Source organism: Chanos chanos, chromosome 5 (genome assembly GCF_902362185.1).
Source record: "Chanos chanos chromosome 5, fChaCha1.1, whole genome shotgun sequence".
Lineage (NCBI taxonomy): Eukaryota > Metazoa > Chordata > Actinopteri > Gonorynchiformes > Chanidae > Chanos > Chanos chanos.
In genome coordinates this window covers 44,479,719-44,593,053 of record NC_044499.1, presented here as the reverse complement: position 1 = coordinate 44,593,053, position 113,335 = coordinate 44,479,719, and the positions used below count along the sequence as shown (strand labels likewise).

At 39.2% G+C, this 113,335-nt stretch overlaps 7 protein-coding genes across 7 annotated transcripts; 4 read left to right on the top strand and 3 right to left on the bottom strand.

The window, feature by feature from the left end:
* The first annotated feature begins 10,288 nt into the window (after positions 1-10,288).
* Positions 10,289-16,640, top strand: fam13c (family with sequence similarity 13 member C). Its single transcript, XM_030775858.1, has 10 exons — positions 10,289-10,457; positions 11,827-12,037; positions 12,561-12,702; positions 13,898-13,979; positions 14,641-14,861; positions 14,999-15,082; positions 15,179-15,274; positions 15,513-15,697; positions 16,012-16,113; positions 16,517-16,640. The coding sequence occupies exons 1-10, from the start codon at positions 10,289-10,291 to the stop codon at positions 16,638-16,640; spliced, it is 1,416 nt and encodes a 471-aa protein (XP_030631718.1).
* Positions 16,641-18,662: 2,022 nt separating this feature from the next.
* phyhiplb (phytanoyl-CoA 2-hydroxylase interacting protein-like b) lies at positions 18,663-31,748 on the bottom strand. Its single transcript, XM_030775763.1, has 5 exons — positions 31,646-31,748; positions 21,321-21,517; positions 20,647-20,821; positions 20,299-20,416; positions 18,663-19,200 (listed from the first exon to the last, which is right to left on the bottom strand). Exons 1-5 carry the CDS (start codon positions 31,746-31,748, stop codon positions 18,663-18,665), a joined length of 1,131 nt encoding a protein of 376 aa, XP_030631623.1.
* A 9,077-nt stretch (positions 31,749-40,825) lies between these two features.
* bicc1 (BicC family RNA binding protein 1) lies at positions 40,826-77,917 on the bottom strand. The gene is made up of 21 exons (XM_030775444.1): positions 77,725-77,917; positions 70,402-70,448; positions 62,813-62,882; positions 56,421-56,500; positions 55,306-55,464; positions 54,432-54,485; positions 51,962-52,150; positions 50,030-50,281; positions 48,989-49,120; positions 47,660-47,864; positions 47,326-47,487; positions 46,944-47,125; positions 46,650-46,791; positions 45,761-45,917; positions 44,625-44,781; positions 44,068-44,107; positions 43,151-43,305; positions 42,629-42,782; positions 42,310-42,470; positions 41,745-41,844; positions 40,826-40,956 (listed from the first exon to the last, which is right to left on the bottom strand). The coding sequence occupies exons 1-21, from the start codon at positions 77,915-77,917 to the stop codon at positions 40,826-40,828; spliced, it is 2,922 nt and encodes a 973-aa protein (XP_030631304.1).
* A 1,000-nt stretch (positions 77,918-78,917) lies between these two features.
* Positions 78,918-82,096, top strand: LOC115811232 (DNA-directed RNA polymerase III subunit RPC4). Its single transcript, XM_030773349.1, has 9 exons — positions 78,918-78,962; positions 79,264-79,438; positions 79,550-79,596; positions 79,702-79,856; positions 79,981-80,105; positions 80,198-80,300; positions 80,458-80,726; positions 80,858-81,010; positions 81,947-82,096. The coding sequence occupies exons 2-9, from the start codon at positions 79,265-79,267 to the stop codon at positions 82,094-82,096; spliced, it is 1,176 nt and encodes a 391-aa protein (XP_030629209.1). The 5' UTR covers positions 78,918-78,962; position 79,264.
* A 207-nt stretch (positions 82,097-82,303) lies between these two features.
* Positions 82,304-84,853, bottom strand: tfam (transcription factor A, mitochondrial). Its single transcript, XM_030773350.1, has 7 exons — positions 84,675-84,853; positions 84,265-84,392; positions 84,029-84,099; positions 83,616-83,765; positions 83,282-83,377; positions 83,070-83,126; positions 82,304-82,967 (listed from the first exon to the last, which is right to left on the bottom strand). The coding sequence occupies exons 1-7, from the start codon at positions 84,755-84,757 to the stop codon at positions 82,704-82,706; spliced, it is 849 nt and encodes a 282-aa protein (XP_030629210.1). The 5' UTR covers positions 84,758-84,853; the 3' UTR covers positions 82,304-82,703.
* Positions 84,854-85,374: 521 nt separating this feature from the next.
* On the top strand, positions 85,375-88,207 carry ube2d1b (ubiquitin-conjugating enzyme E2D 1b). Its single transcript, XM_030773351.1, has 7 exons — positions 85,375-85,504; positions 86,591-86,654; positions 86,763-86,794; positions 87,189-87,266; positions 87,378-87,483; positions 87,614-87,707; positions 87,812-88,207. Exons 1-7 carry the CDS (start codon positions 85,481-85,483, stop codon positions 87,855-87,857), a joined length of 444 nt encoding a protein of 147 aa, XP_030629211.1. The 5' UTR covers positions 85,375-85,480; the 3' UTR covers positions 87,858-88,207.
* A 3,169-nt stretch (positions 88,208-91,376) lies between these two features.
* On the top strand, positions 91,377-98,346 carry ipmkb (inositol polyphosphate multikinase b). The gene is made up of 6 exons (XM_030775456.1): positions 91,377-91,856; positions 92,865-92,950; positions 94,269-94,365; positions 94,713-94,885; positions 97,307-97,388; positions 97,584-98,346. The coding sequence occupies exons 1-6, from the start codon at positions 91,673-91,675 to the stop codon at positions 98,153-98,155; spliced, it is 1,194 nt and encodes a 397-aa protein (XP_030631316.1). The 5' UTR covers positions 91,377-91,672; the 3' UTR covers positions 98,156-98,346.
* Positions 98,347-113,335: the final 14,989 nt, after the last annotated feature.

Sequence of the window (113,335 nt, the reverse complement as noted above, 5' to 3'; positions counted from 1 at the left end):
TCTTTGTTGGGTCATGTATTCCAGTAAGTTTCACTAAATCTAAATAAATCAAAGACGTCCACAGGACATCATAGACTGTATTCTACGTAATGGAATTATGTACTGGGATTGTTTCATTAGTCTTGGTCTGTGATGCATTCAATTTTTTTCTTCTTTCATTTCAGTTTAAATTATAAACTGTACAGCGAAAGAATGAATTTTGAGATTGAAATATGTTTTCCCGGTGTCTCTGCAATATCTTGGTAAAGCTCCACAGAGGAAGTGGGAGGTGTAGGAGACAGTTATTAAAAACTGACCTCATACTTGGTTTGAATTATGAATGATGCAGAGTCCTAACTGGTCCTCAAAGTAAAAGGAACAACTTGTTTGTCATGTATGTATGTATGTATGTATGTATGTATATATATACAATACATGTCACAGTCAAGCAGCCTCTTTTTTTTTACAGCAGGGGGCGCCATTTGGCTTTCTTTTTAAGCTGTTTTCTATTTCCTGTAACTGGTCACTTGTCTCTGCGTCGAGTATTTTACACAGAATAATCCTATCAATAACAATCCTGATGTTTGTGTGTTTGTTGGATCTGTGATTTGTGTTCTGCTCTGAGGGCTACAGGGCATTTTTTCATTTTTATCTAATGTATATATATGTATACACACACACACACACACACACATACACACACACACACACACACACATATACATACATACAGACATATCTGAACATCAAAACATTATTTTTTAGAATTTTTTTTTTCCCCTGATGTTTGGGCTCGAAAAAAGCAATCAGCGTTAACAGAGGACTCAAATGTCAAGAAACCTGGGGAGAAAGAGTTATTTAATTCACAAGTCTCATATATGATGCAAACATAATATCTTATTCACTTGCGTATATACAGTACAGATGTGTCTTATTTTCCATGTGTTTTTTATTTTCCAGTCTCGACCCGTTAGAAACACCTCTGACTCCAAGAAACCCACTGCTTACATTATGACAGATATGAAAGTGATCAGAATGTTCTTTCTTGTGCTTGAGGAACTGCTGTGATGCCCACTGTACAGAAATCAATGGCCACCTTGGTGACCATGGAAACAAAGATGAGGCAGGTGCTGGTCTACTTCTCTTGGTGGGCTGTGTTTAGATTGCTATGTTTGATCAACTTATAAATAGCCCAGAAATTCAGGCTCTTCTGTGTTACAGATCAGATTATCCGTGTCTCTGCACTCACACAGTCTGTACATGTGTTACTTTGCTGAACAGTGAGTTTAACTGTTCAACTGATAATGGCTCGCAAATGTCATGTATTACCTTTAGAACTAATTTTAGAACTGTTTTGTATTTTAAATTGTTCCATTCTGAACTATTCATAATGTCACACTGACAGAAATCTGTGTTTATCTTGTCTGGACAGAAAATAAGCTAAAAGTAAAAACTGATACCTGTTGTAGCGTATGCCTTGCACCATACTGGTCCGTATACACTGGTTCAGCATCCTTTTCAAACAATAAAGTGATCGTTCATATCTCTGCTGGATTCTTCTAAAGGGTTTGTTTCTCAAAACAGGAAGACTTTTCTGGTCCCTGTGGCTTTAGGCCAAACATTTCTGTTATCTCAATCTGTGTTTGATCAGTATTGAACTGTATTGAACTGGGAGGTCAACTAAAAAACCACATCAATACAGTACAAAATTACAAAAGAGTACAAAAAGTTTTCTGTCCTTTCTGTCCAACCAGTATGGAACGCAATGTAACATTCCCACTAAAATTAGACAATTGGATCAATTATATCTGTCCTTTGACCACTGTAAATGGTGTTTGACCAATTACGCCTGTCCTTTGACCAATGCAACTGGTGCTTAATCAGTTCTGCAGTCGCAAGACATGGCACATTTTGCACCAAACTGAGCAGCAACAACCCTGGTAAGAAATTATTTTTTATTTTTCATTTAGCAAGTATGTTAGAGGTAGTTTTCATGCATTTCTTCTGTACAACAATTATTCAGTATCGAGTAACATGTAATATGTTTTTATGCATGTGTTAAAGAGCTTATGGCTCAGTGTATGAGACAGATGAGCTGTTTGTAAAATTAATGAGGCCTGAGGGGCATTATTGCTCAAAGAATCATATGTACTATAAATTCTACACAAGTACTATATATGTACTTTTTACACCAAATGTTCTGGGACATATTTCATCCTTTTGTGCATCACCGTTCCTGAAATAAAAATTAACTCAATATTTTCTTCAGATTCCGCAAATTATATGTCAGAGAGCAGTGTGAAATAATTTGTAATTGTGCTTTCACGGGACTGTGATATTTCATAGATAAGAATTACAGTGATTTATTGTTTTTTTATATTGCAGTATGTGCTGATGGTATGTTCAGAGTCACAGTCATACTAGGTCAAGTGCAATAAAGAATCAGACACATTGCCAGCAGTAATATGCTGACTGATTGTCCCCACATGGGAAATGACATGGAATTTCAGAGGTCAATCAGTACACATATAAAAGAATGGAGTCTGTGGTTAAGATCTATGTAATACGATCAGGTAGATTCTGGTAAAACTGGTAGATTTATCAACGCCATACAAACTGTAAATATGTCTTTGCAAACATAGTATTCAGTCTATTTGCACATAGATATAATAAAATAAAGCAAGCCAGTGTCATGAAACTAAATATATTTCAGTCATTACCATAGCTCCCACAGCTGAATATGAAATTCACTGTAGTTTTGCAGCAAATTAATTTCATGGTCAGTGACAACAAATTAAGTTAGTCGTAGACAACCGCTGGATGTTTTGTGTGTTTGTGTGTCTGAGTGAGAGAGAGAGGCTCTATTTGGAGGTGTTCTGATACCTTTGCTGTTTTTGAATATGCTATTGTTGGGTGTCTGTGGGACGCTCTCAGGTGTCAGCAGCTAAGAACATTTAATTAAAACCAGTCATTGTAATTCATCTCTGGGCATTAAAACATTGTTGTTATAGTATGACCTGTTTGTTCGAGCCTCACAGACAATTCCACATATCAAGGCATTGCACAGTAATAAAAAGTAATTCAGTATGGTAAATGGATCAATTGTTTCTGTAGATCCGTTGACTAACAGCATTACCAGTGCACCCAACACTGAACAGTCTGACGGCATATTGCTGGAATGGTTTTATTGAGGACAAACACGGTGTTCTGAAAAGACTGTGGAAAATCATTGATTATTTTTCTGGCAGCTTGTGCCTCCCAATCTGAGGAACACTTTGTTGGGTTTTTTTTTTTAAAACTGGGACTTTTGCCACTAATTTCCTCTCTGTGTGCAGATTTTTCATTCTCCACCAAACTTCATGCAATTTCCCAGAGCCCAAATTCAGCCCAAGGTCAGGAGTCTCCTCTGTCTGTCCAGCATTTTAAACACTCAGATGAAACTGAATCATTTTTATGGCACTGACTGCATATTTTCCACCCAAACAGATTGTTTCAACTTGTCAAATAGACTTTGAGTCATTTAGAAATAACATAATAGGGAGATGATGGGAACAATAGATCTAAACAAGTTCAAGTTTCCATCGAACTGAACTTCTGACATTTCAGAAGGGTTTAAACTTCACTGAATGCTATTTGCTACGATAGGAATGAAGACTCAAACTACAGGTCTCTGAATCCTCTTGTCTGAAGGGTAAGACTTCACAGTAAAACTGGGGCACTACTTGATAGTCTCTTGGGAGCAGTGTGCAAGCAAATGACTCAGCAACATCAATGCACAGACATCCTAGCTGCTAGAGCTATTCAGGTTCCCCCCCCCTCTTTTGGAGACTCAGCAGCAAGATAGAAAAAAGAAAAAGACTCATTCACAATCTTTTTTTCAGTTTATATATCACGATCAGTCATAATGCTGGAATGCTAACAGGCAGCCGATCAGGCTGTTACAATTGTCTTTCATGAAACTGAACTGGTTTAATTCAGTGGAATGGAGATTAAGACCTCTGAGGGCAACTGTAATGAAAAGCCTTCTTATGAGCTCTCTTAGGCAGAAGAAAAGACCTTTAACATCGCAAGTAATATACACCTTACGTTACTGTGCTTCAGAATAATCACACATATGAGTGAGTTGAAGGTTACTCAGGGCATCCAGATGGATTTTGTCAGCATGTAACGCTTCAGTCCTGTCTTCTCCAGAGATGTCCGCCGTTACGTGCACTGAGATGCTTTAAAATCAATATGTGTTTGTTGAAATTACAAAATAAGTGTTTCCAAAACAAGAGCATGAAATATGGACATTGTTGACCCGCATATTTCTCTCTGAAAATCGTGAGAGTGTGGGTATTGATCTTTGCATTGTGTTGAGTGGTAAACACTGTGAGCCACACATGAGTAGTAGCATAAATCAGTATGAGTCAGTCAGCTGAATTTTGTTTTGCTGTGTTATGAATTTCTTTTCTTTTTTTTTAATTTTTTTAAATGGCCTGGCATAATTATATACTTATGGATACTGTACGCATATTTACATATGGTTCACTCCAACAAATCTTCACAAATTATCTCTCACATTTCGGGTCTTTTGTTGTTGTTGTTGTTGTTGTTGCCAAAAGGTTGAGTATGTGTGAACAACAAGCTTGCTGAAAATTCATCATACAAGGGCACTGGTCTCTGGGGTGTTCTTAATTGAGATGTGCTACTTTGTTATGTTTGCTACTTTGTTGCATGTCATGCATTTTGAAATTTTTACAGATGTATAACTCATAACAAAAACATTTCCCTCACCTCTTTCACAAGAGAAACTTTTGAACAACTTCTCATGGGGTTTGCTTCTGAGGGAGGTTTCTCACCAATAATCAATTGTTCTGATCATCTTGCTGTCTCTGCTTAGTCTATATGTAATAATTCTGATTTTAAAACCAATGTCTTGATCTTGACATTTACTTTGGCTTTGATATAGTCTAGCACAAATGTCCAGCTAGCACCATCACAAAAACTCATCAGTATTTTACAATAATACCCTTAGTTTCTGTATGCTGCCTGCTCTTTATGTATTCCAGTCATTGAGCAGTTTAATCTGTAAAGAAAGAAAGAAAGAAAAGTATAGCAGTAAAATTCATTTTCAGTTGAAATACTGAGATTATTGTATGTGGTTTGTTGACTGTGTTTAAAATTGTGAAAAGACATTCATAGCATAGAAAGAAACTTTGCAAATTGTGAATGTTATTTTAGAAAGCTTATAAGGTACTGTTTTTGTTTCATTTACAGACTCCTGCTGAAAAACTGATACTATAAGTTTACACTACATGTAGTGTGAGGACTTGCGACTGGTGTGATCTAATTTGACATTTTGCATTACCCTGAGGGAGTCCCAGTGAGAGTTGTCTCTGAATGGAGTGGGTCTCGGTGCCATGGTGTGAGAGTTAGCTTGACTTAGTTTGGTTTGAACTCTGCTCCCAGCCAACAGACATGGGTCATTTCCAGAGAATGTGAGTCCCAGTGGACCAGATCTGTCAAAATCCATCTCCATACTCTCTCTCTCTCTCTCTCTCTCTCTCTCTCCCTCTCTTTCTCTTTCTCTTTCTCTTCCTCTTTCTCTTTCTCTTTCTCTTTCTCCTTCTCTTCTTCCTCTTATCAGTCTCTGTCTATGTCTCTGTCTCTCTCTTCAAGTCTCTCTGTCTCTGTCTCTCTCTCTCTCTTTCTCTCTCTCTCACTCACTCTGTTTCTCTGTGAGTGAGTGTGTGTGTGTGTGTGTGTGTGTCTGTGGTCTGATAAAGGCGTCCTATTATTTCTTTGGGTTTCTCAGAGTGCCCTAAGCAGCGGGCTGGAGAAAAGGATTTCTTAGGTCAGAATAAACCGTCTGAATGTTCTGGAGTAACCAGGGGGTCAGAGGATCACCTACTGGCAGGACCAGTCCTTAAACGACTACAAATAACATCTTCTTAAGGTAAGATAAGAACATACTGAAAACACATACACACACACACACACGCACACTTACACACACACACACGCACGCACACGCACGCACGCACACGCAACCGCCCCCCCCCCCCCCCCACACATACACAAGTGCACACATCCACGCACACCAGGTGTACGTAGTCAGAGCATTTCTCAACATAGATATAGAGTGTATGTGTGATTGAGTTACTTTGTTAATTTTTGATTTTGACTTTGGACTATCTGACTCAAATTAAGCTTCTGTTTATCTGCCTTTTTGAAAACTGTGTAAGTCATTTCCTCTAGAATGTTGAAACGCCTAGGTGGCGATTTGTATCTGCATTCAGACGCAGGGCGTGTTGAAGTTGGAAATGGCCATGGCAGAACAGTCAGGGTTCCACAGCTGCGGGAAGGCTTTGGATACAGAGTGGATATACCATAATTCTACTCCCCAAAATACCAGAAGGTAAGATCACAAACACTGTACACAAAGACAGGTCATCAGCCTCAGTATAAGTAATAGACAAACAAGAGCTTCATGAAATCTCACTTGCTTATTTTGTGGAAGGCCTGAACCAGTAATGCTCGAACGAAAAGAGTGGTATTTGGTATTTAAAAAAAAAGTACCAGCACACTGCTGTAGAGCTGTTCTCTATTTTGGCTGAGGGAGGTTTTTTTTTTTTTTTTTTTTTAAATCTGTGCATTGACCGAACAACTCCAGAAAGTAGGTTACCACCAGTGCAGCATGGGAAGAACCGTAGCCAGCAGCAAGGCTTGTGATTTTAAGCACAAAAGCATCTCATTATGCTATATCTCTGAAACCAAAAATAAGGGTTTGCCATCCACAATGTTCTAGCTTTATCCACTTTGACGATTAATGAACAATATTTATTTGTATATTATTTTAATTTCATCACTAATCAGTTGACCAGTTCTTGATACTATTGTGCTGTAAAGGTTCGCAACTAATATTTAGTATTATTGATTTTTTTTTTAAATCGTATTTTTTAAAAGAAAAAAAAAACGGCAGTATAAATCCGGATAATCTTGATGTTTCTCTTGTTTCACAGGTTGAGCTTTTTACAGACAGAAAGGGACGACAACCTTCAGATATCCTCCAAGGTAACCTTGGAATCCATGGAGTTCTCTATTGTTTTTTATAAATGCACTCATGAGTATAGATTCAGAAATATGTAATCATAAAAAGGATGATGCAGAAGTGGGTCACATTAATGTCTGTCTTTCTATTACTCCGATTTGTTCTCTGTACATACCCACTCCTTACATTTTATATAGCGTATATTCTAGTACTCCATTCTAACTTATTCATTACTTCACTACAGATACATATGGAGGCCATAACTGCAAAGCCATGCTTTCTTATTATCACAACATAGCATCCAGTCGTTTTCTTGTGATCTAAGCTTAATTATCTCGTCACCACAATGCGTAAATAAACTGTTGTCTCGAGATCTCAAATGAATTATCTCGTTATGACAACACAATGATTATTTTTTTGACAAGGGATCACAATGGTTTCCCAGGACTTTCATGATCTGACTCAGTGTAGCCAGTCTGAAGTTGAACAAACTACAGAAGTTGAACAAACTACAGAATGGAAGATGTGGGATAATTAGTGCATACAGTGTGTATGCGACGTAAGAAAGAAAAGGGTGTCGGATATTTTTATGTCAGAGGACACACGGGCGGTGTCTTGCGGATGCTGTGAGTGTCAAACTCACTCATTAACTACTGAACACAAGAGACGACATGACTAACGCATAATACCAACTTTGATCAGGGCTTGACACAGGCAGAAATTGCATTGTGTCTACAGATAGATAACATTAAAATTTCTGTGTGTCATTTTAAAAGATGATTGGCCCATCTGGGACTTTTTGGGGCAAGTAGATCTTAGGGACGCTGGGGATGTTGTTAAACTGATTGTTTGGCAGCGATAGAACTGTCTGCACTGGATCAGACAACTACGACTCTGAGAAATAATTGTTGTCTCGTGAAAACGATCAATTGTTATCTTGCTATAATGAGAAAGTTAGGCTGACATCAGGAGGAAACAGTTGGCAGTCATGTTGTGAAAACAAGAAAGAAATAGTTTGCAGTCACATATTCTCTCAGTTTCCATACATATATTATACATACGTTATCAGATTGTGTGTGTTATATCGTCATATTAAAAAAAAACAAAAAAAAAACAATGTTAAGGAACGCTTGTATTATCAGAGAAGAAAGATTTTGATGAGATCTTACATAGAGCAGTATGGATGGGTTACCCATCACAAACCTAAGAATATCTCTGCCTCTCAGTCCATAGCACAGAGCTGAAATATTTGAAAGCCTTTTCCCCCAACAGCACAAATGAATGGCTTTTTTTTTCGACTGTAGCAAATATAGTCAGTAATTTCGGCACGATAGTTGGTATGCACTATGACTCGTCTAAAGAGAATGAGGAGAGGAACACAAAGGGGTTGATCATAATCGATTTTCCTATGAGTTCCAAAGTCGTGACCGGCACAGGAAAGCATTGCTCAAATAAAACCTCTCCCTCTACTGTTCCCTGGACCTTCAGAAAGGAACTTTTGGATCTCATAGTCAACCTTAATGTCACTCTCTGTTTATGTGACAAATGGCAAACCACCGCAGCAGAGCACTAATGACGCCAGAAACCTGGACCAAAAATAGACCTTCATTTAGTAAATGAAAAAAGGGGTGGACACGTCAATGAGAAAAACCATGTAATGTTTATCTGCAGAGAAATATGTTTTTTTTCCCCACAGTCAACAGGATTAGGATAAGATTTTATCTTAAAATTACGCATGTGGTTTTTTTTTTGTTTTTTTTTTTACTATTGTTGCAATATAAGAATAGCATTGCCTATACGCATCTCTTATTGTTTTTTTGGGTAACTGGGTTAGTTTAGCTCAGCGCGGCAAGCGAGGTTAATGATGAGAATGTTTTGCCTTTTGTTGCTGGAGCATGTCCTCCCTCTCCATGTTTTAATGACACACATGCTGACTGAATGACGAACATAGGCTTTCCTCTGTGTCAGTGGTGCAGGGGAGGCGGAGGGGGTGGGGGGGGGTGTTGGGGGGGGCGTTGTCCTTGCACACAACCACGCAGTCCATCTACCCCATTAGTCAGGAATGAGGAGAGGAGAGCAGGAGAGAGGGGAGGAGAGGAGAGGAGAGAGGAGGTGGGGGAAGGGGAAGGGGAAGGAGAAGAATTGGGGTATGACTCACCATCGGAGAGGAGGAGAGCTAAGAGCCTCCTGTCCCTCTGGCTAGCTGCTGCATTGAATTTAGGCAGCTAGATTAAGGATTGAAAGCACAGAGGGGAAAAAAAAGAGAGAATAGGAGAAGGAAGGAGATAGAAGAGAGAACAGCAGCATCACACGGGGGGGGGGGGGGGGGGGGGGGGGGGGGGGGGGGGACAAAAGAGAAAGGAAAACACTGAGGCGTGTTCTATTTAAGGTGCACTTTGTGGATGTCTCCGCATGTGCACGTGAATGTTTGTGTGTTCAGAGATGGAGGACACATATAAGGGGGGGGGGGGGGCAGCGCTTCTCTCTCTCTGCCCGTTAGCCGCTGCTTTTGTTTGTCGTGATTTCTTTTTTTATGAATGGAGTAGCAGAACTGGGAGGGGCTGAGTCTTAGCCATTTCATGATGTCAGTATCCTGAATGAAACCCTAACCACACCCCCCCCCCACCCCCAACGTCCAGATGCGGGAAAAACCTCAAGAACAGCAGCAGACCCCCCCCCCCCCCCCCCCCCCCCCCCCCCCCCCCCCTCCTCGTTTCTTTGCGTGTCTTCTACACGCTTCAGCCCTCCCCCTGTTCCACCTGTCCCCCTATCAGATGATGAAGTCTCACAGAAAACCAGCAAAAAGCCTGCTGACGCCACACGGACCCCCCCCCCCCCCCCCCGCCCCCCGCAACCCCAACCGCCCCCACCCTTGATTTCCGCCACTACAAGAGTGGCATGAATAATCCATACGAGGGAAGGGGGCTGCTGCAGCAGAAAAGACGTGCTGAAACGAGCACACACATAGACTCACGCGCGCTCCCAAACACACACCCTTACGCTGAACGAATGGAGAGAGAGAACTGAGCAGCGTGTGAGAAGATTACAACGGATCCATCCCTCCATCCATCAGCGTAACAGGGCAGCGGACGACTGTCCCTCATCCTCTACGATTCCCCCTCTCCCTCTGTCTTTCTCTCTCTCTCTCTCTCTCTCTCGCTCTCGCTCTCTCTCTCTCTGCCTCTCTCCCGCTCCCTCTCTCTCTCTTTCTCTCTCTCTCTCTCTCTCTCTCTCTCTCTCGCACTCTTTCTCCGCTTGTGCGACACTGAAAGCAGCATGTTCTGCTTCTGTCTGCAGAGCTCTCTGCTCAAACTGCAGGCTCTGGAAGAGGACTCCAGCCCCTCACAGGGGCCTTCCCCTGAAGACACTGCACCCAGCCTGGGATCCAAGGAAGACAGCCCGCCTCTCTCATGCAACAGCCAGGATGAGCAGAACATACTCCCAGGTGAGAGAGCTTGCTCTAGCGTGTGCCTTGACAACCATCTTCACTGTAGCATCTCTGTCTGCTGCCGCTGCTCAGTTCAAGCTTTCATAATGATGCAGGTTTCTTACGTGACATGTTCAGTGTGACTCAAAGCATGCTGAAGAGTAGGATGGTGAATTACAGAGTGGTTGAATACATATTTCTTGGCAGTGGATTTTAAAGGTCCAGGTTATTTGTTATGTTTTGATATTTGTTCATTGGTGAATGCATTAAGTGCTGTGAATGGAGGGTTTGATGTGGGGTTTTTTTTTTTGGCTCGTTCTTTCTGAAATATGTTTGAGATCAGACTGCATAGAATGGCGTTGTCATCTGTTTTTGTTTTTCTCATTTCTTTGGCACATATTGAGCCATTACTGGTGCCACTTCACACTGGCAGCTATTAATAACACAGTGTTGGAGTGGAATTCAGACTGCCTGCTCTTCCTCACAGCACGACTCTCTCTCTCTCTCTCTCTCTCTCTCACACACACACACACACACACATATATACAAACACATTCTTTTTTCAGTTTTAACACACTCTCTCTCTCTCTCTCTCTCTCTCTCTCTCTCTCCCTCTCTCTCTTCTTTCCTCTTTAAACCTTATAAATACAAACCCTACGTTGACAACTTGTTGAGCTCAGACACTCCTGGGAATTGTTCCCCTCTGTGGTGTTTGCACAACTTGTTTTGTACTGTCCTCCACCCCCCTCTCTTGCAGTAGGCTAAGGGTGAATCAGCACCTGACTTTACTCAATGTCTCTGGAGTTTTCTTTTTGTTTTGGCTGCCACTAGAGAGGTCAGGTCAGTGAGTATGCTGGTTGCTACAGGTGCATCACAGATTAATGTCGACCCGTGACTTCCACAGGGTGTGATTTTCAATGCTGATTTGAATAAATAATCAAATTTCATTTGGTTGTGTTCAGGACATATCTCTCTCCTCTTTTTGGAATTACTGCAGTCTCATTCTTAGGTTTTTACGTGTTTACACTGTCCTCTGAATCGAAACCGAATAACTAACCTGTTTTCAACAGACAGACGAGCCTTCAGATTGTGAAGGTTTACCAAACTCTCAAAGACAAAAAGCTTTGAAACTCGCTCTGTGATGTCGTGGAGTTTGAAAAGGAGGAACAAAACAAATTCCAAAAGAACACACTGAAATTGTTATAAACTCTCTCCATTGCTTGCAAATATATATTGTTCATGTAGTAACAGAAACAGACAGACCAATATTCTGTGGATGTTGCAGTCTTGTACAAGTCTGTGCAAAGCTTACGTTTGAGTTTGTGTGTGTGTGTGTGTGTGTGTGTGTGTGTGTGTGTGTGTGTGTGTGTGTGTGTGTGTTGAACAGACTGCAAGCCAGTTCTTAAGACACCTCAGGCAGAGGGAGAGAGTAACAGTGAGCCTCAGCAGAGCCCTGGACCCAGTCGTCTCATTCACTACATCACTGATGACAACAGTCCCCTCCCATCACCACGGTGCCCCAGCCTTAGTCAGAGTCAACGCTTTAACATGGACCCAGAGGCAGCTCCATCACCACCCTGCTCTCAGCATCTCATCATGTGAGCACAGACTTACCCACATTCTCACCCAGAACCGCATGTGTAGAAAACTGATTTGACAGTTAACCCGGAGGACATATCCAGCAAAAAACAGTAACAAAGTCTCTTTGACTTTGATAAAGTTTCCTTTCATTGAATTTTAACAGTTAGTGATATTATCATAAAAATGTCTGTTGCTTATACTATAAACACCATCTATGCATGTACAGACAGTGCATTCATTACATGTAACCACACATTCATGGAATTGTTTCCCAGCAAAGATTAAAATCGATCTTGGACTTAACTTCAAATGAAGATTCTCTATTCAGAAAAAAATATCCTTAAATCTTCCTTGGACAGGTCTAATGCTTCTGCAAGAAACAAGCTATATATGCATCTGAGATTTGTGTGTATGTGTGTGTGTGTGATGGGTGTGTGTGAGCATTCGTGTGTGCGCGCACGCGCGTGTGTGTGCGTGTGTGCGTGCTTTTTAATCCGTGTCTGTGAGTAGTTCTGTTGTAACTGGTTTGATCTCTCTCAGGGCTCGTGGTACTGCCAGGACCGCTGATCTTGAAGATGTTAAAGATCCTCCCACCATCCCACTGCTCACTAAACACATTCAGACCCTCAAAAGGAAGATCCGCAAGTTTGAAGAACGCTTTGAACAGGAAATGAACTACAAGGTATCAGAATGACAAGATGAAACAGGATCAGAGCTGACAGCAGCAACTTTCAAAGAAATGTTGCAAGGTTTATACTTTTTTCAAGTCATGCTTTGAAGTTCAGAGTTCAAGTTTTAAAGTTCAGCACAAAATCGAGGATGTATTGGGGAAAACAGAGGCATGAGGAAATGTTCATTTCCTTTTGTTTGACAGTTATCACTGTTATGCTCATTTTTCCCACACTAAGTGCTTTGAGAACAGGTTCGGACTGGCTCTGTCCTGTTATCAGGAAACCTAATTAAACTTTCCTGAACTGCGGAGAGAGCCCAGGCATAACTACAACCAGCCAGACAGGCATTCAGCCAGTCAGCACTCCAGTTCCATTGCCCCCTCTGCTGGTCCACTCAATCTCCACAACTGTTTATCAGACTGATGTCTGTGTCGAACGAGATGGAAGTTGTTCTCTATGTAGATCAGCCCTAAACGCAGATACAATTTGTGTATGAAATGAAGAATAACATTTGAGAGCAATATTTAAGTTTTGTCCAAATCAGCTGTTATTTCATCAGCTAATCTTCTGTGAATGTGAGACTAACCATGGGATATGACAAATGAAAAGCTAGCAAAGAAACAAAACAAAAACAAAAAAAACAGAAATGTGAAACAAAAAAGACTGAATTTGTCACAAACATAAGCCAAGCAAAAATTAAAGCATAAGTAACAAACACTGAGCAACACCAGGCTGTAAACTGAGACCAAAAAACAAAACAAAACAGAAAAAACAGTGAAAATGAAATGAAAAACAAACGAACAAACACTAAAATGGAGAGAAACAAAAACAGAACCACAAAAAAGTCGGGTCTAAAGCCTCCCCAATCAGCCATAAACTAAAACAGCAATTTACTCTCCTTTGTTGAGATGTCCCTTCTTATCTGGACTCACCCAGGAGAAGCCACTCATCCACTGACTACAGGTGAAAACACTTCAAGCCAGCAAGCAGTACGTTAGCAACAGTCACCTAGCAACAAAATATAAAAAACAAGCGCAGAAATGACCAGCAGAGTGATTCATAAATGCACACTTTAAATGCAGGTCTCTCATCATTTTGTCCAGCTGCTCATTTAAACTCAGTCACAATAACCAAAAGTGGCAATGGAAATAAGAGGTGAACAGTGAGGGGTATAATGTACTTATTGTTGTCTCTTGTCTCCCTAAGCCCTCACACAACGACAAGTCAGCTAACCCAGAGATGTTCAGACTGATGAGTGAGCTGGCCAAGTCCCGTAAGCAGCTCAAAGGTAAGAGAATTTGGAAAGTCTCTTAATCTCATACATAGTATATCAACAACAGATAAACACACACACACACACGCACACACGGACACACGCACACACACACACACGCACTCTCAGTGCAACATAGTGCTTACATAGACTTAACACAGTGAAGTGTTTGCTGACAAAACCACAATGAGGCATTCACAGACTCAACAGAGAGAAACAGACTATAGAGTGATGTACTCAGAGGCTTTCATGGATGCTTGACACAGTGCGGCGTGAGTTCTACGTGTTGTAGTACTGAATTACGCATTCACAAACAATGAGTTACAATCGACAAATATAAACAAGACATTCCGCCCAGGCATTGTGTCATCTACTCTGGTATGTAAATCCGTAACAAACAAATCTGTAGCAAAACTCTAACAAAATGTTGAAATAGTAAAATTAATTGGTTTTGGGCCTGTCTTCTGCTATTCCTAGTAATAAGGCTAAGTGTATCATAGGAAAGTAAATGTCGTAAACCCATCACTGACAGCTAGTACATGTTTAGCCATTTATACAGAAATGTTCTTTTTTTTTTTTTTTCTTTTTACACAAATCACAAGTAAGTGTTGTTGGTGAGTACATCCCTGTAATTTCTGTCTATTAATGGTCTGTTCTGTTGTTCTGTTGCCACCAGATCTGAAACTGAGACAGTCAGTAGAGGAACTGAGAAGCCAGGAGAGCAGTGAGCATACAGAGATCTGCAGGTACACAAACGGCCTGCAGGAGGCGACAGAGCAGCAGCAACAGCAGCAGCAGCAGCAGCAGCACAAGCCTTCTCTGGAGGAGACAGTAGAAACGCTCTTGAGGAGACTTAGAGAAAAACGTCAAGCGCTCGGCCTCCCAGACAACATGAAGGTAAAGCCATCTGTGCTCACATTCTGTTCCTGTCAGTGGTATCAGCGTCCCCCTACTGTGTGTGTGTACTGGTGGACCATGGTTTGCTTTGCATGAGGTGATTAACACTCACACAAACTGTGCTCTGTGGCCCACAGGAGATGACCCAAAGACAGATGGCCTTGGAGAAGATAACGCTACAGAAATGTCTTCTGTATTTCGAGAGCTTGCATGGACGTCCAGTAAGATCTTTACCTGGTGCATTGTTCTTAAAGAAGGTCATGGCTGATTTGATGTAGTTTTGATTCTTTCATGTGCTGACCTCACGTCTCTCACAGGGCACAAAGCAGGAGAGGAACCTGGTAAAACCTCTTTATGACAGATACCAAATGGTCAAGCACCTACTGTGTACCACTCCCACCATAACGACCATAGTAAGCTTTCCTTTGACAGTATCACTGTTACACACTAAGTTCAAGACAATCTAAGCTTTCCTTTCGTGAATGATCCCCTGAAACTGCATATTTGACTGTCATGTAACATAAAGTTACACATTTCCCTCTATTTTACTCTATTTTATAGCTCTATTGTACAGTTTTTTTTTAACTCAGAGATTGGGTAATGACAAAAGGGACTTTTGTATGGTAAGCTTGTCCTCTCTGTGCATTGCAGGAGGAAGAGGAAGGGTCGGATGAAGATGGCGTGCAGCACAGACCCCTGCCACCTTGCCGAGCAGTGAGACCTGCGTCCGCTGATGAGGAGGGTGACAGTGACCCAGCATTTGTCTCACCGCTGGATGAGGTCAAAGCAGTGAGACAGCCAGTTGTCAACATGTCGAACCTCCACGAGGCCTCCAGGTACCACGGTCTAACTTTTTATCTAGTTAATCCGACTATAAAGTGTCACCCAACTAGACTACTGAAGAAAGAAACTGAAGAAACTAACATAAGTTAGCGACCCATTTCTTGTGTATGTATGTCTCAAGTCAAAAGTCAATAAAAGGAACCAAAGATTTAGTTAGTGGCAATATCTGTAACGATTAAAAAAAAAAAAATGCTAACTGCTATTTAACACGGTTCAGTCCATAAGGAAATGTAAAGTTTTTGAGAGATGTGCTTTGGGTTGGAAAAAAAACCAAAGTTTTTATTTAGTCATGTAATACCTGTGGCAGGTCTGAGCTGCTGGAGTGTCTTCGGGAAGCACGGGCAGAGAAGAAGAGAAGGAGAAAGGCCATCAGAGAATTTGAAGAGCAGTTCTTCAAACAAATGGGAAGGTAAGATTCAACGGAGACTGTTCTGTGACATCATATTTTAATATATATTTTTGTTATGTTTGGCTTTTAAACAGGAATAGGAGGAAAGAAAAGACAAAACATTCACAAAGTATTTTAGCATGGGCTTAATGCACATCTACTTAGCAATGCACACAAAATAATGGAATGGGATAGAGAGAACAGCAAAAATACAATGATTCTGTACACATTTTTTTTTTTTTTTACCTCATGTATAATTGAAAATAAAATACATTATTTTCCATTATTCACTGATGTACAAAACTAGTTCTGTAAGGCAACACAAGGGTTAAATGCATGTCTCAACGGCTAATGTCAGTGCTTAATTAGTGTCACATGTGTCACAAACCAACATTCTTCTTCTTTATTCCTTAAATCACACAAGGGCCCCACAAAAGGATGACCGCATTCCCATGGCAGAGGAGTACCAAGAGTATAAAAGCCTCAAAGCTAAACTTCGCTTACTTGAGGTCTTGCTCACCAAACAGGAAACCACACAGACAATCTGAGAGAGAGATGCTCCATGCCTGCCTTTGGACCAAAAGATGATTTTATATCTGACATATATGTTTGTACCATAATGACACTGCAAATGCACTTTATTATTGATTATTTGAGTTGACCATACTATAAATTCCACAAAGTGGGTTGGACTGATGCTAAGCAAAGGCCTTTTGCTGGCAATGATAAAAACACAGTTTTCCATATTGTGTTAGTATGGTGTCTATGGACACGTCATTTAGAATGAAACGGAGGTTGTTTCTGAAATGATTGGTGTTTCACAAAAAAAAAAAAAGATATTACCTCCATAAATGTAATACGGCACTTTATCTTAAAAAGATTTTTTTTTTTTTTCACCAAAGCTTAAACCATATGCAATTTTTCTCAGTTGTTTTCAGAACTGGTTAAGCCAGTTAGAAACAATTAGAAACACGATGGCCTGATGCATGCTAATGCCAAATGTTAATTTTGATAGAGAGGGGTCAGCAACATTATGAAGCACCAAATCTTATGCAAATTCTGCAGAAATGAAATCAGTAGTACCAGAAATTAAACATGAAAGTTTATGCAAACATTACAGGTGGAGTTTACACTGAATTAAAGGGCCATGGCAATTGTAATTGGACATATATGTTAATGGTATTAATAAAACCATTTTTTTTTCCTGTATTCATTTTTCATATCTATAGTTTTTATCATGACAAGTAAAGTCATAATATTGTCAGATGGTATAGTGGAAACACAGAGCAATGTTCAGCTGTAAAATAAATGAACGTAGCCAAATCAAGAGTGACAAATGCAAAATGGTGCATTTTCAGGAATCTCGCCCAACTCAACCAATCCTTGTTGTCTAGCTTACACAGGTTGTTATTGGTCCCTTTCACAGGAGACAAAACTACAGGAATTTTATGCACAGGTGTGACAAAATGTCACATAAAGTACTGTCCAACATTAGATGCTATGAGTTATGAAACAATACTGTAGTCTAAAACAGGAGATATGCTTGGGACACCAGAAATAGCGCTCTCTGTTAAGTGCAATTCTGCTCAAGTACCTTCACCTAAGATTTGAACAGTCAATATTTCTCTCTTTCTCCCTGACAGCTACGATGAACTTGTACCATTTTATTTAGTGTCTCTGCATGCAAAACCAGCGTGAACTGTTGATCTGTGCTACTATCAAATGTGTATTATGTGTCATGTATGCCACAACCCGAGTCGGACTTGATGTTTACATCCACAATGACAAGCTAAGCTTTTAACACTAGCATTAGAGCATGTTAGTTCTGCAAGTGTTTGTACAGAATGTATGATTTTTTTTTTTGTTGACTTTTTGCTACACTGTGAATCTGTTCTTTGCATTGATCGAAGTCCTTGGTATTGTGCCCTTCTGGTTCAGTCCATTTTCTATACATTGGTAAAAAATAAATATTTTTCTATATCTTTTCTTGTTACCTTTATTACGTCTCAAACACAATATGTTGTGCGATGTCTGTTAGAATAAATAAAAGGGAACAGTGTAGAACATCAGTAAGGAAGTGCTAATGTCAAATATTTCCGGATTATAATCATGCTGCAGGTGTAAGCTTCTTTGTTGATTGAGTTATCCAGTAACTACATTAATCACCAGATATCACCAATGCACATCTATAATACCTCTTTGAAGTTGCATTTCTGTAGCAGCGAAATCTGAATGTTTTTTTCTGTTGTTGTTACCTTTGGCAAAGTGTTATATTACAGTTATACTGTAGGAGGAACGTCCACTGGGGGTTCCCAGTCAGTACTGCTTAAACATGAGCTGTCATTGTTTGGATATTTCCCTTACATAGAAGATATAGAAATAGAAGAATAGGAGCGTGATTGGTCAAAGGAGAAAAAAAAAAAAGCAGTGTTTGGTAAAAAGCTGTGAACGCATGCTTGTGGAAGAGTCTTTCAGACCCCTAAGGAAATGTTGAAGATGTTAGAATGAAGAGTTGTGTGGTCTAGTTCTCCAGACAGAAGAGCTGGAGAAAGGATGGTGCACATGTCAGGTTAGCGTCCCACGCTGATATTGCAGGTCTTGCAGCTGGGGTCTTTCTTGGCGTTGACTGTCGACAGGCTCATGAGCTGGTGGCCGCTGATCTCGGCCACCGTGCCCAGGTTGAGGTCCACAGGGTCAGTGTAGATGACCTCCAGAATGAGGTCCTGTGCATGGTGGAAAACCAGCTGGCCGTCCTCATCCTCCACGCAGGTCAGAAATCGGTTATTGGAGATGTCCAATGCTGGCAGTCGCTGCTTGCAGAACTCATCTCCTTTTGAGCCCTCTAGAGCCAGGACCAGGATGACGTAATGGTACGCAGTGTACATGCAGTAAAAGTCCCCAAAGTACAGGTTTGTCTTTTTGTTGAACAGTGCCTCCGCAGGGATTGTGAAGCGGTAGCGGCCATATGGGGAGTCTTGTGGGGGTTTGCCAGTGTTAAATTCGGTGTTGCAGCTGAAGAATATGCCCTCCAGTTTGCCACTGATGGGCGAGCCATGACTCCCACTGTTGTCCTTAACAGATGGTAGCATCATGTTGCCTTGATTCTCCCTGAAAAGAGGAGTACATAATAGAGCACTGTTTTAATACTGCATAACTGAAAAGCATCTTTTAAACCTGATATTTGCCTTCCAAAAAGAAATTAGATGAGTGTTTAATTAAAGTAAATGTGTTTGGATGCACCATTTGTCTCTCTCCCCCTCTCTTTGGTAAGAGATAATTATTGAGTTACTCAGACAAAAAAAAGAAATAACAGCATTTATATTTTTAGCAATGAGTTGAGAAAAAGCATCTAACATAAAAATAGTCAGTCTATAAATAGTGCTTGTTTAGACAGAGAAGCTGTGAAGCTGTGGTGATAACATGCTTGAAAGAAAGAAAGAAAGAAAGAAAAAAAGAAAGAGAAAAGCAACAGGCTCTTTCATATCTACCTGTCACTCATCTACAAGTTTGCACTATCGCAATCTCTCAGAGAGGACCTTTAATGGACAACAAATGAATTTAATATAATTCCATTATGATTTTGCACATTTCACATCATATCCAAATTTATCTTGCAGCAGCCTGCAGCAGCTTGCAAATATATAGCCTGTCCGCTGAGTGTTCATTAACTCCAGCTCAGCAATGCTTTAAAAGTATTTCTGACAATAAATTTCTGTCAAAAGCTGAACAGATGTGTCTGTGGGAATAAATACCCATCTAAAACTCAAAACAAACCAGAGAAATCTGCTTTTGTTTAAACCTTGTTTGCTTACCCTTCTCTGACTCAAGAATTATTCAGACTTTCCCATTCAATAAATGTCAAAGTCCTTATATTAGCCCAAGGGGAACTGTGGCTTTTCAGTAGGGGCTTGAACACCCACTCAGACAACACTATGAGAGCTGCCTTTATGTTTTACTAATAAGGTACTCTGATGGATATGTGCTGCTGGATAAAAAAACGAAAAGAGAAAAGGAAAAAAAAACAGTGAAAGCCTTAGAAGATAAATGAATAACGAAACAAAAGAGTAAAGCTGTGTTTCTTTCTTTATTTACTATACTCAGAGTTGGGTGCCCTAAATAAAGCAATGACATCATTCGTGTAATATCAACGACGGGTCATTTGTTAAGCCAATAATCACTCTTCGTCTGTTAATTGGAGTCACATACCGGGCATGATCAAAGTATTCTTTGTGTTGGTTGCGATAGAACACTGAGAACCTCAGCATTCTGCCAGCAATCACTTCAGCTTTCTCCAGTAACTGTGTAAGATGGACAGCAGAGTAATCTGGAAAACAGGAGAAGTGGGTTACTATATAATCACACAACCTACAGATGCTCTTTTTAAACTGGACCTTGTTCCTTACAATATTACAGCATACAGCACGTTTACACTATGCACATCTCTGTGAGTGTATGAGTCAGAGCTTATGTCTGTGTGTGTGTGTGTGTGTGTGTGTGTGTGTGTGTGTGTGTGTGTGTGTGTGTGTGTGTGAATGTGCCAAGACTCAGTCATACCTGCTGTGCAGAACTCGATGATCTCACTCCATTCAGACACTGCATAGTCTCCATCGCCCTGTTTGGATGCTGTCTGCACAGCTACAGTATACTCAGTGCGTGGACTCAGGAACCAGTGGCCTCGGACCGTCATTGGCAAGGGCACCGCTTTGGCCACCAGTTTTGTCGGAACATCCTGGGGAAGACAGAAGGGATGGTTGAAAAACTATTGCACATTCCCTAGACTGCTGAGTATGTGAGACTATGTGTATGAAAAAGACTGGTCAGGAGGGAAAATAATTGTCCGCACATCCCGTAATCCTACCGGACTGCTGGTCACATTGTTGAATTTGCGTTTATACATGTGCTAACAGGGCCAAAAATACAGAGCGCAACGCCTCATGTAATTTTATCTGTGCATGAATCTTTCTAACCATTTGTAGTGAGAAGACCGCAACAACGGTAACAAAACTGACTCACTTTATTACTGTGAGCTGTCCTACAATATATGACCAATTACTCAGTTTATGACGTCGCGCAGTTCTTGGCAAGAGCAATGTATAAAAAGCGACACAAGGAAATGTCAAAGAACATTAAATTATCCGTGTTCCCTTCCATTAATGAAGACGCCGAGACGCTGACTGCAAAAAGCACCTTCCACTGTCATCTATGTCCTCTTAACAAGCGATGCGTACCTTGTGTTTGAATTTGTTAGAGTTCTTGTTCTCTTTCTTGTTGAGGTCAATGAAATAGTGTGTGATGCGCTCCTTGGCTCTGGAGTCCATTTCCCAGCAGATTTTAAAGGAGTCGCAGGTGATGTTGCTGATTTGAATGTGCCGAGGAACAGGAAGTTCCTCCATTTCGGCAATCCCGCTGTCCTGGGATTTATTTCCTATTGGAAAGAGGGAGAGAGGGGTCTGTGAGTCTCTGAAAGAAACAACCAAGAGTGGTTAGCATTGGGCCAACAATCTTTTTTTTAAAAAAAAATACCAACATTATCCTCGAATACACTAATGATCAATATGGGATATTACTTGCATTGGCATACTGTATTTTAGGGTCCATTCATAACTTTTTCATGTTTTTCATGTTTCATTTATATTTCATTATTTTTGATTAATCATTCAGCCTCATACTCTTATTCCAAATGTACAGGATGAAAACATGGAAAAACTTGTTTTCAGCCAGAAGTAATTCAGTTACTGCTTCATAGCAAATGCATATTATATGGCAATGCGCACAGAAAAATTTGTAGTTCAAATCAACGAAGCTGCCAATATAATCAATCTGAGTTAGGGGAGCTCCATGTTATTCAGGTCATCACGCCCCATTAACGCAGACCCTGCATGATTTCACAGGAAATAGGCAGTGCTGTTTGTAGATACATAGTGTTACCATAGCTAGTGACCTCAGCCTTTAGGGTTGATTGAGTGCAAAAGCCTGTAAACACTGGCTGAACCTATGAATGGGAATGCAAATCTTGAAAAATAGTTGGCCATTCAATTTTGTTATGCCAAACCAGTCTTAAACTAGACTTGCCCAAATCTTACGTGATGTTGACACAACATAAAACAAAAAAATTCTGATTGCAATCACCAGCTTTTCATGTCAGTGTACGACCATAGGCAAGCTATTAGGTATAAACCGAGCGCTTAAGAGAAAAAAAAAATCAATGCACAAGAAAAGGATTCATTGCGCAAAAAAGATTCTGTGTCTAAGGGGCATAGTCAAGGTTAAATAAACCAAAGGTACCGACAAGCTGCCTCCATACATAGCCCTTCTCCCCATTCTTCGGTACTTGGCCTCTGAGGTGGCCCTGTCTATTCAGCATGGTGCCTGGAGGAGGTTGTAAATGGAGGGAGGTGAAAGGGAGAGCCTGAGGGAACCATGGGGAATGCTCTGGAAGTACTTGCGTAGTCAGCAAAAGCACCAGGCGAAAGCACAGAGTAGGAAGGAATGGAGATGAAATGAATTCATTCATCGCTTGGAGGAGATCCAAGAGTGAGGCATCGTTGGGAGTTTCTCTTCCTGAAATGCAAACTTAAAGACAGGTATTGTAGAGAAACAGATGAATGTTTCATGCCTGGGTTGCTTTTGCTCTCCTACTCCTGCGATGTGTCTCTCTCTGTTTCAGGCTGAAAGGTTTTCTTTGTGTGTACTTTCAGAACAAAGACAGGAGATAACAAGTCTATGTCTATGTTTTAGAGGGAGAGCTTGAGGTGTTAAGATATAAAGAATTCCACAGACTGAGCAAGGGCACTGAGAAATACTGAGAAAAGAAAATGATTGCTCAATTGTGAAAGGTGTTGAAGACATCCATTGTTCTTGGAATTGTATTTTCTAATAGATGCCCCCCCACCCCCCCCACCCCCACCCCCGCGGGGGGCGCAAGCACCTGTCAAGGTGGGCACAAGATTAGAAGATTTTTAGGAGCAAACCGGCAAGTACAGTGAAAAGGGGAGGGGGGGTACAGGTTGAAAACCCCTGATCTAGGGGGGCAAGTTCAAATGTACACAAAAGGGGGGGTCGGGGGCATGTCGAAAAAGGTTGAGAACCCCTGTTCTGGAACATAACAAAGTGCGTTACAGAGTAAGATCTGCAAAAACTCTATTTACTTATTATGTTGTTCTAGCACCTGGAGCTGTTTCCTCACATAGCAGCTGTATTACCTGTTCAGCTAACAACATTTCGTGTTTCCAGGCCAGTTTAAAAGTGTACATCTACTTTAGTACCAAGCATATAATTTTTCCTAAAGCAGATGCTCCCTCTCCAAATGAATTGTAGATAAGAACTTACTATAACAATCTTCTCCTGATTTTCTCAGCTCAGAGAAAAGAGAGGTCACATATAGAAGTTAGAAAGTATGAAATGTTCCTTCACAACTATTACTTTCTAATTGCAGACCAGTGACTTCTGTGCTGTGGGTCACAGAGATCATGCTATCACAAGAAATAAAGAGCAGAGCAGTGAGAATTAATAGTTGAGCTATTTTCTTACTGTACAAACACAATACCATTACAATGCAGCACTCACACATGGTGTGCTGACAAGACCGCACTAACAATGAGGAAAGATGAAGGAACATGGTTTCCATAGCTGTATGAAGTGCATCAGTCTCAAAAATGCTGTCACAAGGCAAAATGCTACAAAGGACACGTCAGGCTAGATGTGAGTCAAGTGCAACTCTGAATAAAATCTCTCCAAATGAAAATCCAATGAATAGAAGCCAAATTTAAAACAGACTCCAAAGAGGATCATAAAAGCAAATGTGCACATTTTAAATTCACTGAAAAAAAAACATATAATCTCAAAGTTAATACACAAATGGCTGTGATTACTGCAATCCTTTGATCTTAATAAAACTCCATTAGTGATGGTGGACAACAGAGGTAACAATCTGTCTTGGACATGTAACATGTTATCTGGTTTTGACAGCTTCTTAAAAAGAAAAGGTCAATTAAATTCACTAGGATAAATGGTGTTGAATGTGTGGCATAAGTCATGGATGAACATTAGATATGTAATATTATTTGGATGACATAAGGCATAATCCTGTACCACATAGCAATCAGGTCATCGTGCATTCTGACTGTTTACTTTGGACGATATTCTTTACAGATTCACTCACAACCACATGCAAAGTTGCATTATTGTGGGCACAAGCACTAAAACTACTTTGGACTTTTCTCCTTGTAAGGGCATTTGTTAGAGACACAGCAAAAAAAGAAAGAGAACAAGGGTGGGGGTCTTAAAATTATTACATTTATTTTGCTCAAAGCTACTGGTTCAAAACACAAAAACTAATTACAGATACCACCTGAGCCCATGTTTTATACCTTCATCTGACTGCAGAATTGCTCAATAAACCCCCAGTTCTCCTTTCTTCTCTTATTCCTCCTGAACTACAACTGACAAGTCTCTGATGAGATGATGGTGCCATACATGTAATCTTTATGTTTAAATCATTTACAGAAACATAATATGCCACTGAGTTTTTCTATTGCAACAGTTTCAAAATAAAGCATAAATCTCTGAAATTAGAAGCTAAAATTCTAATTTCATTTGTGCCACACTGTTCAGTTGTTAAAATGCATTTGATCTGGTAATTTATCTTTAAGTCTTTATATATGAATAATCTCTGTATCTTTCCCCCCTTACTCTGTGTTGGTATCTTATAGTCAATCTTTCTCTCTCTCAGTAATCATTGCCTCAAGGCACAGCACACGAAACAACTGACAGTGAAAGAGATTGATCTCGCAGGAGATTACAATGAAAGAGAAAGTCTTTTAACTTAACACATACCAGCTCAAAGAATGCCGCTCTATCATGAACCTCTCAGGCAATCTTCTCTCAGACAACAGACACAGGATCCAGCCCAGTGTGATAGCACAGAGTGGACATAGTTCTGCCCTGCCTAGCAGCACTGACGCTACGTTCTAACAGCCTCCTGTAGAGCTTGGTGGGATTGAACACAGGCTGCAGGCGATTGGCTTACGGGGATTTAGAGTTTGTTTTACATGCTTGTTGGCACAGTCACACAGGAAGAGCTCAGATTATGTCATCGGCCAGGACTGGACTCAGTCACACTGGGTCACGCCCGCATAGAAATTGCAAAGCAGGAAGAGAGACAGAGTGACAGAGAGAGAGACAGAGTGACAGAGAGAGAGAGAGAGAGAGAGAGAGAGAGAGAGAAGGCTGGGGGAAGGGGGAAGAGAATGGCATGCTTTTCACTAAGATAATCTCCTGGTCTGCAAATCCTAAAACAACTCACATTAGCAAGAGGAGAAAAATCCTGTCACATCACAATGCCTCGTCCTCTATCACATTTCCAAAAAAAATGACATCATTGGAGAGAGCACGACAATCAGATAAGAGGAATTTTCCAGAGGTTTCTAGCTGACGTGTTGGTAATCTTTTTAGCTAGCAGTTATTTTAATCTGATGGGCCCTGCTTTTACCATGAAATCTAGTATTATATTATCAAAGGATGAACTTGATACAACATAATTAGCACTACTCTATCAGATAACAAATGTAACAAAGGTACAACTTTCCTCTGAAAGGAATCTTGACAAATCCTACTTCATGGTTACAATTTCTGCAACCTATGTTAATCAGCATCATTAGTTAAGAGAGCTGCCTCAAAGATATTATAGCACAACCAACCAAATCTAATTCAAGCATATCAAAGAATAATACTAATAATTAAAAAAAACCCTTTTCCTTTCAAACAATCCTCTGTATTTGAAACAAACTTGCTTCACTACATGCAAGACCACACAACAGAGAACAGACAGAGCATATAAGGGCATCAACAAAGCCTATCTTCATTCACAGCACTTCTCAGTGAGCCACTCCTCATGTCCTCACAAGGATCCTATTCACAACGGACCCACGTGTGAACTATAAGACACACTGACCAACTTTCCAACGGCATGAAGCGCAGAACAAGAGGATGTGCTTTGTTCTATTCATCTGAGAAAAATAATTCATACAAAACATGATCCCAATAGACAAAATGGGGATCCTTATCTCACCCCCTCTGAAGGGTACTTTGGGAACATCACAGCGCACAAAACAATTCTCGTGCGCATAATTTTTTTTTTTTTTGGTACTAAACAGGAAGCACATTCCATTTAAGGAGAAAATAAATCTTTCAACATTATTATTGTTCAACGGGCGTCATATTGTCAGCAACAGAACAGACACGGAGCATTAATATCATATTTATTCATAAAGTATTAAAAAAACAAGTAAACGGCCCGTCAAAGATTCAGTGTCATCTCAGAACACAGATGACATATTCTTATTCTGTGTACACTGCACACTTGTCCTCCCCTTCGTAAAATTTATGACCCTTTGATGACCCTGTTTTTTTTGTTTGACATCATAGGATTTTATGTTTATATAACATTTCTTCCCTCACTCTCCTAGTGCAGATGTTGGAATGGCAGCAGCTAATATCTCTGGGGTACAGATATTAATGTACCACTCTGCTGCCAGAGGCAACACATTAAAATTTCATAACTCTCAAGTCCCAGGCCTAAAAATAGAATCACATTTCATTCTTGACTGTGATGATTCAGGAAAGAACAAAGTTGGATAGAATGTCATCCTTAAAGCCACTCTATTGTAGTGATTCAAGAGAAAATCTATTTCTATTCAACTGCTAATAACTGCACAGGAGTTAGATCATACCAGATCATGGTATCAAAATCCACACAATGAAACCTAAGTTTTGAAATCAAATGGATCTTTGAACACACAAGACCCGAGTATCAGAGGTAAGGTATCGTTCTGCATTGCTTTTCTAAAATGTCTTCTCAGACATCCTTGGTTAGTATTATCTCTTTATTTATTTCTCTGACTGTCATAGAAGGCACCAGAATGTCATACATTCCTTGCAGGACAGCAGCTTTGATCTTGGATAAGGACATTGTGACACTGGAGAGGCTGAGGTTATAATTACAGTGGAAAAAAAAAATCATTCTGCCTTGAATCTGATGAGCAAAGTCATTTTCACTCAACACAGTCGAGAATCAAGTGATCTGAAGCCGCTGTAATTAACCAAAAAACTCTCTTAATGAATGCTTCAGACGTCCTTGAATATCATTACATCTTCAAATACTGCATTACCATTCCCACAAGAGACTGATTGTCTCCGAGTGCTGACACATGCTTTATTTTTCATCATTTTAAGGAAAGTTTTCATGAATGTTTATAACAACTTTGCAACTTTAGGAAAGAAAAAAGACAGTTTTTGAAGATTTTCGACGAAAAAAATGTCAGAAATAGAAGAGTTATATTATGAGATCACAGACATTGTCCCTTAGTTTGTATGTTTCTAACATGGTAGCTGCTGATAATACCAGAGTTGATAATGTAAAGTATTCCACCAACTGGGTTTAATAGCTAAATGTGCTAATTTCGTTGGGTACCTGAATCACATAAGGTGAGAATAATGGTTTTATTCTTCTTTTTGATGGATTCATTTTACCTCAGCACACTGTTCATCTTATGTCTGCAGTCAGCATTCCATGACATGCTTGTGTAGGAACCAGGGGTCACAAAGAACTAGCACTGCAGGTGCATATGGCTACACAGCAGGGCAGTCTCATTATTCTGACACATCTACTCAACTGCCTGAACTACCTGTCAAAGCTAACCTGTCCTAAATGCTCAAAAGATATGGCTGCCTTTTATGTTAACTGCTTTTTATGGTAATTTAATGCTGTTAGAACAGATTCGTTTTATTTATGAAAGACAAAAATTAATAGATTCATAAATGACAAAAAGATGATCTTACTTTTTGCAATTTCCTGTGCCAGTTTCTGCCGTGGCATGACTCCTGTGTTAATCCAGGAAGGTGTGGACTAACACATGTCCTGTGAAACATGTAATAAGCTGCTTCTATGTTCCACCTGCCCAGTTTGTACACATATCTCCATAACAGTGTAATGTGTGTGAAGGCCCATGCTATGAGGATTTGAACTAAAGATCCCTGGGCAGTGTGATTTACCATTTTACCATCATTACAGTCCTCTCATGCCTACTCTAGGCACTAACACAGGAACCTGTGCTATCACTCTCAACATATATTACTGAGCAGCTTTAAGGAACCAAATCCTAAGTCCCCAGCATTATACAAAGTTTTTCCCAAAGGCGCATTAAGTCTAAAACTCCTGAGACTGAATGTACATGGTTCAGACATCTTCTTGAAAGCCATAAGGTTGTATTTAATCCAGTTTCCCAAGGTCCACTATTTCCAGCTCTTACATTTTGAAAGGCATGTTCATTCAATATGCACCCCATGTCTCAGGGACACAAAGGTCTCCATCTGAATTATAAAGGAATACAAATTTATATAAACATCCATTAAAAAATTACTCATAAAAAAAAAAGCGTTCTATGACGTAAATGTTCTGTGATGATTCATATCACGTTATTTTAACAGTTCCCTCTTACTTTCCTCTTGTTAGTGGTGTGTTATTTTAGTACATACATTTTGTTGACAATTTGGACGCAATTTAACATTCCAAATTATACGAACGCATGTTTACTACTTAACTGTTTAGAACTGCAGCATACAAACTCTTATCAGAGGAACGATGGTAAATATATACATTCTGCTCTTGAACCAAAACACTTTTCACAGTGCTTATCAAAGAGAATGTAAAAACATGTTTTCTGGCTTTAATCAATCTGTTGTGCTAACAGTTAGTAATGAAAAGAAAGCTGACGAAAGGCAAAAGACGCAGCGTCTCTCTCTCTCTCTCAGACACCGTGCTGAACCTCACATAAAGTAACGGGAGCAGGAGTGGTGTCGATGAAACAGCCTGCTTTTTTGGCACAGAGAAAACAACATGAGCTGCATGTGAAATGACGCTGCCAATTTCTGACATGGCACATAACACGACGATCAGGAAGATGAATTCTGGTATCATATTTATCCCTTCAAACAGTTTCTCTATTTTTTTGTGCTTCTGATAGAACATTCCTGCTTAGCACGAGAAAGCCAGGTCCTTATGTAACCACTTGTTATATCTCAGATTAGGTAAACAAAATTGTTGTGTCCAGATTTGCTTTGTTTATGAGTTTGGCTCCTTACCTTACCGTCATTATGCCTTTATTTTATGTTTCCTCTTACTTCAAAGTGTTTCAGTGTAACACAAACATTTTCAAACTATTACATCATGTCTTTGAAAAGACTTTGATCTGAGACTTTGTTCAGTACTTCAATCGCGGTAACATTTTATCTTGTGTCATGACCGAAACTTAACCTGTAGGTCCTCTTTGTCTGAAGTCTAGTCAGTTCAAATGGCTAAACTATCACATTTTTAACTTATGCCTGGACTAAGAAAGCAAAGAGAAGAACAAAAGAACCCAGGAAAATCAGCAAATACTCTTCCAACCACTATATCTCCTCACACAAAACATGCTTGGTGGTGAATGGACTAACGATGATGAACCAAGCCTTTTTGTTCTTATAGATTGCATTTGTTTGGTTGTGTTTATTTCTCATAGTGCTGTGAGCTCCATGAGCACAATTAGTAAATTGATGGCTTGTGCTAAATCGTTCTTTTCATATTGCTGTGATGGAGGCTTGGCAGATGGCAAGCCCTGTCTTGGACCCAGTCCCCACACAGCTGGGCCCATCACTCTGAGCTTCGCATTCAGAGCAGTAGTAGTAGCAGTAGCACTAGTGGTACTGTCACTCTTCCAAAAGCACACACACACAATAGGTTGCCCATTCATAGCCGTTCCCAAGGGTTAACTCCCTCTCTATAACATGCTCATCTAAATATGCAAACACAATGGGTTAGGAACACGTGCCGTCCTCCCAACTTACACATACATTACTGTGTGGGGTAATAAATGTCAGATCAAGTGACTGACTTTGAAAAGAGGAGCTAATCGGTGTGGTGTGTCGTGCTGAGAGACGTTCCGCACAGGGAACAGTTGGGACTGAACAGAATGTACCCTTCTGACTCATTTTTATTTTTCATATCCAAATGATGTCAGTTTTCTTTCAGCGTGGATCTGAGATAAGCACCATGAGCAAATGACAGAGAAATGCAGAGAAAAGCACTGAACAATAGACTGTATAAAACAGTAAATGTATATGTTTCTAAAGGCATTCCCTGCATAGAGCAGTATAGGAACATCTCCCTTTTGAAGAGTAGCAAAACCATTTAGACACACTCTCCTTGTCTCAGTATTCTCTCTCTCTCTCTCTCTCTCTCTCTCTTTCTCCCTCTCTCTATCCTGTCACCACATAGCTGAATGAACTCCAGGTTCTTCTACAGGGTTCTGGTGTGGAATATAAAGCAGGCCTTTTGAGAAATGCAGCTTCAAGATAGAACATGCCCTTCTTAACTTCAGTTACAGGAGCAAGCGAATCCATATCTCAAAAAAAAAAAAAAAAAAATGCAGAATGCGATCACAGCATGTTGCGTATGGTGGATCATTCAACAACAACAAAAAACAAAACAAAAAAAGATACCGTGCTGTTTGTTCAGATTTAAGTTGTGCTGGTTTTGAGCCACTCAAAACGTAAGGCATGGATCTTAATATCTTCTTTTATTCTGGGTACGAGCACCAACAGCCTTCCCGAGAGTTTGCCGGTTGTTCATGGTAAAATATATCAAGGGGACATGCCAAGGCAACATCAAGCAGATTGTTTCACTAAAAACCAAAGAAAGAAAGAAAGAAAGAAAGAAAGAAAGAAAGAAAGAAAGAAAGAAAGAAAGAAAAAGATCACAGCTCCCTGCTATATTCTGCAAAGTCATACCGTTCCTGGAAGAAATCGCCAAGGAAAAGGGAATAAATGGCCGCATGGGGAAAGCCAAAGCACGGCATAGACTCATGTGCAAGATGATCAGTTTGGTAATGATGGTCTAAACATAATACATTACAGTATATTTTTTAGATTACAGAAATCCGCAAATTCCAAATGTTTAGAAATATTTGTACCGGCAAACTGTAAAATTGTGTTAAGAACCAATTTATATCTACTAAAATTATTAAGATATATTAAGATTTAAGACGTGCCCGCATGAATTATTATTATTATTTTATCACAGTCACCACGGAAAACGGTAGGGTTTAATAGTAGAAGCCGGGTGGTGTGCGCTTACATCGCGGCTGCAGTCTATGTCCATGGTGCTGAATACAGCGCAGGATGGAAAGCGAAACAATGAAATCATTTTCTGATGCAAACGAAGAGAAACCCTTTTTCCTTAATGTGATCTGCAACAGTGCATTTAAATGAGACACATCGTGTCTTTCGCCGATGTTAATTACTCTAGTTTATTGAAAACAAAATCTATCACAACTGGAATGAATTTTTATGAACAACTAACAATTACCTAACATGCAAATTGTGCGAACACCGAGTCTGATTTTGCTCACTGTGAAAATGCCTAAAGATGATTTGAAACATAGTTCTGTTATAGCATCCACAAAATCATGAAAATGACAGCTGATCAATGCACACCGTTCACGGTTTCACAATTCCTTACCTTCTCTGTCACACAATTTAATCGCCTCCAGACTGAGATTTTTAATCATATCCTCACATGGACTGGTGGGGCTAATACTTTGTCCCACGCGTGGAACCTCCATTTTTTTCACCTATCCCTAAATGTTATTCCAGTAGTTGATATAATTACGTTCGCTGTGCCGCAGGACTTCACCTTGAATATAGACTCTACTCAGTGCGCTTTCCCTCCCCTCTCCGGGTTCTCTCAGTAGTGAGAAGGTAGCGTCAGCAGATCGACATGGCCAGTATATGGGCTCTACTGCTGATGTGTCTCTGCGACATCGGACTTAGGGGTGGTTGGGGGAGAGGGCGGGGGGTAGAGGTAGATCGTGCTAGATGAAAGAACACGTAACGATGGAGTATCTCATTAGCAATGCATACAGCAATGAGAGGCCACAAGTGTTTATTCATTCCACTCCTGGACAAACCAGTACGGATAAAGGATAAGCACCGAATGAAAAGTAAATTAAATGACGACTTATGCAACAAGATTATCCCTTAACCCGCTGTAAAAGTTTCAGTTGTCGTCTAATACAGTTCATTTTTGATATGAGACGCTATAACATTTCACGACTGTCCGATCTGTCAGTGGATAGACACTGTAGATTGAAAAGACGCTGTTCTGGATGGAAACCGTTCGCCATAAGAATATGAGTTTATAGCCTGGCTACAATCCAGAAGTAGATAACTAACTAATGGGGCAATATACCATGGTCTGATTACAATGCAAGATACTCTCATTCAGTATTCTCAGAGAAGGCAAAATGGTTCTTGTTGTAGTGACTGGATTATGGTGAACTGATCCACAGTACTGAGGTAGCTCCTAGATGTAGTTGGATTTTCTCCGCTCTTTTTTGATTCAAGAATGAATAAACTAAATGGTTCTCTATGGGCTCTGAATGCACCATTTTTCCATTATTTGGGGTGAGCTTAGTCAAAATGAAGGAAAAGTATTGCAATAGAATATAACTTTGCCTTTGTGTAATGTAATTCAGCTTTGCTAATTCTAAACAATCAAAATATTCCAATATGATTATTGGCATCTTAAACTTCACAAAATATACTTCTGAATGAAGTCATTTAGTCAATCAATGCACAAAACGTTCTCTAATTAATAACCTTTTCTATCGTGATTTAATGCATTCGGTCAGCTTTATCTAGTGAACTTTTAATGACATACCGTATGTTTGGCATGACAAATGATTGGTAGTGACAACGGCATATTGACATAAGCTGTTTTCTTATAAAGAGACAGTAGACCTTCCGTGGCTGTGAATAGTAAAATGCCAAAAATAGGAACGAACTAGGGCTTTTTTTGTAACATACAACATGCAACATACAACTGTTAGTGAGTTACTGTGTTGTTTCTATGGAGTTCTGACAACTCAGTGATGAGATACAGAATCAATCCAAACAGATCTGTTGTTATTTTTTTTTTTTTACTTTTACTTCCTTTGATTATTTTTGCTGCATTTTCACTTGACTTTCCTTGACTCTGTTTTCATTAAAATTCCCTCTCCATTACATAAAGCTAATGCATTATATATGCGCGTGCTGGGACTGAGCAATCAATCTGTCTAGCAGGCTGACCTTGGTGCAAATGGTCCAGGTGAAGGAAACCTTTGAATATGAACATTTTAGTTTGGAAGCAAGGGCTCCAAAATGTGATTAATATTTAACATCAAGTTTTTTTTTTTTTTGATGACCAAGCAGTACATCCCAGTGCCAAAACCATCGAACTGAGAATGCATTCTCACTCCTGTGGGAAATGTCTGAAGAAGCTATGTGCTTGACTAGCCACCTATCAAATTAGCCCCTTTAATATAAATCAATGTATGTCTGTCAAGAGCTCTTCACTGGTGGGCTCCCGCTGCCAGCAGATTAGATTAAAGTGTGTGTTGGTGGTGTGCTCAGAATAAAGGTTCCTGCTGTACTGAAGCTATGTTCGTTACTGTATCTTCTCACCCTCCTGAAGCAGAATGAGGCAGCAGTAATCCCAGCACCCCCCACCAACCCTGCAGATTAATAACTGAAGGATAGACAGCTCCCTGCGCACCAACACGCGAGCCTCTTCCTCCCCTCCCCCATTTCTCTCTCTCTCCCTCTCTCTCTCTCTCTCTCTCTCTCTCTCTCTCTCGCCTTCATTTGATCCAAATCCTTTGCTTCAATTCACTGATCAGATGATTCATCTAAATGTGTTCTTCTGTTTACTTGTTCATATTCATAATGTCTTTCTTCATCTAGTGCCAGTGGTGGCAGATGGTAATGGCTTCAGTCTGGAAACAGAGAAAGAGCCCACAGCATCATGTCTGTGGATACAGTAATAAGCTAACCTGAGCACCCCTTTCCTCCAAGCCTGAATGTGTATTTATCAGTGAAATGACCCCAGGCTAATGGGACAAGGGGTGTCGATACACTGCAGCGGGCATGCGCACACACACACACACACACACACACACACACACACACACACACACACACACACACATTGCAGTGGTGACAGAGGGACTGATTATGAGGCTGTTGTCAATTGTTAAGCTGAGGCTGGGGAATGGAGATTGTGCTATAAACCATATCACCATCCCCCACAGAAGATACATACACATTCCTTTATCTTACACAAATGTAGGTCCGAAACAACGGCAAAAGGACCTTGATTCTCTGCAGATTCTCCACAGTCAATTTTTTAGTGTGATTTTGGTAGACTGCACACTCAGTGTGGGGAGGGAGAACTAACTTGCTCATTCTCTAATCAGCCAGGTGATAAATAATATGAGGCTCCTGACTTTGGGGCCCAGTCTCAGTATGATGAGACAGATATAGAACAAAATAACAAAAGATGCTGATATTCAGTGGAAAATGCTACCCATTTGTGCAATTTTAGACATTTCTTTATTTCACAATATTACTAAACTCAGGAGAGTGGAAGCAAAATTGTGTGCTCTAATGTTATAAATAATGAATAGGTTTATTTACATGTTGCCCCTGCTGGCAACATCTCTTACTTAGTGATAGCTTGCTCATATGAGAATCAACTTATCTCTTAAATATAACAGCATAAACACTCTTATTATATTATTATATGCTGGTTTAAGAGGAAAGCTCATTTACTGTAACATTAAATGTGTCAGATGTGACCAAGGTGAAGTACATTTTGTTCATTTTTGTAAACAAATTTCAGTCCCATGGTTTTGGGTGACAGAATAAAACATAATGATGCATCATTTTCCAATGCCCCCTCTTAACCATTTGTCAGGTCTGCAGGATAAATTAAGTCTGAGCTTTCAAAGCACTTAGCCTATAATTTGACCCAGACTCCCAGCTGAAACAGGAGACTTTGAGTCCTAGTGCCTATGAAGGCTGTGAGCAGCTGAGATCCAGACAGTTGGAGGACTATTACGTAAGCGGGAACAATTTCACAGTGTCAGAGTCTTTTGAAATGCTACTTTGATCACACGTTCTCATAGACAGATCAGATTATCTCTTAACAAGGCCTGGGTTATATAAACTCCAAAGAGCCAATGTCAAAGGGGGGGGGGGGGGGGGGGGGGGAGAAAAACACCCAAAGTCTGTCCACACCTCCACAGTTTAAAGAGCAGGACAGAATCAGAGTTCAGGGTTTTAGCACACCCTGGACGAAAGAGCTTCTTTCCAATGCAAATTAGACGCGGAAGCTAAGACAAAAGGCATTTGTGAAGGATTGTTGTTTAAAAGGGCAAAGGAAGGCGGGTTTGGCCATCATTTTCCATTTTTTCTAAATGTGTCAAGAGTTATCCATAGACTCCATTCATCATAATCTTGCAGTGAACACAGCATATTGTACCATGTATGCAACTTTAACACAACTAAACATGCAACAAAAAGAAAATTAAAAAAAAAGCATTTAGGAAGAAACAATGTTGTGGTGAATTCTGTCAGTGAATTTCTCTTTTCCTTAAAATTTGGGTCTCTAATTTGTCCATGAGTATGCGAACCAATTTCTTTTAAAGTAACTGACAATGCATAGGGGTGATAGACAGAGAAATACATCAAATCAGAATTTTTGTGTTTGAATGATCTATTAGTAGGCCCTTAAAAAGCTAGATGGCTCTTAAAAAGCTAGACAGCTGAGGGTAAGGGCATGACTAACTGCCAATTAAGACTGTCTAGACATATTCCTCAGCAACAGACATGTGACAGAGGACGTTACATGAGGCTCTCCGTTAACTGTGTGTTAACTACCATACCTTTGCGTTTAGGTGGCATCCCTCAAGAATGTGTTCAACAAAAAGTGGTCATTATCCACTGGATAGTAAATAGATGATGGTAAATAGATAGATTTATTAAATGGGATGAATCATACATTGGCCTCTTACAGAGCAGCAGTCACTCAGATTTCAGTTCACTCTAATTAAAAGGTACCAAAACCAGCACAAATGAAAGGGGATCAAATCCATAGTGGGTAATTCCTTGTCTTTCAGTGCACCAACTGCATGCAATCTGTTGACAGACAAGATGGTCACTGGTAGAAAACACACTGGTGCCCCCTAGTGAACAGAGGAAATTAAAAAAGTGCACATAAACCACTGTCATGTTTATGTGCAGTCTGACACTACATGGTTGGTTTCAAGAACAAGAAAACAAAATGTGAGACATGTCTTTTTTTCCTGTCTGTTTAACCGTGTAATATAAAGAAAAGTTAAGTCACTGGCTTAAAAAAATTCTACAACAAATTTTGTTTAAGAATTAATATTTACGTAATAAATGTATTTGCCTCAGAGACAGCAGGGCAGCATTTGCAAAACAAATGTCTTATTTTTGAAATGACTATTACAAAATAATATCAACTGTGATGCCGGCGTTGATCATCTATAATGTATATACATTTATGGTGCTTTTAATTTTTTTCACACCAGAAGTTGGAGATGTTATCTTGATGCTTTCATCTGGTTGAAATCTTTTCTAAATGACATGCTGAGACACACTGAAAAGAAATACCTGACGCATGGCTAATCCCTGTGCGAGACCGATCAAAGAGTCTGTTAGTCCTTTTTCTAGCATTTTCCAATTAAATTTCAAGGCAGATAAATAATTATTTGAGGACGATTTCTATTTCCTTTTCAGGATAATACTCACAGACATGAAACTGCACAGCAACTGAAAAAAATCAGAGAGGACCATTCCCTGCAAATAGCAGAAGCAGAGCTTCATGTAAAAAATTCTCAGAAGGATATTGAAAGTCTTTTTGGCTATTGTGCTAGTAACAGAAGCAGCCAATATCACAAGACAGCATTCCTAAGACAGAAATGTCACTGGGGTCATGCATATATAGAGAAGTAAAAGAAACAGACAGGCTGCAGACAGGGTTTGACACCAAAATATTTGTTTCTGTTCATTCTAATCTGTGTTTACTAAGTCAGATGAGGCTATAACAGCCACACAGTGATATCCTGTTTGGGCTTGAGTCATACAGCTTGAGTAAAATCTCTCTACGAAAGGAGAACATTGCAATAAAAAATAATCTTTTCTGTGAAAGCAAAGACAGCACTCTCCACTCTCTGTCCCTGAAAAGAAAAATGATACATGCAGTACATACATATTTGGGAAACCCATGGGTAACCTTAATACTTTAATGCGAAACATATATTTTTCCCCTCAAGACGCCACATTTTTCACATTTTACACATTTCAGACTATGAAATTATTTCCCATAATTGGCACTGTTGGTCACCATAATGTTTTCCTGATTGAATATTGCTGTGTTCATTGAGTTCGTTCTTGAATGATTTTGTTGAGTGTTGCGGTACGGTGGATTTACATTCCCGCCTTTCTGGATGGGCTTTGCTGTTCATTGTGTTTCTTAGGACCCAGACAATGTGGTGGGATTGAAAATACAGAAATGTAAGCTTGCCAGAAAAAAAATAAAGTTAGACAAAAATGTGAATTGTTTCATTTTTGAGGCTTTCTCCACAGGCCACAAGTCTCCCATCCTCATTCTGCAATTTGGAGCTGATTCCTAGTTTACAGTGTACTGAACGGAAACAAACAAAAAAAAAAAAACGGTAAAATTCTTATTAGTACAATTCCCCCATGACTCTTGACCGTACTCTTAGCAAAGCACTAAAACGGCCTCTTACTCATCTTCTTCCATCTTGAGGATTGCTAAAATGTCCTTGACGTTCTCCTCCGGCCCATCTGGAAGACCGTGTGCGTCAGTGCTGAGTCTGAGCAGCAGTGAGGTCATTGACATACTTGTGACATACTGTAATGAATAAAACCCTGCCCCTGTGCCCGGGCCGCTAGGGTGTGGTCAGATTCAAGTCTTGTTAAATACTGTTTTGCTATGCTCATTGCTCTCTCCCATCGCTGAAAGTGTGTCTGAAAGCTATTCCCATATCGCAGCTAAACTGAAAGAAAAGCAAAATAACTAATGAGCGGTGGTTTTTTGAGGGGGTTTAGAGAGAGTAGATTCCAGAGACTTTAATCACTGTACAACCAGTATGACGTATTTCCATTCATAGTATGGATTCACTTTAAGTGCTAATGAAATACAAAAAAAAAAACCCCAACCCAAAACATATAAAATTGGCACTTTGTTTAACACAGCGAAGTCAAGGCTGAGTTACTTGTCTAACATCTTGAACATTTAGAATCAAACACAGGCTGGAGGTAGAAACAGGAGTGATGAGTGCATAGACAGAAAGGTTTCCAAACATTTTTATTCCTTTTCAACAAGGTCTTCAACTAATAAAGAACATTCAACGGTACCATTCACTGTTGGTTATAATACAAACGTATGTCCTAACATTAAAGAACATTACAAATGAGTATTTTACATAGCACAACTCTGCATTGAACTAGCAGATGGAAGACAAATATAATTCCCAAGGCACTGGCCAATAAAATCACACAGAATTGCCTGTATCGTACAATACTGATTACAGAACAATTGGCAGAACAATACTGAATAGTGCTTTGTTGCATATTCCCTTTTTAAGCAAATGAAAATTATTCACCAGTGGTGTTCCTTTTAGTTGCTCTGTATTTTATTGTACTCTTTCACCTGTAAGAAGTTATTCATTCAACTTTGGCCAGAGTTCCCTTAAAAGTGCTGGCCCTTGTCAGAAGGCCATGTCAGAAGATTAACATTTCTCCTATTCTCCACTCAGGGAGAAGACAAAATAATTCTACACATGAATTAGTGTTGTTCATTCAAAAAACATATAAACCATGGAGATCAAAAATAGCATTTGATGCATCAAAGGCACTACTCTAAGATAAAGAATGGCAGAAACATATTGGAAACAGGTAGCCTATTGAATCAATCAAAAACAAAACAAAACAAAAAAAAAATCTCCTCTTTTTGTGCTTGTGGTGGAGCCCTCATGTCAAAGCTACATGGCCATATTTTCTCATTGCATAGTCTATAGTATTCATATTCATCACTTAAGAGTCACTGGGCTGTGGGTAACCTTTCATTTAAGTCAATACAGAATTTCTACTTAAAAAATACACTAATCAATAAGTGCTATATTGCTGCAGTCTGTAAATTATCTTAACAAACTGTTAACGCAAAATACAAAAAAAAAAAAAAAAAAAAAAAAGGTTATAAACTAAAATATGAACATTATGTATTTCAAAAGTACCTCTATAACACATAAGGCTGTACTTAACATAATCAACAAATAGATACAAATATGAGAACACTATACATGTAAAAATAAAGCAATGCTGGGTGAGATTACAATTTGAGTGGTTTAGCTACATCTGTGTTAAATGCTGTACCTTTGGGTGTCAGGCTCTATGATTGCTTTGGAAAGTTGACAGTGCAAAGAAAAGGCACTAGGTGGTTTTTTCCTAAAACAACAACCAACAACATTCACAGCTTATAAATGAAAATCCCTTCAAACATTCAGTTTAACTTTCCTTGTTAAATGTCATTCAAAGAAATAACACAGATAAAACTGAATCTAAAGCATAAAATGCAAGAGATGGAATATTCCGCATAATGGCACATTATGGTTTCAGGCGCACGCACAGATGAACAGATAAATGAAATATGAGATTTGAGATAACTGGTTACGCATCCATGATTAGCTCTATCGGTATGTGAAAAACACATTAATGAAAGCATCCAGTTTCTCCTTGTCTTTAGAGAGAGAGAAACTGGAGAGAGCGAGAGAGAGAGAGAGAGAGAGAGAGAGAGAGAGAGAGGGAGAGAGAGAGAGAGAGAGAGAGAGAGAGAGAGAGAGAGAAAGAGATGTTCTGCCGATGAAGAAGTTCACAGAGAAATACTACTGACTACTGAGTATTCTCCAAGCTGTACAGCTCACTTTTGTGAGAAATATGTTCAGCAGACATCTTTGCACATGAACAGTATTCTAGAATGTTGTTCTAGAATTAGAATAATATTATTCTATGTTATTCTACCATGTTCTACAGAATAATATGAAATACTGCAATACATAGGGAATGTTGAAAATAGGTGAGAATGCAACATATAAATTGGGAGCAAGGTGATTATGGTGTCACTGGGCATTAGCGATGGACCTGTGACACTCTTTCCTATACATTACTGCAATGTGTAATGAAAAGTTGAAATGTGTGATCTTTCATAAATACTGGATGGTGAGTGATGAAATCGGGTCCCTTTAATGACCGTACCTATTACTTTGTATCTTGAACTTAGCTTGAAAGCTGAGTAATGGAGTATTCAAAAGGTCCATATACATTTAACATGCAGACAAAGTATGTCCACAGGCAAAGTATTTAGTATGCGTAAAGTGCAAAGTATTAATATGGCAATAGTAAGGGTAAAGGTATAAATAAAACGAGAATCGATTTTTTTTTGTCAAGCACTATACCTGGTCTTTTAACAGTCACAGTGCATGAGCTGAAATGGTCCGTTACAAAACATGAGTACCATACTGCAATGGGTACCATACTGCAAACAAAATTAACAACAACAACAACAACAACAAAAACATACTTCTGTTGGCTTACTCTCTATTCCACAGACATTCTTCTTTTTTTTTGGCTTTGTTTCAGAGGGCAAGGCTTTGGTCCAGTCCTGTGTGTTGTGGATGGTATGAGGAATGGCTTTGCGCAGCTCAGACGTGACTGATCTGAGCAGCTGTAGCAGGTGGTCGATGTGCCACGGCACGGCTCACCGTGAACGCGCTCACCAGCGCCCGCTCACACTAGCAATGTCCGTGTGGAACTGGCGTGGAAGCCGGCCGCTCGCGCCCCCTTCCAGGAAGGAGGAGCGGATATTGGGTGGTTCAAAGAGTTTCCTTCGGTTCTTGTTTAATTCTGTCAACAAGGAACGCATATTTTAAGTAACGCTCTCTAAACATTTGTACATTTTGACAGAAAAGTCTTTGAGTGCTCTTTTGTGAAGCGGTCAAAAGAACGCTGTTTCCCCCCCCATTTTTTTTTTTTTTGTTCCTTCTTGGAGAAGACTGGTGTATATTTTGATTCATTTTCCTTGGGACAGGAAAGAACATACTTTTTGACTAGGTGGAGCAGATAGAGCTCTCAGAACGTATTTTCGGAGGACAAATGTGAGGGAGAGCCCTCCTCTTTCTGAGCTCAAGATTCCATCAGTAGAGATTAGAGCAGATTTGTGCTTGGCCCTGTGAGCTCAGCAGTGAAATAAACACTCTTCAGCAGCCATTTCCTGTCCGCAGAACAAACTGGCCTTGTCCTCCCTCTACCTCTCTGCTTTGGAATGCCCAAACTCTCCGTAATTTTACAATTATAACCGACGTTAACGTTGGAAGAGGCATGTGAAATTCCCTCACCCTTGGGCACACTACTTTAATCCCACAGCCCCTTTTGAAAAATAAGAGAAACTGCTGTCATATGAGAAACTGCTCTTTCCAGGCTTAAGGAAATTATTATTCTGCAGTAGTTTTGATGGTGGGTGGGCAATTCTTCAATACCACATTTCTCATTGTTCCGACTCATTAAACAGCATTTGCACAGCGCCACTAAGAAACCACGTATTAATATTAGTCAAAGTAAACCGCAGAAATACAGTCATGAATGATTTAAGATCTGGTTGACTTTAGCAGTGAGATTAATAAGGGAGTACTCACCTGAAATTGCCAGTAACATTTTTCTCCGTGCACCGAATGTAGTGATGCCTAGCTCCTTCAAATCCTGATCTGTCAGTGTGAGGAAGGTCTGGAGGTCGATCTGAGAAAACCAGCATTTTGAAGTCAGCATGAGAGGTGTGAACTGACAACCATCTAATTGCCTGACACTTGGAAGAATGGCTAGAGTGGAGCCCTTAGTACACAGTGTGGGCGGCGTAAACATCAGTTTGAAATGGAGGAGGGCTCTTTGTTTCAGCATCTCTGATGTTGCTTCAAAGCGCTCAGGAAATGGTTTGCATTACTGAATAGGCATATGAAAAACCTTGTTTACGCGTGAAAGTTGAAACAACAATAAAATGACAGCTGCTGGTATTCTGGTCATAATTTATTTCACATATAAATACAAACCCGAGCCCAAACAAGGGAATTGATGCATTTCTGAGTCCAGCTGGGCATTAACAAAAAGCTTTTAGCTCTTCATATTATACAATTACACAGACTTAGTTTGCCAAAGCCTACGTTGCCACTTTTGTTCTAATACATACAGGCACTGACCACACATTACCTCTTGCTGCTGAAAGACATCTGTGTATTTCCCCAGGCCCAGCTTGCTGAAGAGCTCAGGTAAGTCTGAGCCTTTGAGGGAGCTGTTGAGATTACAGCCGTTGCTTCCCGTCACAGACGAAATGCAGTCCATGTAGTTGCTGCTGCTCAGGTAGTGTTCTGCTGTAAAACACATTAAGTCAATATTTCCAAGCAGTCCAAAGACACGTTTATAAGTGACTACAATTATTTGTGGTTCTATTCAAATGAATTAAATTCATTTCTCTCTGAAAACTTATGAGGAACTTTCAGCTGAAGACAGCTCTTCCTCTCTAGCTCACCTGATTTGTTTGGTTTCCTCTTAGGGCTGATGGGTGCTGGGAATTCCGTATGTGCTGGGAGTCCACTCCCGTTTCTCTCTCTCCAGTTGTCTGAGTCACTGCCGCTTCCCACGCCCTCTCGGCTGCTGGAGCGGGACATGGACAGAGGCGATCCCTGATGGAGCACAGACCACCATCAAAATACTCCATATACACACAATCTACACAAACTATGAGTCACTAACATCACTGACTCAATGTAGTGTTTTAGGTTTATTATGCACCTTTAAAGACCATTTAACATTTTTCCATCCTTCCTGTAGCAATCAGGAGCAGAAAATACATAAAAATCAGAAATATGGAGGAGGCTGTGTGTAAAAATATGTGAGAGTCACAGAAAAAAAAAAATAGGATTGAACATTTTCAAGCGTCAAAATGTAGCTAGTCAAAATACAGATTCCATAGCATAATAACGCAGGTCTCAGGCATCTGAGAAGATCTTAGAAGTTCGCCATAAACATATAGGGTTGCAGCTGCATTTACCTCATACGTTGTTGACATAGTGGGTTTGTAGGACACATGGTTAGCTCTCCTCAGCTCTTTAATAGTCTCTGCTGGCATGGATTTAGAGAAGCCAAGTCCACTCCAAGTGTTCGTGGGAGTGCGAACCTCTGTCACCACAGGCTTCTTCAACATGGCTGAAAACACAACTCATCATTAGGAGCTGACCCAATTATTTTCTCGGTCTGGCACGTTTTTCATAAGTTTGGTTCAAAGTGGTAGAGAAAAAAATGCACTGAATGTGATGTTTGTACATCCAGCTGCCAATATGAATTTTTGATAAATATTCTAAAGTACCAGATCAGCACTAGGTCAAATCTCATGCTGGTTTAACGTCGAAGCTGAAGTTGAGGGTACATTATTTCAAATTTACTCTGCAAATGGGGAAAATGCTGATCATAACGGCTCTGAGATAAACAGAGCTATACCTAACTGTGATGCAAAATGTTTGAACAATCAGTCCATTACGGTGCTTGCTAATATAAATAACTACTACTCAAATGGTTATGTTATGATGGCAGTTATTTAGTTCTGTGTTGAATACACTCTTTCATCTGGAAGCCCATTTTTCAACATCAGGTACTACAATGTGTATAGCTATGAACCCAAAGCAGAGGAAATTTGGACCAAGCTTTATATAGGTCAGCATTTTAACTGTAAATCTCTAGTAACACTGTAATGACAGACTGGACTCAGCCAGAGAGATTATCCATGCAGAGACAGTAGTGTTGCCCTATTCAAATCTGGCAGAGTAGACTAAACAGATCACATTTCCTAATTTGTTACCACTTGAGTTGTTTGTTATGATGTGGGAACACAGAACATTTCATTTTATATGGTAAGCTGTGGAGAAATGGAATACAAGACCAGGACTGTAATGCAGTAGATTCACCACATACCTTTGGTTGCCAGTAACTTTTTTTGTTCGTAGTCAAACGCCTAGAGAGAGAGAGAGAGAGAGAGAGAGAGAGAGGAGAAATCAAAGACTGGCGGTGTTTATGGTGTTCGGAACAGGGTTAAAGAGTGTTGCTCCATATTTCCAATGTCAGCTTGGTTCATGTACCAGCAGGGGTGCCAGTTAAAGACTGCCTCATTCTGTCACAACCATTTAACCACATTCTCAGAAAATAAGTGTTTTCTGTCATCGTACCAAAACAAAGCATCGTACCGGGAAGGTGAATGTGAGTTCATAGAGGAAATGGCCATATTATTAACATATGGAAAACTGGGCAGGATCACAACACAATCGTCCACACGCTGAAACATACAAGAGTTGGGCTGAAACCAACTAACACAGGTACTGAAGTAGAATCTCCGAACTCAAAGGACCTGAGGCTGCTTTGCAATTAGACTCTGCTTGATATCAACTTTTGTCGTCACACTTATCCAATCACGGATAGACAGTTTGGGTGAAAGGAAAGGAAGAAAGGCAAGGCCCAAAAACACTGTGTAATACCTGCATGTTGGAGAAAGAGGACTGCGGTGCCAGACGGATGCGGTCTGAGTTCTGCTGGGCCGCCCGTTCTGCGGCCCGCTCGCTGCCTGGCGCTCTCTTATCGGCCACAGTGCTCTCAGACGCACTGGAATCAGAGTCGGACAGAAGGCAGTCTGAGCTACGGGGACAAAGAGAGGGATAAAGGAGAGAACATACTGAATTAATGAAGGGATACTTCAATTCCACCCCTTTAAACTGGGTTCTACCCCTGCGTCTCTCCATCATTTTTTCTCTTTTCATAAGCAGGACAGGAAAGCTAAATTGTTATGATTTATGCCCATGAGCAAGGACCTAGTCTGGAAGGGAACAATCACACGTCAAAGGCTGATCTCTCGAGCTGACTCTAGAGAAAAGAGAGGGAGTGAGAGAAAGAGTGATACTGAAAGACAGAGAAGTTGAGGACTCTCGGTTCTTTTGGAATGTGACAGCTCGCAGCTTTTACAGGGGAAATTCATCCTTGCTGACAGATGGGTCATTTTGACAGTTGCCTCCTTATAATTAAACAGTATTAAATAATGTATTTTTTTTCCTCATCCATTATTTCAGTAGACACACATTTCTCAATGTTTTTTTTGTGGTCAACATTTTGAAATCCAGCAAACATATCAATACGAATGTTTCACAGACTGACTGAGTGAATACAGCTTTACATTCTGTCTTCCTAGAAGAACAAATGAGAATATTATCACAAGATTATACATAATCAACGTACTTCTCAGTGAATCTTTGTTCTTTACATAAAATGGTGAAAAATATTAAAAACTTGCACATTAGCTCCTGACAGATGCAAAGTTCAGGGTTATAACAAGTTTATATGTCAAAAAGGGTGAACTACCTCTTTATAAATCACTAGACTGTTTCCACTTTCCTTTTTAAAAAGTTATCACACATAGATGTAAAAGTTCGCACGGAAAACATTTTCATCTTTTGATGAGATCTTCATAGAAACAGAGTTCTATGAAAGAAAATTGTTTATGCAGTGCAGATAACAGCATCTAGTCTGTGGTTTCAGTCAGGCATACATTGTGTTTGTGTGTTCATATCACAATGTGCGGCATGTGTTGTGAGGTGGACATGTGATATATGTGTTTACTTACTGCAGGTGGGAGTTTTTGGTTCCCTGTAAAAGCTCCACAGCCTGTCTCTTTCCTGAGGCTGTCTTGCAGGAGGCAAGCATCTGCTTCAGCTCACTGCTGTTCCCTGAGTGTGAAGGGCTTCGTGGCATTCCGACCTCCACAAATGCATCATTGGAACCTGCAACACGCACGTACCAAGGTCTCGGTTTTCCGGAAGCTTTCAGAAATGTCAAGGATTTAGAGACCGGTCGTACCACTCTGCCTTCAGAAATTTTTACGCAAAGCATTTAATAACAAGAAAAAAAGCTGATTTAATTCTAGTTTTAGTGCAGAAAGTAACATCTGAGCTAATGGAGGTGAAGCCAATTCAAACAGCCTGAATGAAACAATGAAACAGTGCAGAAATGCTTGGCTTCTCTTTTCCAACAATACAGGCTAGATGGAACAGGAAAGAATGGTTTGACGATTTGGAACCAAATATGCATTCATACATAACTGAATGAGCCAAAGTCAACAAAGAATCATTTAAAACTGGCAAAGGCCTTTCAGTTATTAATCATATCGATAATACATTTCCATTCAGTATTCTGCATTCAGTGACATCTTAAGCATAAGAAATTTTGTTGATTACATGGAAAAATGCCATACTTTCTTTCAAAATTTAGGGATGACACAATAGAGTCATATACAATACTGAGCAAACAGTCGCCTGATAAAAATTCTCCAGTATTTTTGATTAACGCTAATGAATGTCTATAAAATATCCATTGTTGGAGATCAAGTCTGAGTCAATCTAAACTTTTTTTAAAAAATGCTTTTAAAGCTTACAAAATCTTAAGGAAAGGGGGCATTTTTCTTCCAGTTGACTTTTGGAATGAACATCAGTTGATTATGGATGCTGCATCAGTACCTTGGTCAGAGTTGGACTTGCTGGACAGAGGTTCAGAGGGACAATGACCAGTGGCCTCTTGCACAGAGTCTCCATGACTGGCATTCAGCACCTTGTCAGCCAGGGAGGCTGCAGACATCCTACTGTACATGGAATTGGGGTGCTAGAGTGACACACATACACATACACACATCTGTCTTTAGTTAAAAAAAATATATATATATATATATATATACACACACACACATTTTTAAAATGTAGTAAGCATGTCAAAAAATCCATTTTGAAATGCTCTTGACATTTGAGTCTAACCACCTTGCTGTTGAGGGAAGATACAGTCTTGCTGCAGTCTGGAACTCCATTAACCTGAGTGTCAATGGGGGCAAGTCCAGGTGGAGGTGAGGGAGTGTTCTGGGTATAGCTCTGCACTCCCGACAGAAGGATACTCGTCAATGTGGCCTGGGTAGCAGGGTGGATCATCAGCTGGGAGGAGAAACCTGCTACAGCATATTTGGGTAGTTAGTAAAGACAGAAATCCTAGCAAAACCACACAAGCAGCCATCAGGAACGCATACAATTTACATGCTATGTGTATGTCCCTTGAGTGTGCTAGGCAGCACGATTACGGTAAATGGCAGCAGTAATATCGGAAAGGTATCTCCACTGGACTCTACATGTATACTTGTGTTTCCCTTACCTGGTGTGCTTGTGGGGCTGGCCAGTGAACTGGACCAGAGTGTGGGACTGGGAGTACCAGAGGAGGGTGTCTGTAAGGGGCTGACTGAGCTGTTCAGAGCATTTAGCAGAGAATTGGGCATTGAAGGGCTTGTCACAGAGGCTGCAGTGGGGCTTAAGAGGCCTGAGGGTAAAAAAAAAAACAACCATTCACGAAACATGTCACAAAGAAGAGCAATGTTATACAATTTCTATGGATGCTCTGAACTGTGGATGCATCGAACTGTGGATCCATCCTCCATTTGTGTAAAAAAAAAAAACATGAACAGCTGAGAACAGAGGTGTGCTTCTCTTACCGAGGCTGGTGAGCCCCAGGCCAGCTGAGGCCAGGATGTCCAGGCCAACGGGGCAGCTAACGCTCGGGGTGGGGGGAGTCAGAGGACTGCTGCTACTGCTGCTGTTAGAAGAAGCAGACACGCCACTGCTGTCCAGACCGAGCAGAAACCTCCGGGCCTCATACATGTTCAGAGCGTTCCTCTCAACACTTTTCACGATAACTGACTGCAGGAGGAGCAAGGGAGAAATAGAGCGTCAAAAACAACGGAGAGAGATGAAGAATAGATAGAGCAAAGGGAAAAAGGGTGGTAAGGAAGAGAGGAAGGTTGAAAGAAAAGAGAGAGGAAGAATGGAGAGTGGAGAGAAATGCCTGTGAGACAAAGAATTTTTATTGTCTAGTACACAATATGCTTTTAAAAAATTCCTCCAGTCCACCAGGGTGTGCTATGAGGTGCTATATAGTGAGAAAGAGCACAAAGAAAACACTGACCACCACAGGGTATTGGGTAGAGCAACCGGAATCTAATCTTGTTACTATATATTATTCTTCCAGAATGTCCATTTACTGCACAGTGCAATCATATTTAACAAAACCTGGAAATAAGTCAGTCAATGGGAATTTTAGGTGTAGTAAATTTTGGAAATAATTTCATATACTTTATATACAAGCAGGAAACAATAGCAAAAAGCCCAACAGCAGGCAGTATAAGCTTTTGTTAGATGTTGTTTGTCGAGTGAGGAGGCAGTGATGAAGATCTTTTCCTATTTTTCTTTGAAACTGCCTACAAATCTATGGGTACAACAAAAATCCCAAAAGCAATTAATGCACGTTGGAATGTGGTTAAAGGAAACTGTTAAAGTGTTTGTGTGCCCTAGATCTCTACACTCAATTAATGTACCTGTCATGAGTTCAACAACTCATGTTTTCCTCACTCTTGTGTACAGTCATTAAAGTAAGGGGAGTGCTATCTGGGGAGCTGCCAGTTTAAACAAGGAAATCGAGGCAGGAACAGATCAGCAACTAAAATGGAAACTGGAGATTTATGCCTCGGCCGATTAAAACAAGGGTGATGTTTTACTAAAAACACAAGCTACTGTTTCACGGTTGACCGTGACCAAAGACATGAAAATGATTTTTGTGAATGCTTCCATTTTCCATAGTCCTACATAAATCACCATCGAATCCTATATTTTCCATAACCTGCATGCAGACAGCTGTCCACAGACTACGCCTTTTGCATGTCTACCATGACTTTTCACGTTTGATTTGTATGTGGATATTTTGGCTATGACGCTTGACTTTCGTGTGCGCATGTGAGTGTGTGTATTTGAACGTGAGTTTGCAATACCTTACTGGGCTGTTTGGGCTTAGGTTTGACACTAATAAACACATCCAGCTGCTCCATTAGAGATGTGATGCACTGTGGCTCCACTTCAATGTCCTCCTTGATGTCAAACATCAGAACCAGTGGCAGACAGCCCTATATAGGACACACGCACATGGAAATCAGCAGGTTGTACCACAAACGTTTAAATCATTCAATTACTATTGCCTTAAAACTTTCAAGTGCTTCTTGGCCTCAGTCCTAAAGCAGCAAAGCCATAGTTGTTCCACAACGATCCATCACTTCATACTGGTGTTTAAAAGAAAAACAAGGGCAGGTATGCCAGAGTTAAGCCTTTCAAGTTAGTAGGGCCTTGTCCCCTTTTCCCTTTTTCAGCAGACTGCTAACTGCTAAGTCAGCAGCAGCTGCTTGACTGCTAAAGGCGCTTAAATTTGACTGGTGCCGGTTGGTGTCTGGTAGAACCTCAAACACTCATCAGTGCAATTAAAACATGCTTAATGGACCAAAATGGAGACCAACCCTCTGACCCTATGCCTTATTTTGGGCTACTGACTGAAGTTCTATTTCTGTGAATAAGTGTAATTATCCTTGTATATGAATTTGCCTTGGTATCACTCCTGCGGTGGTGTGGTCTGTCTACCCCATGGTGAGTTTTCTAGTCAGGGGAACAGTGTGGTCATCTCTGTCACTCTGTGAAGATACATAGCTGTGGAGAAAACAGACATCTCCACATTGTTATTACTTTGTTTTCTTTCAGTATGTTCTCTACTTGTGTGTTCCTGACAAGGCTCTTATGTTTATATTGTTTGTTTTTCTCCTTCTATCCCACTAAACCTCGCCCCCTTGGTTTTTTTTTTTTTTGTGTATTCCTCTCTTCTGGCTGGGGGCCTTGGATTTGAAGAAGACCACCACTCATGAGGGAGCCAGTGTTAGTCACTAGGCTCTGTTATGGCTTGAGGGAACAATATTGTGAAACCCTCAGAGAGATAGAGAGAGAAGGAGAGAGAGAAAGAGAGAGAGTAAGAGAGATGGATAGACTCTCACCATGAGGTACTGTCGGGCCAGGCACACAGAGTCGACTGTGCCTTGCACATAGACAGTGGATTTCTTCTGTGGATTATTGGGGTCGGGGAAGTGCACCTGTGCTCCTGTACGCTGCATAATGTGCTTTATGTTGCTGCCATTGCGACCCATCATGAAAAGGTGGTGCTGAGGTGCAATGTCCAGTTGTGTGCTGACAGTGATGGCACTAGCCAGGTTTCCTGCGAGGTGCTCCAGCAACACGGTTGTTCCTCTCTACAAAAACCACAAAACCACAAGCTGTCTGAATCCCATCCACCAGCAACTCAGCTCCACTTACGGTTCTGTGAATGTCACTCAAAATCAACACGACAAGCTGCACCGTGACCTGCAAAGCCTAGCTCAGAAAGAGCATGTTACAGCAAACAAGAGTCTCTTTATATTCCAACCAGCACATATGGCCTTCGAAATGGCCTAGATTTCAGGCTTTTTTTCTCCTCTTTTTTTTTTTTCAACTCTCCACAAAAAGAGCATAGGAACAACTCTTTTGGGGCTCCTTCCTTGGCTGCTGTTAAGAGTGGTTTGGCAGTAGATTTCCCCACCCCAGCTCTCACCACATACCAGGCATACCCTAGAACCCACAGGCCAGCTCTGGCCTCCCCCTCATTGTCAGAAGCAGCAGGGACAAGGCCAGCAGGATATGGAGCATCCTGGGCTGCTGGGTATGAGAATGAGAGCAGGCTTCAAACTCACTTCTTGCCTTTAGACCTCACTCTTCATAAAGCATTTGTGGCCAACATTCACAGACTCACAGGCATTCTGAGTACCACAGAGTAGGAGGTCGAAGACAAGTTAAAGTGGATTTCCCTCAGTACGTTTCAGAAATGAGTTTTACAGTTTTGATGTTACATATCATGGGAGAAAGGGTGTAACGGTGGCACAGTGGGTAGTGCTGTCGCTTCACAGCAAGAAGGTCCTGGGTTTGATTCCCAGCTGGGTGGCCAGGGTCCTCCCTGTGTCTGCGTGGGTTTCCTTCGGGAGCTCCAGTCTCCTCCCACAGTCCAAAGACATGTATGTCAGGCAAACTGGAGACACTAAATTGCCCCTAGGAGTGAATGCGTTTGTCTGTGTGTCTGCCCTGTGATGGACTGGCAGCCTGTCCAGGGTGTTTCCCTGCCTTTTGCTCAATGAATGCTGGGATAGGTCCAGCACCCCACGACCCTAATTAGGATAAGTGGCTTTGAAAATGAATAAATGAATGAATTATATGAGAAAATGGGCCAACAATCTAGGGTCATGAACTGAATTGAAAATTGATAGTGATTTTTTGGAATTTTAATTGGAGTTGGAATTGATTGCAGCCTTGAGGATGTGGTATTGAATTTGAATCGGAATAATAGAGATCAGAATTGACTCTGATAAAATTCTTTGAAATTCTACAAATAAGACAGGTGTATATGCAATTTCTGAGCATATAAAAATGGTACGCTTCTACTGAGATCACATAATAAACATTAACTAATAAATCACTCAAATTACCCTTACATCTGATTCAACATTAGTTCAAACCAAAATAGTCACATGATACTTGGAGTGTTTTAATTCGAACTTTTTAAAGCAAATATATATCTTTGAACCTTTGTATGGATGTGACTATAGGTTATAAAGATTTTTATTAATACATTTGTATTTAAACTCTTGTGTGCACTCCGACAAAGCAGACTTACTCTGAATTTAATGGACCTCACTACAAATGTTGTATTTGTTTAACAACAAATACAACATTTGTACTGTCTTCTTTCCAGGTTCCAATGGGTACCAGCAGGATACTGCGACAACATTTCCACAGCAAACTAAGGCTGGAAACCCCTCTTACAGTGACTAGTGCGTAAGGTGACACGTGCATGGGTTTTCTGAGAGCAAGAGCAAGACGATGAAGAAGGTACAGTCACTCACCTTCACTGCTGCAGCATTGTTCTGTGACCCCCGCACAATGCCTGTGGCCCCATAGAGCCTAGTGCGCTGCTTGAAGGCCACTGATATATTGTACGTCTGAGAGATGTGCTGGATGGCTGGAGAACTGGGGTCGGGGTTCAACTGGATCATGACAGGCAGTTCAAACATTAACACCAGAGGAAGCAGCTCCTGTGAGAGGAAACGGCAGGGAGCTTTCACTCAGGTGGTGAACTTCAGGATCGTTTAAACACGCTGTCCATCAGACAAAAAGCTTCCATAAAGACGCCCAAAACCACTTCTCTCTTGTCCAGCGACCACAGAGAAAGTATATGCCAGGAACAATGTTGTACAAAAATGTCATTCACTTAAACCTCAGTGGTTCTAGATGTGACTGATGAAAGAGATCATGAAAGAGCTTTTTGAACAAACATATAATGAAAAAAGCTTGATTGTGAACCTCTGTCATTCTGCTATGATTTAGCAGTGTCATGGGCCATGAATAGATTGCAATACGAAAAATGAAATGGTAAACAGCGTAACTGGCCAAACCTAAAAAAAAAAATGTACCCATGATCAGTCCCATATGCTCTGGGGTCTGTGTTCATGTTGACATTCAGGACGGGGCAGAAATGAAAGAAATTCTGTATCCTTAGATGTGGTTAACATAGACATTCCTGTTCAAAACAGGGAGGCTTTCACTGGGGCCTAACTGAAATAAGAAGTTGGACATTAATCAAGGACCAGTGGCTTAAGTATTCAAATAATTCATTATAACTAAATTTTTCTTCATTCTCCACGGTACTAGAACAACACTCTGGTTATATTTAGCAGCATGTTTCTGCTCACTGCTCAGAAAATCCACGTTACTGAAAATTAACAAAAAAAAAAAAAAAAATCAAGATTATTTTAGGAGCGCGGGGACTTGACGTCTGAGCTTCACTTTGACCCCTGTAGAATCAATAGCCGTTATGTATTTGCCCTTCTGTCTGTTTTGTTAGACAACACATTAACGAGAGCTTGTTCAAGACCCACCACTGCGGTCTTGAAATGTGTACCTTAAAGAATGCAAGGCTAATTTTTAAACTGCTTAATCTCACTCAAGCATCAAGTGTTATTGGCAAAGACACTGAGCAGCGGCTCTGGCATGCTAAACAGAAAACCAAACGATATGCACTGTGTTCCCTTTTCCAGAGAATTGTCCATAGAAATATCAGGCTTAGACTTTACTTCATATTGTTAATAGGGCATATCTGGCCGCATCCAAATTTGAATGAAATAAGCAAATATGTCACAATCATATAATCTACTTGTATTAATTCAGCGGTTGCCAGATTTTAAGACCTATAAGACAAAAGTGAGTCTTAGCATCGAAGAATGGAAAGAGAAAAAGAAAAAGTGTGCTAAGCACTGGTCTTTCCAGCGTGAGTGGTGGACGTGGTCATCCTTGAGGGTTGAATGACAGGCTGCCTTGTGATGCCTCCTCAATTCCCTATGGTATACATTTCATCCTCACCACTCTACTTCTCTTTTATATGCCTTGGCCTTCACTTTGGGCAGCATGGCTTTTTAAACGCTGGTAATTCTTTACAAATTACTTTATAAAACAATGGTGAAGACCCATAATTTTTGGAATAAAAGTCCATAGTTAATTGGGTCGCTAGATCTCTGTGCAAACACTGAGGAAGGTTGTGAGCTCTGGCTTGTTTTTCTTGGAGCTCTCCATGGAGGAAGCACGTGTGTGGAACCCTGGCGCTGCTGAAATCTGAGGAGAGTCTGGACAGAGCCGAATCGCATGAGTGGAGCGGCAACACCCAGTGAAAAGTCAGGAGACCACAGAGTCTCCAGCTTATATTGTTTAAAGCCAGCTCTGATTGGCGCCATGTGTTCCACATCAAATTATTACCATTGGATTCCGAGGCCAGGCACCAGTTCAGCCCAGAACCCTGAATGTCAAAGGCCCCTAACATAAACTTGAGGGGCCTCTTATTCTCAACTTTCTGTGCCATTAACAGGCCACTGTCACCGCAAATGAAGGACGTTCTCATCAGAGGATTCAAGGGAAAGATAACAAATTTACTGCAGAATGCGCACTCTCTAGTATGCTGACAACCAACAGAGGTCAGGCACTTCTAGAAAACTCTATCCAGAGACCGAAACAACTATCAGCATCTCTTACTAAGGAAGTGGATTGATATTTTATTGATTACCTTAGACATAGGTATGTCACCATTCATAAAGACTCTTAAAAGCTGCAAAATGTATGGATAATCATGTACCCACCAAAAATTGTAAAGTCAGTAAAGACAAGCAAGAATATCCCTCCTACACCCTTACTTAAACCCATCCACTGTGTTCCAGTGCACTAAATAATATAACTGGTTCGTAGACATCTACATTGATAACATCTTACTTTGGGTGGTCTATGCCCCTTTTAGTGTCTTTATGTATATCTGTTAAATGTTTCATTTACCCTGATTCTTGCTCTGGCAGCTTCAACTCCCCCTGGTTGTCCAGCAATGGAAACCTACAAACAGGCAAGAAGAAAGTTACACTAACAGACCTTCCGGAATGTCAGTAGATCGGCAATTTTCTGGTATTATCCTTTCACTCAAGATTTTCCAAATCCCAGTAAAAAGAATTTCGATGTAAAATTTATATTTCAGGGATTGGACCCATCCTGAATCAGTTTCATCACATCAGAATAATGGCAATGAAGAAACGAGCAATGTTCTGATGATTTATAAAACTACATCTTTTAAATGTTTAATATCAGTTTCATGAAGACCTTGGAATACTTCTCATAGTGATGCAAAAGGATCTGTGCCAAGTGTTATCAATTATGTTCTACAAGGAGTACGCAACGCAAAGTTTTGTTTTTCAGGCATAATCAGTCCTGTCTAGCAGTGGAGCTAACTGGTACCACACACTTCTTCATACCAGTTGGTCTGGGTCTCATTTACCTGTCAGCAAGTACCAGCGGTTTACTGGAAACCGTCTGACAATGCTTAGGGCTACAGGAGTCTGTGTCGTTGCCCAATTTCCACATTTCCCACATCACTGAGTCCAGAAACCTATCTCACATCAGATTAAAGTAGACACCATTTCCCTCCTCAAGTAACTACACAAGATATGCTGACTACCCTCCCCCACTTTATAAATCACAGAGCAAACTAGAGCTGAACCTTTGTTACAACAGCAAGCCTCCAAAAATGGAGACGCTGAAAGCAAGCAATGATGTATCCCAGAGACCCTTGCTCATCCCAGGCTATTCTAACTAAATGCTCTGTCTAGCTCTGACACTTCAGTTTATAAACAGTGCAGAAAAGAGCAGCATGAGCTCAGACCTGATTGCTTTTCTCCGCCTGGTTGTTGCGGTTAGAGTCAGGGAAGTGAATATGGCAGCCAGTCTCCTCCATCACTTTCTTGATGTTGTTGCCTCCTTTCCCAATGACATGCGAGTGCTCCGTGTGCGACACGTCCATCTTCAGAGTCACACGATTACTCTATGTAAGGAAAGAGATGTTACTGGTTCTAATTCACTGTACACACCGTAAATCAGACGTTACAAGAGTTCCTAAGATGAAACTCTTCAGAGTGACACAGTTACTCTATGTAAAGAAAGAGATGTTACCAGTTCTAATCCACTATACATAGCATAAAGCAGACATTACAAGAGCTTCTAAGATGAAACTCTTTCGTTTAAACTGTGAGTGATTACAGTGAATGAGTCAGTTTCCTCATTATAGTACACCATTTGGGAGTCTCAAAGCATGTATCAGCTTTCTCAAGGGTGATAATACATAACTTAGTGTTTCAGTATTAAAAAAAAAAAAGGTATTGTTTATCCTATGTATTCTGTACTGATTTGAACGCTGTGTGGTCATTAAAATGTGATGGCAGGCGGAGTGAGGGGGTGGGGTGGGGGGAATAACCTCCTTCCCCTTTCAACACACATGTGGTTCCCCAGAGAGAGGATGGCACATCCTGCAGCTGTGATTATGTGTGGAGGGTTAGCTTCACTTCCCAGTGTGAGGAGTAACTCAACCAATAAAAAAAACTCCTTATACCTCTCCCATGCTCAATTTCATGTGTTTATGTCTGAGGAAAATCTCTCCAGAGGTACAAGCGGCCAGAGTCTAGGACAGCAATTCCACTGCATCATGCTAATACTTATATACTAATGCTGACTGAAACTGTTAAGAGGAAAATGTCCTTAAGTGAGCTTAGCAAACACTTAGAGAACAGTCACTTTCTATGCCAGCTCTGGCCTTGCACTGTTTGAGGAGTAATGGAGTAGTTGTTTACAGTGAGTCTAACTGTCAGCATGTCTCTCACTTGTCAGTGAGGTCATTCAGAGTAAGAGAAGAAAGGTTATGGAAGTTCTCATTGCTAACTGGCTAGAATCAGAGTTTCTGCACTCTAGTGAACTTGCTGTCTACAAAAATCAGTTCAGACTTACCTTGGTGTCAAGGACAGACATAATCCTCTCCTTAGCCTCCTTCACATTGTCCCTCTTCCCGCTCACTTTGATATGTGGATCTGAAAGGCAGTGATGATGTTTATGTGAAAGGATACCTACTTAACGCAGTTAACTACTTCATGCAGCTTACATACTCAACAAGGTCCCATGGTGTAGGAACCTTAAATATCTTTGAATGAATCATTGATTTTAAATAAATGGCATAAGGTTAATGTAGTGTTTGCAGCTTTTGTATTTATTTAGTTAATGTATGGCTAATGCTTGTCAGTGGTGACTTATGAATGAGTCTGAGAGTAGTTGGCACAGCTGAATGAAGAACGCAAGGCTACACTGAGAGATTAAGCCTGACTACATGTGTGTCATTCCAAACAGTTCCCCTGGCACTCACTAAAAGACCATAACAGAATCGTTGCATTGCTAAACTGTAGAACTTCTCTGGCACAAATCCATTGCCTAAGCTTCCAAAGCTAAATGCAATAACATACATTGTGTACTTTTGTACAGTACATGATAGATGATATATTTACTAACTTACTGATTTATTTACTGATCATCATTTATCCTTCATGAAATCTTTAAGTACGTGACGATGCCAAACATCAAAATCCAACAAAATTATCAGCCCAAAATGGGCTCCGTTCTCATGCTTAAATGTCTCATGTTTCGTGCTATAGCTTCTGTACTAAAGCCTTGAGGAAATGTATAATGAGGGCTTCCAATGCCAAGGGGACTGAGGGAAGAGCTATGTTACATTGCTGTCCAATACAAAACTGAATTTCCTCACCACAAAATCCAGCAGAACATTGATTTGCTCTGATTAAACGGACACTGTGGAAAGAAATGGCCCAATGTGGCTCCAACAGCATGCCATGCATGGGTCAATTTAAAGACCATTACAGTTATCCACTACCGTGTGACTGGCCTTGTTCAAATTGCATGTAATGTGAGGATTCCTTGTGGTCAAACTCGAGTGTACACTAGAGGTTTTTCCATTTATCCAGTGGTGTGAGGAGGAACTCAGAAACAGAAAACAGAAACATAATAATGTACAGTATGGGCGCTAACATATAGTGACCTAATCCAACACAGTGGATAACTGGTAGGATTACACTGATGATTAAGATCTCATTTCCACTTTAGCCTTAATTCTTCCTCTGTGCTTGCCATATATAACAATTTTCTTAGGTTGAGTGTTACTAAGGTAGCTGGAAACATAACTATTTAATTCTATACTGTATATAGATACCTTGTGCTCATTTCACAGCAGATGACAAAAATTAAGAACAAGGAAATGAAACCTAAGATGCATATAATGAGCTAGATATCAAGAAATCACTTTTAGCTGCTAGAAAATTAAATAAATATTTAGAGAGGAAACTACTCATTAAAACTTTTTTAAACTTTCTATGGGTACTACCGTTGTGAACAAACTTTCTGAGGGCTTGGGGCTGTGGGTGGATAAGGATGGGGGAAGGAGGAGGTGCAGGGAACATGCAATCAGTGTTTCAGACACAGACAGAGCTAGTGATGGGCACACTGACAAACTGTCAGATCCACATTATATTTTAAAATCCATAGTTTTGAGCCACAGATTATGCTATTTTCTGAGCTGTTACAAATTGAAAACAGTCTCCATGTGGTATGCATGCATGCACATGCACACAGACTCACACGTACACTGACTGACGCACATACAGACAAACACTAGAGGTTTAGAAGTTTTAAAAATAGCCACATCTGGGGATGTTAATACTTACAATACCTTCCCTTTTCCCTTTTTTACCTAACCTTTTAAATATGCTGATTGGTTTACAGGATACATCTGTTTAATAAAGCCTTTGTTATTTTACGTTCATTTCAGATACATAATTGGAATGCAAGCAGGCAGGAAGAAAGAAATAACGGATCTATTTGCTGAATCATTCATGAGTTCTGATCCCCATACACATGGAGACTATAAATCTGGAAGTGAGTGGTGTTGTAAGTCTGTTTCACTATTGCATGCACAGTCTGGGCTGCTATGCAGCGTGTGCCTGTTATTTATCCCCACAGGGGGCGCTGTGTGTTAAATGGTGCAGGTTGTTTATCAGGCAGCAAAGTCAGGAGTGTTTTATAGGCTCTCGGCTGCACCGTGGAGCACTGTGGATTATGTCAGTGGGAAGCATAGCCTTGCAATGTGCCTGTGTCACAGAATGGAGAAAACAGCCCAGGGGCAGGCATCTGTACAAAGGCAGCATAAAATAGTGAGGCCCCTGCGCACTTCATCTGTATACTGCGGCGCCAGGAAAATGTGTGTGTTTGTGTTTGTGTGTGTGTGTGTGTGTGTGTGTGTGTGCGCGTGCGTATGCGTATGCGTATGCGTGTGTGTGTGTGTGTGTGCGTGTGCATGTGTTTACATTTTTTGGTGTGTCTGTGCATAGGTGTGTGGGTTTTGCTGCTTTTATGATAGTTTAGAGTTTATAGTAGTTTAGCTGTGCCAATACAGGGCACATTTTCTCTCTTCTCACATGCTTGTGACTCCTCAGGGGTTTGGTTGCTAAATAAATGAACCAAAAAATCAACTGCACAACTATATTCTTTTAATGGTTATAATCTAACCTTTTTTTTATATATATGACCTTATCTTGATAACTGAATTTTGAAGGAATAAAGCTATTGCAAATCACCTCAGTTCTGCCTAAGTCAGCTATCACCTATCAAAAATTTTAGGCTCTCACGTGAAAGCACGTGCTTGGAAATGTGTTTGGAAACCAGCGACATCTTGCACAACAAACAGTTCAAAAATTTGACTCGTTGCACTGTGTGTGACCATGCAGATGTTCCGACAGCTTTTGAAAACAACGTAGAGGCAAAATCATTGGCATAATTTATAGCGTTCTAACACACGTTTCCCATAAATGAAAGAAAATGAAACAGCATAAAACCAAAGATTAAATTTTATAATGATCCAACACAAATGACTCTTGCTTCATTGGAGATCTCAGCTCACACCAGAGCTGGAGTCTGTAAAGAGCAGGAAACTAATCTGTTTTTCTACTACATACTTTGAATTGTTGCACAGCCATGAGGAGACAGATGCTCTAGCAGTATTGCAGAAACTTTTAGCCCAAACATTCACCCCAAGAGCCAACGAGATGTTTGCACGATAGCATCTCCTTGTATGAGAGATGCAACAAAAGCAGGTTTGATTAATATTCTAGGGCTCAGAAGAAAAGCAGCGAGGTTTCCTGTGGTCCTCCAAATAAACTAGATGCCTCCTGGGAGGGTCTTGATGTTTATTGCAGTTGTTCTCTTGTGAATGCTGCAAAGCCAGGACACGTGAGCCTTGACTTTTACCCTGCCACTAATGGCCAGTACATCTGACATCAAGATTCTGCTCTTTCATAAACTCAGTGCAGTACTCTCTGTTTACACACATGCCTGGCTTATGTTCAGTTTTCTTACAGACAACAAAGAAAAATGCGTGCAGCTCAGTAAGTCATTGGTTCAAGAACAATGATCTGCGATACCACTACATTATGCATTACGAGTGGAAGACCACAACAGGAAATTGCTCTACATTAACGTTAACAAAAAATTCATCATTTTAAGTGACATTGTAAAAGGTTACGAAATACTAACACATTGCAATATTTTAAGCAACAACTGAGTACAGAGCCAGTACCATTTTCTGAAGGACCTCTATAATCCTGTTATCCTTGTATAATCATCAAAATTTCAACATCTGTTGTCATAGCAATGAATAATTACATTTCTCTGTGCTGTATTCAATGGCCGATCTGACACTGCCACAAAATCAGTCAAGGAGGACAATTTATTTCCTTGGGAACTTGAGCGAGAAACTATCGTCCTCAAATCTTCTCACAAAAAGTGCAAAGGTCTCCATAAAAGAGGGGAACCTTAAATTCCCTTTCTTCTAATGGGTGGTTGACTCGGAAGCATACTGGGCAGCACAGTCCAGGAACCTAGCAGATCTCCATGGTGATGGCAGGCCAGGCAACTTACATGCGGTTCAGAATGGGTGATAAGCCAGAGGATGGTGTGTTCCAGATTGTTTTAACAGCTGCTGCCCCCTGTTCTGCACCCCATCAGCTGGAGCTCTGCTCCCCTGTCTGCCAGTAAATCACTATTCAAGCACGAGATTTATTAGCACCTCCAAATTTGATTGGCTAAGAGAGGCGAGGAGTGAAAATGTACGCAAAATGTCAGCCAGCTTCTTGACAGGCTTTATAGGTCAGGGGAAGAGGACACGGTTCCACCCAGCAAGGTTCAACAAAGCCCTGATGCCTTACTTATGTAATCTCCTTTCTCTAGCTGATAATAACAACATACACAGTAATTAAAGTATCCTGCCTTTTTTTCATAAATCAATTTAGAGACTATACAGATTGAATCGTTCAGGGGATCTGAAGAGACATGAAAATATCTGACCTATTTACTGTCAAACGAGCGTAGCAGTCTACTCAGATGACAAAATAAGAACTCACATAAGAAGCTTTGGTGTGCTCGGACGGAATGCATTCTCATGAGCTATCTGAGTGAGCTGTTGGCAAAACTGCAGCTTTAAATGTGCAGACAATGTCGGTATCTGCTTTTTATCAAAAATGTTTGCATCCGTGTTGTGTCCGATGGAAAAATGATTATCAGGTCAGCTAACATGGGCAGCTATTAATTGCATGAAACTGTTTATCCCGCTCCAGCAAGACTGAATCTGTGAAACTTTCGGGAGTTTGGAGTTCTGCCTGCTCTGCATCAATAGTGATTGAGTCACAACAGTCTGGTCCTAACAAAAGCAGACAGCCATTGGGAAATAAGATATATAAAAGCAGTTTGAAAAAACCATCATGTGTCAATGTGTTTTATACTCATATTAACTAGATAAACAGATAGCAAATTCACCAAAGTTAAATTAACTCTGCAGACACTCTCAGAGTTCATTTAACACTCAGTGAACAATGCATGGGCTCTACGAGTCAATTTACCTGTGCCTAATTTTGAGAATGTGAATGTATATAATTGATTAATGAGATCAGTGTGATCAAAAAACGAAAACATTCTGAGGCATGTGCATCCTGTTTGCAACATCCTGCCAGAATGAAAATATCTTGTTGAAACATTTTAAATTCTTGTGATTCCACATAATCAGTATTGGTAAACATACTGAAACTGTCACTATATGACACGCTGTGGTATAAATTTGTTCCAGAGATGTTGTGCAGAGGTCAGTGGTGAACTGCTGAAGATATTGTTGCACTAAACTGCAGACAGACTAGCAGGAAGCAACAAGTCCCTCTGGACAAACTGAGCTATGTGGAGAGTGGTGCGGCACATATGCTAGAGTTATGCATGTGTTTTCCATCATTAATTAGTTAATATTTGCTGCATGTCGTCACCAGATCATTGCAAATTATTATGTAACATTTTTGTGTGCATAGGCAATACTTGGGGCTGCCTGCCAGTACAAACAATTGTGTGTTGGAATTTAGATGGCCTTTGACCTTGGCAACAACAAGAGTTGCAAATAGTTCAGTAGAGCACATGAACTTGGACTGCCTTTCACGTTTTGAAATTGTATCTAAACTTTGTTTGAGATAAGTCCTATTATTGCCATTACATGAACATTTCTCCATGAACATCACCAAAGTGGTGTCGTAGTAAGTCAAAAGTAATAATATATTAAAAAAAAAAAGGTGATAAACCTGATCTTTAACAAACCAACAACTTTCATTATAGCATACGCCCAAAGTTTTCACCCTTCACAATAACACATGGGGTTACTATGCATTAAAACAGAGCGCAGAAAAGGGACAGATTACTGGGGCAGTAATAAAAGCACTGGTTACTGCTGATCTGACTTAAATGCTCATTTATTTAAGTATCCAAAATCGGATAATTAGTTAAAACCTTCAGCAGTCCCATGGGGAAAAAAACATTATGAGAAGATGACATAGTTTCTAAATATCGAAAGAAATCACATTATTATGAATGAGACTGTTTGATAAATGCATTAATACATAATATCATAAAAAAGATCAAATATGTTCAAGATGTGCTTTGCACACAATAATCTCTTTAAGACACAACATAAACATGAACGGTCATCATGTAATGAAAGGATTTTAAGAAAGTCCATTTTAACCTGATCTCATAACAAAAAAGCCTGTGAGGTATTTCTAAAAAGATAAAGTTGTTTTGTAATGGCATGCTTTGATAACACACATTCTTCTGATTAAATGCTTTACATGTGAATAGCTACAGTTTTCATTTGTAACAGAAAGCAGACACCAATATAGCCCCCTCACTCCCACAAATTCATCAAACACAGTTACGGGAAAGTTACTCAGATGGGAGAAGTAGGGATAATGTCTTACCCTTTTTTGATTTGGCACCAATCTTTAGTTTGGATGGCCATGCAATATGAGTCTTGGTTTCCTCCATGACCTGGAAAAAACATGAGGGAGACTTTAAAAGATGAACACAATATCATACGTTTAAGTTGTACATGCTGTAGAGTTATATACTACTACATAAACAGGAAATGACGACCACAGTACATATACATTGGCTCCCATATTTCCTCACTAATGAAGGAGACCTTGAACTTGGGTTTATGACACACATTCCATTGACTTAATTTCGGTTTAAGTGCAAAAGTTGAGAGAATGTCCCTTGTACATATGATTAATAGCAAGCCAGCAATTACACGTTAAACTGCTTTAACACCAAGAAAGAGGAAAATTGCATTTGAACAAGCTTTTTAATTCTGGACAGGCTTCCAAGAAATAAAAATGACTTGTATTTTTTTAAATGCTACGGACTAAACATTCAATAAAATATGCATCAAGGCGAATACATTTTAACAATGTACAGACGGTGTTTCGACATCTCCCCAGTGAGCCAAGTTCAACATACTACTTTTACAAACTTAAGTCATTCCCTATAATGTTATGCTTATAAATACTACAAGCATGTTATAGAATTAACTACTCCAATGGTACTAAAATCATGGGCAAGCGTAAAATGAGTGGTTATTGTCGACACCTTCCGAACAGCATGACTTGAACATTTCCCAAAGTATCTTTGCCACAAAGCCGACATCACCCTGTCACCTATGTACAGCTGTGTGGAAAAATGCGATCCAATTAAAACAAGCAAAACAGTTCCCTTCTAAAAACCTGGGGATTTATTTAAGGGCGAGGGAAAATCATTCAACATTTTTTCAGCACGATAAATGGCGTATAAAAAGCCCACAGTGATCAGAAAAGAGTAGTGACCCAGAGAGGACAAAGAGCTGGTAAATTGCCTGCGCATGTGATTCATGGCCAGCCAAACTGACTGCCACAGCTGGTCATTTCAGTGTCCAGACACATGAAGGTGGAGTAACTGTAACAATACTCTCCCATCTGTTATTAATCACAGCTTATGGCTAAGGTAGTTGCATGAAAAAAAAAAAAAACAGAGTAAGGTCGGTGAAAATATAAAAATTACTGAACATCTCTTCAAACTGCAAAGTAAACATTTGAAAATACACTTTCTGCCAATGAACCTGGCTGCTTCCATATGAATCAAATCGTTTGACGGATGAGGTTTAAATTCAGCGACAAGAAGGGAAATTTTCTGCGCAATTCTGACCAGAGGACGTCATCTCCGTGTGATTCTGATAGATCTGGGGATTTTGTCTCCCCTCATGCTTATCATTTTATGGCACGAAGAATTGAGCAAATTTTCCATTCGCACACATAGCCCCATGTGAAAATTACTATTATTCTGATGGTGTTGACGTTTTTGGCTGAACCATGACAGTGTAAATGGCATTTTGAAATGGACCACACATAAATTCAGAGGAGTAAAGTAGCCACAGCATCTACTGACATTTCACCAGACACCTCTCAAATGAATCTAATATTTTCACAAATTAGTCTGACCATTAACAATCTTTAATCTTTCACTTAACAAGCTTCCATATTCAAGCCATATAATCATGGTCAACCCCTATCACTTACTTCGTGCTCTTACACAAATTGCAATTCTTGGAAACTGTCAAAATCTGTAGTTTTTGCAGTTGACTTCAAATGACTGAGTTCATACTGTAAATCTTATGATTCCATGATGAAGTACCAAGCTGGCTAACGAATCTTTTTGACATTTGAGTCAGTAAATGTATAAATGTAATGTCCAGATAACAAATGAATTAGATGTATTTCCAACGGCGGAATGTTCCAGAGAGGCCAGAAGTGATGAAAAAAAACCCACAAAAATTAGTGGAGAAAAAGTAAGCATGCCACAGAGCGAAACAGCAGTGCCTGGATGACTAGATTGGCACCTGCTTCCTGTCAAAGTTCTACAGTGTTATGATGCAGATGTTGATGGAGAATGATGAATCCTAGAACTTGGCACAGTCTGTGCCTTAGTGTACACAAACAGCTCTCAATATCATTATGAAATCTTGTCACACACAAAGAGTAGTATATCTGAGCTGTTGATACAGCTGAGATCTGGAGACATGCTGGGAGTATTGTGTTGGGTAAACTCAGTAAGGAGACTGTGTTTTTCTTTTTTTCTTTTTTTCCCAGATTGTGGGTACATATGGTACATAAGGCTAAACACAAGCTGCACAAATGCAAACAGGACAGGGATATAACACGTGGAACAAAGACAGATCCAAACTTCAGCTGATGACAATGAGGGTTCGGATGATGGACAGTGTGTGGGACCTTCTGGATGAATTGAGAGGAGCAGAGAGGACCAGCGAAGTCCCAGAGGTCTCTGCTGTTTCTAAATGAAGTGGAATGAGAGGAAATGCCTAAGATCAGCTCCACAAAGGACTGCATAATCTATTTTCTGTAATGAAATTCAAATGTTCAAATATTGCTCACTCAGAACATTAAAAGCTAAAGCGAGAGTATTCACACTGGGAGTGGAGTTTAAAAAAAGTCAATGAAGTCTAAACATATGTATAAACAAAACTTTAAAAACAGACCAGGATCATTTTTTGGGTTGTTATGGCTGATTAGATCCAGTTAGTCAAATCAATCAGACTAGTGATGTTTCAAAGCTCATCAGTTATCAGCTGAACAGAATTAGTTTTGTGAAATATTTTTGAACACAGAAATTCATAATACAAGGATGCTTACCACTGCCAATTTCCCATCTTGCAAAAGACTTTTTAGACTAATCCAGAAAGAATAGCTTTGTCATAACCCATCTAGCGCACATATACAAATCATTACATTTGTTTAAATGAGAATAGTAAACTGTTTGAATAAATAAGTGAACAGAAATATATGATACACAACTATTTTATTATATTGCGTGCCTCCGAGGGTGCACAGCAGTTGGATACCTAACATTTTTGTCATTTGAATAGTTAAAGGAAGAACATCTCAAATTCAAATAAATCACCAAATTCCTCTTGATTAAATGCAGACTCTCTCAGGCTGAGAAAAAAAAAACACCACATACACTCTGATAGTAGTCAGCAGACTGCCACTTCATCTCAATACCATTGTGTGACAAGTCCACCCACTGCAACTTTTCTCACTAACCTTACAAAGCCCAGCGGGGAATGAGCTCAGAAGCTTCATGATTCACTGGCATTCCATGGCTATTTTTAGCTCCACCACGTGTGTTTTCAATCAGGTTCTCTCAAATAAATGTAAATTGATCTATGGTCCACTTTGTGTTTCCTCTCTCAAAAGCACAAGGCAGGATTGTGCTCCCAAATTAAAGATGACTCTTTGGCTCTGAGGATAGTGGGATCGTATTTCTTATTGGCATTATATACAATAGGACTGGTTAGGGGCAGCAATTGACATGACTGGTTAAGAGAAGGAAAAGTCCAGACACACACAGGGCTATAGTTCAGTCTGCTGAGAAGATGCATCGTGTGATCGAACTGACAAGGAAAATACATCATTCCATTGAGAACAAGATTTTCACAAGTTTACAAAAGCTTAAACATAATACACCACTCACCCTGGTTAGAGAGATTGAACCCTCACAATTGTTATGGAAAACTACACAGTTGAATGTCAAAAATAAGTCAAACATAGCAGAGCCTTAACACGCTACTTCAATATGATCTCAGTCACTGGAGATGTATGTTTTAATCTGTGAGTCTAAAACACATGCTGCTCTTTCTTTAGGCCCGACGTCTCATCCTTCATGCTATGACAGAGAGAGGAATTTACCCAATGTCTCAGTACTGTGCTTAGTCCTGAATGTGTCTGTGTGGATGGGTGGGGAGATCATGATCCAAATCAGTGTTTCCATAAGCACAGAACTTCAAGGTGCTGGGAAGAATATTGCTCCCTGAGCGAAATATGTGTTAGTGTGCTTGCAAAAGAGGCTGTAACAATTTCTACTGTGTTCTCCACTTTTCTGCTTTTATTTGCGCATTTTTTGTCGTAGATGATGATGATAGCAAATTCAGTATATTTTCAATAATGACTGCAGTCAAATAGCCATTGCTGTCGAAAACTAGGCAAATATTTTAGAAATAAAAACTTCTTTGACAGCAAAACTGTTTGGTTCACATGAAGGCACTGGTGACATACTTTAACTTCTTTCTAAACGGGGAAAAAATCTGGATGTAAATCAAGAGGGAATTACTCTTCAATGAATGAGAGATGTTCAGATTTCATAGCCATTCAAAACCAGTTTCATCTGAAAAGGATTAAATAAGTAGAGGACTACAGCACAATGCATGCCTTTGTCCTAGCATGGTGCAAGTATTTATTTGTTCCGAGCACAGAAATTTGAGGCTATGTATAATATTTAATTTTAGGAATGGAAAAAACTCTGTAAAGTCTTACAGACTCTAAATTATAAAGATTTTACAAGTACTACAGTACATTCAACATGCTACCCTTCTGCATTAACATGTCATACAGCTGGTGAATGTAAAACACCTGGAGGGGTGCAATAAATAGTAAACGCTAGAGGTTCACCCTTTTCCTGGTTTACTTTGTACCTCGGTTTTGGGGCCAAGGTTTGGTTTGTATCATGGTTTGACTGGAAAGAAAATTCAAATCAGAACTGAAGATTAACCTTCTTTTATAACATACACAAACTGAACATTAAGAGCAGCAAAGCTCTTCAAAAATGAAAACGAAAAAAAAAAAGGCAAATCTTCAGTACTTTTTACATAAAGTTTCTTCTTATATAAAACTTAACTTGAGCGACAGTTACTGTGTGACTCCTCTCCAAGACAATGAGTGGAAGAAATCTAAACATCAGTATCTTTTAAGGTTCTTCATCAAGAAAATGACTGCAAAATTTCCGTTGCTGTAAATGAGGGTAAAGCTGAACTACCGCCACATTTGTGATTTTAATAAGGTAGGAGAGTCCTCAGTTTCAGGACTGTGGCTCAATTACACCATTTCATCAGAGAAAGCAACACAGAACAACTGCAAAATGATGACCGGCTGCCCTGACCTGTTTCAGAACAATGTGCGGCTACTTTAAGAAAAACTTTTGTCGAGAAACCACCTAGAGTTTAGACCTGCGAAATGCGTAAATTCAGTGTAAATTCAGATATTCCAATATAATTTATATTATTTGTCGTCTGAGGAATAACACGATGGATTTTGTTGTTATTTTAAATGGTTACTTAGTCAGCATTGCCATTAATGTTGTTATAATCGTCTGCTAAATTGAAGCATACGCGTTTTCGGTTTCGTTATGAAACCGTTACACATCTAGTAAATACCAAAATTTCCACTTGGATCAAGATACAAAGGCTTCACCGAATGAAAATTCCCCTGGCACACTCATGTGTTCATTTTCCCTACTACAAAACAGACCAGATTTATTCAGTCCTCCATAAAATCTTAAATGGTCAGATATCGTGACAGCGTTAATGTGTGGAATTTGCCTCATCTCCAACTCAGTGATTATTATTGATTATTATTGGATTAGTGGATTACTGGATGCATTGGATTATTAATGAGTCCATTTATTTTCAGCACACTCGGTAATCATTACTCTCCCCAAGTTCAAATACACCACTGTGACAAATAACTCTAGGTTTACAATTCTTTCTCACACCATAAACAGACTGAAAACTTGGAGCAGCTCCGAATGTTGCATTCCAGGGCTGGTCTTAATACACACAAATAAACAAAAACAGTGGTGTAGGTACTACATTAAGAACTGAGAGGAACATGCAATCAAGTGCAGTGAAAACATCTTTTTGTCTGTTTTATCTGTGCCAATGACTGAAAAAAAATATAATGCTCACAGTAGCTTATGACCATATCAGACATACCAAAATATCAACATTGTTTTAACTGCGATACTGAACTCTGATACGCAAAGTCCAACCAAGGCAATAAAGGCAATATATTCTGCCAAAATTTTCACCATCTTTAATGACAGTACCCCCTGTCTGTCGTACTTAATTCAGGAGCTTACTAGAGGGTAGCCTATCATATGATTTTACACAAAATATACAATACAGTGATGGTATTGACTTCACTGAACGTGAAGTACTCTTAAATTCACTGTGAGAAAACTCTACATATTCTTCAACACTTGCAGAAGAGAATGGATCTGGAGGAGGATCCTAGAAGCAAAGTCTCAAATTCAGACCTGTTCTTAGCTCCCAGTGTGAACATAAACATCTAGGGAACAGACTGAACCCCTCTATTGTGCTGACTCACAGTATGGTCACCGGCTGAGCCTTGGAGCAGCAGGTCTGTGATGGAACAGAACTTACTGTTGTTGTGACTCCAAACACACCTTTCAACAATCCCGTATCACTCTGGGATAGAGACAGGCCTTGATCCCTGCTCCGTGGGAGCATATGGAGCAGTATATACCTGTACTCCAAATGCCAGTGGTACAGATACCCTTTCTTGAGGTCTGTAAAAATGATTTGCTTATACTAAATGAATATGCTTTTAGTTTTTCAGATAATATTTGGAAAAAAAAAAAAATCAGACATTTATCTTCAATTTGTCAGTGTCTCTGGGCACCGGTTTCATTTCACATTCTTACACAGTCTGTTTAGATAAAGTATCTATTTTCAGCTTAAGTATGCCAGTGCAAAGAAGAAAATAATCACACTTACTCTATCATTGTTAAAAAGCATTTACAGGCACCCACAGCAGAGCCCCTCCACTACAGTAAATCTTTTACCTTCAGCCACCACTGATTGCCGTTGGCAAATTGTAAATATACTGGCAATGACAAGTTGGATAATATTTACATGAAAAAAAAACACAATTGACATTCCTATAGCTAAATGTCGGCTTCAACTGTCACCAGTTAGAAAAAAAAAAGAAGAAGAAAAGAAGAAGAAGAAGAAGAAGAAGAAAAAAAAAACACCCCAGGGCTGAAACAGCAGCACACCATAACCTACGGAATAGCCGGAGCAAATCCAAAAGCAAGCATCCAAAGCAGTGTTCGTTTATTTTCCCACACCTTTCAGGTTTACACAAATGGAACAACTTCAACATGTGCTGGATTTTTAAGTGAAACTGACATATTGCTTGCATGACATTTTATTTATTTTGAAGATGTTTTCTTTTCTGCCCATACGCAGTAGCAACGACTCCTCCAGGAACTGGGCTACGAGGTGGCCACCCTCGGGTCTTGGCTCACGTTCTCCATGAGCTGTCTAGCCCCTCACGCTCACTTGCGTGTATTTATCCATGTTGTGCCAATTAGGCTTACAAGTGCACTGCCTAAAAGCTGACGACCATTTCCACTCCAAGGAATCAAAACAGGTTAAGTGTGCTTGTCTTGGCTCATTTCAAAAAAGGACTAAAAATCTGTTTTTAACAAAGCTTTGTAAAAGGCAGCGTGACATGACTAAGTGAACATACATGTATCACTGAAACAAAGCTCAGGTACCTTTACAGGAGATACTGCATCTTTCAAATAGCACTAGAGCATGAAACTGTTGTGTACTTTAAACTACAATGTAAATAGGTTAATGTCAACAGAGTTTCCTTACCTTCTGAAAGAAATCCTCCCCACCATTCACCCTCCCTTCTGTGGCTGCTGTGGAGAAAAGAGAGATATTTCAGTGATTCTATTATCAAATGCCATCATAAGGATTTGTATGAGCACATTCAAGTTATATCAACATATTTTTTCAATCTGCTCAGTGGGGTTCTCTGATACCATTCAGACATCAGTGTTTCATCTTTTCTCTCAGTAATAGCACTGTTCAGTCTGTCAGACACTACTGGAGTTCTGTGATTAATTATCGCCATCTGATTTTCTCAAACATTTGTTCAAGTGAGAGTTTTACTGGTCATGATGAACATCTAAGGGAGCCATACAGTAAGGATAGAAACAAAGCTAATATGACTGGAAGCTCAGGGGGAAACAAAGCTGACTTGACTAAAAGAGCTTTAATAAAGTTACCAAATACTAGTATTAGAACATACTCTAATCGCAAATATTACAGAGTACTTAGAAATATAACCAGTGCTGTAACATAGTTTTAAACACCATTGATACCTGGCACATTAAAACGAACATCTAGAGAGAGCAATACTGGATCTAGTTGAGTTGATAAAGATGCCCTACATTGACTGATTTGGGCACTAACTACTATAGCTACCCAGACCAGGATTTCTATTTTATGTCTGGTGTAAGCCAGACAAATGCAAAATATTTATTTATATCCGGAGAATTACAGGGAGGTTTTTTAGAGCAGATTGACTGAAAATTGCTCAAACCACAGGCACCAGCTGAATCAGCTTTGAATTACCCTTGAGGCCTTACAAATCCACTCTAAACTGTGGCCTGAGGTAAAACTAGCAATACAGCAAAGATTGAGAGCTGCGATGTGAACTGGAGTATCTGACACTGTACTTTGTTGGTTAATGTAGTTTTAGAGAATATTTGAGCAGATTAAGAGAATTTCATTTGTTTCAGATAACAATGGTCGTCAAAAGATCTTTTTCCTGAATGTCTCTAATCCACCATACAGTGTTACTTAAAACTATTTCCAATATATTTCTGACAAAATCGCTGAGAAATTTTCATTAAAACACAGGTTCACATTTTGTAAACGTAATAAAATAAAACAGCAAATATGAGAAGTTGCAGTACACTATTAGACTATTGTAAATGCCCATTTTCTGCTGTTCCTTAGAAGAGTATAACCAAAACCACAAACTGTCCTACATGGGTTTTAACTTGGCACTTGTTGAGTAAGTCAACGTCCTCACTTAGAAGAGTATGCCAGTATAACCATAATCCTTGCACATGTGAATAAATCATCAAAATGATCACATACAGATACAAATGTGTAATGACTGTCAGTCACAGCAGTTGTTGGCAGGCTTTGACAGAGAATGAAAACCTATCCACAACAGGCAGAACACTGTGATTTATAATTTACCAAGAGGGATCACGGCATGATCTCTGAGAACACAGTGCTTACCAATAGTTATTTTTTGTATCCTCACAGAAACCTTAAAACAACCTGAAATACGGGTAGTCTGACAAAAAAAGAAAAATCTATATAATATTCAAATTAGTTGCGTTACAAAACATAGCATATAAAGTTCTACTGTGTATGTTCAACACAACTGACAAAAATCTGTTTGCTCCAGAGACTCACAAACAAAGCAGACGTGCAATCCAAAGTTTTCCCAAACTCCGAAATTCTTGAATAATTTGTCAGAATCAGCATTGTCTGTAATTTACTTCTCTAGGTTCATTATGGTGTCAGCCTCTGCTAAAACTGTAACACTGCAGCTGGCTCATGTTACACAACCCGGAGCAGTCTGCGCGATTTTGAAATGACAGCCTCTACCGCGTATATCGCCTGAATGAGTATGAGATAAGTGAGCTAGTGATGGACCTACATAAGTCCTCGAATCACATTGTATTGTCTCCGTGGGCCTCCCAGGGAAAAAGAGTCTACAGTTGCCAGGAAACCACTAAACAAACGCACAGATGTGTAATGTTCCACTTCAACCACGGCTCCAGTGAAACTGGATTTGCTGACTTTATAATTGTTGGCCAGTAAGGCATTTGTTGTACTGTTGATGCAATGGAAACGTTACATAATGTACACAGAGAAAAGCATGTCCGAACCCTTTATGGATGCATAAACACTTGCCCGTATGTGTTAAGATATGGTTTATCCTAGTTTACAAACATTTTCAAAAATCACTGTAACTCGGTATAGTACGCAGTATGTAATCGAACTCTGTATAAAAAGGAAAAAGGTAAAAGCTCATATCTGTGTCATCCTCTGTAAACATTTTAATCATTATGTGATGGAGTTGATAATTCAAGAGCATTGATTCACAAAGTAAATCTCTCAATTGTCCTCCACCATTAGACAGAACAGAGTTATAATAATAGGAACCATCCTTTTCCTGTTTTCTTGTGAATTAAGAGAGATGCTATCGCATATGGCATAACCTCAAGGCTGGCTTTGAGAGTAAAAATGGGTCTCTGCTCTTCTCAAAAAGAATTTAAGAAAAAAAAAAAAAACTAACAAGACCATATGGTTAAATGCTTAATTGAGGAGTAAAAAGGAATCTTTATCTTTGTCAGAAAATGGTAAAACGAAAAGGGAAGAACTTCAACATATACAATGCTGAACCATCAAAAATAATTTAAAAACAGAATCTAGGGATGAAATAGAAGATATATGAAGTACGATCTTGTTAACTGCTGGAACAACTCATTCTCCTGCTCCGGCTGTGTGTGACTCAACCTATGAGAATGTGTTCTGCTCCATTGATTATCTGTGAGTGCAGAGGTATGGGCAATTAATACACTATGTTCATGGAAAACTGAGTAAACTTTCTGGAAAAGGACAAATATTCAGTCATTTCAAATACAGATGCATTTAAAAACAAGGCCTCTGTCTTGATGAAGAGCACTCACTTATATTCTCAGAATAAACAGGGACTGTGATACATACTACATCTTTCAGTTCTGTAAATGAATAATGGATAAAGCTACGCTTGCAGATACTAGCAACAAATACTAACGAAAACAGTTGCTTCACCATTCGCACAAACAAATGATAATCATCTGAAAAACAGATGGATCCATCAAATATCAGATTAACAGATATCTACCAGGAAATCTAGTCAATACACAACTTTTAATAGACTGGAAATGACTGCTATTTACTTTATCACTGAGACAAATATCTGACAGTTAAGACATTTAGCTCTATGTTAATAACGAAAAAGGAGCCTTTTCTACCGTTTAATACTTTGACAGAAAAACTGAACCGTTTTGTTTTTGTCTTTGAGCAGTCAAGCTAGCTCTAGTGTAATGGCCCATTCTTTTTCTTGTCATAACAAAGTCTTTGGTCAGAGCCAGCATTTTTTAAACCAGAGACTCTCCAACAGCTGCAGTGAATTATGTGCTGTGAACACTGGGAACCTTCCGCCCACCTCTCCTCAAGGGTCCCCAGACCATACCAACACAAACCAGGGCTTCCTGGACATTCCCAGTGTACCTGATTCCTCTACCACTAAAAGACCAACCTAAACATTTTTTTTTTAAATGTATTTACCTAATAAAGTAAAATATTACATTTATGCTGTGACAATATAAGGTTAATATGAAGATGTTAGGTTACTTCCAGCATAGTTCAAAAAATTACAATATCAAGCCAAAAAATCACTTTTTCTGGCATGGGCTTGAGTTGGCATTCTCTTTTTTTTTGCACTGGTTCTTGAGGAGAGTGCTACGCTTAACCTCTAAAACGATGGAGAAGTGTTTCCCTAGGCCCCGGTCCAGAGGACAGTCAGCCCCAAGCACATTCCACACAGCACTCACTTCCTGCTCCGGACTTTCATCCAGCAGACAACAAAAAGATGAACTCTTTAACCAGGCACTGACTACACCAAGTCCACATTTAGCCAAAGTACACTTAATGCTCAGACAACTTTGAAATATGAGCTCTGATTTTCTTTAATTAGGAAACAAGTTATGGGTTTTATGTTTCTTACTGAAAGACTGGTTTCTTGATAAAAACTGTTTGTCTGACTTACTGTTTGGAGACTTAAAATACATAAGAGACAGCAATTTTCTCTGGAAGAACACACGAAATTACATTCTCGGAAATAAGCAATATGTGATCAGCCTATATTTTTCCATAGTTCTATGCAATCAAAGAACAACAAACTCTTTTCCACAATAAGTATGCTGAATTTGTCAATGTTGTAGCAACGCATCATTATTATTGTTGGTATTATTCTATTACTCTTATTCTTATTATTATTTAGAGGTCTCCAGAAACCATAAAACTCCAGTGTGAAAACTCCACTGCTTGTTAAACACAGGAGTTGAGTTATCCAAGTTTGGCCATCTGTGAGTATTACAACACGGTTTGGCTTGAATCAAGACCGACTCAATGGTGACTCTCTTCCTGCCGACAGACTGTTAGACATGCCTCTAACACCCTGGAAAAAAGTGAGAACTAATCTCAAAACCTTTACAGAAACTTCATTTGAGTACTGTACAATTCTAAAAAGACTTAACAAACTCTGTGATTGAAAATCTTTCATTGAATTACAACAGCAAGATGACGTGATTACCATTTTTACTGCTAGGATACTGACTTGTGCAATACTTCTCATTTTTTGCCAATCTCTGTCAATAAACATGAAAGTCATCTATAAAAGTCAGACCATTTTAGTGTTCAGAGCACATAAATTCCCTCTTTGTGGTGTTTCCATCTTAAGCAACTGCATCCATCAATAGTAAATCATGTATTTTTAGAAGAGCAATAAAAAAAAAACTGCGTTAAATAGAGGACACACAGGCAGATAGTGTGAGTGGGTGACGGTTTCCCGGTCATGTGGGAGGACCATCAGGTCAATCCTGCAGGGTATTCTGTGACCTTGGGTTGGCTGGTAAGCCCATCCTACTCATCTCTTCATTCTTCACCAGAAAAATAATCCTTGGCTCGAAAGTTTAATTCAGTCACTACTCTAGGTGCTCAAGGACATTTGTAGTCATCTAAACAATCACCAGTACAGATAGGATTAGAAAGGTAAGCCATTAGAATTCTTTGGCAACAAAATGACAATGCATGTATTGTTCAGAGAGACAAATAAATATAAAAAAGATTTTCCTACAGATACATGAATATTTAATGTATGGATCAATCTGTTACATCTTCTTGTTAATACACATAGCAGGGACTATGAAAGCTCTGTGCATAAAATATTAATGAAAAGTTAATGGTCATGCCATTGACATGGGTCAAAGCTTGTCAGTTTAGAAACGCTGAACTCCAGTGTGGTAAGTGGAATTGATTCTCAGTGATTAGAATATAAGACTAATGTGGGGGTATGAGAGCTAGACAAACTGTGCTGTTATGATTAATGACACAATATATCCTCTGTTTAAGGAAAAAAATCACACAATTTAATCCTGAGATTGCTTGTTTGAGAAGCACATTGCATATTGCTTTCCTACACTATCACAGTGTCTTCCTTTGGGCAGGACAGTTTTGCCAGAATGCAGAGTCAGGGTGAGTATTAACATTTTAGGCGACAGCACAGCAAGCAGACAGGAAACAGACTGAAATACTTAAATGTAATCAGAAGTTAAAGTGACCCACTTTAAAATCTTTGCAACATTTTCTCAGAATCCATGAAAAACTTAAAAGAAAATCTAAGAAAGTAACCAAGCTCAGCCCTAAGAATATATGAGCATTCTATAGGTAATCTGTTAATGTTTTCTTACTCTGATGTGTAGGAATAGGAGCACCCTGCTTAGTGTCATTACACTTACAGCAAAACATTTGCGTCACCCAGAACAAACACACACACACACACAAACAAACAAACAAAACACACACAAACAGACAAGTAGACACAAATCAAAATCGTGGCGTTGTGGTGTTCTTAAAATCTAACTGGCATAGATTTGTAAGAGAACACTCAAAATATCACTGGCAAAGAGTGTGAAACACCTGAAGACCTCTCATCAACCCTTTAGGTCTCTGTGCTCTCTGGTTTCATGAGTGATCTAAAATAAACCTCACTGAGTAAATTAGGCCTGTGCAATTTCATTTGGTGACAAAAATTTCATAATGAAGATTTCTCTCTTGTTCTTACAACCAGCCTCCTAAAGGAGTCTCAGTAGCAGAACACAAATAATGTTAAGCTTCATTTGTTGCTGTATATCATTGTTTTAAAACATAAATATGTTGAAGCCTTTTTAAGTAGTTCGCAGAGCCACCCGAGTAAAATGAGGACAAAAACTGGACTGCACGTTCTGATATGGCCAAAAATACAACAGTATAGCTAAGTATAACTTCACTGTGTTTTACACCTTCCCCAAGGAGCTACAAATGTAAATAACTACCAGTTTGTTTGATCTACAGAAACACTATTTTTATTTTCTTTGGACTCATTGTCAGATTATGTAAATTTTAAGTCAAAACTGTGCCATATTAAGTAGGCTAATTTAAGAAGAGGACTGTTGTATAGGACTACTACTAATAATATATCCGCATATTAGCTATTTCTCATTTTATTTCCTAATTTTTTCGATATTTCGTCAGAAATTTTTCAAGGGAGACATTTACATTTACTGAGAGTAAATGTACCAAAAAACGAAACTACTCAGCCAAGTTATGAGCTCAGTGACAGGTACCCCTGTTTAGCCAAACACTGGCCTCTGCCGGTCGGGTCAAATCTGATTCACATACAAGCGGAGATGAAACATGCGGGAGAAAAGTTTTCCGAAAGGGTCAACGTTTACACATTGTTGACTACAGAATTAAAAATGCGCATACAGAAAGGAATGCCATATAAAATGAATAACAGGTTACGGCGACCCTGGCGTCATCTACTCGTCATTAAGAGCGCCAAATGCTTCTAAAATGACTTGTAAAAAAATGCCTAAGATGTTAATTAACTTCGTGATAAGGAGTACTGATGGAAACTTGGTAGAAAAGTTTGAAACATCAAGACGTCAGTATATACGAGTATTCAAACGTTATCTACTTGGCTGATGATTACAGAGACCTTCCCTAAAGTCGCTTAATTGCGCCTCTCCTCTATTTTGAGCGAAAACTGCTTCCAGAAAATGTGGGCTGTTCTGACAAATTCTGAAATAGCCCAACTGAAAAATGCATTTATCTAGTCTTGTTTATCTTGTTTATCCATTCATGTCAATTGTTATTCTAAAGCAACGCAAAATACTTCCTCAGCAACAGTAAGTAGCTGCAATAAGTAGAGAGAATAAAAGTAGAGCAGTACCGTTACTATTGGGATGTATCCTTGAAACAGTTTATGAACTCACAGTTCATTATCGTAAAAAGGTTTACCTAATAACATAATCTCCAGTTTCTTTCGGTCTACACGAAATCTCTCCTCTGTCCACTCAGGGTCAGGAGGGGCTGGAGGTCCACCGGAGTCATCCTCGGACACTGGTATCGGGGAATCTGTGCTGCGCTCGCTATTGGAGCCCGGGTCTGAATGTTGCTGGTATCCGCTCAAGGAGTCACACTGGGCAGCCATGACTTCTGCAGAGTACCGCTGACTTGCCACAGCGCCACGCACTGTGTTCAAGCAGTTGTAAACTTAACTTTTAACACACATCCCTCGCTCCTTTCTGCGAAGAAACAGTAAGGTTCATTGTGTCGACAGTCTCTATTTGACTATTACCTAATCCGCACAACTTCCCCCTCAGAATAGCGCCGCCCTATGAAAAATGTAACGTAGCAGCTGGACCATTATGGAAGACTTTAAATTTAGGAAAACCTCCACATCACTCGCCCCTGTCTGTTCCGTTCTCCTTTCTCAGCTATGAGCAAAGCAATGACTACGAAATGACTATGATTTTAATAGCATCACGTTCTACACAGAACATACTTTACACCTCTTGTTGAGGTTTTTTTTGTAACTTTGAGTAGGAATGTTAAATGTAAACTAGAGGTTTCCTTAAAAACAAACGGGAAGCTCTGCATGCCTAAATAATGTTTTAATGTTATAAAACTTTTTTACCACAGATTGTTACAGCGACAAATACCAAAATACCAGAATGCCTCTGTATTCACACACACACACACACACACACACACACATCGCGTGGTTTTGTATAATAAATCCAAATTCAGCAAATATTCCCAAAAATAACAGATCAGTGATGCAATAGAGTAATACTGCCACCCGTTGTTTTTATGCACAAATAATAACAACATATTTGCTTATTCTTTTTTAAAACGTGCATAGGTTTATTACTGTTTGAATTTTTAACTATGGACTATATAGTTCATTCAGTCCTCAGATCTTGTGGGGACAGGGCAAATTATAGGCAGGCGTTACAGTGTTGCCAGTAGTCTACGTTTAAATCAATCACGTGATAAAGGTTTCACTACTGGCAAGATGCGTCCGTCTGTGCAACTGTAGTTAATATGTTGTTGGTGTGTTACAGCGTTGAGCAATTTTCGACGCTCATCATTTGGTGTGAAGAGTAGCCTTTAGCTGTCGGTGGCAAGAGGCTTAACAGTTCTCAGAAGCATCACAGGTCGTCTTGTTTGGATATACTGCTTCCAAGATGGAGGTTAGTGCGTCTTACAGTTAGCTTGCTGTAACCACACTGACGCGGTAACGCTTGCAAGTAGTACGACTAGCGTATCATTTTGTCTGAATGAGTTACTTTGTTTACCGACAAGAGATAATGTGGTTTCCTCTATAATATTTATGCTCCTCGGAGCGGTTGTTTGCTAAACGGAAACCCAAGACGACTTAGTGGGCTTGCTCAAATAAACGGAATCATTAGGTGTCCATGAAAGGCATAGCTACTTTTGACGACATTTCACAGGTTCAGCATGTTTTGTCTTTTTATTTCCTTTGATTTAAAGAATGTCTGATCCGAGTGAGTCCGATCCAGTGACAAGTCCCTATGACAATTCGAGCCCCAGACCGCCGTTGGTGTTGGGCAGAGGGTTATCTGGGCGGCTATCTTTGACTCCTCCTCCCCCAGGCCGGCTCACCTCCCTGCGTTCTAGAGACCTGACACTGGGCGGATTCAAAAAGGTCCCATATTCTTACCTTTTTTTTTTGTAAACTTCCAAAAGCTACGATGAGAAAATGAAAAGCTTAATGGCTTAATGTTTTCCTGAAGGTTTTTTTTCTTTTTCTTCTCAGAAAACATTTGTACCAAATGTTCATTCCGTTCGTAAAAGCAAAGATGAGTAAGTGATTGTTCCTTTCTGTGCATTTCACAAGAACTACCGGCCATTTATGAATAATATGAGCTTTCGTTGCGTTGATTAAAACAGCACATGTGTTCTTTGAAGGTTAAAAGAGGAGCTCCATGCACCAACAAGGAGAGAGAGAAGAGAACGGGAGGACAGACAAAGGGACAGTAAGACAAGGAGAAGAGAGAGGCCTCAGACAATCCAGTCACACTCCATTTTTGAGCAGGGTCCTGCTGATACTATTAGAAAAATCGGTAAACTGAACTAATGACTAAACTTAACCAATTGCTTCGTGACTCATTGCATTCAGGGACTTCTTGTAAAAAAAAAAAAAAAAAATCTCTCAAAGAACATTAAAAAATGTTGTTTACTTTTCAGGTGGTTGGGGTGGTGCAAACCTGACTGACTGTGAATCCTCACCTGTCACAAAATGTATTAAGAAGGAGAAGAATGTGACAGAGGATGCTGACAATGAAATTTTACAAAAGCTCCAACGTGATGATGTAATTGAATCATTTGTACTGTCATTAAAGTACTTTTATTCACCAAGTACTTAAAGCACTAATGTTATATTTTTCCAATTCTGTGTTTGTAGTTTTTAGATGACCCTGGCTTGAAGAATGATGACAAACTCAGACCAATTCAGCTACCATTACATCAGTCAAGTAACTTTTTGGCTACAGAGACAAGTACTTTGGGTAAGTTAATAAGTCAGTTTTTTTTTATCATCCTTTGGCAGATAGGATGAATAATTTTGTATTAGATAATACAGAAAATAACTCATCTTACAGTGTGATCTTTAAACTTGTTAGCGCTAGCTCCTGTCACAAGTACTACATGATTTTTCTTTATCAGTGAAAGAGGAGACAACTGATTACACACGTTGGAAATCAAAAAGAGCACACTCCCATAAATACCAGCCGCAAACAAGCAACGCTTCAACCCCTGAACACCCAACTGTTGGAGAACTTTTCCAGCAGCTCACTGTATCAGACAAGGAAGAATTATTTTTCATGCAGCTTCCTGATACCATACCAGCCCGGCCCAAAACAATAAACTCTGAGAAGCCAGCGAAGAAAGAGAGCAAGTCTGAAGACAAGCGTACAGCTCAAATTAAAACACAAGTGAGTTCTGAGGACGTCAACGGTGAAACGGTCTTAGCCAATAACTTTCAGATGTTGCCTGTCAAGTAAATATGAAACTTAACTGCATCACACTTTAAATGCATAAATATTGTGATTTTTTTTTCGCTCAGGATGCAGTTGGCAAAGAAAGCAGAGCTGTGCTTTCAGACTTCTCAGAAGGACTTATAGGGAAACTACAGATCAGAAAATCTGGCAAAGTTCAGCTTGTCTTGGGAGGTATAACCCTGGATGTTTCAGAGGGAGCAGCCTTCTCTTTTCTTCAGGTACATAACAGCATAACAGATATATAACAGCAATACAGGTGGCTAGACTTGGGTGGCATAAGATATATCATGAGACAACTTACTGTTAATCAAACGCCTGTTGAAGTACCTGAGAGACCTGAGCAAGTAAACTCCTCCATGTGTTATAAATTGGTTAGTGGTGTTACACAACTCAAGAGCAAAAAAGGAACGGGACTTCCTGGCCTCAGAGGTCTTGGAGGTTTTGGCCAACTTTGGCTCACCCAAGGTGTTTCACCATGCAGAACGACTTACTCCTAAGTATGTATTCACTCAGTGAATTCACAGAATCATCTCTAAAAACTGAAAAGTTACAATAGTACAAGCCAGGAAAATATGGCATTTAGTCTTGGGAAGATTTTGCTCTTTTCAGAAGAGTTGGCCTTTTTCCCCTCCTCCAGGGTTCAGCAGGACATGAGCATGTCTTTTGGCATTATGATGATCCCTTCATTCATTCATTTTCAAAGCCCCTTATCCGAATTAGGGTCGTGGGTTGCTGGAACCTATCCCAGCACTCATTGGGCGAAAGGCAGGGAAACACCCTTGGAGAGACACACAGACAAACACACATTTACACCTAGGGGCAATTTAGTGTCTCCAGTTCACTTGGCCTGCATGTCTTTGGACTGTGGGAGGAAACCCACGCAGACACGGGGAGAACATGCAAGCTCCACACAGAAAGGACCTTGGCTGCCTGGCTGGGAATCAGACCCAGAACCTCCTTTCTGTGAGGCAACAGTGCTACCCACTGCGCCACTGTGCGCCCTATGATGACCCCATTCGGAGCAATTTATACATTTATTCAACTTGTTTAAGATGCCTCCAGTAGATTTATACCACATGTTAACAGTGTGTTCACGTAATCTTGAGGGAGTCTGAATATTAACCATGAAATGACAAAAAATTGTTTATTTACAGCAACTTGTGTCTGTTCGGCTTTCTGAGGGTATGCCTGGAGACCTTTGTGTCCTTGGGAACATCAGACACAAGCTGGTCTGCTCTCCAGACTTTGAAGCCTTGCTGAAGGAGGTCAAATCTTCATCAAACACAAACTCAGGACAGTCCTGACTTCTTTTTTGCTTTTTCTTGTTTCTTGCTTTTTGATGTGTAGTGTACTTTTGTAAATACTTTCTTCTAAGACAGTTTGAATTTAACAGGTTGTATATTAGTGTAACTCCATGTGACTTTTTTTATATAAAAATGTTTGTTTATTCAGTAAATAAAGATAAAATACAAAACAAGCTTCTACTGGTTTAAAGCATGATAAAAACAAACCTCACTATACTGTTATGGTGGCTTTTAACTTACAAATCATGATTCTGGTACTTGGCCTTTTACAAAAGCCACATGTGATTTCTTCATTATTGACTCAACATATCCATCTGTTTGTAACATAAACTCTAAAAGATCCCATCAAACTACTTGTAACACAGCATCAAATCAGGTGTAAAATTAAATGAATAATTTAGTAAAAGGTTTATAACAAACAGTTGTTGAGTTAAGCTCTCATGAATGGTCAGTGTTTTTTTTTTTTTATCACAGTTTGAAATGCTTCACGTTTTTTTTTGTCACAATGCATATACAGTGCTAATAATGGAACACAGTCTTTCCCCCCTACAACAGAGCAGTTTTATTGAGGACGGACTTTGCCTTTATAACACACATCTTCTCACACTCAAGCTTTCTTGGTTCTTGTCACAGTCTTTTTTGCACTTGACGCAGTTGCCTTCTTTTTAGCTGCCGTTTTTTGGGCAGATGTTTTTATCTTCACCACTTTGGATTTTTTTCTAGCTCCCTTCGCTGCTGTTACAGTTTTTCTGGGTTTCTTCTCTTTCCTTCGAATGACATCTTCCCTTCCTATTTCTCTCATGTGCTCTTCCCACGATTTCATCTCATTTTTGTAGCGCACTTTGTCATCCTCCGCTAACTGAATGTAGATCTGCACACAGAAGACAGAAGACTCAATCAATCAATCAATCAATGATGGTCTATGTTGCATTACAGCACCTAACGAGAAGTCACGTTCATTTGAATGACTTACTTGTTTCTGTGAGACATACAGGCCTTTCCAGTCCTCCATCAGTGATTTCATTTTGGCCTAAAGACAAAAGTTAATATGAAAGCATAAAAGACTGAATAGTTGAATAGATGACACGTAGGTGGGCAAGGCTTATGATCATCCCCAATCTCTAAAGACATATTTTTTTTTCTTTTTCCCCTGATAAACATTGGTATGCAAGAAATCATCTTTACCTGCATTGTGCTCCCTTTTGCTTCCTCAAAATGTTCTGACATAAAGATGTTGAAGGCATTCCTAGGGCGTTTGGGTTTCCCAAGACTATTAAGCTCCTGGAAAATAGTCATGAAATATTTTGCAAATAATCTGTAAAGCACTGACTGCAGAATGACAGGTTCATCGAATGTTTTAAATTAAAAATTATTAATAAACCACAAGTCTACAGTTAAAGGGTTTTTAAATGATTGCATCAACACTACTTGAAATATAGTCTGACATGGACATCACAAGGCTGGACTATTGAAAGTGAGAAATTTGCACAATGAGGCTTTAATTACTGACTATACTCACCCTTTTCTTCCTTATTGCTCTCCTTTTGGCCATTTTCTGACGTTTCTCTTCTGCAAGGGCTGCAGACTGTGCAGGGCTCAGCTGTGCTTGAAATCTCTCCATAGCACGTTTGTATTGCTCCCTGTCTGCCAATGAAGCCTCCTCAAAAGGCTTTAGCAGTTGATAAAAAATACAAACATAAAAAGTGAGAGGAATTTATTAATGTGTTAGGAGCAACATGTATATCAGACAGTAAGTCTACTTACGTTATATGCTAAAAAAAAATGTTTGAAAATAAAATTAAGTTTAAACTATAGATTACTCTACATTTTATTTCAAATCTCTGTATACTGAAAAGTTCTGTTACAAGAATTATTCAGTTGCTCACAGGCAGAAGCAAGCCGACCACTTCTTTGTTGAGAAGCTGCACTTACACGTTTCTGATCAGGAGTCATCACTCTCCACTGCTGTGCTATCTTCCGCATGACCTCCACTATTTTGATATCTAAATTGAATGTCAAAATGGGAGAAAACTATATCACAAACATTAATACAGTAAGACACACACACACATTATATATTATCTTCATAATTTCATGACAGCTCAAAATATTCAATCGTTATATCCCAAAGGAGAGAAACTACCTCACACAATGATTGAATATTTCACCTGGATTTTGCCGAGAGATAATGGGCTGTTGCTCTTTCACATATCGTATGTAGGCAGTGAGAGGCCTCTTGGGAGGACCTCCGGCTGTCGTGCTGAAATTTTTTATGACTGGAACTGCACATGAGCACCTAAAATGGCATGCCAACGAAGGATTATTTTTTGTCGAGGACACCAGCTGCGCATTTACTGAGCTATGCACATCATTATTATTATATCGTATCACATTGACAAAATTTCATATAGTCTGATTACACTTTCAAATCGTGTTTATGAGTCCTTTGACAGCTTAGATGTATCCCACAGAATATCGCTGCACAGTACATTTATTTACGAAAGCTTTGGCAGGTTCTTCACATACAAGCATGCTTCACTAAGTTATAACCTTCTTATTAGCCTAGCTACACGCTTACCTTGCAGCAGATGCATTTGAAAACAAACCAAAGGATTTGATGAAAAGACTGGCGCTGACAGATATCAGGCTAAAAGGCGCCATGTTGTAAATGTAATTGTTCAACCAGTGTAAACCGGTGACAAGACGGAGAAAATAATCAAGATTGTAAATGTACTAAACAGACTGTTTACAGCGGCACATTAGACCCCCCGCCTCTCTGAAATGAAAGGCGCCTTCTCTACCTCATTTCCGCCCCAGTTGCATTGTGGGCAAATAAACATCCGTTTTCACACGATTTGTTGTAAGACATTTAATAGCAGTATTTACAAAAAAAAAAAAATCCATAAAACATCTGAAGGTACATAAACAAGATTTCATCACAAGGTCTCCAGCACCGAATAGATACAGATTAATATGCATGTTAACTTGTAAAGACAGTCTGTGAACGCCTTTCAAAATTCACAGTAGATAGATTGATTTTTCTCAGGGACAAACTATTAACGTAAAACTTGCTTAAAAGTGAAATGATCCATTATTTGAGTATTTTGTTAATATTTTTGTTAATTTATTTTGCTTCATTTTATACAAGTACGACGATTATAAGGGGACAATGATAAGGCCTTGGTTACGGAGAGACTTTTATTTTGATGTGTGAAAAACGTTTAAGTATAGGAAGTCGAATTGTGTTGTAGCTTACACTGTTAGCCAAGCTACTCAGGGAAACAGAAAGTATTTTCTGCCCTTTTAAAGCAATAATAACGTGTAGTCGTTAAGATCCCAATTAAGTGTCACGTTCATCAAGGACGACTTGTTTACCCGGACACTATGGCTTTGAAAAGAATACAGAAGGTACGTTTTCTAAGCAGCTAGATAAAGTCAATGAAGTTTGTAGTTAGCTGATGAGCCAGTTAAAACAAGACTTCCAAATATTTATTTATGACCATAAGAAATATACAAAATGGTCTGTCTCCGAACTGCTTCGGTTTCACATGAATTTCATGTTTCTAGGTTTCCGACAGGTTGTAACTTCTTACTACCAATTTACACTTGAATTTGTGTCTAGTAAACTTGATAGTTTTCATTAATAAACGTCACATGTGAAATGGTCTGTCCGCTCTTATAATAAACATTCCTTTGATATGACTCGTACGAGTAGAAGGAAACTATTTAGAATAATATTACAGCTAGTGTCTAGAATTTAATCTTTAGATTTAGATTTATCTGGTACCAGGTGTGTTTTAGTGACAGTCACCAACCAGCAACTCGAACAATTAGACATGAGAAATCCAACCATAAACTGTCCTGATGTTATGGTTTGCTAGGTTTCTAGGGGCTGATGTTACCTCTGCTTTCGAGTAGTAATCTGATGTTCACGTATAAAGCAATACAGTAGGCACAATTTTTAAAATAACGATACGCAACTGCTAATGTTATTATGTATTACGTCATTCGCTGTTTACTAGCAAATGGCTAATTCTTTTTGTTTGACATCGTGTCTAGAAAATTCTGGGCAAATCTGCCCTCTTGTTTACTCTGGAAGTTCTTTTGAGGTTAATGTCGTACTCCAATTCGTTTTGCGGAGGTGTTGTTCTCTGCGAATTCAAACGTCATACACGGGTACTTGAGTACTTGTGAGCAAACAATGCTGTTGTCAGGGGTTTCAGCCTTGTGTAATATTTGTTGGTTTCTCTTTGACTGTGCACCGTTTAAACACCTTATATGGAAAACGGCAGTCATAAATGTGTCTCTTCAGTGAAATTGCGTTGACAGTTAAACGTCTTTAATCAGACCACAAATGAAGTGTCGATGTATATTTACAGCATTTGTCAGTTTAGTTCAGACAATCCTTTATGTCAGCAGATCCCTTAAAACCACAAGTATGTGGGGTAGTAGTATAACCAGATCTACCACTCATGAGATTATTCTCCTCTCTAGGAGCTTCATGACTTGCAAAAGGATCCTCCTGCACAGTGCTCAGCTGGACCTGTTGGGGAGGACTGTAAGTGTACAAATATTTCACATGAATTTTCTTTTCAAGAGCACAGTCTGTGTGACAGTTAATTTTTAGAAGACTCACTATCTCCTTTCCCTCTATTCTTGTTTGTAGTGTTCCACTGGCAGGCAACAATAATGGGACCAGTAAGTATTTCTGATAGGTGTTGTCTGTGTATGGTAAAAACTGCAAGTACAGCATACCAGTAACAGTAATATCACAGCAATGACTGTAATTCCAATGTTGAAGATATACAAGGACACCTTTTACACCTCCTCAGACCATATTTCAGGTGTTATTACAGTGCCCTGTCTTTGACTGTATTACCTTAAGGGACTTACAGAGATTGTGGACTGAGATGAATTGGATCTAAATGGATGTATTTAAGTGGTCCATTATTTCAAACCACAATGCTGTTTGAATTTATCAAGAAAAAGTACTTCTATATTTGAAGCCTCACCATACAGCATCAAACTTATTCACGTAGCATGAAATTAGCAAAATAAAGTTGAAATATTAATGTTTCAGTTTCTTTCATAGGGTGATAGTCCATACCAAGGGGGCGTCTTCTTTCTCACAATCCACTTTCCCACAGATTACCCCTTCAAGCCACCTAAGGTATTTATAAAAACCACCATGTACGTTTTTAAACAAACGACTTTATGTAATATATTTTTTAACATTTTTTTTCATGATTTTTGCTTTCTACATATTTTCCTCTCTCATTAGGTAGCATTTACTACAAAAATTTATCATCCAAACATAAACAGTAATGGAAGTATTTGCTTAGACATCTTGAGATCACAGTGGTCCCCTGCATTAACGGTATCTAAAGGTGAGGGCATTTGTACAATTCAATTCACATCTTATTTATCTACTTTGCAGTGATTTTTTGCACACGAAAGTGGGCAGGACGCTTATGTGCAGCGTTTAACAAAACTTCTTTCTGTAAAATTGTTTTGCAGTTCTGTTGTCCATATGTTCATTGCTTTGTGACCCAAACCCCGATGACCCCCTTGTTCCAGACATAGCACACATCTACAAAACAGACAAAGAAAAGTAAGTATATCATTTTAGATATGAATGAATGCATTGGGTAATTTTTTTTTTTTTTTTTGATGGTGCAGCTATGTTGTTTTGACTGTTTCCCAATTTCTTTCCAGATACAACAGACTAGCAAGAGATTGGACCCAAAAGTATGCAATGTGAGAACTTAACGATTTTTTTTAAGTCATAAATCACTGTAAGTTCTAGCATCTAAGAAGTAAACCTAGGTTCTACTATTAAAAAAAAAATCATACTGTTAACATTTGCCGTCTGAAATCACCACTGTTAATAGATGAACTAGGATGTTTGAGGGGGGATGTGCTTCACTACGTAGTAACCGTGGTTTTATTGATTTTATGCACTTTTTTTCATTCCCACCCTTTTGTTTTTAGCACTTTCTGTTTTCTTGTGTCATGAATTATTCATAAATACTATTTAAATTTGGCAAGAAACCATAATGCTGCAAAATAAGCAGGTTAAGGGAAATTAGTAAATAACGTTTTTTTTTTTCATTTGATTAAATTTCTTTTAGAATTTTTATTGTATAGTTTTAAAACTGTACTTGATCTATTTTTATTTTGCATTTTGCATTAAAATGTATTTTAAAAAAGGAATTTGTGCTTATGTTTGTAACTTTATATGTTCAGAAGTTGTTGGTGACTTGAATCAACAGTTAAATCAATAGTGTAAACTTATTTTGTTGATTATAGTTCCGTTGATGGAGATTGTACGAAATATTGAATTGACATTCTGAAAGGCAAGAGTCCAACTAGTGCCTGCACTTCTCAGTTAGGGACTGATATGTACTTTGGAACCTTTTCAGACAACCAGTGACATGTAGTGTTTGATAGAGAGAGAAGCCAACAGTGTCTCCACTAGATGGAGTGCAGTAGTAATTTTTCAGTTGATTAGAACTAGGATTTGGTGTTTCCTTTGAAAATAAGTCTTGATGTTGAAAAGTCTTATAGTGTGTGATCTGATACCCTGTCTCTTAATGTTTAGCCTGTCTTATCGGATTAAGGAAACAATGGTTTTGTTTTTGCATGAGCGGTCAAGAAGTTTAGTTAATAATTGAAGGGAAATCTATTTGATCACGTATCAAGGGGGAATTCCTTTGCAAACACCAGTTGCAGACTTTTATCCCGTTTGTAAGCAGTCTCCAAGTAAATGCTATTTTCAATGGCATTTTATAATGATTGAGTCACAGCATAAATGTTCAGAACTTTCCAAAATAGCTGATCCATTTCCAAAATTTCTGTAAATTTCCTGTACTTTAAGGGCCATTACTCTTTCTGGGTGTTCAGATGCATGCAGAAGCAACACAGTGTAATATATGAAGAGAGCTGCTGTGGAAACTGTCCTACATCAAAATGAGCTTATAATAACATGATGATAGAAGTACCTTGCTATGCCATTTTCTAATGTAATATTACATGATAGGGTTACATATTGTAGGCCAATTCAGAGACTAGATTGTTCAAATGCATGATTGTATTAATTGCACCTAAAAAAAAACAAACATCCCAGTTCCATGTTGTATGCAGATGAATGTAATTGTCAGTAATGTTAAGGTTTTGGTGTTTCTTGAGTTTCAGTTACTCAAGTACATGTCACAAACCATATGCAAAAAATATTTCAGCTAGCACTTAAGCATCTCTAAGGTTACACTTAAGCACTAACTAAAATATCATGAAGGTGCTGAAACAGAATGCAGGGAATATAATTGTATAATACAACTATGATGTCTTATTTTCCCAAGTTGTCTAAGTTATTTAGTTGCACGTAATTTAATTATTTCAGTTTTGTAGTGGTTACATAACGTTCACGTTTTAGATTAATTACTCAGGGAAATGCGTAATGTACTAACCTAGACCGCCTGTATCATATTTCTTATTTGTTTGATGAAATGTCATTGTTCTTTATTTATTCTTTATTTATTCTTATTATCTACCATTTTTTTCTATGTCCTCTATCATGTAGTGCATGATCCTATCATAACTATTATGTGTGCAGTACTGAGAAGGAATAAACATTTACTTGAGTGTGTGACCTCTCCCTCTGCAAACACTGTTGTAAACTGAATGTTACTGACTTCTCTGCAGTGTCTGTAAACAAACAATTTCATTGCCCGATAGCTGACTACAATTATAATTTCACAAGTGAGTTTTCCAAACGTTATGCTGTGGGAACAGTTAAAGGTGTATATGTGGAGATCAAATTTAGTGACAATCCGAGTGTGAAAGTTTAATGCATTAAATGCATATATTTATGCTTTTGATATACTATTTGCTTTTAGGGATAATGCATGTTTATAGGGTTGTGTGTCATGGAAAAAATAATTATGATAATTAGGGGAATATGTTGGTCATGCCAGGAAATGGTTTAGAAACTCGTGCTAATTAAATGTAATTTAGACATCACTCCGCTAATGTGCTGAAAGAATGTATGAACGACCAGATAAAACAAAGTTGCACAACAGATATTGTGTGCAGATTTCTTTGGTCATTTTATATCAAATTTATAAAATCTGAATGAAAAATCCATCCAAATTTTTGCACAGGTAGCTATCTTTGTTAGTTTTTGGATGACTGTATGCACACACAAAAAAAAAATCTTATGGTTGACCTGTGCAGACTGAAAACTGATTCACTCTATTGTAGAGAACCGTTATCAAAAAGATTTACAAAAAAAATCAAACAAGAATAAAATAGATATAGAAAGGATGTGTGTGAATGATATTTTGGTATGCCCTTTCATTTTGCTGCAAATTAACAAACTATGACACAATAATTCTCTTTGGAAGTATTATTGTCAAAACATGGAGTATTACACAGTTACACTGCAAACATTCTACAGCACAGAACTGAGCACTGGTACACTTAATTGGACAGCTAAATGAATCTTATATCCTAATTTTTATCCTTGTAATCCGTAATAAATTCAGTATGATTTATTCAGTGTAACTGTATGACAAACTGAATGAAGCCATACTTAATTCCAGGTTGAACAGAACTTATTTAGTAGCTGATTACTCTCTCTACTAAGAAGAGTTCAGTCAACACCACCTCCTCCACCCCCCCCCCCCCCTCCTTTTTTTTCTTCTGTTGATCAACACTTTATTTCCATAGTGCATACTCCTCGTGAAAATATGCACCATTGCAATAAATTACCTATACAAAGTCGAGTATTGTTTTCTACGACTTTGAATTCTCTTCGCTACGTCATCCAAAAGACTGATTTGGGCTTTTATTTTGACGGTATCTCTGAATTATTGCAAACCGGAAATATCACTTTGAGTAGCCAGCATGTTGTGACTGGATGTTGTCCTATTTTTCTACGTTCGAAGTCTCGGTATGAAACCGTAGATTGGCACATCCTGAGCCAAGAGTAGAATGTTCAGGTTCGACTGGGATGTCACAAGTGTGGATACCGCGTGAACAGATGAATTATCCACATTTTTGTTTTTAGGTGATCCTAAAGCTCTACGTCAGAAGTGATGTCACGACTAGCCGCTCTTCAGGGACGTATGTAGGGAGCAAGCGACGCGTTTGGTCTGTTTATATGTGTGTTTCTCAAGCATCCCTCGGTAGGTGGATTAATGCGGATATCGTATCGGCAGATGTTTGGTTTGCTTCTGATTCTTCTTTGATTAATCACACCAGTCGCAGAGGAGGGGTGTAAACACCCCTGAAGTAAGGAAGTGGGATGTGGCCAGGCTGTATTTTGTGATGCTGTTTACGATGGTCATCACAGAGGCAGTGGCTCAGGCACCCTGTTACGTTGTTGAAAGGGTAGACGTGTTAATCTGACTGTCAGAACTAAGATGCCACTTTGTATTCGGGAACGTCTTGGAGCGAAGATCACTGTGATTGTTTAATATTAATACGTGAACCGTGATGTAACAATTTTGGTATTTTAAAAAAGACGAGCCAATAACTTTCAAGTAGGAGGTCTCGATCTTGACACAACATTAAAGAATGGACTCCTCTGTAGCATTGGGAAGACTGGAAATAAGCGGCCCCATGGTGACCCGGGGTCCGTGCCTGACTGGATCCGTGTCTAAAGAGAGGACCGCGCAGTCTGGCCCTCCCACGCACCTGAGAGGATGTGTGCCACTCTCCCACCAGGTGGCCGGTCACAAGTATGGCGTTGACAAAGTAGGTCAGTAGACTATTTGTCCAATTCGTTTTGCTTAAGGCCATTTGTCTTTGCATTTACTGTGTATACACACACACACACACACACACACACTATACTTTAGTAATTCTCACACCTTAGTAACACTGGATATGCAGAATACACAACTGTTCTCTGCATTCAATCAAAAATCCTTAGTCCTCTGCAGTTCTTGTGAGTGAATATGTTTTGATAGTTGCAGTGTTTGTGGATTTTTTGACATGGCACAGATGTTCCCTCAATACTGCCTCTCCAGCAGTATTGTCATGTAGACACTTCCAAACTGAAACTAGGAAAGCTGAGCTACCACTTTTTCATTTTGTTTGGAGTGTTCTTTTGTTTAAGCATTCCGTTGGGATTTTTTTTTTTTTTTTAAAAGAAGTGTTTGTATGCGAAGCCTTTTCTAAAGTCATCTTATGCTGCTAACACATTTCCCCCCTGAAGACAGTGATTAATTGCTGATCCTCAGAGCTTTGCTGAGAAGGGTGAGACCGAGTCTAATCTTTTGCTTGGTCAGAGAGCATAAGTGTAATCTTCAGTCCCAGCCCAGATCTCATCACCATATATGATGTAACATACAGAAATATGTCTGTGCTTTTCCATTTGTTTTAATACAATATTACCTCTCGATGAAATCTCTTTGCCTCTTAACTTTCTTAACAGCATTACGTTTATTCAGCAGTAGAACGAACTGTTTTACGTAACGTGATTATGCGTACTGTGTTTTCAGTTATTCCATTTTGTGATGAGGAAGAAGATTTTGGGATTTGAACGATGAGATTGAAAACTCTCTTAGAAAATATACATCACATATACATATGTATTTGTACTAATCATACTAATCACATTCTAATCATAATCAGAGTCATTATAATTCTTAAGCCATCGCCTGTTATCGTAGGTGATTGGAAATTTACAGCATCAGTTATGGTAGTAAATGTGATCCAGTATTTTTAAATGAGATCAAGCATTTTCAGTGTTCCTTTATTCCAGGTATCCTCCAACACCCTGATGGCACAGTCCTAAAACAGCTTCAGCCTCCTCCAAGAGGTCAGAGAGAGATGCAGTTCTACAGCAAGGTAGCCAATTACCACTAATCATCTTCTGTATTGTCACAGAAACCGTGTCTCTCACACACAGTGGTAATTTGTTAATGATTTGATTCAACTGTATGAGGTTTCGTTGCATTATTCTAAGTATCTCGGCTGATAAACATGTGATAACTTCGTACCATACACTACATGGTTTTGACATCTCCATAATTAACCTGTACTGTATGTTGTTTTTATCAAAATCATAGGTTACAAATTGTTGCAAATGATAGTGGTAATCTGAAGGAAAATAAAAATGTCATCAGCTGTTCCCTTGTGTCATAAATAATCTGTTTATAGCCTGGGACTGTTGTTCACTGCTCTTCCTCATTTTAAATAAGATGTCTTAAATATCATGGGATGCCAAATCAAATGCCTGTCAAAAAGTCTATGGTAGATGGTCTTTCAATACTCAGGGTAGCTTTTGAGCCCTATAACATTGATGGCTTGTGTTACACTGGTTGTTAATCTCTGTATTTTTATGTGATATTAAGCAGCGTACGCTGAGTCCTGATGTGCAAGTAACAAAGAACCAAATAAATGAATAACATTACAGAACTGCACATTCACACCATGTCAATCTTTTCTTAATGATATGTCATTACAACATTAAAAAAATATATATTTTATTTAAATGCAGCTCAAATTGCTAGAGGTTTAGAACGTGCAGTACTTAAAATAATCAGAATAAAGAAAAATTGACTGGGGCTAAACTCTCTCTTAAAATGGCAGTAAGTCTGAAACGCAGGACATTAGCGTTCATAAAAAAGTGAATGATCACCTTGAAGAACTGCTATTATTCATAAACACGGAGAGGCTCTTGAGAAAGCGCGGCAGGCTGTCCCCCATAAGGGCTCTGTGTAGTTTTGTTTAGGCAGCAACTGGAATATTAACAGCCTACTTCAGCAGCCTAAGCGGACAAGGTCAGAGAACTGTCCAGATAGAAAACAGAACAGATCTGTTTATTTAAACACTCACTGAGGTGTTTCAGTAGCTCCACCCACACATTCTTAATCCGGCATGATAACTGTAGCCTCAGGGCTAGAGAATGGATGGGCCTCACCAAATCTTTTGCAGGCATGTTGAATATGATGTGAAAGCCATCAGTGGATTGCATTAACATTTCATTATGCGCAGATTCCCTAAGGTTTGACGTTATATAAATAATAACGTTATCTGTGGGCAGGAACCACCCACCTCATTGACAAACAGAGAAACTGAGGCAGATAGCCTATTTACTTTCAGTGGAATCCAGTTTGTTTTGTTTGGTAATGTGATCCCATTTTCTTTCCTGTGTCTCTTGCAGGTATATGCAGACGATTGCTGTGATCCCTGTCTGTTGGAACTGCAACAACACCTTCCCAAATACTATGGCACCTGGTCCTCCCCTGACACACCAACTGGTAAAGGCCATGAAGTCTTATGAATTAGAATAATTGTCAATGCTGCCTTTGTGGGGCATGGACTCTTTTGGGATTTCTCACACTAAAGTGGGACTGTACAGAATTAGGAATATGTGTGTTCATCAGTAATAGGTGTACCCTTGTCAACAAAGTTAATGTTAAAAAAAAAAGAGGGGGGGGGGGGGTTCTTTTTAGAGAGAAACCGAGGACATCAGTTCTACACACATCTGTGACATTTCTGTCTCATCCAAAACAGATAATCTAGAGATTTTAAGTTTGAAGGTGTTTTTCAAATTCCCACACAGTAAAGTATGTGTTAACTTGATCATCTCCTTGCTTTCTTCCAGATCTCTACCTGAAGCTGGAAGATGTGACACGACGTTTTCAGAAACCCTGCATTATGGATGTGAAGATAGGCCAGAGGAGCTATGACCCCTTTGCCTCACAGGAGAAGCGGGATCAGCAGATCAAAAAATACCCTCTGATGGAGGAGATTGGTTTTCTTGTTCTGGGAATGAGGGTAAGAGCACGTTACACTTCTCCACTCTGTTTAATCTGCAGTGGAACATACCTTTGTTAACACACAATATTCATAGGGCTTTGAATGCACTTGCATTTGCTATTTTGAAATATTTACCCTAGTACTCCCATTTCCTGCAGGTTGTGTTAATGAGTAGGAGCTGTTCATTAGACTGGGTCTCAAACACTTTTGTATATCAAGCCGTTCCTAATTAACAGTCTCTAGTTCTCGGAGGGCAGTAGGAGGTTGAAGTGATTGTGCACATAGCAGGATGTGTACAGGATTCACAGAACGAACTGCAGACAGCCAGAAATTACAAACTGTTGTCAGTTGCTAATGCAGTACTGGAGAGAGAAATTTGCACAGGAAACTTTCATCATAGAAGGGCTGAAACAATGTGTACATTTTATGAATGCTAATCAGGACCTGGAAAAACAGAACAAATGACACTCGCATTTGATTTGAATAATGCTTTAAGGCATTTTGGTGTCTCTGCCCATAATATGGTTAACTTTGACACCATGAATGCCAGTTCAAAACATTAAGACTAAAACAGCACCAGGAAAAGTAGTGCATTCATTATAATTTTCATTGTAAGCATGACTGTCACTTCCACATTTATGCTGAAAACTGTCTTGTTTGGGCATGTAGCCCTCCTAAAATAGAAGTAGCCTGATATTTGGATGTAATACCAAATTAAGAGAGAACCGAAGACATAAACAAACTTGATCCAGCCTTGTTTAACTATTTACAGATTGATTTTTCAAGATGCAGTGCGAACTGACTAGTATATACTTTTTAAAAGTACATTAACTGGTCCTTTTGATCATAGGTTTTCCCTAAAGTTAAGTATATTGCAAAAAAAAATAAAAATAAAATAAAATCACAAACCCCACCTGTTACATATCCTAAATGATGTGTCTTTTGGCTATAAAACACATATAAAACGTGTTTATGATTTTGTGTAATGTTCTATAATTTCCTAGTACCAGGCACGTTGCATCACAGATTCAATTCAGTAGACTGTGTTCGCTTATAAACATTTTCCTGTGGACATTCACAGGCTGCAGAAACTGCTTTTATCATCCGTGGTCAATGCAAAGAAAGAAAAGTGAATCCTCTGTGACCTCTGTTCCCACTATCTCTTGAGTGTAAGGCAGATGGGCACAGAGCTGTCCAAATTAGGACATCATTTTAGCAGCAGTCACTGTCCTTCGGCAGCTGTGATTTACTGGAGAGACTGAGGAATCTGACTCTCACCATTTTTGCTTGTTTGCTGTGGGTCAGATCTCTTGGGACCATAGGATCAGGGTGGCTGTGTTATCAGACGTACAGGATACTCTTATCATATACATCAGCACTGACTGTCCTCTTCTGTTAACCTAGCACTATTTGATGTTCTCTCTAGAATGTTCTCTTGTGTCTCTGAGGACGTGGGTGGAGATCTCACTAGTCTTATCATTAGTCTGTGATGAATGAGGTTTACACAACACAAGTATGAACTATGCACAGCATAGTTTTTCATCCTCCTAAAGAGGAAGTGAGCATTCCAAGCCACGGTTTTCCCACAAACGAGTCATTTTAGAAGAATTGTAGTAATTAAATTTATTCAGAGCTTGGTCATTTGCAGTGCGTGTCCTAAAGCTTATCATGTGGAAATCATTCATCCTGTACCAAGCACTCAGGCTCCCTACTTCAGTCTTGATGGTGACATAGCACAGATGGCTGGAACAGTTATAGATTCTTTTAAGACAAAACTGTTGTGAAATACTCACTCGGATATACCGTATGAACCTACTGTTGTCCAAGGTAATCATTGTGTTTTGTTATCACCCAATTTCACTGCCTACGCATTTTGGTTTGTGGAGAGCAGAGAGAGGATATTACATTTCGATAAGAAAGGGGTTCCTCACAGCGGTTCTGCCACTGGTAGGACATTTCATAGGTGGTCTGGCTGAATTATTTGTAAGTACAGAGCAGGCAGAGAGTGATGGCAGAGCAGATAAGAGTGTACATGGAAGTCTGTGTTAGCCTCCGTGTCACAGGTCTCTGGCAGGCTACATGGAAAAAGGGATGCCTCAGCTCTCTCCTCTATCTCTGTAATGTCCAAGCAAAATGAGCTGCTACTGATAATTATGTTCCTGATGTGGTTGATAAGCTCTTGCCCTTCTGAAAATAAATGTAGCACACATGGCATGAATATTAAACTGCCGTCGCTGTCCCTTTTACCTGGCCTTCACTCGGAATTTAATTTTCTTTGCCCACTGCAGCAGAACTGTACTTATAATGGTTGGACATGAATGATTGCTATTGCTTCACTTCTCCAGTAGAGAGAGTCCTGTATCCATGATTGAACTGATTAATCCGTTGCTCTTATTGTTCAGTATTCAAAGAGATTTGGTTCTGTCTGTTACTATCTAGGTTTACAAAGTAGGCTCGGACAACTTTGACACATATGACCAGCATTATGGAAGAGGTCTTGTGAAGGACACCATTAAGGATGGTAAGACCCTTCAGATGGTTACCCAGAAAATATGTGGAAACTTGGTATTAAATGGTGAACTAGTTGATTCTGATATTGTCTGTTAAATTGTTAATCACAACTGAAATTCGCTATTGTTTTCTTTTCTCTTTTTTGATGGGTTTTGTATTCGTTAGCAGTTCGTTTTATCCAACCTGAGCTTTCTCTTCCATACAGGCTTATCCAAGTTTTTCTATAATGGAGAGAACCTCCGCAAAGATGCAGTTGCTGCCAGCATTGTTAAAGTCAAGAAGGTTCTTCAGTGGTTTGAGGGCCAGAGCCAATTAAACTTTTATGCAAGTTCTCTGCTGTTTGTCTATGAGGGCTTACGTCCTCCCAGCCTCATTAGTGGAAGCCCAGAGGAGAAGAACACAGAGGCTGAAGCTGGCGAGCCGACCACGGGGATGCTGGAGTACAACAATAACATAGACCAGAGCCTGTCCACCATGTATTCACTGCACAAGAGAGGCTGTACCAAGAGCCACCATGAGGCCAATCAGGAAAATGACACATGGAAATGCAACACACAGATACCCACCCATCAGCCCAATGGCAACAATACCACAGCCCAACTGGAAGAATGGGGGGATAAGAGGCCTAAGGAGGAAGCTGTACCACTAATGCCTGGAGATGTAGAGGTCAGGATGATTGATTTTGCTCATGTTTTTCCCAGTGAGGTCCAGGATGAGGGTTACATTTATGGTCTAAAGAATCTTCTGAGGGTCCTGCAGCAGATCCTAGATGACTAAACCTCTCTTCTTCTCGATTTTCATCTTCAGAGGCATTTGCTACATCAGTGTTGACTTTTATTTCAAGCTGAACGGAGGACATGTAGCCTCTCTCAAGTCCTCATGCCCTCTAATTTTCTGCACTACCTGCACTATTGATGAAGTAACTTGTTTGTAGACCTTTGTGCTTCATATAGTTCATTGGTATCTTACTCAGGTAAATTAATTACTAATATTCATGTATGTGAAAGAGTTAAAAATATTAACCTGGATATTCTGTATATTTTACTTCACAGTGCAACTATACGTCTTAGATCTTATTTCGAGAGACTTAACAAAAGGAAAAAAAAAGATGTAATCTTTAATCAGTGTATTTCTGTTTAATGATCATATTAAGTAGGAATGAGAAATACATATATTGTTGCGTATTTCTTGAAAATTTGTTGCCAAAATAACCCTGCCTGTTGTTTCAAACCTGTGGACAATTTTCTCTGTAATTTTAACATCTGAGAAATTCAAACTGTTTGTACGTGATATTCTACTTGATTTCAGAAACTGTTAACAAATGCAATACATCTTTGTGATGACAATGAAAATTTAACAGGCTACAGGAAAATTTGTTTAGACTTTTTCGATAAAGAGAATGCCAAAGTTTTATTGAATTTGATGAGAAATAGGGACTTATGTGGGTTAGAAACTGAGATCTGTTAAAACCTAATAACTAAGATACCTGAGTAACCTTTCTCATGTGTTTGTCAGTGTTTTTAATGTTTGTCAGTGTACCTGGAATGGGTGAGTATCCCGTGCAGTGTGTTCATGTGCTATAGTATGTCAGGATGTTGGGGTCTTTTGTCATGAATTTCAACTGGAGAACATTACCTAGTTTATAAACAGTTAGTATCCATAGTAAAAGCCATAGAATTGAAGACAGAAGAAACTGTCTTGTATCATTAACAAGGAATATTATTAATCTCAAGAACAAAAGTTTTTCTAAATACTTTTTATTTATGTCCTCCATTAATATTTCTCGATTCAAAGGGTAAGTTCACCTCTTTTTGACATATTGGCTCATTATAAATCTCACCATGCATGTAACTCGGATAGTTTTTGGAAAACTTGGAGTTTTACTTTTTCATATTTTACATCAAAGTCATAGTGACCTAAAACACACTCAGTAGTACAGTGATTAAATATGCCATTCATGGTCGTCTCCACTTGGTTTTCCAAATGAGTTTAAAACCAAAAGGCCATTACTCACTAGCTTTGTATTTTCTGAGTGATATTTAATTGTGATGATGCTGTTCTTAATCGTTCTTCCAGGAGGCAGGAAATAGCTGCATCTTTTACTATTGACCTTTAAGATACAATGTAAAATTTGTTCTTGCTTGACCAATCATGCATGGATATAATTCATATAATATGTACATAACAACACTAAACAGTGGTAAATTTGGTCTACTTAAATAATCAGAGATATCATGTTTCTGATTTAATTAGAAGGAGACAGCTGCCACAATGAGCCCAAATGTTAAAAAGGTGAGGTTCCCCTTTAATATGCATCTACTCATTCCTAACTGTCTAATTTTTTTAATCGCAGCCTTTGTGACTTTGTTGTATCTTTCATACTTGCAGTTTGTATGTACCATGGTTGCTAGCATTTAGATGTATTCATCCTGTCATGTTCTTATCGACCTTTATCCAACCCAAACCCCTGTTTTAACAGTAGGGCATTATGTTTTTTATACAAAAGATTTAGCTTAGATTGTGTGTTTAATAGTAACGCTCCAAGTTTATTTACATCTCAAAACTGTTTGCCTTGGTGTGTATCATATCTACAAGAAATTCAGATGAGCAGTCAATTGTTAGTGATTTCATATGATTTTTTTTGGTTACCAGTTTATTTTATTACCTCATATTTAGACATGTTAGTTTTGATTTTAACATTCCTAATCTAATAAGCCTTTTCAACAGTTATGTACCAGAATTTCTTTGTTCTCTCAGAATGAACAAAAAATAGCTTAGAGGTGCAATTGAATTTGTGTCATAGGGCAAGGTTGAACTGTACTGGTGCCTCTGAACTAGCAGTTCACATCTTCTGCAACTCTCTGAAACATAATGACCTTATAACATTAAAAGATGTGATTAGACATCATAGTATGCAAGGACTGGAAGTAAACAGACACTGTACTTGGGCTTTTTTCTTTCAGCCAATAACATGATTTCGAAACATAGCACTGTCAGGTTGCTGACTTATTTTGTTTACATTACACATAGAATTTGCTGGCTAAAGATGTATTCAGGTGATTAGTACACAGTCAGTATGGTGACTTATGACTTAATTGTTATTGCTCTATGACCTTTGTTTGATGATGCACTGAAACAAATTAAGTTTGTGTACTCCAGCCATTTTGGTGAACCAACTCTTGCAATTCTCATTGGAAGGTTTCCTATAATGATGTGATTACCATTTACTATTTTTTTTATCACTCCTGACTGATAGCTATGATGAAGTTGTGCCTAATTGCACTGTGTATTCTTCACATGGATTGTTCTTCGCCTATGGAGCAGATTAAAATGAACTTTTTGTTTGTTTTTTACACATTTTATCAACTGGCTCTTAGCACACTTATCCATGAAGCATACAGGTATATTTCCAGCTTGTGTTATTTACATTTTCCTGTGAAATCTGTGAATTGGAAATTGATTTCACTTGTTAGATGTCTTTAAACTTATTGCTGTGAGATATTTTGGAATTTGCAATCTGGATTCAGTGCTTTCTTAATGTCTCTCTTGTGAAAAGCCTGTTGACTTTCCTCTTTTCTTAGAACCTATGTAGATGAACTCCACGGGTTCATCCGGAGCGTTGAGCAAAGTGCACGTCAGTATATACTGCCATTTCCATCTTGCTCAAATAATTTTCTTATATCCAGCAGCTGTACAGATCACTCCAAATTTGTATCAAGTAAACAACTGTCACCATCTATGGATCTGGATTGGTATCCTGTGTCTTATCAGACACTGGTCTGTACAGGACCATGTGCATGTATGTACCTGTTGACTCATACTGATGTATTCATTTTCCATTATTACTTCCAACACCAAATCCATTTGCCACTTTTGTAAATCGGATGTGTAATATTAATGTGTAATATTTAGACCCAAATAATACTGAGTGTATATTTGACCATTAATAATAAAATACATTCTAAATGATTGTTTTGTCTTGTGTTGGTGGTCTGTACTTGCCTCTATATGTCTACGATTTTTATTGCTCTCTGCTGCTAGCTCCTGCTACTAGAAGTGTTGAAAAGTGATCAAAACATCCCTTTTTTACTGTTTAATTTTGTGCAGCATTGATGGTGTTTGCTTTTAATCATGGAGGAAAGTGGATTAAAATATTTCATAGCTTGCTCTATATCTTTTATAGCTCTATATCTTTTGACAAATGTCAAACACTGGGGCAGGACGATGAATGAGAGCAAGATAGAAAATATGTGAGTCAATGCCATGGCATCACACTGAGGTTAGAAGAGTGATACACACCCAGTTTGATGGTGCCACAGCACACATACGTCTGAACAATGATAAATACATTTTCAACTCAGTGTCTGGAATAGGCATGGAATCAAACTTGTGCCTCTAAACAGAACTCTGGGAGATAAGACCTTTTCAACCACATCAGCTATTTTAGGCCTGTGATGCAGTGTGGGAGAGAGAATGAGTCAGTGAAATGAAATTACCTGACCAAGACGTGAACTCTTGAGGTATATTTGTATGTGTGCACTGGAAATTCATTTAAAATGGCATGCTTCAGTGGCCACTGAACTGCAGTATGGTTAATTGTATGTCAGGCTGTTCTGAACCTGATGTCTGCTCTCATCAGGACCTTACCTGGTAGATTGGATTCTGATTTAACTATTTATGAAGACTGTATGTGCAACTGAATAGTTCACTGAGATCCACAGAAAACCACATTTTATTATTTAGTTATTATCTCTCAGTTACTTAAAAATGGTGGGGGGTGTTATGTGAATCCAGTTCTATAGACATTTTGTGTTTTGCATGCAACAGTTTAAAATTTAGCCTGTACAGACAAATTAATCATCAAATATGATCGGATATTATGAATATAACAACAGCAAGATGATATCCATAAACTGTAATAAATATGAATGCCACTACACACTGATTGCTGTGATAAAGCCCTTAAAATGATTTATGAATTTATGATTTATTTTATTTGTAGATACTTTATTAATCCCCTAAAGGAAATTAGGACTCTGCATTTAACCCATCCATTGGTAGTGAACACACGCACACACACACACACACACACACTAGGAGCAGTGTGCAACTGGCACATACACATCCAGAGCAGAATTACTTAACCAATAAATAGTATAACACACAGAAAAACAGAGAAACTCCATGCACAATTTTAGCCAGAATGACATTCAAATGAACGATATTGATCTAATTCAATTCATTTTCTCAACATATGTAATTTGTTTTGTTTGTTGTTGATTTTTGTTGGGGGTGGGGGGGGTGCTATTCATTAACAATGAAGTATGTCCATTTATTCAATAAAATAACTACATAATTATGTCCAGCTGTATTTTGCCTGTAACTGTGACCAGTCTATTATTGCAGTGACATCTTATTAAGAGAAAGAAGGTAAAAGCCTTCAGGGAGACAAATCTGCATTTACGCTGACACACGGCTGTTTCTGCTTCTCTGAATGGACGCTTCTTCAAGTGCTCTAACACTCTAAATTATGGCATCTTTCTGACAAGCATGTTTTTGTGTATACATTCAAAGCATAATAAAGCTGTATTCATCCCCTAGGCCTTGAATTCTGATATTCTTTACATTGCTCCAAGTATATTCTTTTCATATCAGCTTTTCCCCAAGAAAATTTCACTCAAAACTGTTACGTTATGCAACAAAGACTCTCTCTCTCAGTTGTCTCCATCTCTCGGTCCACTGCTGCACCGTGTATTGAATCAATTAATCTTCACCTTAAGCTTCACATTTTTTGAAATTCTGAATGGATAAAAAAAAGAAGAAGAAGAACAGTAGCAGTCACCTCTTGATGGCGCCAAAACACCTTGTGGTCTTCGAATACTTGCCCGCCATGAGGATTAAGTCAGGGGGTGCCGTCCTGTTTTGATTTTGACTGTTGTGGCCTGTAAAGCCCTTTGAGACTGTAAACAGTGATATTGGGCTCTAAATAAACTTGAAACTTGAAACTTGGATACACCTCTCCATCCAAGTGAATAGTGAATAGTGAATGGTAAAGTGTCAATGGACTGTCAGAATTCTCACTGAAACCTTAAATACTGATGTGTTATAGAGTGGAAAAGAGTCAAAAGTTGTAGGTATCCTTAAACTACAGAATTCTTGTTACACATATTTGATGAAGCTCTTTCTATTGATCTCACTCTATATATAAGTCAAAAGAATGAGCTGTGTGGAGGCATCATCACAAAATGTGATCTTAGCTGCACGTAAAAGATAGATTTGATCTGACTTGAATTCCAACGAAAAGAATGTTTTTCACTGATGCTTAATAAGCGAGCTTTATAATTTACTTACAATGTCTGCTGAGTCAGAGGACTTACCTTCTACAAATATGTCATACATTGAGCAGAATGTCCTCATGTAATGATTCTGTTTGATTGAACTGTTGTGGACCATTATGGAAAGTGATTGCTGCATTCCTCCAAAGAACATTTCTGAAGGGAAAACACTGAGAAATGACTGGCTATGCTGTTCAACCTCAATCCACCCCTAATTCCACAGTACCCATATATACATGCACAGGAATCTAGTTTCTCCATGTGCGTTATGTTCTTCTGCTTAGTAAGGGGTATTGGGGTATTCAGTGAGTGGACAAATTGAGTGAAACATTTGACAAGTGTCATTGTCTCATGGGATGGGTATATGAAACATATGACAGGTAACTGAGACCACTGTGTGACTGCTGGGCTTGCTATGGTGCACATCATATTTTGGTATTTTTGACTGTAAATATACAAGGAAAAATAAAAAGGAATCAAATCACCCAAAATTACCAAAAATGCCATTAGATTAAATCATCAAAATGTTCTTTGTTGTGAAGTAAACACAACAGTGGTAGTTCTCGGTGGTAGTGATATTTTGTTATCAAACAGCATGACTCTTTTTTTTTTTCTGGTGTCTATTCACATTTAGTTGTTACTGGGAGTTTTATTGGGTCATCAATAATGCAGTGCTTGCTTGTTGCAGTGCATTTAGTTAGTCTCAGAGTCAGCAATCTCCCTTGTGGTCATTGGTAAAACCTCGCAGGTCTCTGAAACGATGTCTGAGATGTTTACAGAATAAAGCAGGCATATCTTGATTATGAAATGCATTTGCTTGAGCCAACTATTCATGAAGATGTCCTCGAAGAAAAATGGAAAGGCAGATATTCACCTATGCAGTCTTTTCGATGTTAGCACTGAATGCAAAGTTTTCAATGTCATCTTGAACCACAAAACAAACATCTTGCCAGATGGAAGAAACTGTATGAATTGCAAGACCTGTATCGCTGAATAATGATGACCCATTGTGTGCTTTCAACATTAATGTTTTAATGGCCAACAGATATTTTACCTGAATGTAAACCCTCATTCCAAAATGAGTTTTATGAACTTCTGAATCACCGTGCAGTGGAGAGCAAGGTTGATGGAAGATTCTTTGAGAAATTATCCAACCATATCAATGAGAAAAGCAGTAGAGGAGCACATGGTGTAAATTAAATGAACTGTCTCCGGGTGCCCTATCATCGAGGTCATTGCTGTGAATCTGTTGAATTAGCCAGGGGTGAAATGTGACAGGTAGATGAGAGTTATTCTTATTAGGCTGTAACACCCCTGCTACTGCAGATCCTGGCTGCTGGCACCACTCATGGCAGTTGGTTCAGAAAATCACAACGTGATGAGACAGCAGCCAGTCTGTGGAGTTCTGAGCCTGCAGAATGCTAATAAATCAAATGCACCAACAAATACACAGTAACAGGGGGCCGTATCAAACAACGAATACAACACAACAGGGGCTTGGAATGGGCAAACTCGTTTGAATATGGTTCAAATGTGGATTTGAATGTTTGCTGTGAAAAGTTTTTCTCTGAATCTGTCACTGCTTTCTCATTTCACTGATGCATATCAGACCTGTCCGTTTACATTGCCAGGCACTGCCATGCTATGTGGCTCCGTCCCATCGGTAAGCACCTCCTTCATTAAACATGTATGAAAGAGAAGAACACAACTTTAATTCACTCTGACGCTGACTGATGGACCGTGAAGTAAGTGTGTATCATGAGCTTCCTATGACAATTTACAACTTTTGACTCCTCCAATAAAATAAACCCCAAAAACCACACATCTGGAAGGTAATAAATCATATGACATGGGGGGGGCAAACATGTTTTAACACGTCAAAATGGTGGGGAAATGTTTTAAAGGTCTATGCGAACTGCTATATTAATCATTGTTACGGGTAAAATTGTTAAATGTTTTGATGTATACAAATGCAACTCGGATTAAAACATTTAGCTTAGCTTTCGTTCAGTCTCTTTGAGAGAAATGAGGGATCAATATGAAATGATTGGCTCCAGCACACAGTGTATTATGTTTGTATGTACTGCATTTCAAAGGACTTGATTACTTTATCAAAACCTTGTTAAAGCATGCCTTTGACTAATCTCTTTTCACCTCCCCTCTTTGATTCTACTGGACTTTTAATTATTTCAACAGTTTCATCATTAGCATTTATTTCAAGATACAAGAAAAGGGTCACTGCTTTTCATCCAGTTCATAACTGCCTGTTGTTTGTTTTGTATATTTATGTAGATGGATTCTCTTTTATCATGGTGATAAGACCAGAACTGTTTCATTTACACCAATATGCATGCAATACACACATGAAGTCCAAAAGCATACCGGGTCCAACACACGAAAACAGGCAAGCGGAGGCTAGGCAAAAACAAGTCTGGTAACAAGCTAAGGGTGGTGGAGGGAAGACTAATGTGTGACAGGGAGGCTATACAAGGAACCTGACCACAAGAACCAGTGCAAACTGCAAGTGAGCAACTTCACAAGCGCATGCAGGCAAACACAGGGGTATATATACACAAAGGCACAATGGGAAACAAACCGAGGACAGATGCAAACAATAATTACGTCATGAGGAAAATAACTGGGTAAAACTAGGCTCTGATTGGCTAGGGCACAAGGTGGCGGAGACAGCAGCATAACAATTTCAGACTTCAAATCCCACTGTTCAATAATTATTAAAGCCCTCTCTTAATAAGTACAAGAAAGAAAATGTGTGTCATGCTGTGACTCCATCACCAAACCGGATAAAATTCCTGAGTGTTGGCATAATGACTGTACATGTTTGCAAACAGTGGCCTAATGAAGTTAACGGCTGTAAGTTTCATTGCACAGTCTATGAGGTCTATGAAAGTAGCTTATCAGTCCAAGCAATATGTCCATCAGGAACAGAAGCAAAAGCATTTCGTCGGTGTTTTTACTTCTAAATAGAGCATTCTAGTACAGCAAAGGGCAGCTTAAACACACACGAATGTCACTTGACTTTGATGCATATGCTGTAAAAAGTTCAGCTTGCGAACTGCTCGTCAAGCTAAGATAATGCAGTTGTTTCAGCTCGTGTGCAAGCTTCTCATTCAAACCAGTTTGTTATCTTCCACTCGTAATATCCTAGGCAAACTAAGCAACACGTGTTGATGTAGCAGGTTTAATAGCTTGCACATACTCATTTTAATTTGACCTAGCAAGTGCATATGTATGGAAGAAGACAGAGAACACTGGAACTGTTCTGACACATTTGGAAGGTCATTTGGACAACATTAGAATTTTACCATGCTGCAAAAAATACTTCAGTCATCAAAGTTTTTTTTTTTCTTCTGCTTCTTTGTTTAAATTTGTAAATGAAGGACACAAATAATTTTTCTTGAAGGTTTAAAGGTGAGTTTTGTTAGAGTCATTTACCCCCCCCAGTCATTTTTTTAATGGCATAGTATGGCATGTTCTAAATACTGGTATTTACGCTGACATAGAAAAGACACTAGCCCTAGCCCACTGCAGCAGAGACCCGGATTCATACCCTATTACTGGTGCTTTTGGCTTGGCTGAGCGTCCACACAAACAAAAATTGGAGGTTTTTGTGGGTGGGAAGCCGACAGGGGGTTGTATCCCCCTTTGTGACAGTGACTTCCACTTAGTGGTCAGGCATGCCACATTAGTGGGACAGATGTAGGGAACATAGCGTGTGTTACGGGGGTTGAAATCGGGCCAACTGAAATTTGTCTTGTTAAGCTTGAAAGGTGTTCTAGGCAGCTCATCTATTTAAGCTGAAACTAAGCTTTTGATGACATAAATTGTTGTGTTTATGCAAAACTTCTCAGAGAAGTTGATTTAACTTGAAAAGGCTGTAGAACTTTACTAAAACATTTTAGGTTAGAGCATATAGGAGGACAATGTTACTTTTTTTTTTTTTTTACACATGGGCTGCTTTCATTTTAGAGACTGAGTGGATGATGATGAGATATCAGTGGGATGGGGTAAAAGGTCTGTCACAAAATTTCTATATGGGTAAGGTAACTCGAGGCACTCATAGCTGATCCCTGGAGAGGAATTACATCTCTTCCAGATTAAATTGAATTCTCAGTAGGTCAGAAATATTTCTCCTCTCAAAGCTTCTACTATGAAGGTGAAAAAAGCTTAGTATAGTATCCATTTTCTGCTGGTAATGCCATTCTGCAGGCAGTACAGAATAAAAAAAAAAAGAAAAGAAATAAATGAATAAATAAAAAATGAGGTCTTTACCTCACTGATGATGTGATTTGCCACGAGGATAAAAAGGACTTGGTTCTAATTCTGCTGGGGGCTTTGCTATGAATTTCACAGAGTCTTGTCAGAGTAGCTGCCCTTTTGGGAAAGCCATACTGTTCACTGAAAAGAGAACGAATGTAATGTTTCAGACTTTTACCTGTGTTTTTTATGTTCGGAGACACATGCTAGGTTCTTGACAAAAATGTTGTGTATTTTGTGTGTTTTTGTACAGAACATGCATAAAAGAGTGATTGCTGGATCAGGTTCAATCTTTATTGAGTGTGAAAGAATTTGATGGGGCCCCAAAGTGAGGAAGCTTTGATAAAGCTACGTAGCAGTGAGTTCTCCCTCAGAGGACTGATTAGAGAGAACACATAGGTAATGCTCAGTGACTGAGTATGGTGTGCTGCCAAAGCCTTCAAAGCATCAGCTACGGGAAAGGTTAATAGAATCATTCTTTCAAAAGGCCTGCGTCTTGTCAGCGTTCCATCCTTTTTTCAAATTCCAGGAATATTTCGTTCTCTGTTGCGTAAGGAAACAACATAAGTTTTAAAATTGACCAGAATGTTTTGTTTTGTTTTGTTTTGAATGTTGTGTCTAAAGTTATGAGGAAGTTTCAAGGTTTTCCAGGGAGAGCATAATCATCTTGCAATTACAACAAAATAAGAAACTTAAGATTAAGAGTTACATGATTTCCTTTGAGTTTAGACTACAGTAATGGCTAAATTAAAACTAAACTGGGTCCCTAAAAGAATATGACATACAGAGGAGACATTTGTGACTGTAGTAATCCCAAGGAAATAGTACACACTCATCGATGAACCATGCTCATTCGGTGGGAAGGTTTCAGATTTAACTGCTTTAATTATAAATGATGACTTGCAGAACAAATCATCTAGTGATTCAGACATCTGCCGCCTTTGGAGGCAGCTGCTGAAAGTATATTTAAAACAGGTTCTGTGCTGCCAGATAGCTCCAATTAGTTAGAGTTGCCAAAGGCTTTAAAAGTGAGTGGATTTACTGCTAGCCTGCCTTTTTCATTCCTATGTCCTTTTATGTATGATGGGAAAATAGTGAAACAGGCAGATTCAGCAATTAAAACAGAACTCCTACATTACACCATTGAGATATTTTGGCCACAAGTTAAAAAAAAAAACAAAAAAACTTCTCAAACCATAGGAAGGCTTATTCGTGGCCTACTTAAAAGAGAGAAGAGAAACTTTTGTGACTACTGGTAAAATTTGAGGTGAATATCATGATAAAAATACAATGTCAGGCTACCAGATAAACCTGTTTTTGCAGCACAATATCTGTTGACATGTGCCTTAACTCTTGACCATACTTCACTTTGTTCAGTCAGATAACCTTGATGACTCTTTGGTAGCCATCTGCAATCGACACATTTCCTCAAAGCAGAGGTTGTTAACATTTTGAGGACCACTTTAATATCATGTTTGGATGGCTGGACAAAAGTTACATTGATGTTTCATTGCCTCATTTTCCATCTTTGGGGAAAGACTGTTTTGAAAATCGATGTGAACGGACAAGATATTTTGATAGGAAACAGTGATAGTGCACTATATTAAATTTCATTCACACCAATGAACATCTTCAGCTGGTCAGCTCCGAGTATTGAAACGTATAACAATATTGAGAAGGACGCTGTGCAACTCAAAAACCTGCTCGCCTCCACTTTGCAAGACATTTCTCCACATTTTTGTGTGGGATCCAAAGTCTTTTTATGGAAGTGAGGTTTTAATTATGAACTCGGAGGTTTAATGCTTGCATTAATCTGAGAGTCCTTGCTTGTGTGGATGTAATGAGCTAGAACTAATGAACTAGATCCAATAACTTCAAAGTTTCCTGATTTATTGGAGAGAGAGAGAGAGAGAGAGAGAGAGAGAGAGAGAGAGAGAGAGAGGGCAAATACTCCAGAATTGATTTGTGGATAACACATGACTGTACCGTGTGTCACCTCTGCATTACAAGCCACTTCATTGCAGAGGTTAGTAAATATGGATAAACGGACAAACAGATGACTTGAAAAATAAGCAAAGTCACCTGCATGGTACACCCACCGGCAATCTGCTCTGCAGCTGTGACACACAATGCGCTAGCTTGATGAACGGAACTGCATTGTAGCAAAGCAATCACATTTCTGTTTATATTTCAAACAAGGATTACACATCAGGCAGCCCAGCAAACCTCAGCTGTCTCTTAAGGACAATATATCTGTGCCCTCCTGATGTTTTGATGAGGTTTCGTTGCAATGTTTTCTCCCACATATACAATCACTTTCAACTGAACGCTTGGGAAGTGAATGTTATTTGATTTACCTAAAACAGCCCTGTTTGAAAAGAGGCAATTGATTATGAAAGGGAAATGAGGCTTGTATTTGCATATGGAATGGCAGTATTATTTCCTCTCATAAAATGAGATAAGTAAAAAGACTGAGGGGATAGGATATTGTCACACACGCTATATAATGACTCAAAACTGCAAAAATAACAAAACAAATTATTTCTGTTATTGCTCTATTGGCTTTGTCTCTGCATTGAAGGAACATTTTGCCTTGATGGATACTCCTTGTATTGCATCTGAATTCATTCAGTGGTTTTCTTATGGATGTGACTCTCAAATCATCTTGTGATTCTGATCGATATTGGGTGACTCACTTTTCCAGCAGAGCAGCCAACACCACAAACGTTTTTATCAAGTTTCTGGGAGAGAAAATGTAAAATGTCTTGTTTTAACACAATTCCTGAGGTTCTCTATCACTTAGTTAGTTTTGTTAGCAGCAAATGACACGTAGAGACCAGTTTGGCACATTTTTTGTTCTAAGTTGTATCAGCGCAAAAAAAAAACCTTTTCTCTCTCTCTCTCTGTCACCCTCTGTGTGTATTCTTATGCCATCATGCAAAATGGAATAAACTGAATGTTCCATTGAATTATGCTCAAATATTCTAATATCCCAACCCATGTTATCAATACTGATCCAAGGTTTCATTTTTTAAATTCATGAACCGAGATTTATGTATACTGTTTGTCGACTAATATCTAAATGTATACTGTTATTTCCGCTGAATGTGACAACAGTGCAATTAGTAAAACTCTGAACATTCTAATTGTAATCCTTGTTTACTGGCTTTTCCGTGACAATCCAAGTTTAAAGCTAGAAAATAAACCGCAATCCAAACACATTTCATGTGTGTAGACACCAAACAAACGAGCACTGCTCATATAAACACTATCAAAGCAAAAGCTCATAGTCAAAGCTATAGAAGTGATTTCATTCTCTGACCTACAGTGAGGGGAGATTCAGTGAGGGGTAATGCATTCCATACACACGTGCTATGTTGAATATTTGACTAACAGCCAATGCAGATTGAAAGAGCAAAGAGCCAGCTGATTAACAATCATTATCAAACACTAACTTAATAATGTGTTAACAAGCCTCATCTTTCAGCAGTGAATGAAGCAAAAGCATACGGCATTTTTACTGATGAAACTGTGCTGAGGTTACATATCTGCACTCTATCCTACTGTAAGAACACAGAATTCACAAAACGTGCGACTGAAACAGCTTTCTGTTTGTGTTAAGAAGACCTCATTAACACTAGTTAAAAGAGATTTAAAAATGTAATTAGTTGTCAAATGTCATTCATAGAAATGCACATGCAAAGATTCTCCAGTTCTGACACATACTGCTCACTTTTGCTAAGCTGTTGCATCATAACATTACAATACAGCGCACTAACAAGGTTGCAGAAACTGAAGTGGTGAGGAATATATGTAAAGAGTGATAAGAAAACCCACTTTCTCCATCTGAGAGACAACATCACCTGGCCTCATTAGGGCTGAGGACTCATTTCAACACTCAATCTCTCTCTATGCAGTTTCCATGAGACGTCTGGAAAGTGACACCAGGCACACAGCATCAAGTATCTGTGAGTATATATGTTTTAATCATCAGAGAAATAATCTTAGAACCTGCTCTCTGCAAACAGGTTTTTAATAATCATGGCTCACTGACACTACTCTCAAGGATCTCAGCCTTTGAACTACCAAGCACTGGTGGTTTTAAATACAGACATTTGTTTCATTGTTGTAGTGTACATTACAAAGAATTTTTTTCTTGTCTTTTGGTGAGATATTGTTTCCAATACATGACCATAGTTCATAATTTGTTTTTTAATTTACTGCCATGAGTAACCAGGACATTGGAAACTATGACATAGAACATGACTGCACTTTCCAATGTAATGTCATGAATGACAACAGTTTCAGGCACTATATAAACATTTTCAGAAAATCCGTTTAATGAGCAACTCTGATTCTCAGATGTTTTAAACAAATGATCTCTTTTCGATATTCTGGGTAAATCAGACAAACACTGTGTAGAAGCTAATTGAAAAAAACAACAACAAAGCTTTGGCAATGTGCATGCCAAAAACATTTGTTTAATTGACATACGGGGACCTCTACAAGAAAACATTGAATGATTGAGTGAAGACTGGCTGTGCTATTGAGCAGCAGGAGTTTCAGTGCAAGACAGAAAATCGCTTCTGCTCCTGTTGGACAGGAAACAACTAAACCTGCAGTTCTGAGTACAGCATGGTCCACTGGGCACTGTGGATTGGTGTTGGACTCAGTGCCAAGAGCTAGCTCCCATCCTGTCATCGAGAGAGCAATGCTTGGGTACGGATTTATCTACTGTGCCCAGCGAACTGGTGTCTGATGAGGATGTGCTCATCCGCTGGATTTTGTAGAGGACTTTTGTATCATTAGAGTTACACTGTGTGACTCAACGAGAATTTTTTATTTATTTATTTTTTTTGAGAGACATGTTCCCCACTAAACAACACCCAGTGAGGAGGCAAGTACTGTCTAATCAATGACCTGGGAACTGAACTGCTCAACAGGCATTTCTACGAACAATTATATTTGATCTCAAAGCACTGAAGCATAGCCATATTTCACTGCTGTGTTTATGATCCAATGACAACGTGTAGTCAATATAAGGATCCGTAGAAACACTTTTGCAACAGAAACAGGTTGTGCAGCAACACAGGAGAAAGGAAAGGGGGGAAAAAAAAGAAAGGAAAAAAAAAAAGCTTTGCGATTAAAAACTTTAAAATGAAGATTTTGAAGCGTGGGGTACAGCTGTAAGGCTTTGCTCCAAGAGGCTCCCTGATGTAGACAAGAGAAAAAAAAAAACAAAAACACTGAGTGCACCCTGGGGAGGGATACTGCTTCTAGACAAACTGACACTGATGGATCTGAGGAATGATTTATTGCCATAGCTTTTGAGAACTTTGTTCAGCTT

Coding starts and splice junctions, on each gene's coding strand:
- ube2d1b (XM_030773351.1), top strand. CDS start 85,481: ATGGCTTTGAAAAGAATACAGAAG. Junction 85,505..86,590: donor CTTTGAAAAGAATACAGAAG/GTACGTTTTCTA, acceptor TCTCCTCTCTAG/GAGCTTCATGACTTGCAAAA. Junction 87,708..87,811: donor TACAAAACAGACAAAGAAAA/GTAAGTATATCA, acceptor ATTTCTTTCCAG/ATACAACAGACTAGCAAGAG.
- LOC115811232 (XM_030773349.1), top strand. CDS start 79,265: ATGTCTGATCCGAGTGAGTCCGATCCAGTGACAAGTCCCTATGACAAT. Junction 79,857..79,980: donor TGATACTATTAGAAAAATCG/GTAAACTGAACT, acceptor TTTACTTTTCAG/GTGGTTGGGGTGGTGCAAAC. Junction 80,106..80,197: donor AAAAGCTCCAACGTGATGAT/GTAATTGAATCA, acceptor CTGTGTTTGTAG/TTTTTAGATGACCCTGGCTT.
- fam13c (XM_030775858.1), top strand. CDS start 10,289: ATGTTCTGCTTCTGTCTGCAGAGCTCTCTGCTCAAACTGCAGGCTCTG. Junction 13,980..14,640: donor GTCCCGTAAGCAGCTCAAAG/GTAAGAGAATTT, acceptor TGTTGCCACCAG/ATCTGAAACTGAGACAGTCA. Junction 14,862..14,998: donor GCCTCCCAGACAACATGAAG/GTAAAGCCATCT, acceptor TGTGGCCCACAG/GAGATGACCCAAAGACAGAT.
- tfam (XM_030773350.1), bottom strand. CDS start 84,757: ATGGCGCCTTTTAGCCTGATATCTGTCAGCGCCAGTCTTTTCATCAAA. Junction 83,378..83,615: donor GAGCAATAAGGAAGAAAAGG/GTGAGTATAGTC, acceptor ACTATTTTCCAG/GAGCTTAATAGTCTTGGGAA. Junction 82,968..83,069: donor TGTATGTCTCACAGAAACAA/GTAAGTCATTCA, acceptor TTCTGTGTGCAG/ATCTACATTCAGTTAGCGGA.
- bicc1 (XM_030775444.1), bottom strand. CDS start 77,917: ATGGCTGCCCAGTGTGACTCCTTGAGCGGATACCAGCAACATTCAGAC. Junction 70,449..77,724: donor ACTGGAGATTATGTTATTAG/GTAAACCTTTTT, acceptor TTTTCTCCACAG/CAGCCACAGAAGGGAGGGTG. Junction 41,845..42,309: donor ATGTCTTTCAGCAGCAAGAG/GTAATGTGTGGT, acceptor TGGTTTTCTCAG/ATCGACCTCCAGACCTTCCT.
- phyhiplb (XM_030775763.1), bottom strand. CDS start 31,748: ATGGAGGTTCCACGCGTGGGACAAAGTATTAGCCCCACCAGTCCATGT. Junction 21,518..31,645: donor TAAATTGTGTGACAGAGAAG/GTAAGGAATTGT, acceptor TCTTTCCAATAG/GAAATAAATCCCAGGACAGC. Junction 19,201..20,298: donor GAATACTTTGATCATGCCCG/GTATGTGACTCC, acceptor TCCTCTTTTCAG/GGAGAATCAAGGCAACATGA.
- ipmkb (XM_030775456.1), top strand. CDS start 91,673: ATGGACTCCTCTGTAGCATTGGGAAGACTGGAAATAAGCGGCCCCATG. Junction 91,857..92,864: donor GTATGGCGTTGACAAAGTAG/GTCAGTAGACTA, acceptor CCTTTATTCCAG/GTATCCTCCAACACCCTGAT. Junction 97,389..97,583: donor GAAGGACACCATTAAGGATG/GTAAGACCCTTC, acceptor TCTTCCATACAG/GCTTATCCAAGTTTTTCTAT.